The sequence below is a fragment of the Aptenodytes patagonicus genome, chromosome 1 (assembly GCF_965638725.1).
Source record: "Aptenodytes patagonicus chromosome 1, bAptPat1.pri.cur, whole genome shotgun sequence".
Taxonomy (NCBI): Eukaryota; Metazoa; Chordata; class Aves; order Sphenisciformes; family Spheniscidae; genus Aptenodytes; species Aptenodytes patagonicus.
Window position 1 is genome coordinate 96579401 of NC_134949.1, and position 144179 is coordinate 96723579.

At 41.0% G+C, this 144179-nt stretch overlaps 1 protein-coding gene across 2 annotated transcripts; it reads left to right on the forward strand.

Moving 5' to 3' along the window:
* Positions 1 to 14017: 14017 nt before the first annotated feature.
* On the forward strand, positions 14018 to 84383 carry ZPLD1 (zona pellucida like domain containing 1). Of its 2 annotated transcripts, none has more exons than XM_076328844.1 (12): positions 14018 to 14047; positions 47078 to 47191; positions 58181 to 58294; positions 63579 to 63799; positions 66866 to 67047; positions 67718 to 67790; positions 70411 to 70508; positions 74848 to 74928; positions 75768 to 75939; positions 77333 to 77441; positions 80470 to 80499; positions 82455 to 84383. In XM_076328844.1, exons 3-12 carry the CDS (start codon positions 58189 to 58191, stop codon positions 82628 to 82630), a joined length of 1248 nt encoding a protein of 415 aa, XP_076184959.1. In that variant the 5' UTR covers positions 14018 to 14047; positions 47078 to 47191; positions 58181 to 58188; the 3' UTR covers positions 82631 to 84383. The 2 variants fall into 2 exon arrangements, with proteins under 2 accessions (XP_076184959.1, XP_076184958.1); XM_076328843.1 differs by lacking the exon at positions 14018 to 14047 and adding an exon at positions 17723 to 17766.
* Positions 84384 to 144179: the final 59796 nt, after the last annotated feature.

Here is a 144179-nt window from a genome sequence, read left to right on the forward strand (position 1 = left end):
GGCTGAAGTGCAGGACCCGGCACTTGGCCTTGTTGAACCTCATACAGTGGGCCTCGGCCCATCAATCCAGCCTGTCCAGGTCCCTCTGCAGAGCCTTCCTACCCTCGAGCAGATCAACACTCCTGCCCAACTTGGTGTCGTCTGCAAACTTACTGAGGGTTTACTCAATGCCCTCATCCAGATCATTGATAAAGATATTAAACAAGACCGGCCCCAGTACTGAGCCCTGGGGAACACCGCTTGTGACCGGCCGCCAACTGGATTTAACTCCATTCACCACAACTCTCTGGGCCCGGCCGTCCAGCCAGTTTTTGACCCAGCGCAGAGTACACCTGTCTAAGCCGTGAGCCGCCAGCTTCTCTAGGAGAATGCTGTGGGAGACGGTGTCAAAGGCCTTACTGAAGTCCAGGTAGACCACATCCACAGCCTTTCCCTCATCCACTAGGCGGGTCACCTGGTCATAGAAGGAGATCAAGGACCTGCCTTTCATGAACCCGTGCTGGCTGGGCCTGATCCCCTGGTTGTCCCGCACATGCCTTGTGAGCGCCCTCAAGATGAACTGCTCCATAATCTTCCCCGGCACCGAGGTCAGGCTGACAGGCCTGTAGTTCCCCGGATCCTCCTTCCGGCCCTTCTTGTAGATGGGCGTCACATTGGCAAGCCTCCAGTCATCCGGGACCTCCCCGGTTGACCAGGACTGCTGATAAATGATGGAGAGTGGCTTGGCGAGCTCCTCTGCCAGCTCCCTCAGCACTCTCGTGTGGATCCCATCCAGCCCCATAGACTTGTGAGTGTCCAGGTGGCGTAGCAGTTCATTGACTGCTTCCTCTTGGATTATGGGGGGGGGGTTATCCTGCTCGCCGTCCCTGTCTTCCAGCTCAGAAGGCTGAATACCCTGAGGATAACTGGTCTGCCTGTTAAAGACTGAGGCAAAGAAGGCATTAAGTACCTCAGCCTGAAGGTGTAATCTTTTCTTGTATGAGCACTTCCAAGCATTGTCACCTTCTCAGGGGCGGGGAACAAAGCCTCAAGGTTTTTGTTGTTTTGCTTTGTTAGATTCTTTTGTCTTAGGAAAAATATTTGGGATGTACTGCATGTCTCTTAGAGCAGGATTCTGCAGGGCTGGAAGACCTTTTGATTTGTCTGCAAACTGGTCCCAAACTGCAAACTTATCTGCAAACAGTGTCTTGCCTCTTGTTCCCTGGAAATGAAGGGAAGTATTTTGCTATTAATGTATTTTCAACTATACTTAATATGAATAATAATGATCTCATTAAGGGCTGACAAACCTGTCCTTTTTAGAAACTTTATTTTAACATGAGATGATTTGAATTTCCATAGATAAATTGTTAGCCTTGAATAAGTACAAATTTGTAGATAATTAAAACCAGGATTAGTGAGAGAAGAGGTGAAGAATGGGGATCAGATGCAAACCACCATGGGTCAGGCTCCATCAGTTTTGCTCTTGCGTTTTTGTGCTGTTCAGAACAAAGTTTTTGATTCTGCTGGTTAGAACAAGGTTTCTAATAGTTTGGTGCACCAAGCCACTCATTTTTAAGCACAGCCTTATCTCAGTGACAGTGATAAATTCTCTCACTTAACTAAAAGGTTTAAATATATACTTGGTGTTCTGCTAACTTTATGGGAACGTTCCACAGACACCTAAAATAGGTGCAAGGGGTTCAATTTAGTTTAGAAAACTTATTCTTTGTGTTTTGTCATAAGGGGATATATATTCTTCTAAATTTATTTGGGATTTCCTTACAGATAGTGATGTAAGTATTATTTTTATGTCTGTTTCTTCTCTCCTGCTCATTGCTTATCTAATCTGGCAGCCATTTTGTATGGGTGATAAAAAGGGGATTCAGCTTAATGTGGTTTGAAATGGAACTGTTATTCTTGGAATAAAGTAAAATGCTTGAGGAAACATGCAAAATTCATGCAGCTTCATTGTTCAAGGAATGAGATAATAATTTATGAGAAGTCCAGGACTTAGAATTTGTTTCAACCTCTGGCAGATTGTAGTGTTCCCCAACTTGAGACCTTTCTGTGATACAGTCAAGGGTAAACGCTAGAAAATGTAAGCTTGTACACTTCTGGTTCGAGCAATAAAGAGTTTTACTTCTCACTGCTGGCATGGAGCACCGTTCACACAAGTTTATCCCTTTTTAATGCACCATTATAGTGCTACTGCCAGCTTAATGGTTTTAAAATTCCGAACAGACCTAATCCTTCTTACAGATATTTTTCTGGTTAAATCAAAAACTATGCAACTTGTAAGTGTTTCAATAGGAGTTATTTAGTACTGTGCAGAAGTGGTAGGATTTGCACACTAAGGTCTGGTGTAGTGACTCGAGGTTTAAGCAAGGGGGTTTGGGGCTAGATATCAGAACTTAGAAGAAACTGTATCTTGCGCTTTGGGTAAAATAATTTCTAAGCATTGCCGAAATTGTGCTTAATGTCATATCACTCTTAGCTGCTGGATCCACAACGATGTAACCTGGCAAGTAGCCTTATAACAGAGACAGTAATGAAAAAGCCTAAGGCCAGATATCAGGGTTTCCCAGAAGGCAAAATAGAGAGTCTGATGACAAGCAGTTAGTTGTGTTCTCTGGGTAGAAGTGAGGAACACCTTCGTTCCTTGGTGATTCCTATGGACGAATACAGACTTCAGCCTTTATGGTCAGATTATGTATATGGCTTTGAGACCTTGGCTTTTGATCAATTGGTCAAAAATAATTATAGCATCCATATGCTGCCAGTGACACTTCTGGTAACAGAAGATCAGTGAAATGAAGAGCCAGCTTGGCTGTTTCATAGAATAGAATCATAGAATCATTTAGGTTGGAAAAGGCCCTTGATATCATCGAGTTGAACCATTAATCTAGTACTGCCAAGTCCACCACTAAACCGTGTCCCTAAGCACACATCTACACGTCCTTTAAATACCTCCAGGGATGGTGACTTAACCTCTTCCCTGGGCAGCCTTTTCCAATTCTTAATAACCCTTTCGGTGAAGAAACTTTTCCTAATATCCAGTCTAAGTTTCCCTTTTCTTTAGCTGTTCCAGAGGTGCAGAAAGGTGTTTATTGTAAAAGTCACACCGTGATCCTGTGCCACTGAAGAGCTCAGGAATGCCACTGGAATCTGGCTATTCTGTGAGGTTTCTTTGGTCATTTTTAGAAATAGGACATCCATCTCCCAAGATGCTGAGGCTTCGCCCTGTAGCTTGAAGGGAGGACAGGGCACATTAGGCTCCAGCAGGACTAATGAAAAAATGAAACTACTGTTTTTCTTTGTTTCTGATATCTACAGTTCCTGTGGTGAAAAGCTCATTTCAGTTCTGTTTGAAGGAGCTGAAGCTTTCCTCTAATTGACAGTAAAAAAAACCCCCCGAAAACCACCCAAACAAAACACCAACACACACCCCCATCCCAACAACCAAAAAATGGAAATGCATTTTGCCACTGTGGTAACTTGCAGTAGGTTGAAGGTAATTGGGGTGGAGAGGGAAAAAAAAAACTGGAGAGCTTCTTCCGACTACTTGCAGTGCCTTGATGTTTGTAGCACAAAAGTGAAAAGTCTCCCAGACAAGGTATAGAGGAGGTAAGCAAAAGTCAGTGCTCCACTGCACGTTTCCCAGATGCGTCAGTGGACTGGTTCCCACCTCCTGCGTTACTTCAAGGCCTCATGGTGGGAATCTTCTCTGAATCTCCTTCAGTTCCCAGTCCGTCAGGGTAATGTCTACTGTAGCTGCCAAGTTTCTGCCCTGATCTGTCATCGTTATTTGGCTGTTCAGAAGGGAAGAACTCTTGAGTATTACTGGGTGGCAGTTGTGCAGACATGAGCTGAATTCCCCTCCTTCTCCAAAAGTCAGGAGCAGAAGCTGGCAAGTAGTGGGCATATACTGAGGGACCTGAAGCTTGTGAGAGGCGTCTTGTCAGGGTAGAGCTAGACAAGCATTTGAAAGTGGGCAGTTGCCATTATCGTAGCACTGTGTTTGTGAGCGTAACCAGTTTCCACATCTTGCCCCCCTGAGAATGAGAAGGCTGCAGGGATGGCAGGAAAGAGTGGAAGAACTGCTCTTATGGGAGTGGTGCTTCAAAGAGGACAGGCTTTTTAGAAAGTACACCAATACCCTCTGGTTTGGCAGGTTTTTAAGTCTGCCTCCCACTGATGCTTTGTAGAGGTATTCTGCAGAAGCTGGATTCCTTCTGGATTAGCTGTGCATTTATGCCCTTGTGGGGCATCTTTGGTGGAAAATAACTAATTATGATTAGCTGCTTTATGTATTTAGAGTTATTGGACATCATATGTGGATATTGGCCTTTTAAGATGTAGCTGAAATGAAGCCAGGGTATAAAAACAGTAAAGTAGGACACTTACTTTTCATAGCTTGTCTGGAGTTTCCATGTATTGTGTTGTTTACAGCAGTGTGTGGTTATGACTTATGAGAAAATGAGAGTTAGAAACTAAAGATATTTCTCTGTGGTGATATAGTTTGCAATAATTCCAGCACAGCCAAAGTTACCTGCAAACAAAGAAGAGGTTGAGTCCTATGAATTTACTACTTTTATTTTAAAATTGCTACTGCAATTGTTGTAAGTGCTTGGAAAGCAAGTTTAGAACATTTATTAGGAACTTGTCCCTTGGGGCATGTCTTTTATAGTATTACCAGTGGGAAAGAGCTGGTTTGGGAGGGAAGCATTTATACTGAAACAGCAAGGTCAGAAATTTTTTTTTTTTAAGTGATATGCTACTGAATGTACAACCTGGTGCCCCTTCACTGTCACAGGAAATGAATGGCACTTTGCCTAGCGAAGGATTTCTTTAAGTGCCCTCTCACCTCCCTTATTTGTGCAGTGGCACAATATTTTTTGCCTCTAATAATTCTTGAGGCATTAGGCATAATAAAGTCTCCAGCTGAACCTATTCAAACATGGCAAATATTTATGGATGTCTTGGTGAACTGGGATGTACTTTTTGGCTTTTCAGCATTCCCTCCCCTAGCAGTTTATTGTCGCACGGCACCTACAGAGAACTTTCTTCCTCTCACTGACAGTCCATACAAAACAGACTTTTCTTTCTCTTAGTTTTTAGCTGCCACAAAATGAGTTCCCAGAAGCACTCCAGCTGTGAAAGTCTCTAATAGGCTGTAAGATTGAAGAGGAAAGCAGGGAAAGAGAAGGCTGGGGAGGAGGAAAGGAGGAAGAAGAAGGTGGTGAGACCTGTCCTGTGGTCTCTGGTTCTTTAACTGAGTTTGGTCTTGTAACAATTTTTGACTGTTGACATTATGTTAAATCTACACAAGAGGTGACTGCAGTCCTGCAGAGCTAGTGTCATTGCCTGCTCATGGATATGGGGATCTGCTTTCTGGCCCCAAGCGGTTTCTATTAGGTGCTTAAGTAAAACCTTTTAAGAGCTATGTGCTGGCTTGTGATGGACAGTGTGATCCTCATTCCTTGTTTTCCAGTAAAGCAGTGCTTTCCAAGATGAAAACCTTTCCTGCCACCCTATTTTGGTTTAAATCTATTTCCATATATTGTCTATAATTTTCTTTCATGAGGGTTGGAAATTCTATTTAAAGAAATGATTGATTACTTTGCTCATTTAGTTTACTGAATCTGCAGCCCTAGTCTAGGTGCTGTGCAGAAAGAGGTATGCTCTCATCAGGTTCTTTCAAGTCTTCAATTTGCGAGGAAGTGTTTTTGCATGTCCTTTCCTCTGAAAAGGTGACCTTCCTGATACTGAGGTGGTAGAACAGGCCAGCACCCCAGAAATCTCAAAATAGATGCAAACTGGCTGGGATAGCTCTGGGTTTTTTCTTCCCTCTCCTCAGTGGAAAATGTTTGCCAGTTTTAATTATGCGCCCTGGATGTGCATCTTGAGATTTGCAGCATCTGGCACACGGTGCAATGATTTCTGTTCTGTGTGAGGCATGCAAATAAGTAGCAGCTTGAACTTGCTCCCTATTCCTAATGGTATCTGTGTCTCTTCTGCATGCACACTGCCTCGTCAACCCATACAAATACGTGCCTCCTTGTCTCAACGTGACAGACACGTTTTCAGACTCCCTTAGCTTTTAAGGCAGAGGGATGTATTCTCTTAGGGGCAAACCTTACATGGCTTCAGTGGTTGACTTCTTGAATTAAATCAATATGTTCTAATTGGATAAACCCAAGTGAGGCAAGCAGCTACATACGATAGGGGAGAGAAGATTGGAGCTGAAATGGTTTGTTTATTGCTAATATCCATGGATGATGTTCTTCATAGTACCAAGTTTTCACTCCCACTTCCCTGTCCCATCCATCACTTCATATATTGCTGAGGATAGCTCTCTAAATGGAACAGCTGTGCCATCTGCCTCCGATATTATTTCAGTCCTCGCTGTTTTGGGATAAATTTCATAAAGTGTATTGCATATACAAACATTTAATTGAACAAATGGGAAGCCTCTCCAGTTAAGAAAGCTTTGCAAATGACAAGTAGTGTCCAATTTCCATTCTAATGGTTACTCCGGGGCTTTAAAATATGTGTGAATTCATCTAGCAGGGGCTGATGGTGTATTTGAGGCAGATGGCTTGGTTCTGCAAAGAAGAAATGTAAGTGGCTTTTACTATAAATCTTATTTTTTTTGGCAAAAGGTTGACATAATAAAGATGTGAGTATTACTGAGAGTGCTTTTTAATAATCATACTACCTTATGTTTTCCCTCAAGAATATGGTTAACTGACTAGAAAAATCTATTCTGAATTTTTATGCTTAACTATAACAAACAGTTTAGCAACACCCCTTTCTTCCTCTAGTACAAAGACTGAAGAGTGGGCAGGTTATTAAGCAAAAATGCAAACACCAGTCCTTGGAGAAACATTGCAACCTCTGGAAGGGTGTTGAACCTCATGAGAAATGCAGCTCAACTACACACAATGTCCTTGCCTATCAGAAGACCTTAAGACTAAGCGTAGACCTAACCTCCCCTACAGATTCTCAAATTTTTAAGGCAGTTAGGAAGTGGGCAATTGGAAGATATTTGGAATGTTTCTCTTGAAGCTATGCTGGTGACTTTTGCTCAAAGCTTCAATACCTTATACATCTTAATGCTCATGAAAGCTCAGCTATGAAGCAGAGTGTTTCTCAGTCATTTGACTGAGAGCCATTAACACAAACAGTGGGCAAAGAGGCAAGTGTTACTGAATGCACCGGAGATGAACATGCCTATGGGATGAGTAAGGTGGGAAGGTCTTAAGAATTTTGATAGTGCTCGTCTGAATTTGCATTCAACCAATGCATGGAAGTAGAATGTCTAATGTACGTTTAGCTGTTATCTATGGCTTTGAGACACTTATGATATCTTACTAGTGGAATAAAACATGAACAAGTATAAATTTGTCATTGAGCTTTATCTGTGCAATGAGGACAGATCTTGCTAGCAGGAGCAGTAAGGATGGACAGCCCAGATCCATATAACTGAGAATGTCTGCTTGTTTGCCACAAATTCGGTCAAAGCTGCACGCTCATCACACCTTTCTTCTCAAGGTTTACTGAGCTATACTCCTTCCCTGATGCTTTACCTCCACAATATACTCTTACAATTTTGTTTCCTCCTACCTCCGGATTTGGATGTATGGATGGATTTTGTGGATTCCGGTGTTCTTAGGACTGTAAAGATGTTACCTTGCTAGTCTTCTGGGCTCTCTAATTGGAAACTTGTGAACAACTGAACTCTGGAGCTCATTTTTTAGTCTATCATAAATATAAAGTTAAATAGGAACAGAGGACTGAATGTACTGCCTACCTTGGGGACCAGCTCTTGACTTTAAATACAAAGAGACTTAAATTAATTCCTAGAAGTTGCACTAACTACTAAAAAACCTACAACAATTTCCAGCCCTCCCCCCCCCCCCCCCAAAAAAAAAAAAAGTACTCTGATATAAAGTCTGGGCTTATGCACTTGAATTTATGTACTTCTGAATACTCGCATGTCTTAAATTTTAAAATTTGCTTGTCAGAACTCATTTTATAAGAACAGACTTGATTATTGAGTCTTCAAATGGCATTTTTTTTGTTGTTACTTGGGACAAGTTTACTAGAAAAAAGACAGATATGATGGAAACCTTGACAGACTCCTTAACTATGGTAGTGTTGACAGGCACCAACCTAGTGTTCATAACCGTTCTCAGTAATTCTTATTCTAACTGTAATAAGCAGGTATTGACTTCTTTTGTATTCAGCATCAAGATTCATTGACCTGAGAGGTAAATATTGGTGAGAGCAAAGCCAGGGTCAATATAACCCTCAAAGGACTGTTAATCTTACGTAGACTGAAAAGGAAGTCAATATTGCTATTATTACATGATTCTAGTGAAAAAATTTCTATTATATGCACACACAAAGGAAAAGAGGAAAAAAGCTCCCAAAAATGTAATGTAGCTATTTCACTGGGCCTTGCGTATAGCATTCAAGTCATAAAAACTGATTATTTTTATAAAAATATTCTGAAAGTAATATTCTCTCGTGATGCAGTCTGGGTTTGGATCAAAAGCAAAGGAAGGCTGTGAGATCCGGTGAGAGGGAAATGGCACTTCCCAAGTATTGTTTTTCTACCTGGTGGGCATAAGCCTGCCAAACGCTAAACGTCTTGTTCCTAATGCAGCAGAGCGTGGGAGTCACTGTCATTGCTCTCATCAGAATAACTAAGTGCTTGCTGCTTCTCAGGCTCAAGGGCCACAGAAGCCATAAGAAGGCAGGATCCTGCCTTAAATATAGCTGGTAAACTGGTCTGTGCAGTGTCTCCCAGTCAGTCTTCCTGAACAGTTACCTGAATTTTAATTGAATCCCAGTTTTGAACGGTGCATGTTCTTTGTGTCACCTTGCTCCCTGCTTGTCTCTCCTGAGGCTTCTACTCAGTTCTTCTACTCTGATTGCTCTCTATCTCAGCTTGGGTAGAAATCTTAGAAACTAGCTTGCTTTATGAATATTGCATAGTTATGAATGCAATGCCTTTTGAAAACAATTATAAGCTTTTGGAGAATGTGATGCACTTATTTTGGATGGGCTCTTCCGATTCATAATTTGTACAGTACAGCAGTAATATAGCACAAAAGAACCGTGGGGTCACAGTGATGCCAAATAACTGCTTAATGATTGTATGCGAAGTATGTAGTCTTGCCATTGCCATAGAGAGTTCGCTGGTCTGGAAGGTGCTTCTGGGCTTCGGAAACGAAAGAAAAGCCATTTTGAGAGCCTCATGTAGCATTGTTGCTGCTGTATGTGTCTGAAATGGGATTTGCCTTTTGATGAAGCACACTGCTAGCCCCACTGCTGTGGTTAGTGAGTTTGGTCACACTCCTTGATGTGCCTTCTGAGGGAATATTGTCAGCTCCTAAACAGCTAGGCAAAGATCACTTTTCACTAGGAAACAAAATTGGCTGTTCCTGATTCATGATTTGTTATTCCTCTTGTATGGCTATAGCAGCTTAAAGTTTCGCTCATTCACTTGGGGAGTAGAAATAATGTTGTGTGACTTGGGAACCTGCTCAAACACAATGGATAATAGGTGGGGAACAGTAAAAGCAAACAAGCTTGCAGACAAACCCTTAGGGTGAATTTCTTTCATATAAATTATTCAGTGAATAATTTGCAAACAGGAAATACATTGGGAAAGAATGGGTTTGGTTCGTGAATGACTCACAAAGAAAAAATAGATTTGAAATCATCAGACCATTTACTCACAAAAAGTAATTGGACTGACTCTTGTTCTCCCTTAGGGGTAATCTGTAACTTTAAAAATTCACGTGTTTTTAGAGATATATAAAACTCCACTTTTTACAGTTGGTAACATCTACTTATCTACCCATCAGTCTACACACACGCATGCTCTGTGGTTGCTATTTGCATAAGAATTTTTAATTCAACTCTTAAAATAGGAATATAACACTTAAATGATGTGGATATCGATATTTTACAGGTGCTGGTATTCAGAAATATGCACGCATACAACACAAAATATTGAGGTCATTGTATAAAATACATTTTTAAAAGTGCCTGTTGATAATAAAAAAGGAAATAATCTTTTTTCCACTGTTGATCGTCTTTGCAGTTCATCTTCAAATAAACTTTGTGTAGGCATAACATCCTGGAAGGAAATGCTTTGAAAAGTCAAATTAGCTTCAAGTTTGGATCTTATTTGGTATCATTTCAGGTTTATCATGGTACAGGAATGGAATTAGATCAATATAAAACTAATTTAATATGGCGGTGCTGTGGTTCTAGCCCTTGGTTTTGGCAGCTCCTCCTGCCCCTTTTATCCCACCCCGTTCTGTGTCTCTAGCTATCTGATTTTTCAAGAGAGACCTTTGGCCTAGAAAAACTTGTTTTATTGGCTCTTTAAATGTTAAACCAATATTTTTGTGCAATACCTTTCAAACCCTCTGCGTTATATTCCACAAAATGTGAATCAGACTACCAAGAGGTAGTTTTCCATGATTGTCTACAAATCAATTTCCTTATCTGAATTTTCAGCTCCAGACTTGAAGGTAGTTTTCCTGTATGGGAGATTATTTTCAACCCAGCCTTCATATCAGGAGTTGGTTAGAGCTCAGGAAGACAAACAGGCTGTTTTGCCTCTTTCATGCTGTCCTAACCCAGAGAGCTTCCTAGAATGAAATGTTGCACTCAACATTGAGGAGTGCAAAGAGGATGCTACTGTTTGTCTAGATGTATGCTACAAAACAACTGTAGATGGTTAGGATACAAGAAATACTTGAACGTTTTCTGTCTGGAATTACTAGAGCTGAAAAACAGAAACTACATAATTGTGACTAACTTTATTAAATCTTGAGTTTCAACAAGTCAGTGTTTTGTGGAAATTTTGGAGAAGGAATGATACTTCTGTAAAATATTATGGTGTTGAGTGGTTTTTTGAGAGGGAGGGGATCACTTGTTTTCATCTAGCTCTTTCAAGTAGTTTCCTGACACTCTGTAGTCATGGGATTACGTCCCAAAATGCAAAAAATATGGGTATGCATTGTTTCTACTATTGTGGCAGGGTTTCTACTGTCTGACATCCCTAATTAACAGTAATAACAATAAACTCTGTTAAAATTTTTACAGGATTGGGGCAATTCCTCTTTTCTGAGTTAAAATTACTTGTATTTTAGGCAAGGAAAACTTGAGCATAGTGGTGATCTGCCGAAACATCCACTTTTAGATCAATCCTACATTAAGGCGGTAGACATATTAGTGACAAGAAAATATTTAAAAAGGCTTTTGTACAAAAGCTTCCTAGGCACGAAACTCTACCCCAAGTGTTTATTGCTCTGTATGCATTTGCACGTGCCTTTCAGTGCTATAAATTGTGAAATGTATGCTCTGTTAATCTGTCATGAGAATATCAGTTTGTCAAAAATTGATCAGCAGCCCATTATGGATTCATGCATTTACCTTTCACTGCAGAATGGTAGCACAGTTTTGTTTGAAAGATGGTTGCACAATCCAGGTTTCTTTCTTCTTAAACACAAATGAGATTGAGATATGAATAACCTGGTAAAAGGGAAGAAGTGCTTTTTCTAAAAGCCCAATACTTCAGTGCAAAGTGTTCATTTGTCCCAGGAGCTTCTTGCTGGAAACGTTGCTGTTAGCACTAAATGGATGTTCGATTTCCAGGCTCACAGCAATGGAGCTAAGGAATGTTGCACCAGTATGACAGTGTGAGTCAGACATGCGGCTCTGGACTGACAAATTCATGTGCTGAGCTCAATGTTAATCGGCTTCTACCCTGTGGATTCCTCAAATTTGCTTTTAAAGTACGTACTATCCATTTTGTGTAAAGAGCAGATGTGCACTTCCAACATATGGTGTAATCCAAAAAGTCCAGAAGATAGTAGAGTAGACGTTGCCCATATTTTATCAGGGTTTGCAGCATATTGATAGCACATACAGCAACTCTCTCCCCTTTTCTGTCTGTTGCTTTGGAATGCCCCATTTCTTTTCTTGCACATTACAGTGAGCAATCTGTAGCAGTTTCCTTTTGCTTCCATTTGTCAGAAAGACTATTCCTTTCAGTTTTCATCTTCTCATGTTCTTCATGACACTAATTCAGAAGCTGTAGATATCTCCATGCCTGTCTTCTGTCTCTTGTTTTAAATTTTGAAACAACATAAGGTCTTTTTCTTTTCTTGCATGAAAGCCAGAAATAGCTTTATTCTGTCAAGGTCGCTTGGAAGGATGGACTTTCCTCACTGAGTTTGCTTTAGGGACTGAGGGCAGGCTGTGAGGGTGTTGTCAGTCTCATAAGAGCTCTGTTGTGTGAATTCAGTTTACTCGTACTTTGGTGACAGCAGTCAGTACCAGAGTTGGTAAGACATGTTGCCTGCGTGGTAGGCTGTGGTTATAGTGTGTGTTAAATCTAGGTCTGGATCCTTTGGCCATATAAAGCCTCCTGTTCTGCCTACAGAAGCTGCAACCTCAGGCTAAAATGTTATCCAAGTCTTTTTTTTTTTTTTTTTTTTTTAGGTTATCCACATCAGAGGCTGATTGGGCTTTTGCCGTTAGTATGCTGTCTTTTGTGGTTTCCTCCTGTGCACTGTCTGCCCGGGACATGGAGAAAAACAGCATAAGTTTCCGTGCGTCCTGAGACAACATTCACTTGGGTATCCCTTCCTTCTCCTGATCCAAGATCTTGGAATAAGGCTTAAGAAGTCCTCATTAGGACTTTGGGGTTGGAGAAGGTTTTTATTGCAGAACTCCCTCATTGTTCAATAAAATGACGTGGCCAGAAGTCAGAAAAAGCTTAGTTAAGGTTGAAAAGTGATCCTTATTTCTGTAGCATTTTGATTATACTTTGTATCTGTTCTTCACAGGTACTGAGCACCCCAAATACTGTTGGCAAATGATGTAACTTCTAATGCTGTCTGACCAGAAAGCTTCTGAATAATGAGCCAGTAACACATGGAAACACTGAGTGAAAAAATTATTTAGAATCATAGAATAGTTTGGGTTGGAAGGGACCTCTAAAGGTCATCTAGTCCAACCCCCCTGCCGTGGGCAGGGATATCTTCAACTAGATCAGGTTGCTCAGAGCCCCGTCCAACGACAGCCTCACATGTGCGCATTGCCAAATGATGGGGTTAAATGGAAATCACTGTCAGCTGCATGCAGAGCTGTTTCCTCATCATACAGCTATGGACAGACTTCCCAGAGAAGAGTAGAATTTGGCAGGCCTTGAGATCACCTTGCTGACTTCCACTTGGAAAGTGGATCTGCTTGGGCTTCTCCGCCCCTCTTCTACTTTGTTCCCATTTGCCTCAGTGTGTTAAGCTGGGGGGACCAGAGAATTGAAGTATTGTGACTTGTTGCTCTCTTGGTGTGACTGTAGGAGGCAAAGGAGGTAAGACTCCCTGCAAAGCTGCTTCTGCAGTGTCTCTGCACTACTGTCCATACTCTCTGTGCTTCTGCACTCAACTCTTGCAAGCAGCTTACCAGTTGTGACAGACTGACAAACAACTAGAAGAGTAACCCATGGGCAAATGCTGGTAACTAAACTCCTATCCCTGGGGCTTCTGCTCATCCAAGATTGGAAAGGGAGGAGTAAGGGCAGAGAGTCTGGGCTCTTGTGCCTCCTCCCCCCATGCTTGTGCATTGTCTCTGAAACACCAAAAAGGGAATTCTGGGGCCTCGTCTGAAATATGTTTTCACTCCTGTCCATTACCCAGGTACTGCTATTACATGTGTATCAATTTTCATCTCTCTCTTTTTTTTGTAAACACCCTTTTATCATAGGACATTTCTGCCTGTCTCATCTTATAGCTGTATGGTGGGAACCAACTGGCCTTTTGTTCTCTGCAGATGGAAGGAATATGACACCAATGTACTTTTCTGGTTTGTTACCAGAATTAATGTATTTCCTTCTCTGTGCCTCTCCCACAGTGTTAGTGGAGTGATGGAAGTGATTTGCCTTGGTTCTTTAAATCTGCGGCAGGAGGCGTCAGGGAGAAGTATATAACTAGATGTTCTGCAGTGGCACAAAGCTGAGAGAAAAGCTTCAAGGGTAATGTTCTGTCTTTAATCTAATAATGTTCCTTGTCCAGTATTAGTAGAAAATGACTCTTTCTGCATTCCTTTATATTGCTATGTAATAAACAACAGCATAAAACTGAAAATATGAAGTAATTTAATAAGTTCAAGCTTTGTTACAGATAATGGATAACTATGCACAGGAGTATAGTAAATCTTGAATGACAGTTTTATTTGATTACCGAGCCTGAATGCAATGTTCCACAGTACTGCTTTACCGTAACGCTGTGTCATGCTGTAGGAAGTCTGATTACCCTCAGATCCGGTTGAGCAGTTCTACTTCTGTGGCCTCCTGTCTCATCAAATCTGACAGACTGTTCTTGGTCAGTGCCTGGGTGGAAGACCTCCGGAGAAGATTTATGTTTGGTAGGAAGAAGTCCTGGTGACTCAAACCCGTCATTTCCCACCTAGTCCAAACTGAACTGAAGTCTCTGAGGTAGTGCTAAGTATGATAAGGTTTGATGGAGTTTCCACTTTCAGATGTGATGTACTGTTGAGACTCAGGCCAAATATTGAGTCTTGAAAATAGATTCTGTGGTTTCACTTCATTTTGGTTTTTTGCTGAAGGAAGGTTTTTATCAGGTATTATCACGTTGTCCCGTGGCTGCATTTTAATGATCAGTGAAATGTTTTCTAATGGACTATAAAGACGGCAAAGAGCTTTGCTGTATTACACATATTATCTTTCTGTTAGAAAATCACAATGATTAAAGGAAATAGAAGGAGATCAGTTGTTATCAGACACTGCCAGGCAGATGGAATATGTATCTTCCTTCCCCTGTGCCCATTTTTCCATTCAGCCTCTTACCACCATGCTACTTTGGCAGGGTGACTTTGAGCAAAACAAGAAAAGACATTTGCCAGTTTTCTGATGAAGCACTGACACTGTCCTTTAATACTGCCCTGAGAGAAGTCATGGTATTTTGCTCTTGCTTGATAGGAGGCAGCCAAATGTTGTGACATTTTGTGACGTGCAGGAGCTGGGAATGAGGCTTTGCCCTTAGGCACTGAATTAGTTAACTGTTAGATTTGTTTTGTACCCAATAAAGTTCACTCTTGGTTTACTGAACACCCAAGCCTCATGCTCCTAGTTTGTTTTACTCCTCGCAGGCACACCCTACGGGTGTGGAAGGGATTGCATTTCAGGCAGTTTGCAGTTTTCTTTGTGACAAATGTGGAGCTTGCCAATTTTAACAAAGATTGTGTTGCACTTTGTTACTTTGTTGGGTTTGTGCCCAGTTTGCTGGTTTCAATTTTTAGAGGTTTCGGTAAACTGTTTTTTGATTCCTACATTTCCACATAACTTTAAGTTTAATATTAAGTGGGTTTTGAGTGATGTTTTTTCCTTGTCGTACCTCTTTGACAGAGATCCCGGGACTGGAGGAACAGGAGCTAATTCTCAATTAAAAGATAAATTGCTGGGATGTATGAAGCTAAAGATTGCAGAGAGATCTAGCTACGTATTGCTCCTGTGCTGGGACACCACAAGGACAAAGAGCTTGCTCTTTGCTAGAGAGAGATTTTTATAGAGCTCACTTGGATATGCTTCTAATACCACTGTTAAGTCGTAAGACTGCAGTAAGCAGCATTACATCAGCATCAAGACTTTCAAAGTGTGCTGTAAGTGGTCAAAATAGGAGCTTCTCTATGTTCCAACCAGTGGCAATAATTTATTTTGAATTTCAAAAGGATTTTGTTATACACGTTCATAAAAGACCGCTGAGGATTCTTCGGTAAAGAGTGAGAGGAGGAGCCCTTTGAGAGAGGGAACAAAGGCTGATAATAAATAGCTAATTCTCAATGTGGAGGGAGGTTAATAGTGGGGCAGGCCAGCGAAGAACTTGAAAGGAGTGCCGGTAGAGTGAGGGAGATCAGAGAAGCTGTTTTAAAGGGTCCATCACCTACTCTTTAACATCTTATTCACCACTGAAGTAAACTTAAACATCTAAGGAAACTTCTTTTGTCTCCCTAATTAAGACTGAATGTTAAAAGCAGCTAAAACTTCTGCAGCTACACTGAGGTCAAGTAGATGAGTATTGAGGTGTCAGGCTCCTGTGAAGGCGATACAGAGATACAGTGTGATGAGGGCACTTTTAAGACAGAGCTCCCACCTTCTCTTAACGCTTGCAAAGAGAATGCAAGTTTGCAGGATTTGATTCCATGTTTTATTAGCCTAGATAAGGCACTTAAATAGGGCAAAATCAACCAAACTTTTTATTTCTCTTTAAAGTAGGTATTTCTCTATTGTTAGGCCTAATAACATCTCTTGACAGAGACCAGCAGAACTTCAGACAGCCACTGTTCCCCACCATTACATGATGTGTTTTACTAGCTGATTTATTTAGATTACATTAGTGCATGGAGCAGCCAGTAAAGGGACCAGTAATATGCAGCCTGTGGATACAGAACTCAAACGTGATCGTTGCTCTAAGGACCTGTAAGCCAACCTGAAAAAAGGATGAGTGCCACCTTTTTTATCCACTTCTGTGGATTTCTCTAATGTGGCTCTCTTTATACATGATGAGGCTCATTTTTGCATGCTATAATGTTTGGATTATGCATGTGGTGTGTATGGGGAAAGGAGATAAGGACTGGAATGAAGTAAGGAATAGAACCTGATTTACTTCTGGTCCCATTAGATTTGAATGGTCCTTCGTTACTAAGTTAAGTATTTGGCCCCAATTCACTTGGCAGAATGAGCCCTTTATACTAAGGCTCTGTGCTGTATATACCTCAATGTCCTTATTTGCAACCAGCTATTATAGTACTAGAGTGGAGTAAATAATGCACAATCAATGATTTTTCCTGCAAATAGCATCTTATTTTTCCGCTTATGGAAAATCCATGAGCAACTCGTGATTTCTTGTAGTGGTTACTCAGTAAATATTTTGTATTAATAGATTGAACATAAACCCAGTTCTGTTGGCATTTATGTGCTGTTTGAATTGGGAAGATGAGTTGGGGTAAGTCATTTGGTATTATTTTTGTTACGTGGATGGATGCACATGAAGCTTAAATAATTTTGTATGATCATCTTGGCACCAAGAACTGTGTTTAAGTGTAACACTTGTTTTTAGCAAATAAGCTCCTTAAATTCTGTTTCAAGCATTTCTGCTAGTATAACTCAGTGGCATAAACATATTGGTAAGTAAATTCAAAAGAGGTCTGTGTGGTCAAAGCAAGTTGTCTGCATATTTTCAGGCTTAAAGAGAGAGATATATATATAAAAATATTTTTTTATATATAGAGAGTATTCAGTCAGATCCTAACTCATCTTTCTTTTACTCAGGGGAGTTGCAGAAGTTATTGCACGTCTGCAGGGTGCTTGGTAATATGCTGCCTCAATTAAAGCATACTTTTGGAATGGCATATTTTTATCTAACCCGTATATTTTGGGTCAGAAACTGTATCCAGAATACAGCCAATTAGAGACTACCCTGATGATGTAATGGTTTTCCTGTAAAGTGCCATTGGTTGCCTGGGGAGAAAGTGGGTGGAGGTGACAGAGCACTGCAGATACTCCTCTCTAATGCATGCATTTCATCACGACTTTTAATCAACTCTCTCTCTCTCTTTCCTCACAGCATCAAACTGGTTTTGGAAAGAGGTGTTAAGCCAGCAAGGCAGACCCATTCTTCATTCCTGAGAGAGTGGCAGTGAGCACAGACAACATAGTCTCCTGTGCAAGTGCAGGTAGAATTTCTCTGACAGAGCCAGATTTGTCTATATATAGTCAATAATGTGGGGAGGGTAGGTCATGGATAAATCTTGCTTGTTTCACTTCAAGTGATTGAATTTTGCCCACTGAAACAAACTACACAACTTTCCCAAAGGAGGCAGGATATGGCCCTGAGTGATGGAGGAGCTGCGATACTGCACATGATGAGAATGTCAGCCAGAGAGCCACTAGACCTATAAGTGTTGATTTTTTTACAGCTAGATCTAAAGAGTTAAGTCTTGTGTCTGGGAGCTGTGTAATGGACTTCTTTTAATCCGTTGTGCATTGGGTGTATAAGGTGGATGTGTAATATGCACAAACAGTAGCTAGCACTCACACAGAGGTAAAGATGGCAGGCTTTTATTAATTTAAGTCCATCCTTATGCAAGTGGGTGACATTCCATGGAGAGAAAACTTACAAGATATTCAGCTAATGTTGTATTTACAATTAAGCAGCAGGCTGAGTTTTAGCTTAATTTTTAAATTTCCTTATGACTGTAGCTTCAAGTCACCCCTCTTCTGTTATTTTCCCTTATTTTTCTGGTTTGGTCATGTATAGATACAGTATCTTATGCTAGAATGGCTGAGGTGAGACTGCTAAGACCATCTGATCTGTATTATAGAGAGCTGACATGCACCAGTAATCTACACAACCAAACAGCCTGTGACTGCATTAAATTGCTATGATTTTTGACAGAAGAGACCTTGTTTGCATAAATCCCTTGAATACCGATGGGAGTGTGATTACAGCTTTAACAAAGGGAGAGGTTGAATACAAATTTGGGAGGGCCAGAAAGTGTTTAGTATCTCTTATTGTTTTCATCAGAATTCTAAATCTTATTCATGCAGATGACTCTGATCTTTATATCAATGCACAAAAAGAAAGGAACAGAGGAGCAAAAAGGCTCTTCTCTTTTGACTGAAACACTGATTTTGTTATCGTGTTACCAATGAGGGTCCATTTGGGATATTATTCAAGCACAGAGATCAGTGCTGGCCTTTTGTAAGAGCCCTTAAATGTTTGGAATACATTTGCCCTTGAGGGAGATAATCTACTGCAAAAAAGTTAGATTCAGATCAGGAGATAGAGAAGGTGGGATTGTGCTTAGCACATGGATGCTTGCTGGCAGAACAGTTCTGCCTTAAGCTTAATACTACCTGCATTCTTTTGTAACCCTCTATAATAGCTGGATTCTGTTTTCTGTGTCAGGTTTTGTTCATGAAACAAATTGGCAATTAGCCACTGGCTGAGGAAACAAAGGGTATTTGTTTGGAATAAATGCAGTGATCATGATGTGTCTTGCTATTTGGTTTCTTTTGAGATAAAAAATACCAGGTATGTGTTTTTTGAACCGAATAAGTTAAACAGACTGCCGCTTAAACTTAGAATAGACATTCAATTTCATTTTATTTTCTGTTGTGGTGACCTCATACTGTGTCTTGTTGCTTCAAGGGTGGTAGTTTTGCACTATGAATGGACTATGTATGGACTCACAGGGCAGAGAAGAACGATGAGCCTTTTTCCTGTCTTGTGTCTCATGTAACTTGACCAGCCTTCTACTAAGAAGCACAGTTGCTCTTCCCTGCTGGTATCCTGGACACCTCCTTTCTGAAAGCAGGCACGGTGTTTGAGGCCTGGGGTGAAAAACGCGCCAACATCCCTGAGGCTGGGGGAGTCTAATCAATGTATACAAATATCTGAAGGGAGGGTGCAAAGAGGACAGAGCTGGCTCATTTCAGTGGTGCCCAGTGACAGGACAAGATGCGATGGGCGCAAACTGAAACACAGGAGGTTCCCTCTGAATGTTAGGAAACTTTTTTTTTTTTCCTTCACTGTGAGGGTGTTGGAGACTGGGAATGAGTAGAGCAATCCTGACTGAATTCAGGACCCTCCGATTCAGGCCTGCAATGATATGGCCACTGATTTTGTACTACTCTGAACGTATCAGTTCATTGCAATTGTGAATATCAGACTAGTTCAGGATTGCTTTGGTTTTAAGCTTATGTCTAAATGGGTCTCCTGGCAGACCTGAACATCACTGAGAGAAAGGCCATGTGCTGAACTTCACATTGGGAGATATCCGTGTGACACATGAGGTTTGGGCTAGGTTATACTTACGTATGGCAAGTTAAGTGAATCTGTGTGTTTGCTGTGGCTGAGGATTTGAAAACTAGGCCAAGACGCTCTGACAGAGTCCTGGCTCACTGCAGTATTCTGCTCCTGCTGCCCAGTGCCTGGAAGATTAGAATCTAGCATCCTGTACAAGTTTAACCTTCCAGGAATGTCAGCTCCCACTGAAATTTGGAATGACTGGGAATTTTTTAGGCTTTTTAGAAAGTTGTAACCTGAAGTCTTGTCTTCCTATGGAATTTTAATGGCAGAACTGCATTGGTGTAGTGTCACTATAGCTATACTAATACAGTTTTCCCCATAAAGATACAGGATTTAGACACCCCCTTCTAGTTCTGATTATTGTCTGTTTAAAGTTGTTTAAGAACTGCCCTGATTCCTAGAAATGGCCTGAATCCAAAATTACTCTCCATATAGGCAATATAATGGTATACTTAATCATATATTGTACTGACATAGTTTTATTTTCCCATGGACTTCCACAAATGGACCAGGTCTATTTCTATCTGTCTTTTTCCCTGCCTATCTTCCTCCCCCATCTTTCCAAGCTAGAAGAACTGCCAAAAAATGGACATTTCTCCTTCCAGGAATAAAACCAGAATAATTCAAATAACCTTTTTAAGCATTAGCATGGGTCATTAAACAGCATGGTAGAGAAAATTCACTCTAAATTGTATTACCAGTTTATGCTTTTATCAATACATAATGCCTCGGAAGTGAGCACTTTACTTTAGGTCATCAGTTTTGACAATCCCAAAGAAACTGTTGTTAAATGAATGTTCCTCATCAATAATGCAGAGTTTCTAGGAATACCTATTTATTTTAGTTAGGGTTTTTTGTGCCAAGTGGATGGATCGCCATAGGTAGCAGCAAGACCAACTAATGTACTGCAAGGGAGATACAAGTATTATCTATCTTGTCCAGTTCCTCCGGTGAACATGCTGCTCTGTACCTTCATATTTTCTCTGGCATTGTTATTCCCATCAATGCTACCAGGGGATCACAAGCACAGGAACAGGAATACCTGCAAAGTCAAATGTCAGTCTAACAGCAGGGTGCAGTTACGTGTTATGTAGTCCAATGTTATTTTTGACATAACATTGACAAAGATGGATCCTTTAGCAGAGCTCCTGTAGGTTGAAGCTAATGCAGATGTGTCTACATGAGTACAGGCAATGTAAAGGACTGGAGTGTAGGAGTGTGTGTGATGCATGTGTGTGGTGGTGACTAAAGGTCATATGAGTGAGTGAAGCTGAGAATAAAAGCCCTGCATCTGTTTGTCTTCCCATTTCCTTAATACCAAAATCCTGTCATCTTCAAGTGCTCTTATAGCTGTGCCAGAAGTTGGACTGCAGCACTGTGCTGGGACCACTCTTTGTGGTTGTATAGGTTACATGACAGTTACCAGTTTGACACAACAGCAATTACTCTCACTGGTCATGAAAAGATGATGGATTGCTGTCTAAATCATAGACTCATAGAATAGTATGGGTTGGAAGGGACCTCTAAAAGTCATCTAGTCCAACCCCCCTGCCGTGGGCAGGGACATCTTCGACTAGATCAGCTTGCTCAGAGCCCCATCTAGCCTGACCTGGAATGTTTCCAGGGATGGGGCATCCACCACCTCTCTGGGCAACCTGTGCCAGTGCTTCACCACCCTCAGCGCAAAAAATTTCTTCCTTATATCTAGTCTGTATCTACCCCCCTTTAGTTTAAAGCCATTCCCCCTTGGCCTGTCGCAACAGGCCCTGCTAAAAAGTTTGATGCCATCTTTTTTATAAGCCCCCTTTAAGTACTGATAGGCTGCAATAAGGTCTCCCCGAAGCCTTCTCTTCTCTAGGCTGAACAACCCCAACTCTCTCAGCCTTTCTTCATAGCAGAGCTGTTCCATCCCCCTCATCATTTTCGTGGCCCTCTTCTGGACCCGCTCCAACAGGTCCTTGTCTTTCTTATGCTGAGGGCTCCAGAGCTGGACGCAGTACTCCAGGTGGGGTCTCACCAGAGCAGAGTAGAGGGGCAGAATCACCTCCCTTGACCTGCTGGCCACGCTGCTTTTGATGCAGTCCAGGATAAGGTTGGCCTTCTGGGCTGCGAGCGCACATTGCTGGCTCATGTCCAGCTTTTCATCCACCAGTACCCCCAAGTCCTTCTCGGCAGGGCTGCTCTCAATCCCTTCATCCCCCAGCCTGTATTGATACCAGGGGTTGCCCCGACCCAGGTGCAGGACCCTGCACTTGGCCTTGTTGAACCTCATGAGGTTCACACAGGCCCACTTCTCAAGCTTGTCCAGGTCCCTCTGGATGGCATCCCGTCCCTCTGGCGTGTCGACCGCACCACTCAGCTTGGTGTCATCTGCAAACTTGCTGAGGGTGCACTCGATCCCACTGTCTATGTCATTGCTGAAGATATTAGACAGTACCGGTCCCAATACGGACCCCTGCGGGACGCCACTCGTCACCAATCTCCACCTGGACATTGAGCCATTGACCACTACCCTCTGGATGCAACCATCTAACCAATTCCTCACCCACCGGACAGTCCACCCATCAAATCCATACCTCTCCAGTTTAGAGAGAAGGATGTTGTGGGGGACAATGTCAAAGGCCTTACAGAGGTCCAGATAGACGACATCCGTAGCTCTTCCCATGTCCACTGATGTAGTCACCCCATCATAGAAGGCCACTAGGTTAGTCAGGCAGGACTTGCCCTTGGTGAAGCCATGCTGGCTGTCTCGAATCACCTCCCTGTCCTCCATGTGCCTTAGCATAGCTTCCAGGAGGATCTGTTCCATGATCTTCCCAGGCACAGAGGTGAGACTGACTGGCCTGTAGTTCCCCGGGTCTTCCTTTTTTCCCTTTTGAAAAATGGGGGTTATGTTTCCCCTTTTCCAGTCAGTGGGAACTTCTCCAGACTGCCACGACTTCTCAAATACGATGGATAGTGGCTTAGCAACTTCACCCGCCAGTTCCTTCAGGACCCATGGATGGATCTCATCGGGTCCCATGGACTTGTGCACCTCCAGGTGCCTTAGATGGTCTCGAACCTGACGTTCTCCCACAGTGGGCGGCTCTTCATTCTCCCAGTCCCCGCCTTTGCCCTCTGCGGCTTGGGCGGTGAGGCTCGAGCACTTGCCGGTGAAGACCGAGGCAAAAAAGTCATTGAGTACCTCTGCCTTCTCTGTGTCCTGGGTAACCAGGTCTCCTGTTTCATTCCGGAGAGGGCCCACATTTTCCCTTGTCTTCCTTTTATCCCTGATGTACCTATAGAATCTTTTCTTGTTGCCCTTGATGTCCCTGGCCAGATTTAATTCTATCAGGGCTTTAGCTTTCCTAACCTGATCCCTGGCTGCTCAGACAATTTCTCTGTATTCCTCCCAGGCTACCTGTCCTTGCTTCCGCCCTCTGTAGGCTTCCTTTTTGTGTTTGAGTTTGTCCAGGAGCTCCTTGTTCATCCATGCAGGCCTCCTGGCGTTTTTGCCTGACTTCCTAATATTTCACTGTATTAGTCCAAAGGCACTGCAAGAGTTGTTCTGTGTGATAATTCAAATCTGAATGATCTGTAAAACTTTTCTTATTCTTCCCTTTTGCGTTGCAAATGCTTGACATTCCTATCTAAAGTGGTGTTGGTGTCCTCAATTATATTTAAAAAAAATAAGTTAAAAATATTAGGAATATTGAAGTAACTCAATCTCCTACTGCTCAGTTAGTGCTGTCTTTTGTCAGAGTACTTCAGAATTAAGATGATGCTGTTCCTAAATTATGTTCTAGTTTACTGGAGTTACTAAAACTGGAGTTTTAGTGACATTTAAGCTGAATACCAGCTATTTGCAAGTTCCTAGTTGTGACTTTCTTGCTATACAATGACATGGATAAAACAGAAATATTTGGGGTTCATTCTGATTCCCAGTAGAGCACTTACATCCTGACATACTGTCACCTATTTCACATCTCGGATCTTGTCTGGGGCTCTCTAAGCAATTAAATAGGAACCATTTAAAGGAGGTCCATGAGAACTTGCCACATTCCTTTAATGTCATACAGATAGGCTTGAGTAGCACTCATTTCTGAAGGGAGTTCTCCTCCTCTCTATTACTTTTGATTTCTTTTCGTAGGAATTATAGCCATGCATAGCACGTGAAGCCTAGATCCTAGTGCAAAGAAAGAAATCAAGGCCCTACAGGCAGCATTCATTCCTCTGTCACCTTCTTCCATCTTCGTAGCTGGTAATGTTGCACCTTCTACACATCTGATTAATACCCTGATTTTGGAAGTTGAGGGGTCGTGCAGATCTTCCTGGCTCCTACAAGATCAGCCTGAAGTGTGTGGTTTGGTTTTCTTTTGGTTGGTTCCCCCCCCCCCCCGAGTAAAAGAAACTACAAAACCAATCTCAAAACTTATTCTTTTCTTTTAGAATCAGTTCTGCAGTTTGGATTTTTAACTGTGTTGGCTTTGCTTTTGTGTGAGTGAAACTATTTGGTCTTGAGGCTTATTGTTTCCCATATGTCTTGCTGGTCCAGTAACACCCAGCCTGACATTAGCTAAACCTTAGGTCTGCTGATGCCTAAGTAGTACAGTTCTCAGTGACTTTAGCAGAGGCATGCCTATGTCCTCAAGGGCAGAATTTAGCTCTTAATTAGCTTGCTCTGGCTTTTTTCAGCTTTTTACCCAGCAGAACAAATTCAGAGCATATGAAGCATGCAGGAATTTCAAAGCACTGCTCTCAGTAGCCAAAAGTAGCCAAATGATGACCATCAATATTTAGCTTGCCGGGGAGACTGATGTTGTCTGTAGGCAGAATGTAATCAGTGACTAATGTATTTTTCTTGTGCGGAGAGATTGGGACTGCCTGAACATATGGAGGTTAATCATGGGATATGCTCAAATCTGGGCTAGACAAAGAATAGTGTACAATCATCAGCACTGGTTCAGGGAATGGATGGGACAAATGATGTGCTGGATTCTTTGAAATTCAAAATGGTTGATTATTAAATTTAATGACATACATGTTTCACCTTGTAACTAGGTTTTATGGAGCAATACATTTAATAGGGAATAAGTATATAGCAGACATGCTACAACTTGATTTTGTCCAGTTTTGCTTTGAAATGTTGCTTGTGTAAGCCCCTCTCGGTAGGCATCAAGGCAGATATGTGGGGTTTTTTTTTGTTGTTGTTGTTTTTTTTTAATGTTTGCTGAAATCAATGGACCTGAGGAATGTGCTTTAGGCTGAAGCTTGACCTTCACATCCTAGCCAAGTGCCAAACATGGGTATTACTTGAAAATCAGCAGTGGAGTGAAAACATGGCAGGGGTTTGCCTGCAGGGTTCTTACTACATTAATCTTGGAGACACAATATTGCTCATTTGTTTACTCTTTGTATTACATGTGAGAGCTTGCACAGGGGCCCATCTTGCCAGCTTACTTCTTGATAGGGCTTTTGCGGGGAGCCTCTGTGGATTCAAGATCTGCATCTGGCCTAGGGTTAGCTAACGGGAAACTAGACATGGTGTGGGTCTCGGCCCTGGTAATTCAGGACCCGAGTGCCTGTCTGAGAGGGGTGAGCCCAGTACTTACCTTCCCAGTTCTGATTCTCTCTGGGGCTAGGATCTTTCCATGAAAGCAGTATGTTGTCTGCATCTGCTTTGGCTTGCTCTCAACTCATACTGAATTGCAGTGAGACCAGCAGGGAGAGTGGGATAGCTGTGAAAACTTACTTATGGTGGAGCTCTGTGAAGGAAATATTGTCTTCTTTTTGCAAGCATCTTTTGCAGAAAACAAGGCCTTAAAGCCCCTGGGAAAGGCCTTGTAAAAGTTGGCTTTGTCTTCTGTGGTTTGGAGTAGGAAAAAGGAGAGGAAGGAAGCTGTTTGTTGCTCTGACTGTTGTAGGGGAAATGCAGCTTATAAATAGTGAAACACTGAGCACCCAGGTGAGGTGTTACGTCAACACCTTTTGCTGCCTATCTTGCAGGCAAACAGCATTGTTGGTTTTTGTTTTTACTCCTAAGGGAGAAAGAGGGGGTGGAAAAACCCTAGCAGTGCAAATACAATAGTAGCAGCCTTCACACCTAGCAGCAAGTAGTTATGGCTGCAGGCATTTTAGATTACAAAAAGGCTGTGTCGTTGCTTGCTGGCATGTGGCCCAGCTGTCATTTCCCCACTTGGATAGGGCTGTCTCATCAATCTCAGTGCCTGTGCTGCTTGTCCAGGCTGGGAGAAAGGTACTGTAATAATAACAATAATAATCATAATAAAAGGGCTGTTAGAGGAGTATGATGGAGCCTCCTGTTGAGAATGCGTTGTAAGCATATTGACATATGGAAATGTACTTCAGTCCATTTAGTGCTTTGTTTCCTTGAATACATTTTGATGATATAGGATTGTCATTTTTTGTGTGGAGTGGGCAGTTGCTTCATGTTTTGTTCCATAGCTGTGTGCTGTAATTATGAAGTGGGAATGGAATTTGGAGTTCTCTCACCCGGGATATGAATCTTTTGCTCGGTGCAGCTGAGTGCATACATGCTTGTTTTCACAGCACCAACAAACAACTACATTAAAAAAGCATTAAGGCTGTGAAATAAGTGTGGAGAGGCAGAGATGAGGAGTGAATCTCCAGCCTGGTGATGTGGGGCTCAGAGGAATATCAGACTACTGAAACACACTCTCTTCTGCTACTTAGTGGAAATTTAATACTTGGGTGTATGTTTCTGTGCTTATTTCACTACTTCAATGGTATTTTACTTAAGGGTATGTTTACTTAAATGGTATATTACTTAAAGTCCTATGTCAGCTGATGCTAGCAGGCTGGTGCTTCTCTGGATATCCTATACCTTCTTATTCATGGAAATAACAGAAAGCAATACCCTTATGAGCAGTGGCTGCCATGCATGAGAAAACATGAAGTGTGTAAATTTATTCATACCAATTTTTACTTGATGTGTATTTACATTGTGTAATTATATGCAACTAACCAACTTATGTAATTAACTATTTACAACTACATTATTGTATGTTAAGAAATGTACACTCTGTACTGATGACAGTTTGGTTGTTCTTTTTCAAGAAAGTATTGTGTATATTGTGCAAGGAACCTGCATATACAGGACTTGGCCTTCAAAATATCTCAGCTGCTTGAAAATGTGATGATTCTTGTCCAAGCCAATTGAAACTTAAAATAATAGTACCTTTCTAGTTAGTGCAGCTGTTAGAATTCTGTCCAGAGTTGATGCTGTTCATGGCACATGCAGTATTGTGTGTGCAACTCAAATGGTGTTTGGAAGATCCTGTTTTACGAAACCGCATTAAGTATCTGCCTTTTCTTGTGAGGTTACTAGTGCAAATCACTGTATTTCTATCACATGGAAGTCTTTTAAATCTAGTTTTACAAATGGACAAATGGTATAGCGTTGTAAATTAGGCATGTTTCTACAACTGCTTCTGGGTTTACAGAATTAATATTGAGGCTTGGAAGGGCTTTGCTTTGTATTTTGTAAATGTATCCTTTTCATGTAGTCGGCCTGGTTGAGAGCACAATTGTTCCTAGAAGTTAATGGAGTTTAAACAGGAACAAATACAGAAATATTTTCTTGTTCATTTTTCAAATCCTGTTCCTAGATAAAGGAAAGTGTATCAAAATTCAGGATATATTTATATCATAATATATTTAGGTTGTCTGAGCCTCAAATGTCTTGGTATTCCATAATGAAGTACAAGGTTTTTTGTTTTTTTTTAAAATCAGATTTCTTTATCTTGTCTCTTTGATCTCTAAGCTCCCGAAATTTGCTTTTCTTTTGTACTTATTTCCTTTCTTTTTTGTGTTTGAACTCTTATCTTTTCCATGGAGCTGAAGTGCTTAATAGTTGGTGCCTGAAAAAAATTTGGAATAAGTGGGTGCTGCTAGTTCCAGCAGATAATGCTTGATCCCCATTTTATTACTGTAAAGACCAATCAGTTTTGTAATCAGTTCTTCAACTGTTGAAAATCTGACGCTGTGGTTTGCACAGTAAATTTAAATAAAGCTGTACGTTAAATGCTTCTATAATGCTTCTGAGTTAATTTCAGATTCTAGGGGCAGAAACAAAAACTGTAGGGAGAGATTTCTGCTTAAGCCTCTACCTTTCTCAAAGGAAAGCTGGTCCAAACAGGACATGGCATTTTTGGAGGCATACTTATTACTAAAGTCTGCACTTTGTTGCACTAACTTTTGCCTTGAAATCAAAAAATATCTCCTACTGCTTTACATCGTATGTTCCTGTCTCCCTCTTACTTGATGCCAACTGATTTCATTCATTCATTCATTTATTTATTTTGGCCAGTGTCATGTTCAGTCCCTCCAAACCAGAGTTTTCCTATGGTCAAATGTGCTGTGTTCTACCGTTGTGGTATCTTCTGTTACGCTCAGCTTCTCTGCTGCTTTGGTACTTGCACCAGGGACGTACTTACACCACTAATAAGGTATGACTAAGCATTGTGTGCCTTACACCACTAATAACATATGACTAAGCATTATGTGTTTGTCAGTGTTCATCTAATTACAAATTCTACATTGATCATTGGAGTATTTGTATCAACATTGTACTGATTGGGATAGCTATTTTAGGAGACTGTAGTTCTCAAAGCAGATTGTGAAAGATTGTATGAATGTAAGGACATTTGTTTCTGTAGCCGTGCCATATATGTAATGTGAATCAATTCCCAAATGCTATAGGGAATGCATAGATCAAAACCACTTTTGGCCATTGACCCAGGACTCTGATTACTGATTCCCCCCCACCAGCACTAAGATTATTCTTTGAAAACAACCTAAGAGTCCCAAGGAAATATTTTTTCCTTCTTTCAACCTGCCTTTTAAATATACTATCTCTTCCAACCACAGAGTACACTTTTGTCTACATTTTTATTTTATTTTACTACCTGGAGTTGGCAATATTCAGTCCTATGTTACTGACCAGCCTGTTCACAGCTGATTGATCAGGGTTAGAAACAGCATTTATTGCTTCCAAATCAAGACCACATATGATTCTTAAAAAAACAAAACAAAAAAACCCCCCAAACCAACAACTGCTCAAGCAGGAGTTAGAGCCTGATATAGAAAGAGTTGGGGAGGCTTTCTGGTCTGTGTCATACAGAGGGTCAGGCTAGAACATTACAGAAGTCCCTCTGGCCTTCAGTATTGATTTGAAGTTAGAAGTAAGATTTATACTGTTCTGAGGCTGAATCGCAGCCTAGAGAGGGAACATACAAATGTTTCTAATTGTGGTGGAGATACCGGTAATTGAATTCATGCTATGGAGCATGATACAGAGAACTCGGAACTTTGTTTCTGGCATTTGTAAAAACTGATGGTGGTCATTTTCCCCCCTGCCACTGCCTTGCCGGTTCTGCCCTTTGGTACTTTGTGGGGTTTTGAACAATACCGGTTTTCATGTAAGAGATTTTTGGTGGGGTTTTTCCCCCCCCAGTGTCTTGCTTCACCTCTGTCGACTGTCTTTCCTGGAGGTGTTTAGTGACTATTCCAGCAAAGAGACTTCTTTGCAGGAACACTTGACACAGACATGGCACAATGTCCCTGTTTAACTGGTCCCTGTGAGTGCATTTCCAGGGCCCTGGCATGGGTACCTTGCAGCTGGAAATGAGTAGTGGATGATGGGGTAGAGAATTCATCTGGAGGCTGGTAACTAGGGTAATTAATCTGCATGACAAGGGGTCCCTTGGCATTGACAAGTTTATATCCTTCTGGTATAAAATAGGACAAATAAGAATATTTCTGATTATTCAATAATCTGCCTTAAGAAATCAAAATAAGTTAAGAGTAGCTAATTCTTAAGCCAAACTTTTGGATAATTGATGAAAGCAAACATTAATCACAATCTCAAAGTGGTGCGTTTTTATGTATCTGCTTGCTGAGAGCAATAAGCGGCTTAATTTTGGGAGCAGGCCAGTTGCTGTGCTGTGCTCGGTCTGTGGGGTGGTGGGCTCCTACATTTCCCACGTGTGAGTGGCAGGCCATGCATCACGGGCGTGTAAGGCCGGCTGCCTTCGGGGGAGGCATGGGTAGCAGCTGCAGGCAACAGGCAACCAGTCTGTCGTTTCCTTGGGTGCTGCTGGAAAGGAAGGTCCAGACCTGTGGTTGACGGGAGGGAAACGGATGCCCTGTCCCACCCATGACAGCCCAGCCCCACCACTGCGCTGCACCCTCACCCCACCTCTGCTGAGCCAGGCGAATGCCGTGGCATTGCTGCCTGGCTCAAAGCAGAGTGCCTGGAGAGAGCTGACATCCCACAAAGCTGCTTGAGAACAAGTGCTTACCTTTTGTCACAATACGATGCAGTCCTGAATGCCCCAGCCCTGAGGGCACCACCTGCCCTGACTGCCCCTGTCCAGGCCCCATTTCAGCCCCCCAGGGCTGTTGATACCTGCCCCAGCGAGGCTGCCCCCTGTCCTGCTTCTGGCCTGTCTGCCGGCTGAACCCCAGGCCTGTGTGGTGGCAGCCCCTCTCCCGATGGACCCCTCAGATGCCGTCTGTGGCTCGTCTCCAGCCCTGCTGTGTGGCCCTGCCTATGGCTCCCAGCTGGGCTCCCCAGACGGGCCCTGGACCTGGTTCTTTGCTTGTCTTGTCCAGGACCCTTGATGGACCCCATGGCCAAGGTCTGCCTGTTGCCCCCAGACCCTGGGGGACAGTGCCTGCTGGTGAGGGCCACCAGGGCTCCTGGCTCGCCTTGCCCTGGGGAACAACTGGCCCTTTGCTGCTCCCCGACACTGGGTGACTTGGGTGTCTGAAGATACTGTGCATCTTTGTCAGTGCTTTCTTGAGGAACTGGGTCTTGAAACCACAGTGTTTGACTTGCCTAATTGTTTTATCTAGGGCGTTAGCTCTACAGGGGAAATAATGTTAGTATTTATGGTAGCTTGTGACAGAAAATAGCTTTTTGATATCTCTCTTGCGGAGCATAATGAAACAATGCCATGATGGCCTAAGATCTTTAGAAATATAACCACCGTGGTTTTCTGCTGGGTGGGGTCTGAAACGTGGGGTGCATCTGCCATTCCTTTTGACAGACATACAGCACTGGTGAGACAAGTCCTGCAAGATTGGCAAAACAGAAAAAGCTGGGATTTCAATTACTGAGTATTTCTTTATAAACCTGAAATGTGCTGGTGGTACAGTAAATCTTGCTACAAATCTTAGTGCAATATGATGAATTTGGGTACCAACCAGGCCAGCCAGCAAGGTGTCTGAAACAGTTCTACATGTGGAAACCTACAAAGCATATGCAATGCTTTCCTTTGCGACAGGAGGAGAGAAGGTGGCAGTGTGAAAGCTTGGCTGTAGAGACAGTGGAACCAGTGGTTTGGCTGGAGCTATCATGTTGCAGGACTGTTTCAGAGGTGCTAGACGAAGGCTGGGAATGGCTTGGAATTGCTCAGCCGTACAAAAGCGCAGAGAAACTATGATCTTGCAAAATGTTTCAGCTGGTGAAAAGCTTTTTAGTTTTCCTTTTCCATGGCAATTTTAAAATTAGGGAGGAATTGTAGCAATTAATTTTATTCACGTTGCCCATGTTAACACAAATCTCAGACTTCAGTGAAGTCTCCTGTATGCATCTCCTGAATGGAAAAGAGAAGGAATGGTTACATGAAGTGCATTGCAGAAAAAAGGGAAACTAAATTGATGGAAGTCAACTGGTATAAACTTTTGTGTAGCAGGGAAGCATACAAACCATGCTAGTTCTGCAAACAACTCATCTTGATTCCTAGCTGGATGTTCTTTAGAGTTTGTGGATTCTTTTTTGTTTTGTGTTGCCTTGTGGAAGAAGGAAGATGCTTGTTCTGATGGGATCACAGATTAAAAAGTCAGTCAGCAGTACCTAGTGCTGCTGTCTCACATTAGAGCAGCTTAGTCCTGGCTGCACCCTTAAGTGAGACTCAGCTTCTCTGCTCTGAATTCTGTGGGGTCTTGTCCATGGATTTACCCAGTGCAAAAGTTCATGCTTCTGTCTGAGATGTGGTACAAATTTGACACTAAAAAGCACAGGGCTGGAGAGGTGCAGTGTTCAGAAGCAAGGGGTGTGAGAAGAGGACTTAAAATTGAGGTTTCTAGGGATATGGAGCATAGCAGTAGTGACCTGAGCTGGCCCTGGTTTGCTTAGGAGAGCAGGGGAACTTGTGGTAGTTGGTGCATGAAAAACAAAGGAAGGTGGTCTACCTTGGTCAACATATTTAAGTCAAATTGGTCATAGACAGCAACAGCACTGAAAGTTAAGGAAATCCAGTTGAGTGGCTACAGTAGAGGGTGATTACCAAAAAAGAAGTAGATGATGTACATCAGGTACATCATGGATTTAGAAGGATTCTGAATTTCTGTAACTGAGAAAGGTGACCACATGGGTTTTACTTTCTCACATAAATTAAAAACAGGTATTTGTTGGCAGGATGTGTATTCTGACTTCCATTTATCAGAGTTTTTTGAGATGCTTTCGAGGTGTTTGTAAAGCCTGATCTTCCAAAGGAGAGTCTTAAGGTGCAAAACACACTAACTATGGAAAGTGTTGAGAAATGTGAATTTTGAGGAAAGTAATCGTGATATTGTTTAACTGCCTATACCCCATTTCCTTCCTGCTCCCCACTTTGTCAGAGTACCGGATTATGTTGCCAGCATCTCTGTACCAGTGCTGCTTGTAGATATGATTTTTTTTGTCCCTCTTATATTTGCTCCCAAACACCCATCCTTCTGTCCTGATCTATGCAAGACTGGCATATAGGCATATCCAACCAACTGTGTTGTTCCTACTTAGTGCTTAAAAGGCCTTAGGCTGGATCTAAGCTGAGAGAATTTTTCTCCCAGATAAATAACTTAAAGGTACAGGTGACGAAATACTGTGTAAATATAAGGTACTCTAATCTAGTAGAGCCACTAAGTCTGCTTCATCAACTAGTTACTAGGAGATCATGAATACATACATGCATAGAAATAGACTGAAGTCTTAACTGAGTTTCTGCCTAAATTTTCCCTAGCATAAATATTTAGGCACAAAACTTAAGTGGCCTGAAGTGTTATGTTGGTTGGTAGGCTTTTTTACTTTAGGGAATGCAAAAAATGTGTGGCCTAACTATTACTCCTACAGGTGTATTTTAGCTCCAATAGTTCTCAATAAACTTACCATGCTAACTTAAGTTGATAAATGAATGCACATGAAACTGTTATTGAAAGCTAAGTCTGTCTGCATCGTTAATTGCATGGTGTTTCATATCCTTGGAACAAACATCTTTACTGTAAAAGAATCTGCCCACAAAGTCAGCTATCCTTGCAAAGTTATGCTTTATAAATCAGATCTAGGTATTTATGTTGATAGTCAGTTTTGTTCATCTCTTGTTGTGCACAGTTTATAGGTTTTTTTCCTGAATAACACCATTATGGAACCTTGTCTAAGCGCAATATGAGCAGTTGAGGTATTTACTAGCTGAGAGTCCTTATCTGGTACTAATTAATGTAGATTTTTGAAATAAAGTGATGAAACGCTTTAATTTACTGTGTGTATAGAGACAACATGAGTATAAGTAGAAATAAGTGAATTCTGGGAGTAACTACTTCCAAACATTTATATACATACCCAGGTGTATTGATCTGAGTTAACGTGGTTATCTCCAGGCAGCGTGTAAGTACTGCAGATCTCTTCTGTGAAATCTCTAAGCTTTTCCTAGCTGTGCAAGCAGATGAGACTGTTCTTGTCCTAACGCTCAGTGTCTTGTTCCAGAGGTGGGGGCTGTATCATTTTCTGTAGGCTTGCTGAGTGCATTCATGCTCTGCTTGTATTCCTCTAGGATGCTAAAAGCATGGTTTTAGCTGCCAGTGGCAGGCGGGGTGTACAGTGTTGCCTATTTCTTTGTTGACTTGCTGCTACCTTCTTTTGCACTGATTTCTGTCTGTACTCTTTGCCAAGGTCCTTCACGGCTTCAGCTGTTGTACCTCCTTCCTCATTTGGTACGGAGAATGTTGTCTTCGCCCTGTAACCAGCGATGTGTCCTGGTTAAATCTTCAAAAAGTATCTTCATCCTTTTGCTTCCTTTCATGTCAGGGAAGAAATCCTAGCAAATGTCTCTAAATCTGCTTCCCTGTTCCTCTCCCTATTCACTCTCCTTTGCCTTAAGGCCTGCACAAATCTTGGCTGGACTGCTCATGGTGTAAGACATTTCTCTTCCATTCCCCAAAGAGATGCATCAGCACAACAGGGAAGAGCATGGGAAGGGTGGGAGCAAGGGGCCGGGGCTAGGGCTGGAGAAGAGATGAAATTGGCTTATTTCCCCCCGCTGCCCCAAGAGAAGGGCCCAAGGAACCACAGCCGAAGACCACAACAACTCACGCTGCCTGGTGGGGTCTCATTGTTTTACTGGCTGTCCTGTCTGTATCCCCATGTTCCTGTGTACTGCAAATGTAATTACGAAGTCTTTTGGACAGATGCTATCATCTTGGTGTTTATGCAGTCTCTGGCACAAATGTAGCATTATTACAATAGAAACAGTGTACGATAATCAATGGATTTTATATAGAGAGCTTTAACTAGATAAAGCTCTTTTCTTTCAGCTAAAGCTCTAGTTAAATAGAAATACAAAGCTGAAAGAGAATTGGAAATGTTGCTATTTATTTAAGAAAAAATGAATTTAAGGTTGGGTTTTTTTTTAAAACTTGTGCATAATGTTGCATATTCCTTCCATATATTATCCCCCCCCCCCCAGTGTTTGGTATTAAACTAGACAGTAAACTCTCCAAAGCACAATTGTTTTCCCAAATGTATTTATATTGCAAATAGCATACCTTCATCTAGAGAGAGGAGCTTTTTGCATATAATAATAAAAGGCAATAGTAATTACTCTTGTTTGGAAGTAAAGCTGAAAACTATTTGGACTATGTGGACAAAGTGTTTTCTTGCATGAAGTGTAAAAACAGTAGGCCTTGTTTATGATCTTCCTTCTTGTGTGCTAGCTTAAACTACAAGTCTAGTTGTAGTCTGTGGACATACTGCCTTAAAACAGACACAAGATCACATTCTGAAGCATTTGTTCAGAGACTGTTATAATCATTAATGATTAGAGTTGTACTTTATTTTAGCAAGAGTTTTCATCTACTTTCTTTGGATTCCCTTTTTTTACTATTGGTAATGTTGTTGCCATGAGCTTATACCTATTTTGACATCAAAAGAGTGATTCTTTATCTCTTATGTGACTGTCTCCAAGGTTGTACACAGGTCCTGTTGAGGGAAGAATAATATATTTTTATGTATAAAAAGATTTATTGCGCAAGGCTAAAGTTTTGTTTTAGAGAGCTTTTATGTATGTCTGACACATTTCTAAAACATGATCTTCAGTTTCTGTAGCTCTGCAATCTGATATGAGCTTTCTAGCTGTCTCCAGTATTTAAGTTCATCGTAGGTCTGCAGCTCTGCTTTGTTACAAGGACGTTCTTGAAGCTGTCATTTGTATTTTATTCAGGAATAACATTGCTAAAGTTCTTGGTACTTCTCTGTTTTGTGACCCATTGTTATTTGTACATTCTTTTCTCTGTTCTAATTTTAAATCTGTCTGTATTCCAGTTTAGCTGGAGTGTTCAATGTATTCCTTTTTATGTTACTTAGAAGTTTTTATATCTCTTAGCTGCCTGATTTCAGAGAGAGATCAAATGGAACCAGCTGGCTGAGAAATGGATTTCTCCATTTCACCCTTATTTTAGGAAAATGATTTCTTTTATTTCTCCAGCACCCTGATTTGAAACGGAAATTAAGTTCAAAATTTTCTATGGAATTCAGGTTCTGAAAAAATCTTTCAGATGTATCAAGCTAAAAAAACCCCCAAACCCTGATGCCCTTTTAATCATTTATTTAACATTTTATTTGAGATATTCTTAACGACCAACATATTAATGTTTTGGCCCCTTTTAATCTGATTTTGTTTTCACTGCTCAAAAAAGTGGAGAGAAAAGAATAGTACCTTCAGACACGATAAAGTAGAGGAGACTCAAGCCACAGTGTGAGAATATGTAGAGAAAGAAATAAAACTTCTATTGAACATGGCTTTACCAACGCTTCTTTTGATTTAAATTTAAGTTTTGAATAAGGCTAAAAATGGCTTGAAAAGTGCAACAAAAACACTTAGCCTGGCAATATTTCTTTCAGCCAAATAGATTTAAAAACAGTCTTGATATTCTTTCCACGTGACGAAATAGCCTGTCATTGACTGTATTTCAGCCTGTCAAGACTATTTCAAACAATGTATGTAACCTCACTACTTCTGACATGTTACTTGAGTTATATGTTACTTGAGATATATGTTACTTGAGTTGGGGTTGTTCAGCCTAGAGAAGAGAAGGCTTCGGGGAGACCTTATCGCAGCCTATCAGTACTTAAAGGGGGCTTATAAAAAAAGATGGCGGCAACCTTTTTAGCAGGGCCTGTTGCGATAGAACAAGGAGGAATGGCTTTAAACTAAAGGGGGGTAGATACAGACTAGATATAAGGAAGAAATTTTTTGCGCTGAGGGTGGTGAAACACTGGCACAGGTTGCCCAGAGGGGTGGTGGGTGCCCCATCCCTGGAAACATTCCAGGTCAGGTTGGACCGGGCTCTGAGCAAGCTGATCTAGTTGAAGATGTCCCTGCCCACGGCAGGGAGTTGGACTAGATGACCTTTAGAGGTCCCTTCCAACCCAAACTATTCTGCGATTCTATGATTCTATAACATTCATTGTGCACTTTATGACAATATGCATAGTTTAACTCAGATACGTTTTATAATGAATATCATACTGCTCTTCATTGTAGTGTCCAGGCACCTCACAAATCCAAGAGTTTACCTAAAAAGCTTTGTTTTGGGAAAAATTGTTATCCTTGTGTGGCTGGTAACGAATGTGAGAGTCTGTGGCTAGCCCTGCATCATGTCAGCCACCACTGCTGTGCACTCAAAAGCATGACAGCACTTGTGCAAATTGTGTAGCCACAACAGAGTGGTGTTTTGTCTATGCCACGTATTTACCCAATTCTTAGATAGGCTTTTCTAAATGCTTGGGGTCGCCTGCTGCTGCAGCCTGGCTCCCCACAGGTAGGGCTGCATGCTTGAAACATGCCTAAGTTAAATAGTGTCTTGTCTTGCAGAATAAGCCTTCAAACTGTGGCTGGTGGTGCAGCGTGCTTGGCGTGGGTCCCAGGGACGAGCATAAAGGAGAGGGCTGTCTCTCACAACACTCAACAGTATTTCTTTATTAAAAAAAAAAAAAAAAAAAAATCTCCATTTTATACCACAGAATGACTTTCTCAGCTGTAACCATGTACCATGTCCTCAATACAGCTAGTTTTTTGTGCTGCCGTACATCACGGTGGGCTGCGAATTGCTGTGATCTGTTACCGCTACATTTAACACTGCAGTCTTTTAAATCAAATTACTTCTGAGCGGTTATCTTGATTAAAGCACTCGAATGAATAAATAATGCAGTGGATTTAATAGTGAGGGAAGAAATAGATCAAGTGGAGCTGTAATTGTTGAGAGGATACATTTTTCTCACTTTTTGATTTTATGGATTATTTAAAAGAAGTAGCTCTAATCACAATCATTTTTTGTAATGTTTTCATCTAGAATACTAGCATTTACTTTGATCTGTTGCTATTGTACTTAACAGGCAATCCTGATATTTAGCCTACAGTATCTTACCATATTGTATAGACTAATGAAAATTTGCAAGCATTCATTTCCTCTATGTTTTCTCCAGAAAATGAGTGTGAAGTTCAGAACTTCAACTTCGTAGCTCATTGACTGGTTTTGCATGGAGGAAAAGATAAAAATTAAGGTCTCTAATGCTGTACCACCAGTATGTTTTCATCTTCAGTCCCGAGATGTTTCTTTGCAGACGCTCAGAATGTAACAACAAAGATGGGACAAAATCAGAGCATTTCTAAGAATGGCGGTTCAAAGGGGAAAGTAGTCATACCAATTCAGACACATCTGGGGATGGGCATGTTCAGCTAATGAACAAAGGAAGGAAAGCTACAGCTTCTTTGAGTTCTCTCGATGCAGAACTTGGAGTAGACTGTTTCTTGTTGTGCGTGATAAACTGTGCTATTAAAAATACGTGTTCAAACAATACAAGGAAGAGGGTGAGTAACAGGATTTATTGCAGGTTTGTTTTTTTTCCCCAGTCATGTAGTCCTCAATATCTGGTCTTATTTTCCCAACTACTAAGGCAAGGGTCCTCATTCTCCCCTGAAATGAGCAACTTAGAGAATGTCTGTCTTCTGCAGAGATGTGACAGAATGGATAAAAGAAAGGGTATATGCAAAGACCAGAGCCCCCACCCTTATAAATCTGTTCCTTTTGCTAGAGAAAAAAGGATTTTTAAGTGATAATGAACTTTTGAGTGCAACATTAAATTAAAACAAAAAAACCAACCCTCCAACCTGTTCAGCTGCCCCAACCTTATACCGTTTGTTAATTACTCTACTCCCTAGCAGAAAATAACTAACTCCTAAAGATAAACAACATTTTTTATTGAATTTTGCCCTGGCAAACAAAATAGCTCACTTGGAATGCAGTCCTGGGATGAGGATAACTCTTAACAAGAGAAAATTGTACATACTACACAGCAAAGAAGTGAGATAACAGAACATCAGACAGTTAGTACCCTATCAGGCTAACTCACTGACAAGAGCAGGGTGCAACCAAGTAAGATGAAAGCACTAGAGCATGAAACAAGTGAGAAGGGGTTAACGTTGAATTTTGTCCAGTAAAGTCCATCAGTGTGAACTCTAAATAAGATATATAGAGGAATGAAAAGAACATCATGCATAGAGGTGTCAGATGACAGGACTGTTCCCTCAGACTCCAGATCTTTCTCCTGAAAAAATCTAGTCAGTCCTTTCGGCATAGGACATTTGTGGATTGGTGATGTTGGGTGGGAGGTGAAACCAAGCCTGATTCGCTGTAGCAAGAATGTAGATGTGTATATGGCTTTTGTGTGCTGTCATAAAAGAAGAAATCAAATGTTTTGATTTCAAAATCAAATCAAACTTGAATAAAAAGGCCATTTCTTCTGTTATGTCACTCTTGTGATGTAATGTATAATGAATTTTGGATGCCCTGATAGAAACCTGCCTCTGCAGTAGCTCCTCTCTGTTAGTCCAGTGATCTGGCTACTTGACTAAGATGTTGAAGACCCAGGTTTAATGCCCCTCTAGTCCGAGGGCTTTATTTCAACTTTGTCCTGTTTCTCAGGACAGTGCTTTAGGCACTGATCTAGAGCATATGGTAAACTGGATTATTCTCTCATTTATCATAACTGATATTAGAGTCTTTGTATAAACAGTTCAGTATGAGTTGGTGGGCACAAAAACTGTTGTCACTAACCCAGGAGTAGGTTTCATCCTTTGACCTAATGGAGCAGTCCCCAAGGGGAGTTGTGCTCCCATGAGCTGGAGGGGAGGGACCTTCGGTCTGCTCTTCCATGTACTGGATAAATGCCCTAATAGTTGCTGGGGGTGGAGGGTAACAAGGACAGTGACTGTGGGGTTGGTAAAGCCACAGTGGTGGCAGCACAACCGATTTTGTGATCAGCTGTTATGATTAGCCCTTTGCTCTCTGCGAAGATGCCTAAGAGGGGAAGCAAAATGTTTATTCAACAGGGCATGAAAACACTTTCCTTCTCAGCTTTGGTAACGACCATGACATACCCATCTTGAGTGGATCCAAATTCATAGAATCATAGAATCGTAGAATCATTGAGGTTGGAAAAGACCTCTAAGATCATCGAGTCCAACCGTCAACCCAACACCACCATGCCCACTAAACCATGTCCCTAAGCGCCTCATCTACACGTCTTTTAAATACTTCCAGGGATGGGGACTCAACCACTTCCCTGGGCAGCCTGTTCCAATGTTTCACCACTCTTTCATGACCTTTTTAAGCTCATGCAACCATTACACTGGTAACTCCTCTTTGCGTAGGTGGAGCCTGTTCTGGCACATGCCTCTGCTTGGTGGGGGCCTGGGGCAGAAAGGTGTTCCTGTGCTGGATGCTCGTAAATGATCTGAAGACCAGGGAAAATCGATGCACCCTTGGCAAATTATGATTTGGGAGCTCATTATCTCTTTGTGAAACTCATTTTCCAGCCTACTGATTAAGCTTATAAAAGCACAGTTTTAATATGCCTCCTGCTCTGTTTTTAATTCCCTGGCTGACAGTAAAGAAAATTCTGACCAACTCTCAGGACAACTTATACTCTTCTTTTATCTTGATGGCATATCGATTCTGCTGAACATTCCTTCTGCAAAATAATGAACGTGTATCTTAAATCCAGTTCATAGAGGTTGTGTAGTGAGCTTTTTTTCTTCCTAGGGGCAGTTTGCTGTTTTTGTATTCTGATAGCAGGTACAACCTAGGAAGAATGGGTCAAGGCTCTTCTGTGGAAAAATCTTTCTGATCTCTGTCACTCTTTCTCTCTCCTTGATTAGAGTTTCCTGTCTCCTAATGGTCTTATTGTTTTGAAGTTTTAATCTTGTATTAAATCATAAAAAATTGTCCTAGTAACCAAAACAGTGGCTGTATTTACCTAGGAAAAAGCTCATGGAAAGTGGTCTTGGAAATCTGTCTGAGGCCTGAATAAACATGGGAAGCTCTGCGTTTATTGCACTAGCTCTGCACTTCCTTACTTTCTTCTTGAATAAAAGTATCTCTAAAAAACCCCCAAATCCCACAAATAAGACCTCAAAAGAAGCTTCTAGTGCAATGTAATCCAAGCTCTAAAACTGAAAAACCCTCTTACACCAAAGGAGGGGGGGGAGCCCAGTTGGCTTAGGGAACTTCACTGGTGTATTAAAGTACATTAAACTCGCATCCTACCTTACGCGGGGACCTCTTTCCTCCTTGGGGAAGCCCCAGGGTGTGGGTGCACACGTGGTCTGCAGCAGTGCTTGCTCGGGCAAGCCCCTTTGCTTCAGTTCCCTTTGGGCTCTTACTGAACATGAGCAGCAGCTGGGACTATCTGCATGTAACTTTTCACCATTGTGAGCAGGGCCCGAGTCTCTGAAAAGGAAGTAAAGGCTTCAGGATTCGTCCCTAGAATAATGGCAAATTCAGGCCTATTTCTTTCCAATGCAAGCTAAATGACTTGTATTTTTCAAACAAATAATTATTGCCTCACTCACCCTACATTCTGGAGGCTAACAGGCTCCCAATCATATGAATGAGGTAATCTTTCAGCAACTTAACACTAAACTTGAGAACAGATGAAATAAGGAAACCACTTAGAGGAGAATAACCTCTCTGTGATGGCCCTTTCTCAGAAATACAAGATTTGCTGTTCAGCACCAGCAAGCGTGTAGGGAACCAGCTGAATGGGAGAATCTGTCCACTCCTCTAAGTGCTTAATGGGACACTTATTTTCTTTTGCTAAAGAAAGGCTGGTGACATCTGCATTTAGTTGAAGAAGCTAATGGCAGAGGGAGACAAGGAAAAGCTCTGCTGTAAAGCAAAAGAACGAGATTAATGTTGCTTTCAGGTTGAAAACATCCTCTCTTTCTCATCTGAAAATCTGCAGGCCTCAGTAGAAGAAAAATGCTTAAAGTACTGAAAGTTTTTAAGTGTAAGCTGGTTGTTAAAGGAAAGGAATAGGGACTGTAGGTTTGATGAGGAGGTGGGAATGGGTTCAAAAAGGAATGTATCTCATTAAAGATAGGAGTATGTAATGTTTAGGGTTCATCTAATGCTAATAAAGTATATGTATATTTGGAAATGGAGGTCTTAAAAACAAACTTTGCATATTGTGTTTGGACAATATAACTTTCTATGAAGATAAGATGGCAAGTGGTAACAAAGTGATTTTTACTTTTTTTAGATTTGGGGGAAAATAAAAATTCTCTGTATAATCCAAGAGAAAGCTTAATTCCAGATTTATTTTCACACCAGGTTGTCAGGTCTGTTATGGTCAACACGAAAACTCTTTTTCAAAACACCCCCAGGTGAGCTGAAGCTTATCTATGATACTAGATGTAGATTCTGCTAGTAGGGGCTTAAACATCTAAAACCAAAAAGCAGACAAATTGAGAAACAAAGAGGAATTTTAAAGCAACAAATGAACTGTTTTTAATGCTGTTCTAAAGCACTGGGAGAATATATTTGTTACCACCAAGCAGGCAGATTTCCATAAAGCTAGAGAAGCTAAAGGAGTCTTGTGTGTGTTTTTTAATCCAATTTGCAATTTGTTACCACAGCCATTTCTCATTCAAGTTTACCTCTGCTAATATTGAAACATGTTGGTCCTTTGATGTATGCTGTTGTGTGCTAGTATGACTAACAGGGATTTATATATCCCAGTTCTATGGTCTGTACCCAGATGAAACTGATGCCGGGGTTATTTACAATCTGTTCAGGTCACGTTTTTGCTGTTGGTAAAACTCTGCATAAACTGGATTTGGGTTCTGTGTGATGTTTCAGTGCAAGTATAATTTCATGATCGTTTTTCTCACTTGTACTCCCTGTTCTGCTAACAGTTTGCATTAGAAAGATTTAAATTACAATTGCTTTGGCAAGATAGAAAGTGAACTAGTCGGTTCTGAGGTTGGATACTGTTCTGTTATTTAAAACTGGTGCACACTCTCTCTAGAAGCCAATAATGTAAATAGCCATGACAATTTTTAAGCCATGTGTTTGTGTGAGTATATTTGCTTATAACTAAGGAGGAATTTCTCATGCAGTAGTGATTTTTTTTTTTTTTTTTTTTTTTTTTTCCCCCTTGTGGCTACAGCACATACTGACTTTAGGTATAGTAAGAATGATATAAGTTGTTAATCTACATTAGCTGGGTTCTGAATTAAATCTGATCTTTCAGAAAAGAAACCTGGGTAGTAGTGTGAATTGCTTATACCAAGGGGCTTAATGTGGGCTTAATACTGAGAAATGGCTAGAACAGCAAAAGTGTGGGGGTTTTAAAATGCCGATAAATAGGGGTATGAGAAACACAAAGCAACTGGAGAAGGGGTGGGGGAGTGTTTAGGGGCTTCCAAAATTTCATTGTAAGAAGAACTGAAAGTACTAGTGTAGGCCTGGTTGGAAAAGAGGCAGATGAGAGGGGACATAATAGCTGTATATGGATGACGATGATGTCTAGAGAGGAAATCCATGAGATCCATCCCAAATATAAGCTTATATATGCCAATATATGTCCCAAATATAAGCCAACTTCTGTCAGGTTATTCTGTGGGAAAGGTTTGCTTGTTTGTGTTTTGTCAGCTGAGGTTGTGCTTTTAGGCATCCTTTTTTTTTTTTCCTGACCTTTTTTGAAACATTTGATGTTGAAGTATATTCTAGACAAGGCATATGGCGAGATAAACTACTTGTCCAATAACGTATAAGACTTCCTCTGTTCCTAAACAATGGCGATGCGCTTTGGTTGAATTGTTCCCTTAGAAGGCCATTTAGGCTGCAGAATTCATTTCATGGACCCTCTGGCAATCGCTGTGCACCTTCAGAACTCATTCCCAAAAAGGCAGAGTCCCTCTTAAGAGAGAAAAGCGTTTCACTTTTGAACTGAGCATGGGAATTCCATGCGACTTATAAAATTGAAGAATACTTTGTTTTGAAATAGCCTTATTTCTCCTCTGTGCTTCAAAAAGCTAGCAATCTAGCTGAGCTTAATGGAATTTCACATTAATGGTGAAGTTCTGATATTGGCTTAAATTTGGTAAAAGCAAGTCTAGGATATCTCCAGAGCTCTGTACAAGGGGATAACAGTGATAAAAACATAAGGAAAAATTCTTTTTTTTTTTTTTTTTCTGGTTAATAATAAATGATAATCTTGTCTATCTTTTTTAATTAAGAGAAATGCAAGTCTGGCAAACTCTGAAGTTATATCATGGGCAAATCAGCAGTAGAATTTGGCTTGCATTATGGACTGGTTAATAATCTTTGAATTTTCCCTTTTAGTTGGAATTTGTTCTCTTCTACTGAGTTTTTCGGTCCTCTTGCAGCTACTCTTGTCTCCTCGCAGGTATTTAGATATCAGCAGCAAATTGTGGGTGAGTGGGGGCTTTCCAAATCCTGGAGGAGAGGGGAGGAGAAATGCTTTTGCTTATGCATTGTGTCTTTCTATATGGAAAAAGAAATCTCCTTAGATGCTAATTGCTGAAACTTGTAATCAGACTGTGTCCAGAACTCCTCTAAAATTAGTGTTTAGAAGAATCAGCTTGTCTGATCTCAAATAATACACAAAATAGTGAGACAGGCAGAGGGATTTTGGGATGGAGACAGATTTTGAATTTGGAAATGAGCAAGATGCCTTTTAGTCATAATGAGGTACAGTTGGAAAGCTCTTTATGTGATATATTCATAGCATTGTAGTCTTATATTTGTTCTGGCCAGAATAACTGTTTGAAATTATACTGAAAGCTTGCAAAACTATTCAATATTATACAGAGTGAAAATAATTTCCTTATGAATAAACTTTGTAAGATTAGAGAATCAAATAGTTGGGGGCACATTCCTTCAAGGATTAATGGTGAAATACTCAGGTTTGTTTTATTTTTCCATGTTAATGAATTTGGGGGTTTCTTTTTATTTTAAATGTAAAGAGTAGCTAAATAACACATTATATAGCAGTGGAATTACTGAATTCTCTATTATTTATAGAGAACTTTAAACAGAACCTTGGATTTCATGGGTGCATGTAGCATATCCTTCAGGTCACTTATAAGTACAGTGTGATAGCAGTGAAGTGCCTGTTCCTACTAAGTACAGAGATTTGTTGATTGATTGGACTCGATGATCTTAGAGGTCTTTTCCAATCTCAATGATTCTATGATTCTATAAATAAGAGCAGTTAATTACTGATTGAACATGTTGGGGCTGTTTTCCTCCTTGCCTATGGAGTTTTAATAGATTGAGGGGGGCACAGCCACCACTCCTCTGTGCGTAGCTGCTGAGATGGCCAGCTTCTTGGATGAGTCTCAGGTTATAAGGACCTGGCCTGCAGCCTGGTGTTTTGTCTCTTTTATTTACTGAAAAGCATAGTCTGCAGCAAGAGAAAGATGGGATGACAGCTGGGATGCTGGGATGCTGGGCCAGGATTTCGTTGTGTGTATATCCCTATGGACGGACGAAACCCAAATGTTGCAGAAGATGTACTTGCTGTCAGTGGAAACGGAGAGAAATTGCACACAGTGTCTTAAGATGATTTGATGTTTTTAATAATCTCATCTGAAGACCAAAAGGCAAGGGATGACTTGATATTATAAGTGTCTTAAAAAATAATAAAATAAAATAAATCGAGATTCCCATTTTGGAAACCTACTCCGGGGTAGATTGTGCTTTAAACACTCTTGTTTGTGAAACTGATATTATGCTGAGATATTTCACTGTGGATTTGTGTGATGAGGTATCAAACCTGTCTAAACACTTAATATGAAGTAAAAGACTGGAACGTGTCATTGCTGCATGTCTCTTGGTTTATCTTTTTATTAGTTTAAGGCTGCCCTAGTCCAGACTGTATTACATTAATCACATTATAATGTTGGATTTAGTTTTTGAGTCCTTACCCAGCCAAAAGCATCATTAATATCATAGGGTATGTGCCTGAATAAAGGGCTAGAAATTTGCAGAGGTAAAGAGCCCTTTGGTGCCTGATGACTTCAAGGGATGACTCTTATAGACTGGATCTTTTCTAGAGCAAAACTCCTGCTGGGAACAGCAAAAGCTCTGGCTGCCTAAGTAAAGGGTCAGTGCTGGGCTCTCTTTGCTGGGTCTGGAGTGGCCGTGTGGGGTCTGCCATTCCCTGGTGCAGAGCACAAGGTTTGTGTGTGCAGGGGCTACCCCCTTTCAGGACTGGGAGGCAGGTGAAATGAATCTTCCTCAGCTCTGCTGGAGCTATGCGCAGTGCCGCTGGGTGACGAGGCTGCTGATCTCCCATGTGTGAAGGTGACTGGCAGGGGGTAGCTCAGGAAAGGGCAGGGGAGCATCCCACTGCCTCCGGATAAACCAAGAGCAGGCAGGGGACATGCAGACCCATGAGCCCTCTGGGGTTCCTCTAGGAGCTCCTTCACCAAGGCCTGTGCCTCTGCAGGGTGCTTCAGTGTTAAAAGGGAAATCTGCTTTCTTCTGTCAGTGCCCTGACATGGTAGAACCATGAGGAGGAGGGGGGGGGTCAGTGCCACGGCTGCTCTTTGGGGCCTGCCCGGGTTACCATGAATGTGTACAGTGTGCTCTGCAGCACTTTGATGTTTTAAGAGGAGCTGACTGAAGTGAATGCATGGTAGAGGCAGGGCTTTTCTGTTCTAAAAACTGCCCTGAGCCCCAACAAATCCAGGCACCTCAAAGCTCGCTTTATGGTGCCAAAGCCTATAAACTACTGTTTTCCCTGGCCAAAGGTGTAACGAAAGCTTCCAGGCATAGATGTTTGCAATAGAAGCTGAAGGGAGGGGGCGAAAGGAGGCAGGAGGAAGGAAAAAAACTAACGCAACAAAAGGGAGTTAAACACCTCCCCCCAATCTCCCTCCAAATTCCAGAGATAGGGGAGTAGATATTATGAAGCAGGTTCGGTTTCTAGCAGCTTGATCTTTGCCTTTGTGTGCGCTTGCCTTTGTGTGCATTGATGTCCTGTTGGTAATTATCATTCTGTTGACACCTGTATTCATGATGACACCCCTATATCACATTTTCATCACAGCGTGAAATGTCGTTCTTTTTGCTTTTGTTTTGTTTAGTACTGTGAATTTAGCCCAGAATTGAAAAAAATAGACACTTCTCACAGCACACAACGGGACATTGATAACCTTGCAGCTTAGTTACTGATCTTATCTCAGTGCTTCCATCTCTCTCCTTCCTCCCACCCCGCTTTTTAAGCAGACAAGGTTTTCCCTCAACAAGCTGATGACAGAATAATTTCTCCAGGTTGATTGTTTGCCCCACATGGTCCTCTGGAGATCTTCATACAAGTGGAGAGAAGCAGATCAAAAGGCTGCAAGAAAAAAAGAGGCAGAGGATTGAAAAAAGCCACCATAAAGATCCTGCTCAGGTTTCAGTCTGATGATGAACAGACTTGTAAAGTATTCTGAGACCTGTCAAATTTTCCCATCTAAAATCCAGACCTATTTTAAAAAGAATTTTCATAATGAGTGTCTCTTTTTCCCCATCCACAGGCTCAGAGTATTTTCTGAAAAAGTTCTGCAGGGCAGAGGAGTGGAACACTTGATCACATGCAGGAGCACAGGATAGATGGAGTACAGCTGACTCAACAGCTACAGGGGATTTGGGTAAGTGTCCACCATGTCAGCCAACTAGAACTTACTAAAATATTGGTAATGTCAAATTATTCGTTACTCTTTAAAGAAAATTCTCATCTTGTCACCTGTCAGACAAATTTAACCTCACTGGGAAATCTCAGTGGGAGTTTGCCGGGGAAGAAGTATGCAGGGAATAACTAGTGAAAACAGGAAGGCAAATGAGCATCCAACCGTGAAAAGAGGTGAAATTTTTTTTTCGCAACTTAGCTTTTACCTAAAGGTACCCAGGCCAGACTCACGCTATTAATGTGGGGGGAGGAAGGTTGCAAACCCGTTGCAGTGCTGAGGCTATCAATGTGTGTCAAACCCACTCATGTTGCTTTCAGGAGGGAAACAATCAATTGCTTGAAGGAGACAATGTTATCCAACTTGTGGTGTCAGTCAGCCTGTTCCCACAATCATTGCATTGATGGAGGAAAATTTTGATAAGCGAGACTTCTTATCTGGCTCCACTGCAATCAAATGACATGGGTTCGCTGATTGGAAATTACATTGTCTCCGGTCACAAAGGTCACTGGACTTGATAATTGCACCACCTTTGTTTATTTTTAAAGTAGTAATAATGACAATATATTCTTGAATGAAGATAGTGGGGATTTGAAACCAAGTCTTTGGTTAAGCTGATGAACTGATACAGTCCAAATTGACATATTTACTGTAATTGCTTTGTGTACTGTGAGAGGAAACTTTATCATGGTCTAAGAGCAGCAGAAGATAGGATTGTTGGCGCTGCTTGCATGCTCTTGATCAAAGAATACATCACAAAATGACATTTTGTTTTCTTTCAGCTGTGTCTTGAGCAGTACCCCTCAGGCTTGTTTTAGGGGTTGGCTTGAAAATTACTTCAAACCTTGTTTTAAGTCCAAAATGGCTATGAAAGGGACTTGAAACATGGTGAAAGAAATATCCATAAGTGAATCTTTTCTATTTCACAACAGAAATAATTATTCTTTTTCTTTTTAAATACAAATCTGGGAACAGAGTTTATGAAATCTGTGGTATTGCATACTTGCTTAGACCAAGATATTAGCAGCATTATTTACTGTGAATTTGTTTAACTTTTAGGGATTAGATAAGGCTGTACTGTACTGCAGCAGCATTCTACAACTTTACTGCTTAATTTCTGTTCCTAAAAGTAAGGAAATTGAAGTCATCGTGATGGCATAAACTGTTGCTGCTTTTTGTCCGGGAAGTCTTGTTTTACTGGTAACTTTTCAAGCTGCAAACAGATGGCAGCAGTATAATCTACTTGATGCTAGTGACATCAAGCATTATTTACTGAAGATTTATATTTATATTGCTCTTTTCAAAAGCGTAAAAAGAGTAATTAAGTAGAATGATACTCATTTAGATCTTTATCTGCCCATGTGACTGCAGGGCTCTGGGGGCAGGCAATAGGATTAAGAGCATCTCATCACTAGATCAGTGTGTTTGAATCCAGACCATGGTTAGAGGCGACTGAAGGCCATTAGCATGTGATGACTCTTCAGTGGCCTATATCGAATGATTTGATAGTCTCTGTAAATTTGCTAGCCGATGGAACCCCCATAATGATCAGTGGTCTGAGAAGAAAATCTGTAGACTGAATGTGCATGTGTTGAGAATATATTTCAGTCTAGGAACCACCTCTTCATTCCAGGATTTAGGGACACTTTTTGTACACTCCCCATACAGGGGACTTGATGTGACTGTTGCTTTTGTGTTTCAGTCCAAGATGATCCTGGACTCGCTTTAGTCTCTCAGTGATTTTCAAATTGCAATGTCTCCACTAAAAGTGAAAGAGGAACATAGCGTAAAACAGGTGCAAGAGAGCAAAATCGGCCCATTTTTTCTCAGTATTGGATTAATTAGCCAATGTCTTAATTAGCCAATGTCTTAAAAACACTGTGGTAGTGTTCATTACACATCCTTCTATATCTAAAAGCCAGTCTGTAGGTGGGTGCGGCACGGCTGGTGGTTACCTGATAGTCCTTGTTTTGTAATTGGGTGGTTTTAACTGTTAACTACAGATTTTTTTCTCTTGTTGATAATATTTTGTAGCTGAAGTGAGAAGTGGAAAATCCAAAATTATTTTTATTTTAGTTTTATGATGCAAGTCAGATATGCAGTGACTTTAATAGGAAATCTGTCTGTTTTCAGTAGGTTTATATTCTTGGCATTTCATGTTGAATCCACTGAAGTTGCACTAAAGAATCTAACCTCTAACACACAAGATTAGAGAAATTTATACCTAAGTGCAAAAAGTAAAATTATGTGGGTTTTAATGATTAGAAGGAGATCTTGCTTTGTCAAGAACCTCCAAATTTGGGCTAAAATTATCTTTTCGGATCACGGCAATAGTCTCCAAATCTTATAGTGAATTTCCTTTCTTTTTTCTCAGGTCTTTTGCTGATGTCAAAGTTTTTCTGATGCAGTAGCCAATATGAAGAGTGTGAAAGTGAGAGGAGAATTTGTCCAAAATTCTTTAATTCAGGCCCAAAGCTTTGACCATAAATCACTTCCTTCAGGCCCGTTTTCCTCTCAGATCTGCTCTCGCTGACAACATTCTGCACTTCGTATCTGCGTGAATGTCCTGTGGGAAACAGTGGTTAATTCATGCAAGTCGGAAGAACAGAATAGAAATCTGTCTTTCCTGTGAGGCTCAGAAGATGTGAATTTGTGCATTTTTATATCTGGAACTTTAAGCTGATTTGTGTTGTCACATTTTATTGAGGTATCTGTGAACCGTGTAGTTGGAAATATCACTGGCTGGACGGCCGGGCCCAGAGAGTTGTGGTGAATGGAGTTCAATCCAGTTGGCGGCCGGTCACGAGCGGTGTTCCCCAGGGCTCAGTTTTGGGGCCGGTCTTGTTCAATATCTTTATCGATGATCTGGACGAGGGGATCGAGTGCACCCTCAGTGGGTTTGCAGACGACACCAAGTTGGGCGGGAGTGTTGATCTGCTCGAGGGTAGGAAGGCTCTGCAGAGGGATCTGGACAGGCTGCATCGATGGGCCGAGGCCAATTGTATGAGGTTCAACAAGGCCAAGTGCCGGGTCCTGCACTTCAGCCACAACAACCCCATGCAATGCTACAGGCTTGGGGAAGAGTGGCTGGAAAGCTGCCTGGCGGAAAAGGACCTGGGGGTGCTGGTTGACAGCCGGCTGAACATGAGCCGGCAGTGTGCCCAGGTGGCCAAGAAGGCCAATGGCATCCTGGCCTGTATCAGAAATAGTGTGGCCAGCAGGAGTAGGGAAGTGATCGTGCCCCTCTACTCGGCTCTGGTGAGGCCGCACCTCGAATACTGTGTTCAGTTTTGGGCCCCTCACTACAAGAAGGACATTGAGGTGCTGGAGCGTGTCCAGAGAAGGGCAACGAGGCTGGTGAGGGGTCTGGAGAACAAGTCTTATGAGGAGCGGCTGAGGGAACTGGGGTTGTTTAGCCTGGAGAAAAGGAGGCTCAGGGGAGACCTTATCGCTCTCTACAACTACCTGAAAGGAGGTTGTAGCGAGGTGGGTGTCGGTCTCTTCTCCCAAGTAACTAGCGATAGGACGAGAGGAAATGGCCTCAAGTTGTGCCAGGGGAGGTTTAGATTGGACGTGAGGAAAAACTTCTTTACTGAAAGAGTGGTTAAACATTGGAACAGGCTGCCCAGGGAAGTGGTTGAGTCCCCATCCCTGGAAGTATTTAAAAGACATGTAGATGAGGCGCTTAGGGACATGGTTTAGTGGGCATGGTGGTGTTGGGTTGACGGTTGGACTCGATGATCTTAGAGGTCTTTTCCAACCTTAATGATTCTATGATTCTATGATTTCAAACATAAACTTAAAATTTTTAAATTATCTATCAGATATGTATTTAGGTACTTTCATTGTATGATATGATGGGCATGATTTGGAAAACACTAGCATTTCCTTAGGTTGTTAAAATAAATGTCTGGAAGAGTTTTGGCAATATTTTCTGTGCAATGCAGGAAGAAAGATCTAAATATCCTATTGAAGTAATCTTTGTGGGACAGCAAAGCAAGTATTCTGGCAATATTTAAAGTAAAATCGAACTGTTCCATCACTAAGCATAATTACAGTAAAAATAATATGGAACAGGATGGGGGGAAGGTAGCGCATTTGAAGAATATTAGTATTTCACTAGTGGATGTAGGAAAAACTAGAATAATTCTGATATTTAGCAGAGAATAGCAGGTAAACAGTTTACTCCATGACTTCAACAGTCTTCAGTGAATAAGTTTAAATAGATCTAGTAAGCCAAGATCTCTGGCTTGTTCAACAAAAATAGTTGTTCTGTTTTTTATGCTTTAATAACTGTATTTCCCTAATAGTCTGTCTCCTTGGAAGAAGGTATTATGCTATTTTGTATAAATCTCTTTATTTATAGTCATATTCTTCATTTGATCACTTTTTCTCTTTTTGCCTTGTAAATATGCAGTTAACAGTTTCTCTTCAGACTGGATTAAAAAAATCCTAGTGCATCCAAGGATTTGTTGTAACAATGAAGAAAGACACCTATACTAAAGTACAGTGTTTAAAAGATTATTATGAATGTTTCGAAGTGTTAAAATGCAGAGATATCTTTTTTTTTTTTTAACAGCTTAATGGCAGTATGGTACACCGATTAAATTTCCCTAGTCTTTAGGCAGGCAAAAAAACAGTCTCAGCTGGAGTTTTGCCTATCCAAGGCTATGAGATGAAGCTCCAGATGGACCTATGCTAGTGCGTATCTCCTTAAGCACACCTTTTGCTGATTTTATAGGTTGAAGAGCACTGCACGGCTGTAAGGCTTCTGTTATTTACCCAACATACACATTTAATTCTCACTACCAGTAATAAAATTCACAAAAAAAAAAAGACTGAGCTGTGTCTCTGGGAACCAAATCTAGATTTTCAGCCTCTTGGTGTTCAGCAGGGTTTAGAATGGTTATTTCATTTCAATTCGTAAGCAAACTATGGATTGCTTCCATATAAATATTTTATGGTCTTGAATTTCAGTTGCTCATGTAGCGTGCTGGTCAAAATTTGAAGTTTTTCAGATTAAAGTCTAGTGATTTTGGTGTGGCTTCCTTTTGTGGAAAATTAATGTCTCTTTCTCAGTCCCTTTGGCTTTTTTATCCTGTGAAAGAGGTTATTGTAAAAGGACTGGAAAATAAAACAGAATTTTTTTAACTTTAGAACCAAAGCAAAAGCTTTTTATATATTTTTTTAAAAAACTGTCCAGAAATTTGTTCCCCAGTCTCATTTTCCTCGGACATTGTAGGCACCTGCTTGATTAACAAAACATCTTGGCATTTGAGACTAGCTATGATTTAGTCTTCATCAGGTAAAGCTCCTGTTTGGTTCTGGAGGTCGTTTGATGAAGGAGGGGCTCCAAGCCCTGACCCAACATTTAATTACAAAGCTGATGTAGTATGGAGCTAATCCAGGACTCTTGTTTTTAAATCTCAAGAATTGAGTGGAAATACATGACTAGCAAATAAACACGGGTCATTCTATGACCAAATAATTGATACTGAAGGCAACTCTGTGTCTAACTACGTGTGTGTGTTTAATGCGTGGTCTTTCTTGCGCAGTCCACAGCTGCTCTTTGTGTTCTGAATAGCTGAGAGAGAGAGACAGAGAGAGAGATTAGTTTACCTTTTTAAAACAAAACTATTTTCCCATTTTTGTGGGGAAAAAAAAAATTAGCTGTTTTTGTACATTCTAGGGTACACTGCTCCCTGGTGTTCTTAGTTTTATTATTTCCTCATATATGTTAAATTATAACATTTGTTGTATTTCTGTGGTGTGTGCCCTCAAATACTGTAATTTTGGGAACATACAGTCTGTTCATGGGTTTAGCTCTGTCATCAGCTTTAGTCCTCTGTTTAGGAAACTGCTGACCTTTAAGATATATATGTGTGCCTCTGTGTATATATTTGTCACGTATGTATGTGTGTGTGCGTGTCTGCATATATATATTTTTTCAGCTTTGCAGGTTTTGCTTGGTGTCAGAAATGGGATGGCACTATGGAGTCTGAAATCGGAGAAATCTGTAGGAAAAGAAATGCTGTGTTTCAAAGTCTCAGCACCAAAGATTATCCACAAGCAGAGGGAAATTTTATAGTTGAAACGTGTTTTAAAGTTCTTCGCAACTCAGGTGCCCTTTTTTCTGTAACAATCCTTTTGAAAAAAGGGAATTTCACCATTTGGTAGGCTTGTCTTCAAAACAGATACTGTAAAGATCCAAGTCCTATTTTATCTGCATCAAAAGAGCCAAGGAGATAAAGAAGTGGAAGGCAATAGTGAAAATGTGTGCTGGATAACTCGTTACAATGGGATGTACAAGTTAAAAGAGAAAGTTCCACTGAAAAACTTGGTATTCTTCTGGTTTTGTTCACCAGGTTACTTTTCAGTGAGGGCAGATGATCTAGTACATGTCTAGAAGCAAAGCGGTTCTGGAAGACCTGACAGTGGTACAGTTAACGCATTTCACAACTATTCATAACTTAAGTGCAGATGCAGAAGCAGGTGTGGCAGCAAGACGAATGTAAACCAAAAAGACAAGGAACTATTTTGTCATGAGATGACTGAGAAGTACTCATTGAACTATATAATTATAATTTGAAAATATTTTTATGAGTAAAAGTAATAACGTTTCTATTCCATTACTTGTAGAGACCTAACGTACAATGTTAGAGAACATTTAGGCAGTTACTAGATATGTAAGAAAACAGGTATAAATGTTCCACCAGCTTTATTATGTGCTTATTACATCTATAATTTTCTTTCGGAAGTTTTCATTATCACTATTAACTGTTTTTTTGGAAGACTTATCCAGTCAAAAGGCATAAAGATCACCGTATTATTGTGCAGAACTGCCACACCCTGTGGATGAAAAATAGAGAACAAGCAATAGATTATAGGATATTCTCATAAAATACAGAATGAATATTTGAAATAAGTCTGACTCAGAAGTCAGAACTGGTTCATAAATGAATTTCAATAAAAATGTAGGGCTGAATCAGTGAATGTTGAAAATTTTTTAAGATCTTTTTAGAGAGGATGGGTGAAGAAGAGAAATGAATGTCAGGTAATAAGAGAGAAAAGAAGAGGAAATCTAGATAGGTCAACCCACTGCTTCTCCATGAAATTAAATTCCTAAATTGATTGCAAAATGGCTTTTGTTTAAATCATAAACATCTTTACTTCGAAATTTTGTGCAGGTTTTCTGACATGGTGAAGCTTATGAAAGCAGGGATAAGGGCTTTGTAAAATGGTAACAAACTGAGGACTGCATGTTGCAACTCTTACCTCTTTGTACTCTTCAATGATACGCAGCACAGAACAGTTAAGACCTGCAGTTGTGACTCAGTGCTGAATATATAGACAACTCTGATTCAGCAGAGATTCATACCCTGACTATTTCAGCATTCTGGAAGTTTGTTCTAATTTTATTACATGGAAACCTGGATATGTTGGGCTGTTTTTCCTTCGAATTGATTGTTTTAGATATCTATGTGAACCACGGTCTCTGAAATGATTTAGTTAACCCTGTTTGGTAGGTCTTTAAATCCCTGACTGTGTCTTTGTCTATACCGGGCCTTTAAAGCTCTTTTGTTCTAGTAATGCTTGAGAGAGTTGTCACGTGACAACTTCTTTTGTCTTCTTTTATTGTTAATGGAAGTCCTGCACATGGATTTTTACCTCCACCCCCAAGTCAAGGGAAAGAATGGTTCCTTTGCTAAACAGAAAATACCAGACCTTGTTTGGAAGAGATCCTTAGGTGGATGGGTGGAGGCAGAAACATTTGGAAGTAAAATTATTTAAGTGACTATGACAGGATTTTTTGGGGTGATTTGGGCATTTCAGTGAGTCTAAGCACTACGCTGTGAATGTCATAGGCAAAACGTGGTAAATCATATAAACATTGAAAGATCCTTGAAGATGCTCAGCAGAGAAAACCAGAGACGAGGTCTGAAGAACATAGAAGAGAGCTCTGGGTACATCAGTGAAACCTGGTATGGGTTTGTCAATTAAGAGTTTCGTAGATAGAAAGGATCACATTTCCCTTGCGGTATGTGTTGGCATCTTTGGAATCATGAAAGTCGTCTTAACAGCCAAATATGTTTGCCACTAGACCAAAGAAGCACTTTATTTTGGAAAGCACCAAGAGCTCTATTTCTCAAAAAAGGCTTAAAAAATTGCATACTACGTTGAAGAAAAAACGCAAATATCTTCCATATGAACTTGGTGACTCCTGGATTATAAATCACCCTATTCCTGACACTTGCATATTACCTTCCTTTTTTTGTACATGGAATTTTCACATCCATCTACAGGCAATAAGATTATGATGTTCCTGTTACTATTTTGATAAAAATTTGGTGCTTTTTTCTTTAATTGGATGAAATGTTCAGCAGTATCAGTATGGTACAAATCTTTTGGTTAGGATGCCTTATACAATTGGGGGACTGAAGTTTTAGAAATTTCTGTTGAGAAATAAATTGCCAGAGGCCTTTAAGAACAGGCTGGAAAAGCAGGAATGGCTGCCTTGATTCTTGCTGGGGTGGGCAGATAGGCGAGGTTGGCCTGTCAGGGTGCTTTCTAGCCCTGCAATTCTCTTGAGAAATGAAAAATAATGCAAGTTCCTAACTTATTTAACTGAAATCAGCAGTAGTCAGCTCAACTGTGGATGTGGATCTGCATGTTGATCAATATGCAGATGAGTCAATAGCCAGAAAGCAAGTAGGACACTATTGGTCGTGTTTAAAATCTGACTTGTTCTGAATGCAGCTAGAGAACTAATGCTATAAATACTTAATGTCTTAATTCAGCTTTGTTCGTTAGCAATCATCTCTCCTTCCTCTGAAATGCAGCAGCAGAAGTTAAGTTTAATAATTAAAATTTTAGAATTTATTGTAAGTTCTGCTTTTCATCTAAAATAATAGCTACAGCTTTGTCAGTGTAATCTTTCATTAAATTCTTTTCAAACAGTTTTTTTTTGGTAGCAAAAAATACTGTGGCAGTTAGAAAATTGAAGTCAGATTTAGATCTTGGTAAATTGCCCTTGATTTATACCATTGTAATGGACATTAGAAACCAGCTCATATACAACAGAACAGTAATAGCCACTTTATCGATGTAACTGTTGTACAAGCAGAGGTAAGGCTCCAGTACGCTGGAGAAATGCCAGTTTTCCAAAGGAAAAAATGTTTCTTTCAAAATAAAGTATGAAGTTTCATAGTAAACAAACAAACAAAACACCACCTTACTTCTCCATCTGAGAGTAATGGAGAGGGTGAGGAGATCATGAAAATACAGAGGTTTCATAGCAACCCAGTTAGGAATTTTATTTTCTTTCTTATGTTTTCACAATTCTTCATCAGCATTAGCTGCAAGTGCTGTCAACCTCCACAGAAATCTAATGGAAAAGGAGTAGAGGGTCAAAGAGTGCTTTCATTTGGAGTTTTGTATCCACCTGAAACTAAAAGGAGGTTGCATTGTTGCTATAGGTCATGCTTTGAGGAAGTTGTGCAGAACTTGCTAGCAAAACTGCTTTTGGATATGATAGGAAAAGTTATACCTGACTTACAAAACATGCATGCTTAGCAGGAAGCTGGCAATTCCAATTCTCCATTTTTATTTCATGTACTTCCAAGCAGAATTACACGGGAGTGAATGGCCGGACATTTGGACATCTCTCTGACTTTTTAGTAGAGTTTGATGCTTTATTGTAGTTGATTTGTTTGCTGACAAGGAGCACTTGGGAGTGTCCTCTATGGGTCTGTCTTTCAACACAAGGCTTTAAATCCTAGGTTTGTGTACTCTGTGAGCCTGGTTTGAAAACTAGTGGAAGCCTTTCTATTAATTTGAGCAGACTTTAGCTTAGACCTCTGTGTAGCCATTAAAGATCCAGTTAAGAGTGAGGGTTTGTCCCAGATGTTCCCTCCGTGTGCTGTTGCCAGCTCTTCTCAGCAATGCATGACAGCCACTTGCTATGCCAGATATGGCTGCATTTAGGTGTGCTGCATCTATGGCGTTTACAAATATTCTTTGATGTCCACTTGCAGAAAGATGATGATCAGCATCTCTGTATCTATAGTCTCAGAGAAAGCAAACCTCCTAAATCTTAGAATTGCTCAGTTCCTCTTTAGGCAAATGGAGAGCATTGCTGCATTTGAGGTCCACATCAGCAGAGATATTTTCTAGGATTACAAAATCTTAAAGAAAAAAAAATCAGTAACACTTGGATTCACGGATAAAAATCTCAATATTTTGGGTTATTTTTGACAAAAGCATGAATCAGATACTTTTTTGGTTGTGCTAAATACCACAGGTATTACCCCTTGGAGTTTTCCTCCCAAGAGGAGTAATTACTCAAAACACTAGAAATTCATGTGTTCTGATCTCCTGGTCTGGTTGCCAGATACAATTCAAGTAGATGCAAGCGTCTGTGCCAACTCTGTGCATGAGCTCAATGCAATTGCATGCCTGCTTCAAAGAACAGCTTTTTGGCAAACAGATATGAACTAATTTTTATTCTAGGACCTTGAGCCTGAGAATTGCTCAGCAAGCCATTTATCTGTATGGTTTTCAAGGACTTGGCTAAAATAAAACTATTGTTCTAAGATGTCTTTCTCAAAGAATTTGTACACTGAAATGTTAAAAAGCTGTTGGAGTTTAAATATTTAAGCAATCCTAATCTATCAATATATTTTAGGGATTTTTTTCCTTCTCTTTCATACCATCCTTGAGTACCTTTTTTGCCACAAGTTCTGATTAAAAGCTGTAGAAGTTAATAGAAATTACACATTGCTCAGAAGTAGAGAAATGGGCCCTGCTGCCTGTGGCCTCTTTCCCATACGCTTGTGAGCTTTATCCCCAATTCCTTTGCTGCAGACCATCACCTCCCGAGCGGTTAAATGTCTGCAGTAAGCATCTTTAATGCAATGAACAGATGTGTGTAATAACCACCTAATGTTTTGCTAGGTTTTGCAATGGAACAGGTATGGTTACTGCTCCTGCTGACGATTAAAGTGCTTTCAGTGACTGCTCAGTTCAATGGATACAACTGTGATGCTAACCTCCATAGCAGGTTTCCTGGTAAGTGTTTAATAGACTTTTTTCTAATGGCTTCTTTATTGTCTTGGTTCAAAGCAGTGCTTATTTTTAAATACAGAGCTTTAAAGATGTCTGAAGCCTGGGGGTAGAACTCCACATTAAGTGAGTGTTAACTGTCTGGGTGACAATGAAACTCCTCTAATGTTGCACTTTACTTTCTTCTTAATTGCACAATGGGTCAAATTCAGCCTAGTAGTAATGAATACAACTCCCCTCGCATCAGTGGGGTTCGACCTGCTTTTGCCAGAGCTCTATCCTGTCCAAGAAATTCACCAGAGGTCACATGGTTGGAAATGTTCTCTATAGATTTAGGAGTCTGAAACTTCTAACTGGGTTTTCTTTCATGTTTTATCTGGATAAGAGAATATAATTATGTCCTTCTAATTAAATAAAGAAATATATATCTATTTTTGAGTAAAATGAAATCGATGGCAAAATTCAGTGCCTCACTTCAACATTAAGTGCTTGGTTAGGGACGGGTGAAGCAAGAGGATGTATCTGTATGATGTACACTCATGCCGGTGAGAAAATGGGAATTAAGTTGTTTTGGAGACATCAGATGTCCAGAGCTGTTAATACAATGAGAAACAGACATGAAATTTCACTCTTAGTGGCATGTGTATCAGGGTTTACTCTGCTAAAGAATGTTTTTAGTCTCTGTTACATTGCTTATCCTTCCTGCCTCAGTTGTTTTCTGGAGAGAATAATAATAATAAAAAAGGTGGTGAATACTGGCTTGCTCACATCTTGTGTTTCTGAGGTAGCAACTGAATTGAACAGTATAGTGATGAACTCTCAGTATTGTATTATGCTGTAATACCTTTCAGTGTTGTTGCTTTCTGAATAATAATAGTTTTGATTTTTTTCAGGAAGGATCAGCTCTTTTATTAAACTTAAGTCAGCAGAAAGCCTACAGTCTGTTTATTGTTTCCTGTGTTGCCATCGCATTGCTAGGTGCTTTGTTGACATAAAGACCAACAGTGGGTTTGATCCTTGTTCACTTAATTGATGTGAATATGAAGAGTAGAGAAATAAGATATGCAAAGAAGATCAAATATGTTGTTTCCATCCCTGACAAAAATCACTGTTTAATTGAGTATTTCACAAACTACTTCTATATTTCCCTTCTTAGGTGAAAGTTTTACAGGCTTGCCTCAAAAGTGTGGGTGAATTGTGCCCGCTTCCCTCAGATCTACCTTTTGTAGTTTTTCATGTAATTGTTTTTCTGTTTCAGGCTTCTTGAAAGGATTGTAACAGCTAGAGGGAAGTTTAGATTCCTCTTTCTGTGCTTTTTAAATATTTCTCTGGTTACTTTTTGCACCAACCCTGTGCCAAGGTTTTATATTTGCAATGTGATAGCTGTGAATTGAATCCACCTCTTATTGTGGGTATTTAGGGGCCACTTGCAGTTCTGCCTCATAAAAAAGGCTCATATCGGATTCCATGTCTGCCAAATCTCAGGGACTTGGGAGAAAATCTATTTAGGTTACAAGTAAACAGATTTTTTTTTTTAAAATAAATGCTAATCACCCCGCACTGCCCATAGGAGCTGAGAGTCGGAGTCCTGCTCTTTCTTGTTTGTGATCTCAAGCAGTAGAGATTCAAAGGTTGGAATTTAATTAACTGTCTTAGTGCTGATTTTGAGAGCAAGGAAAGAAAAATAATTCTGCTTGTTAGTTGTGTATTTGAGATAGAGGTAAAAAACAGAAAACCCTTTTGTCCCAAAATTTGACGGGTATTATTTTCAGTATGCAGAAGGGACTTCTATGTGATGGGCTGGAGCTGGTGGAGCTGAGTGAGGCTGCTGGAGCTCTGTTTCTGGGTTCAAGAACCCCAGAAGATGGGTGAGAGAGCCTCTGTGGGGAGAAGGGGCTTGCCCTCGCTACGCTTGCTTCCCCAGCGCTAGCTCAGGCTGTGGCTTTGAGGGTGCTGGCCTGACTGCCTCCAGAATTCAAATGTAAGGGGAGTGGTGAGAGAGGTGTCAAAAGAGAGAACGCTTCAAAACAAGCATCCTCCAGGCTGAGATACTGCTCACAGAGCCTGGTTATGGATAGGACTTTCTTCCTGTTCCTTGTTTGTTCCACACAAGAAGTCTTCACTGTTGTCAGCTGAAATTCCAAACATGGGTCGAGAATAGACTTTTTTGCTGAGGTCTGTGGTGTGCAGATACCAGAGAAGCCATTGGGTTTTGAAGTTGCCTGCTCTTTTTCTTTAAATGCTGTGAAGAATGGAAGTGATCTTCAGCAAGGATGAGAAATTAAGTCTTCCTAAAGGAACCTTGGAGCTCATCCATTTTTCATTTGTTTGTGCTTTTATCATTCATTGCTTGGGTGACTCTTGCATAGGGATGGTGCTGCGTAAATAGGATGATAAATAATCAGGCAGGACTTTTGTTTCTGTAGTTTGTGGGTTTATTTTAGAGTAGGTATGCAATAGTTAGCAGGGATGAAGAAAAAACACCCATATTTGGTAGATTGAAAATTCTGTGACATTTTATACCAAAAGCAAGATGTGTTCTAGAGAGTATGTAATAAGGTCAGATCCTGCCATCCTTCAGAGAGTTGCCTGGAGAAAAAAGCTTTAGTTCTGCATTGCAGTAAAGCATAGCTTTTAGAAGGCTTTGGGGGGATGGAGCCATAGCAGTCTGGCTGTCTTCAGATGGGAAACACACAGTTTTGATTCAGGGGGCTCTTGCTGTAAGTACATACTGAGAACTTAGTAGAAGCTAAGAAAATATTGCAGCTTTTTCACATACACTATGCATTTTAATTCACTACCAAAGCAGTGATTTGATCAAAGAGGAGGCTCATGCAGAGAAGCTGGTTTTGAACTTTAAAAGTCTTTGCATGCCTCTTCTGGTAGAATGACTTTTGTCAATGGTGTTCTGTGGCAAACTCTAGACCTCTACAGGTTTTTTGCTGTCTGCTCTGGGCAAGTCTTGGCAATGTGTGGAAGGGTACCAGAGCAGAAGGGGGCAGTGGAGCTGTCAGCATTTGGCTCATGTTGCCATGGGTCCGTCCTTGATTTAAGATGGTCTCTGTTACTGTAGTATCTATGTACCTCTTGAGCTTTACTCTGTTTTGCATGCGACACCCCTGTGAGTACTGTTGACTCAGTACTACCTATAGGTAGTTTGTATGATTTGAGTCAGAAAGAAGCCAAGTGCTTTGCCTGTATGGAAACTTTATGACAAAGAGGTCATTGCATTTAAGGCCCCATCAGCTGGGTGAGCTAACCTTCAAACCTTTGCTCCTCTCTTACTCAGAAAACCGGAAGCTTTTACTGCAGGAATGCGAATACTTTTTGTTTAAACTTGTATGTATATAGGAATAATATTTACCTTTCTAAATTCACAAGAAATGAGCTAGATGTTTAGCATCTAAAGGAGTATTAGAGCTGTTTGAACCTGGTTTCAGATTAATTTCTGAATAAATAATGTTGTTTTAATTCCAGAGTGGACTAATTTGGCAACAATACTTCCTTGTAAAGTAGTGGGCAGAAAAGGTTCAGTCTGGAAAGGTCATTTATCCTCCTGTATAGCACAAAGGTGGTTTTTGTACTGTATGGTCTCATTTCCCTTAGTGTCAAATGAGAATTTTGCAAGTGGTAATGGTACCTTAACAGGTAAAGTAACATCCTGCTTTTTAAAAGGCTTGAAGAGAGTTATAAAATTAACTGAGCTACTTTATAGTACATGCTGCAATTTGTTACAATCTGACTGTTTGTGCATTTGTCCAAATAAGTGTAAAGGCGCACTTTGCCATTTGCCTTTTTGTACTGTTCCCTCTACCTTAGTATACCCATTAAATGGATCATAACAGTTCTCATGTAGTGAATACCAAGGCATGTTTTTTCTTGATCTTTGTATGTTATGTTAGTGGAATTATGTATGTGTACAAACCAGGAGAATCATGCCAAATCACTTCAACTCCTGTCTTGCCTCCAATACTTTTCTGCCCAAATTTACACCCAGTGAGTAACATTTATCGCCACATTAACTCAGGACAGAGTTTAGCCTGCACTTGATTGTTTTGACTTTAAAGCCACCATTAAAGCTGTCTAAATTAAACTGCTTGTGCTCCTGTACCACGGGGGGGGGGGGGGGGGGGGGGGGGGGAGCTAGTTCATTGCAGTGGAGATTTCATTTCCTCTCTGTTGTGACAATGCAGTGAAACAATTCATTTCAGCAGGCTTAATGGTATAGTATTGACTGAAGTAGTTCTGCAGTTCTTAATAGCACTTAATCTTTGAGCAGATGTAATAAATGAGTTGTTATATAAAGGAGTAATGCCTGTGTTTAACACGGTGCAGTATGTCTTTTTGTAAAGCACTAGGGGACCAAAATAGCCCCTCCAAACATCTACGGACAGAGAAGAGCTTAAAGAAAAGCTACGTTATAGCTCTAAAGCAAAACAAACTGTTGCTTGGCCTATATCCTAACCTGATGCTTTTCCATTCAAGTACATAAAAATCTTCAGAACTTTTGAATAAAAGGTCAAATTCATCCAAGAAGATTTTTTTGCTGTTGTTCAAAAATTGATCAGTTGTAACAATTGCTGTTTTCTAGGTCTTTTGTATTGTCATAATGTACAGAATGAAAGATTGCAAGACGCTTTGTAGTATCGATCATTGTCTTTCAAGAGCCAACTGATTTTTCATTAAAGCTAAAGTTGATGGTTCTTAAAAAAACAAAACAAACCAGCTTTAAAGATATGATAATAAATTGCTCTGATATGCTGTTGATTGTACTTCAAAGTCTGCACAGCCTGAGACTGTGGTCTCATACAAAGTAGAGTCCAGACAACCTCAGACAAACGCACCCGACTTCCATGCCAGAGTGGGCTGGAAGGCAGAGCTCGGCCTCCTGAGTTTCTCAAAATTGCTGGAAATTTCTGTTCCAGAAGCAGGCTGTTTAATCGGACTCCAAATACTTAACCACTTGCTGTTTTCTACTCTGTCGCAGTGCTTCAGTTTATGAATGTGCTACTGAATGATTTGCTGGGGAATTTTGGAATAATGGTTTTGTTGCATGGTGTACTACGTTACCATATTAATTATTGTTTTCTCTTTAATGAAATTGTAGAGTCAAATCTGTTCTTCAGAATAATGCAATTCTGACCTTTATATTCCAATGTTTTGCTGTGACTGGGGTCTAAAAATTGATTTGATCAGGAGTTACAACACTAGACTAACTTCTACAATAATTACGTGGAGGTTAGCTGAAATACATCTTCTTACAATGTCTTTCCCTGTATTTTTCTTGCAGCTGAACGAGATATCAATGTTTTCTGTGGAGTGCAGACAATTACTATGAAGATAAATTTTTGCACAGTTCTTTTCTCTGGTTATTCTGAGACAGATCTGGCACTGAATGGGAAACATGGGGATGCCCACTGCAGGGGTTTCATCAATAACAACACCTTTCCAGCAGTGGTCATTTTCATCATCAATCTGAGTACTTTGGAATCCTGTGGAAACACTTTAGTGGTAAGACAAGGTCAAAGTGAAATTGTAGCATGGCTGTTTATACATAGGATCAAGTGAATGGCCTTGACAGCACTGTATCTTTTACAAATAATGTTTACATTGTCTTGCCCAGCTAGCAATATGTTGCATACATCAAAGAAAACCAGAGAAAGTCGGTAATTTATAATCTTGATTACTAATGAGAAAATGTGGTGGGACACACATTTATCCTCTGATTGGAAAGTATATTTTTCATTTTAATATTTTTTTCAGTGGAAAAATGAGATTTTTCCAAGCCATTTTTAAAACTTTTGCTGAACATGCCTTAAATTTTGCTGAAACTTTTCAAACACCCACTTGGAAAATGAAAGTAAAATATTTTTAAGAGTGGGTTAGGTAGATGAGAGTTATAGTCTGGGCACCTACTTCTGTGCTCTCATATGAGAGGGGCTTGCTGACTGATTGACTGATCTTATATGTTCTGTGATAAGGCAGTGACTGAATGTCTCAGGGGAGATAGTCTGGTCAGAGGGCCCAACCCACAGTAAACACCTCTGCTAGCAGTGCCTTGAGGTCTTGCACCTCCTTGGAAGATCTCAGCACAATATGGAACTGCCTGGCAACAAACTGAAGTTTTCAAGCAAATTTTGAATGTTTCACACACACACAAAAAAGGCTATCTAAGCTATGCACTCAATTCATGACAAAAAAGTCAAGATGTGGGACTGAAGTTCAGATTTGTATGTTCAGCTCTGATCTCTTAGTGCACAGCCACTCTGTGCTACGGTGTTTTGCCTGGGGGTGTGACTTCAGTGTCTACATTTTATGTTGCTGTTTCAGGCATGGATAATGCACATCTTTGTACAGCTAATGACTAAATCTAATCCCTAGCTGTGGGTGAGATTTTGGAACCAGAATCTGATCCAGGAGCTGACTTTGAAGTCTGTTTCGTACCAGTATAATTTCATTTTCTTCAATGAAACTATCTCGCTTTGAATGGGGGGAGGGGAGAAGTCAGGTCTCAAATCTTCTGAATCAAGGGAGAAGAGAGGTGTACAGTTTGTGTGTATATCACACTGTACAAGCAGTGATGACTTGTATCAAAGTATCTGTGAATAACTTACGAAAACAAGTATAAAAATGTATCATTTTTAAGGCTTATATTCTGTCTGGAATTCATACTTGCACTTGATGATACCTGCCAGTTTTTGTAACAATCTCCTGTTTTCTGTTGCTAATAATTTTCTGAAACTGGGCTGAAATATTCGATGTGCTCTGTGACCTATTTGCCTCAGGCTGAGTTTTTTTTTAAAATTTCAACAAAAAACAGTTCAGCAAGTTCAAGATTCTCTTTTCCCGTTTCCCCTGAAAAGCTGTAGCAGCTCCATGACTTGCATTAGAAGAATTTGCCAGGAAGCAACTTTTTCCTGTTCCTGTGGAGTCGGTCACGTTGTAAACTCCCTGAACTTACTATTTGATTATAATTGTAAGAGCTTGATGGTTTTTTTTAAAAAAAAAAAAAAACAACCAAACCAACAGTCTGGTAAGTCCAAATAATTGCAGCTCCCCATGAAGCCCCCCACAAGGCTGTACAGGATACACAGTAGCAGCTGCTAAAAATATAACCAGAAATTCCCCTCATCCTCTCTGTTTATGCATGCTGTGCCACAAAGAGCATAGAGGAGCAGGGAGCATTTCTTACCATGTTCCCCACACTGGGGTAGTACAATCCCATGCATTTCTTGGCTGTGTTTCGCAGCAAAGACCTTCAAACTAATTTTCAATGAGTAAAGGAAAGACAACAGTTCAGGCAGAAGTCAGGTAAAACCCAGGTCTGTCTGTAATAACGGCAGACAACTTTTTATTTTTTGGGGGGTGGGGTGGTGAGGAAGCTAAACAGAGCTGTAGTTGGCTATACTACCTTAGTGCTCTAGCCTGTGTTTTTTAGGCAAGGAATAGATCCTAGGAAATTGGATTTTCATCATTTTCCTGCCATTTAGCAAATGTTTAGGTACACTGTTGGCAAAGTGTATGGCTGCATCTGTCTTCTAGCCTTTTTTTCTGTAGCCAAAGAAATCAAAATACCTGCTGTGTATCCTGTGCTACTTAGTGCAAAATGTTACAACTCATGCGCACCTCAGCATGATTCTTCCATAACGAAATGGCTTTTTAAGAAACTGTGTGTTCTAAAGCTATTGAAAACACATGTTTTGCTCATAGTTATACAAAGGAAATGCTACTGTGGAAGTCTAGTGCCATGTTAATTGGCCTTATTGTGTATGTGCCTACTGAGAAAGTAATTTGTGACACTTATCTGCTGTTTTCAAACCACCCCCTTATTCAGATCAGTAGCTACAGATGGAGTGGGGCTGGGCTGCTACCAGGAGGAAAAGGTATCCTTCAGTTTTCTGGAGAGCTGCATGTTATTGCTGGCTCTGCACACTCTCTGAGCCTGAGCAACACAGGATAGTGCGAGTCCAGGGGCTGAATGAAGGTTGCATTGGCATTAAGGTTGTATTACTTTTCACCTCTTGCATTTCTGACAGTGTTTCTTTGCATATAGTTTATAATTTAGATTTAGAGATGTATAATGTAGACAAAAACACAGACTCAAAGTTCAGCTATTTGGCTTGTATCTGCTTATAAAGTACATTGGTTTTGATGTGTCAAAAACAAAGCTCAAGAGTGACAGAGTATTGTTTCTGTGAATGAAATTGTTTGTGTATTGACTTTATTATTGCATATAGAAGCTCATTTTAAGCTAATATTTTTTAACTAATAGAAAAGTTCCTTCAGCTTTTCCCAGTAATCATGTGAATTCACTGGGAATGCTCAGAAAAAAAGTATTCATCAGGTTTTTTTCAAACGTTGCTCAAGTCTGTTTTAAGAACAGGGATATCAATTGTGAACTGTACGTGCATGATTTTGGGGAGGTGAAAAACAGAACACAGGGAACGTGTTATTGAACTAAATTAATTTTTGAAGATCTCTCTGGGTAAATTATGGGCTAAAGCATCAGTGTCCTTAGGTATCTTTTGTTCCACAGTTAACTTTCTGATAATAGTTGTTTTGTGTCTCCCTCAATAGGTATCCTCAGCTCGAGGTATCAATGCTTATGGAAATACCTCAGTGGTACAGATAGGTAATGTTTCAGGCTATATTGATACGCCAGACCCACCAACGATTATCAGCTATTTGCCTGGGCTTCTGTACAAATTTAGCTGTAGCTATCCACTGGAGTACTTGGTTAACAATACCCAGCTTGCTTCGTAAGTGTGCTTTTCATTTCTATGTGTTTCATTCAAATGTTTATGTAAGCCCATATGTATGTGTATGTATGCACACACCCCTAAATTTATGCATGCCATAGCAGTATTGTCAACAGCGATTTTTAGCTGTGCAGGAGTAAAGGGAAATGAAGAAGCACTGAAAGAAGAGGTGATGCAAAGGAAAATGTAGCATCATTGTGTGAGATAACATAGTTTATGAAGAGCTGCCTTTATGAAGAGAGCCTTAGATAATGTAAAACTTCCCTTAAAATTCAGATGTTCTGATGACAAGATGGTAGCAGCAAAAAAATGGAAATTCTTCATGAAATAGTTTGTGAGCATGTGAATATAGAATGCAAGAGAAAATATTTCAATGAGTAAACCTTGTACATCATGAAAAGTGGGTTCCTTTTTGTCACTTTGCCTCTCTGCTAATTATTTTTCTGATTCATGTTTTCAACAGTATCCATTACTTCCTGCATAGTTAAGGTTCTGTCAGTGTTTCCACTATACATTCCTATTTCTGAAGTTTATAACCCAAATGCATAAATTTAACTCCTTGTGACATGACTCGTTGAGTTTTTTTAACAATAAAAAACACTGAAGTACGTAAACACAAAAAAAAGGTATCTTTCTTCATGATAGTTTTTGGTTTCTGGTTCTGTTGTAGGTCATCAGCTGCTATTTCTGTAAGAGAGAACAATGGTACATTTATCAGCACTTTGAATTTGTTGCTTTACAACGTGAGTATAAAATACAGTAGTGTGACCTGGACTAAATCCATCTCTGCACTATGTGGGTGCAAACTGGATTAGCAGAGCGAAGTATTGACTCGTCTTCATTATTTGCTATTCCCTTCCCACTCCTCCCATGAAGAACCAGGCCTTTCATCTGGGCATCTTTCATAGAATCATAGAATCATTGAGGTTGGAAAAGACCTCTAAGATCATCAAGTCCAACCGTCAACCCAACACCACCATGCCCACTAAACCATGTCCCTAAGTGTCACATCTACACATCTTTTAAATACCTCCAGGGATGGGGACTCAACCACTTCCCTGGGCAGCCTGTTCCAATGTTTAACCACTCTTTCAGTAAAGAAATTTTTCCTCATGTCCAATCTAAACCTCCCCTGGCACAACTTGAGGCCATTTTCTCTCGTCCTATCGCTAGTTACTTGGGAGAAGAGACCGACACCCACCTCGCTACAACCTCCTTTCAGGTAGTTGTAGAGAGTGATGAGGTCTCCCCTCAGCCTTAACTTTCATCTCTGAGTTCCCTTGTCCTTTTCATTTGCATGTGTACCTGTTGTCCGTATTGATATGGCTGGTCTTTGAGGACACACACAGTCTTTTTGTCCTGTATTTATACGGTTCCTCAATTTACAGCTCTGGCTTTCAGGTTGTAGTGCCATGTGAATAATCGGTTGTAGTAATAATAATAATCATACTCCAGAGTGCATACTTGTGTTTGCATTTATTGTGTATATGTGCATGTGTGTGTGCATATTTATATATGTGTGTGCACGCGCGTATTTATATATATGTGTGTGTGTATGTGTATAGGTACATTGTACTGATACAGAGAGTACTCTGTAGAATTCTGTGAAAATATTCTAGACCAGTTCCCTTAGCAATAAACTGTAGCACTTTTGCTGGGGTATTTTTATGTTCAAGCCTCATCAGAGTGTTTTGATCATCTGTAACTGTAATGAGGGGTGTGGGATTTGTTCCAAACCTATAGCCCACTGTACTTGTTGCCTCATTGTGTGGACATTCAAGATTTTAAGGATTAATTTTAACAGCTTTCAACTCTCACTTCTTCCATATGTTTTAGATAATTTAACTTGAATATGCATTATTGTATAAGCTTTTACTATGTAAATACAGATGGTGACAGTAAAACGTGAAAAATGCACGGACCTCTACTTAACAACATTAATCCCTGAAATGATATTTTCATGTTGATTAAAATTTTTATTCATACATTTTAAATACCTGATTTAAATATCAATTTTTCAATCTATCAAGCAACATTTTTGTAAATTATGAATCCGATTTTTTTGCATTATTATTCATGCCATCATGATGCTGAGTTATAATTCATGCAACTGATTTAAAAGTCAATGCTTTATGCTTTGAACGTAATGAGCTATAAATATTGTAACAGGACATTTTTCCAAAGGCATGCTTAAAAAAAAAACATGTTTGTTTGATGGAGCAGAACGCCAAATAACAACCTATAATCTGTTAAAATGAAGATTATACTTCTCTCATTTTTAAATAAACCTGTGACCAAAAAGATGGGGCAGGGTGAGGGTAGCCAAAGTTCTCAGTCAGGCCAAGCATCGACCACCACGTTTGCTGCCTTTCAGGGCCCAGTTCTGCACACAATCAGGTATAAATGCTATTGATGCTTGTACTGAGCACATTTTTTCCTCAAATACCACATGCCAAGCTGGGCTTTCATCCTCCCTACCCCAGTGAGTTTACAAGTCGACCGTGAACAGTGGTGTCTTATCCTTCTGATTTCAGTTGTATTACTCTAGTGAGTAGCACTAGCATGAATAATACTGCTAAGGCTCGCAGATTCAAGTGATGGATATGCCCTTCTGGTTCACATCCTAGGGCTGGGTGTGTACGCAGACAGCTTGTGCATTGCCTGCAGTATGCCTGGTTGGGCGTGCCTGTTGGGACACCCATGGTCTTGTGAGCTCTGATCCTGTGGGCTCACTTGGTCCCTGTTAGAGAGTCCTGGTTTTAGGGGGGACCTCGAGGCTCCTGTCCACCCTTGGTATTGGTGAGGGATTGTGTACAGATGTGGCTCTTCGCTGCAAGCAGCCATACTTTCAAACTTTAGCTATAGTGTTGTTTCCTAACATTGACTCTTCATCTCCCAGACTACAGCTTAAGATAATATAAAACCTGGTGGCATTGCTATCTCCACTAAATCAAATAACCTTAACAGCCTTTCCTGGGAAAGGGTACACTGTGACAACCCAGTTAAGCTCCTCCTTTAGAAAACCACAGTAGCTGCTGTTTGCCTGTAGGTGCTGGGAGACACTGAGGTGTCAATGAATGATACCTTTTCTTTAATCACTGATACAACCACTTCATAAAATAATAAACAGATTTCCCAAAATAATTGCATAGGATAAGGCCAGTCAAGTGTTGTTGATCTTTACAGACGAACTTGTAGGCAAATGCTCTGGCACTGCTTTTTGCTTCTTCGCTTATGGAGGACAAAGTAAATGACTGTCCTACGTAGAAAGGTCAGAAAAATTAGACGGGGGTTCAGTCTGTGGATGCAGATGGGTTGTTACAGGGGGATTTCTGGTACACTGAGGCAATGTTTGTTTTTCAGGATTCAACCTACAGCCAGCAGCTCCTTATTCCAAGTACAGGTTTACCTTTGAAAACCAAAATATATGCAGCTGTAAAAGCAACCAACCTTGATGGCAGGTACCATAAAGGATGTTATTTCTTGTCTTGCTTGCTATTTAGCTCTTGGTGTTGCAAATTTTTCTGATTTAGAAGCAACTGTCTTTCCTCATAGCCTTTTGTATGTTAAAATAATGGTTGGTGTTTGATAATCACTGCCATCAGCTGGAGGGTATCAGGTCCTTGATGGTGAATGCATATCTTGCTGCTGTCTTCATTATGAACGTTTTCCTGAATTATACTTTAAATCCTATATTGCTGTTATTTAAGAAAGGGCCTCTGTAAGATCAAGTGAGAAACTCCAGGGCTTTTGTTGTGGTCTAACCCCAGCTGGCAACTAAGCACCACACAGCTGCTTGTTCACTCTCCCTCCCCTTGTAGTAGGACGGGGGGGAAGAGAATTGCAAGGCTAAAAGTGAGAAAAATCATGGGTTGAGATAAGAACAGTTTAATAATTGAAATATTATAACAACAATAATAATAAATTGTAATGAAAAGGAAAATAACAAAGAGAGAAATAAAACCTAAGAAAGACAAGTAATGCAAATGAAAAGAGTTGCTCACCACCAACCGACCGATGCCCAGTCAGTACCCGAGCAGCAGCCCCCCTGCCAACCTTCCACCTAGTTTTATTGCTGAGCATGATGTCATATGGTATGGAATATCCCTTTGGTCAGTTGGGGTCAGCTGTCCCAGCTGTGTCCCCTCCCAACTTCTCGTGCACCCCCAGCCTCCTCACTGGAGGGGTGGGGTGAGAAGCAGAAAAGGCCTTGACTCTGTGTAAGCACCGCTCAGTGATAACGAAAACATCCCTGTGTTATCAACACTGTTTCCAGCACAAATCCAAAACACAGCCCCATACCAGCTACTATGAAGAAAATTGACTCCATCCCAGCCAAAACCAGCACATTCTCTACCGTTTATTTCATACCATTTATGTCATACTCAGGCCTCACGCTATCCAGTGCATCCTCATTAACCACCACCACCCTTCCCATCCTTTGATATAATACACAGATATCATTCCCTTAGTTTATGGACCACCCCTGTGAAATGTCTGTAAAATGTCCATAAATGTCCACAAAATGTCTATTGAGTTCATTTAGTCCATGACTTTGGGCTCCATCTGTTATGGTGGTCACTCAGGACAGGAGAGGTGGTGTGTTGCATGGAGTTACTGGGCACCAAAGTCAGCTCAGGTTGGGTCACTGCTGCACTTGCACTGCTTCTTGTAAGGCTTCTCCTCCATTGGTTCAGGTGGTTCTTGCTATAGTAATTCCTATAACATGCAACTCAAATCATGGGCTACAACAATTTAAAGGGATTTCCATAACAGTCTCCACCCCTGGTTCCTTTGGGCCAGGTTATAGGGTTTAACGTTGCAATGAACTCCTCCCCTTGCTCCTAGCCTGGCCAGCAACAAGGGGTTCCTGCTATAGTAATTCCCATAACATGCAACTAAAATCACCCAGGATTAAATCACCTTGAGATACACATTGGACTCCCCCATCCTTCTGCATTACCCACTAAGTTTTTCCCAACAAGTTCCTTATATGTACCACGGGAATCTTATCTCCTTTCACAGCGTGCAGGGGTTTTGATTGGGCAGGGCCAGGTCGACTGGCAGATCCTCTAGAGTTCACTAGCCAAGTGGCTTCTGCTAAATGTGTATCCCAATGTTTGAATGTCCTGCCACCCATTGCTCTCAGTGGAGTCTTTAACAGTCCATTGTATCGTTCGATTTTCCTGGAGGCTGGTGCATGATATAGTACGTATATATAGAATATATATATATATAAAAAACTATGTGATATACCCACTCAATGCCGTGCTCTTTGGCCCAGGTGTCTATGAGGTTGTTTCAGAAATGAGTCCTGTTGTCTGACTCAATTCTTTCTGGGGTGCCATGTCACCATAGGACTTGCTTTTCAAGGCCCAGGACAGTGTTCTGGGCAGTGGCATGGGGCACGGGATATGTTTCCAGCCATCCGGTGGTTGCTTCCACCATGGTGAGCACATGGCGCTTGCCTTGGCGGGTTTGTGGGAGTGTGACATAATCAATCTGCCAGGCCTCCCCATATTGATATTTCAGCCATCGTCCTCCATACCAGAGAGGCTTTAACCGCTTGGCTTGCTTCATCGCAGCGCATGTTTCACATTCATGGATAACCTGCGCAATAGTGTCCATGGTCAAGTCCACCCCTCGATCACGAGCCCATCTGTATGTTGCATCTCTTCCTCTATGGCCTGAGGTGTCATGGACCCACCGAGCTAGAAATAATTCACTGTTATGTTGCCAGTCCAGATCCACCTGAGCCACTTCAATCTTAGCAGCCTGGTCCACCTGCTGGTTGTTTTGATGTTCTTCAGTGGCACTACTCTTGGGTACGTGAGCACCTACATGAGATGCTTTTACATCCAGGTTCTCTACCCGGCCAGCAATATCTTGCCACAATGCGGCAGCCCAGATGGGTTTGCCTCTGTGCTGCCAATTGTTCTGCTTCCATTGCTGTAGCCACTCCCACAGGGCATTTGCCACCATCCATGAGTCAGTATAGAGATAAAGTACTGGCTTTTTTTCTTGGTCAGCAACATCCAAAGCCAGCTGGATGGCTTTCACCTCTGCAAACCGACTCGATTCACCTTCTCCTTCAGCAGTTTCTGCGACTTGTGGTATAGGACTCTATACAGCAGCCTTCCACCTTTGATGTTTTCCCACAGTACTACAGGATCCATCTGTAAACAGGGCATACTGCTTCTCATTTTCTGGTAATTTATTATACAGAGGGGCCTCTTCAGCATGAGTCACCTCCTCTGGCGACACTCCGATGTCTCGGCCCTCTGGTGAGGCCGTGATCACTTCTAGAATTCCTGGGCAGGCGGGGTTTCCCATTTGAGCCTGTTGTGTGATGAGTGTGACCCCCTTACTCCACGTAGCATCAGTTGCATGATGTGTAGAGGGAACCCTCCGTTTGAACATCCAGCCGAACACAGGCGATTGAGGTGCCAAAAGGAGCTGTGCTTCAGTACCAACTACTTCTGAAGTGGCTCGAATTCCTTCATATGCTGCTAGTATTTCTTTTTCAGTTGGAGTGTAATGGACTTCAGATCCTCTGTATCCCCGACTCCAAAACCCTAGAGGTTGACCTCGAGTCTCTCCAGGTGCTTTCTGCTGGAGGCACCAGGTGGGGCCATTATCCCTGGCTGATGTGTAAAGCATGTTTTTCACATCTTGTCCTGTCCAGACTGGCCCAAGTGCTACTGCACGAACTATCTCCAGTTTAATTTGTTCAAAGGCTTGCTGCTGCTTAGGGCCCTATTCAAAGTCATTGTTCTTCTAGGTCACTCAATAGAGAGGGCTTATGATCAGACTATAACGTGGAATATGCATTCTCCAAAAACCCATGACGCCTAAGAAAGCTTGTGTTTCTTTGTTAGTTGGTGGAGATGTGGCTGTTATTTTGTTGATCACATCGATTGGGATATGAAGATGCCCGTCCTGCCATTTTATTCCTAAAAACTGGATTTCCTGTGCAGGTCCTTTGACCTTACTTTGTTTTATAGCAAAACTAGCTTTCAAAGGAATCTGGATTATTCTTCTCCCCTTCTCAAACACTTCCTCTGCTGTGTTGCCCCACGCAATGATGTCATCAATATATTGCAGGTGTTTGGGAGCTTCACCTTCTTCCAGTACAGTCTGTATCGATCCATGACAAATGGTAGGACTGTTTCCACCCCGGGGCAGTTGATTCCAAGTGTACTGGATACCCTTCCACATGAAAGCAAACTGTGGCCTGCACTCTGCTGCCAGAGGGATCGAGAAAAATGCGTTGGCAATATCAATTGTTGCATACCGTTTGGCAGCCTTTTGACTCCAGTTCATATTGGAGTTCTAGCATGTCTGGTGCAGCAGCACTCAATGGCAGTGTGACTTTGTTCAGGCCTTGATAGCCCACTGTTAGCTTCCACCCTCTGTTAGATTTTTGTAACAGCACAGCTTTTAAAAGTCCGTTGGCTTTGATTTCTAGTCCTGTGCGGCCATGACTTCTGAGAGGAGGTACACAACGTGTGTTGGTATGGTGGTTGACTTGCATGAAACCAAATGATTTGATTTATACAATTCTGTTGCTACGCTGTGCTGTTTAGTTTTGTAAGTCATGGGAAGAAACAGGTGATATATTGGGAATGCAGGATGACTTGTACATGACCGGTTAAATACAGTAACTCAGCTTCAATGTAACAGCCTGCATTATCTGTTTGTATGCTTGCCTGTACTGTCTTTTAATCTTATGTCACTCACTCTCCACCCCTACTCCTATGTTGCCAGTTCCCCTCATCTATCACTTTGCTCCCTGTGCAGGTGGAATGTTTTGATGGACTACTGTTACACCACACCATCTGGTAATCCTAGCGATGATCTTCGATATGATCTTTTTTTCAGGTAGGTCCTGTGTAAACCCCGTGTTTTGTGGGTCCTTCCTTTAAAAACAGTTACAAATCTCTCCAATAGTGGTGTTCTAAACTGCCTGGAAAGTCTAAGCAATATTATCGGGGAGGACCGAAGGCTGGGCTTATAGATAACATGTCAGGACTTATCTTGTTTGTGAACATAAACATAGAAGCAAGTGCAAAGTTGTAAGAACTATGAAGGTAGAGAAGCATATATCTAAAATGGCTCTACTAGAGATACCATAAACACCCAAACTGAATGGCTAAACTGGCATTTATTTTACCAAAGGTACCTTTGTGGTGAATGACAGTGATATAAAACATCATAGACTCCAGTTCAGGAAAGCAGTTAAGCAAATGATTAAAGATAAATAGATGCTCCTGCTTCTCCTCCCAGTAATAACATCTATTTGAATTGGAACTTTGAAAAACATCTTGGCAGTATCTCAGATTAAATCTTATCAGTGACAGTTGCTGGAGAGATAGTGTCTTCATTTGGAGTTACCTGTCTATACCGGTTAGCATACCTGATTACTTTTTGCTTCAGGTCTCAAGTTTCTTTGGGTACTGGAATTAAATGGTACCTTGGTTATAGCTGTGATATTGCAAAACAAAACATAATGTTTTTATAGGAATGCATTTCAGCCCAGGACCGTGCAGCCAAACAGGCAGGTTGTGGCTGCCCATGTTGGACATAAGGGCGCTGTGTTCTTTTCCAAGGAGCTAAAGCACTGAACTTGTTGCTTAAGTTATCTTATTCTTAGCTAAGAGCTTCAAAATGCTAATCATACAGCTGCTCATCCTAGTTTTAATCTTCTCTACAAAAACTAGCTGTGACAAGGACCCGCAAACAACTATAATTGAAAATGGCAAGAGCCAAATGGGCCGGTTTTCATTTGAGGTGTTTCGCTTTGTGAAGCACAAGAACCAGAAGATGTCTACGGTCTTCCTTCACTGTGTGACAAAGCTGTGCAGAGCAGATGACTGTCCCTTTCTTGTGCCAGTAAGTTTCAGTGGATGGAAGTTGCTGTTAATTATCTGGATATAAAATAGGCACACTGGGGTTATTCTGCATACAAATGCTATGGAAGTTTGGATGGCACCTAATGAAGGTGACTTGTAGAGTCTGAAGTAAGAATGTTTTTTGAGTCTGAAGGAATGTAAAACAACTAATAAAGAATAGGGCAATGAATATTGTCATCCGGAGACAGAATAATATTAGATCTGCAAAACACAGGTTGTTGAACACCTGAGAAATGACTTCTTCACCTTTTGGTCCTTAATTAATTTTTAAAAGTAACAACTCTGAGACAGCTTCAGAGCTGATATTCTTAGTATAGCATTTAAGAAACAAGGTATCCACAATCACAGTGGATGAACAGAAATATCTTAGAATAGAATTTATCGAAAACTTAAAGCTATAGTAAGTGCCATTATACTGACAAAGAAAATTTGAAAGAGTTTCTGATAGTGAAAAAAAAAAAAATTACTGCATCCCCTATAGTTTATTGCCACCTCCCTTACAGTTTGGAAACTGCTGTTTTGTTGAAGTTCATGAAGTTGTTTCAATTCAAGAATTATTTAATTTTAGGAGTGTCAGGAATGACAAATACGTTTTGGAAATGGAAACATTTAAATAAACATATAAAGACAGAATATTCAGTGTTGATGTCTTCAGAATGCAGTATCATTTCCTATTGAATGACTTATGATTTAGAATTTTAAAATGCTATCAGTTCAGTATACTTCTGACATTTTGTACATTATTTTATACTTTTATGTTACACTTTTAAATAATTCATTGTTTCTATTGAATTTATGCTCTGAGGTTTTTGAAGTTCTTTCACAAGAAGTTGAAATTAAAGAAATGCTCTTGGTTGAAGCATACCCAAGATTAAGGTAGATGATAAGTTAGAGATGTTAAAGGTGGATTCCAAATGACAGAGTGCTGGGGATTGTTTTAATGTGGGTCATTGCTATTTAGAACTCCATGGAAAATGTGTGAACTTTAACTCGAGAAGCTTGCTAGAATAGGGATTGTAGCATGTTGTCTATCCCTAGTCAAGCAAAACACATTTGTTGGGGAAAACTGTCTGTAAACAAAGCTTTGGGAAATTAACTACTGAAAATTTAATGTAAGATGGATCTTGTACACAACAGCAATGTAGTTCTGTAAATGAAGTGAGGCAAAATAAAACGGGAAGCTGGGCATTTATAAGATAAACTTCTAGGGAATATTGCAGTTGTTTTTATTGCAAAGTAATTTAATGCATACTAAGAAATAAAATCAAAGTTGTAGCATCGCTTATAAAAGAGTTTACATTAAAGCAGGAAGCACAGAAGGGCAATAATTTCATTCCACTCTGAAATTGTGATTGTTTTGATTAACCGCTCAGATTTGCAGTAACAGAGAAAGAAGAGACGCTGGTGGGAAGACAACTTGGAGCCCTCAGAGCACCTCTGGCAATGCTGTAATCTCTGCTGGCCCCATCATTACGAGAAGTGGTAGGAATGAACAAACTTCTTCTATGGACCGCAGGAATTTCAGAGACTTGGGGAAATGTTTTGCAGTTTAATATAAATTTGCAGTGACCTAGAGAAAGGTTGGATTCTCCATGAGTTTACTGGGTATTTTTTCCCTACTGTTGGAGTCTTTGGTAGAAATTTGGAGCTAATATTTCTGTTCGGCTCACATGCTTCCTCCCTACCCCGGTAAAATCACTGTGGGATACTGTTATGCATATAAGGCCATTATAAAAGCTGAAACTCAGTGGGTTGACTTCTTTTTTTGTCAGATTTCACTGAAGATAATGGAATTTACGGTACTGTGTTCAGTGTTGCAATTTAATTTGGACAGCTAATGAATATTCACTGTCACTTTCTATTCACCATTTCTTCCAGCTTCACCTGTGGGTTTTTATCTAAGTGTTGCATAAAATTAATACATGCTATGCTTAGCCTTTAGCTATAAGAAAGAAATAGGATAAACACATTGTAAATTCTAAACAGAGTGGGCCAAAATCTACTCCTTTAAATCCAGGGTGAAATTCCATGATTTCTATTTTTATTGCCGAAGTTTAAAAAAAAAAAAACACCCCCCCCCAAAAAAAAAAAAACCCAACCAGCTCTAAATGCAACCTGCAGTCTCTGAAAAGAATTTATGTGACTGCTGTTGACAAAATAATAAAACCAAAATATTTGAAAAATGTTTAAGAAATTCTGTTTACAGATATTTATAAGTAGTTGCAGTTAAGCAACTGATTTCAGCAGTCTTAGATTTAGGAAGCTGAGAGCAGGACTGAATCCTATCTAGGAAAAATGAAACACTTGAGAATAAAATCCTTCTTTATGTGCAAAGTGGTTGTGCCCACTTATACAAAGAGAACAACTGACCCTCCAGAATAGGGAACCATCTAGCAAGAGACCGTTTTTAGAACAAATACCCTCTGTTAGAAGCAACATTTCTGCAATGAAAATGAGTATTTCTGTTCTGCATTATACATAGTCCCAATTGAGTTGCTGCTATCTGATTAGTCAAGAAAAAGTGAGAAGAACTAACTTCAAAGTTGCATGCGTGAGTACTTATGGGAAATGAATGACAGATTTGCTCAAACATGTATGCTAAAGAAATGCTTCCTTAGGCAAGGAATGGAAACTAGATAAAGCTTGTTATATAAGCAACCCCTATGAGGTAATCTAGCTTATGATTGAAATGCTGTGAATGCTATTTTTACAATTTAAAAAAAAAAAGATACTCATCGATTACCTTTAAATACTGCATAACTTCAAGCAAACAAAGATGTGTCCACTGGTGTTTAATGACCCCAAAGAAAGGATAAATGATTTTATAATTTCTTGACAACTGTTGAGGTTTTTTTTTTTTTAAATGAAAACATGAATAAGGCTGGAAAAGGAGAATAATAATGTTTTTAGGTGTCTTCTACTTGAGATATGTGGCTAAAGCTTTTTAGATTAGACATATTTCTGCACCTCTATAGTACACTTTTGGAGCATCCCACTCCTGCTGACAGAAGGATGGTTTGATGGGAAGTATTCTGAAAAAAATGGGATTCAGTTCTGAACTCTGCCACGAATTTCCTGAGTGGCATTGGGCAAGTCAATTAATCTGACTTGCACTCCATTTTTCCTTCTGGAGCAGAAAGAGGGAATCATTGTGAAAATAAATGCATTAAAAATGTGAGGTTCATGAATACTATAGTCAAGGAAAGAAAAAGGGGAACGTCATGAGAGAACGTGAACAGAACTATCTGGTTTTGGATGAAGAGTGCCAGGGTGCAGTGCTGGCTTACTCTGGTGCGATGCTGCATGGAGGCGCTTATACTATTTTCAAGGCCAAGTCTGGTCCAGCTTTAGTACAGGTAACATTTGTACAGACCCTGTCAAACCTGCTGCGCCTGACTCACCATAGTAGGTACCCCAGTATTAGGTCTGCAGTTGCATGGATGTGCAACCCCTCACTTCCCTTGTTTATGTTGGTGCTGCATCTGTCCCAGGGACGGTCCTGTGCACATTGGTGTCTGCAGAGGCACCTCGAGTTAGCCACGTCTCCCCATTACTCTAGTCACCAGTTGTTCTGGTATCAGAGCTGTTTATGCAGTTATCTTGATAGGAACTGAATAGTGCTACTGCAAATGAGTAATGGTCCTTCTCCTGTGTATTTCTGAACTCTTATTTCTAACATTTTGTTCTTTTCAGAGAAACTTTATTCTTGTTTGCTAATCTAAAATAAGTCATTACAGGAGACATACACAGAAGAAAATGTTTTAGTCTCTGTGTATAGAAACAAAGCAGGTACCTACTTGTGAAGGTGAAATTGTGTAGCTTTTGATGGATGTCTCACTTAAACTTAGAAGACAGCTGCTCAAAACAAATGTATACGTGAGCTGTGCTTACAAGTTGCACAAAAAAGCAAAAACAGTGACAAGAAATGTAGTTCTGAGATGGACAATAGTAAGTAAGTAAAAACTGAAGAAAAATACAAATGTTTCCCTGAATATAATGCCACTGTGTAACTGTCGAGAAAAATGAGCATGGGGAAAGGGCACTTTTGTAATCATTTGTGGTCACTGATGTATTTTTCCTTGAAAAACTCAAGTTAATTTTTTTTCCCTATAGAGATCTTCTTGTAATATAATTAACAGTGAAGGGATTTGCATATAATACCATGCTTATGGTTGTATTTTTATTGAGGGACAGAATAGAACTGGCCACATCTTCAATTAAGAGGTTCCTGCATTAAGGTGTGGGTTTTGTTTGTTTGGGTTTTTTTTGCCACAGAATACTAAGTAACTTCATATTGGTGTGCTCGCATTAAAGATGAAGCAATGTCGTGTAATTAATGTTGTTGTCCTTATTCTAGCAGAGATGTTAAAAGCTACTAGTCAACATTGCAAGTGTAGCTGATGTGTTTTGAAAATAAAGCTAGGACTATTGGCTTTTGTGTTGCAAGGAGGGGAGGTTGTAGGCAGAAGTATTTGTAAAATATAATGCATCCCATTTTTGTTTTATACAGATGAGATGCCAACCAACAATTCACAGCTTGGTAAGTTAATCAGAATTCCAAGAGACATAAAAGAGGGTTTATGAGTGAAACAGAACTGAGGAGGCGAACCATTTTGATTGAGCTCTATGCACTGAGCTGGAATGGCGTTTTTTTTGGCTTTTTTTTGGCTTTTTTTTGTCATTTAAATGAGTCAATACTGACATGCTGTAAAGAAAGCAATTGGTGAATCTGGAGTGCTCAGTTTAATTTGTGTACCCAGCCCCACCAACATAGCAACTTCTAATTCCTATGTTGGAATTGAAATGAAAATCTGCTGCTATGACATATGAGGGTGAGGGAACATTGCAACTGCCAGATGCAAAATCAGACTTAAGCAGTAAAATTTGCTTGTGCCACGCAGGAGTAGAGCAGCAAAATGGTTATTATGGTGCAGTCCAGCTCAGTTCACAGCTCAAAGTCAGAAGAGCTCTGCTTCAGCTCCTGTTCTCCTGGCATTTAACCACACAAAGAGCCTATGGAGAAGCTTGGATAGAACTTGTGGTCTGCTAGGGCAATGAAGGAAACAGGCTGCAGGGGAGATCAGGTCTCTAAGTTTTAGGGTGCTTCTCCTTTGGGTACTTGGAGGACTTGTTTCAGCCTGTCTGTTACTGTACTCTGCTGGTAACAAGGAGTAGCTAATGACTAAGAAAGGATGGTCAAGTTAATCAGGTGGTCCTTTGGGCCATTCTTCCTCTTACTTGTTCATAACAGGACCGAGTAGCACAAGCAACCTATCCTGTCCTCTGAACTCTAATACTATTTGTTCCCTTTTCTCAACTTAGACCACATAAAAGCAGCTACCTTCTTTCCTGGCATGGAAACAAAGTTCTCCCTGTAATGAATTGCTCCCTAGTGTGTTTTCTACCCATGGGTATCATTAAAATAATAAAAATAAAAAGCACATTCTCCATTTGCTGCACACGGCTTGCTGTGTTAATGGCTGCTACCTTTCCTTCCTATCCAACGAAAGCAGCAGCCCTCTCTTTCCATCCCAGAGCAACAGCATTCCTGCTGTCCCAGTGGAGAGCATAGAGGTAGAGCAAGGTGGGATTACTACTGTAGTGGAGAGAAGACAAGTAAGGTCAGAAGGCAGCACAGTGTTGAGAAGGGGAGGGCAACCTGATCAACAGAGCTGACTTTTTTCAGCTTTGGTGAGGAGGGGAGGGATTGATCATGTTCAAGGCAGGTGGCTGCTTCTGGGAGGAGCAGTCTGGTTTCCCACGTAGAAGCTGTGTTGTCATTTCACCTCACTCTCCAGCACTGGTAATGGCAAACACACATTGGTGCTTTGGGTAGCACCTACCACTCAAATGTTCTTTTTTTTTTTTTCTTTTTCCCTCCTGCTGGTAAAGATGGTACAGGCTGGATGTGTGTGTTCCAGTATCCAGGAGTTGGTCCATGGACAGCCTGTTGAGCTATGCTAAATAGTAAATACATATGTTACCTCCTCTCTCTGAGGATTGATGAACATGTTAAGAAACCTTCTGTGAAGGCGTACAGAGAAGCTTAGAGTAGCTTATATATCTGGTGCCAGATATGCCTGCTAAGGATTTATATACCCTTTGAATTGAGATGTGGATAACGATATCAGGGAGGAAATCCTTTCATTAACTTGATTAGGCCACAAATCCTTGATAGTTCTTGGACAGTGATAGTCTTGCCTTAAATAGCACAGGTCAAGGTTGGTCACTAGCATATGGGGGATTATGCCTTAGAAGTATCCCTACTGTCTTTATACCCCAGCATGATGAGTATTGAAAGAACTAATAATTATTTTCAAAGTATACTTAGATAAGCTTTATCCAAGTAGACAGGTGCTCATTCTGAAGTACCGTTTTAGTCCTTTCATTGTAATTATTCTGTATACAGGGTGTTGTAACGGAAAGTCAGAAGTGTTTGGCACCGCTGAGAGATTCTAACCATATCTTACCTGTGCATTTTTGTTCTCCTTGCAGCTCATCCAAACGGACCTCCTTTCCAGCTGAACTCAGTCACCAGCGCACTGATTTCAGGCATTGTCATCCTAGGAATCACAAGTGTTTTCTTTTTTGTATGTTCCCTAACTCTTCTGCACAGAAAATGGCCCAACAGTTCAGTCTTGAGTGGCATCCGAAACCCAGTTTTCAACTGAAAGTAATGATTTACTTGCACTTTTTCTTTGGGGTTGCCTTTTTTGTCTATGAAATATTATTCCATTAAAAAATAATATTAAGGCAACACTCCAGCTGTATCCAGCTTCTATTCCAGCTATTCTATATTTGTAGATTTGCTAGATGTTGTTGTGTAGGTAAGCAGCAGTGATATTGGTAACAATCCTAGAAAATTATGAGAATCTCAATTGTGTTTGTGATCAGAGGGTATGACATTATGCCCGTGGGTGTGCTGACAATAGAGGTCGTGTCTCCAGCTTCCCAGTAAGGTCTCAAAGCTGAAGATGCTGAAGGTGAGAACCTTTCCAAGTATGCCATTCTTATACAAAACTTGACACATTCAGAAACATTCGTAAGTTCATAAACACCTACAAAGATAAGGATCACTTCTGTTTTGTCATAGTGTTTTTCACAGATTTGAAAAAATGATTGTGTCTCAGGAGGAACTTGTTTTCATCTATCTTGGCTAAAAATAGCCCCAGAGAGACTTAGAATAAGTAACTTTGGCTTATTATTCACATGGACATGTTTTCTTAGATATATCTTCCATCAAATTGTGGTGATAGCATGTGAAGGATATAATTTGGTTGGGTATCTTTGAGTCAAGTGGATTTAGGGCAAACTGCAGTTGGTCCCAGGGAACAATGCTGCAGTTCTTGAGGTAGAAAAAAATTTTTTCCAGAAAAATTATTGAGTGACAATCTGAGAGCTTTAAATCTAACTTTAATCTAACTAAACTTTTAATCTAACTTTAAATCTAAGCAGGAACTTAATTCTGCACAGTATTGCCACATCTGCAGCCTTCAGTCAAATTCTAACCCTGGGAACTGCTACAAGGGGAAAAGTATTCCTTTCCCCCTGAATTCTTGAAAAGGCAAGCTAATACAAACACGTAATGCCCAAACTTTCCTCATACAAAATTATTTTTGGAGCACAATTTGGCAGTTGAGTAAAAGTCTCATTAATGTCCTAATTTGTAAGGACCAGTCTTGCCCCATGAGTTTTCAAGTTCTCACATAAGGCTTTCCTTTCTACAAGAAGAGTTGTAGATCAATGCTTATTTCTTTAGCAGATTTTCTGCATGGATTAGACTTCTTCACTGCATGGATGAGGGGAAGAGGGCAACTAGAAGGATAACAGGCCACAAGCAGTACTGTACTGTTGACTCTAGTTAATCTGATAAACATCAGACTTATCTGAAGTGAGTGTGAGTGACCAGGTGCCCTCAAACAGGAGCACAGGGCAGTGGTGCATAGCTGTGTAGAATAGACAAAAATGCTGGTACTAGAGAGGCCACTGTAGACACAACATATATTAAGCTGGACTGGATAGACAGTTGGGATTTTGGTCACACGTACAGCAGTTCAATTTCATTTTTCATGTCCTGTACATATTGGCCTAGAAACACCTCATTGATATTTATCATCATCCTGTGTTAACCATGTCTGTGTTTTCATTGATGTGACACAACTGGCTAATGATCAGGGTTTTTTGGCTCTCAAGACTAAAGACAAATACAGACTTGTTCTCAGTTTTCTCTGATCCTGCAAATGCTGTATAAAGGCCTGTTGTTCGCAAAGTCCACTGTGCTGTAGTGTGGTATCCCTAACAACAAATACTGTGCCTGTTTTCCTCCAGTCTTAATACCTCAGAAACATTTTTGCACTTCAGGGGTTAGGTCTGATGACATGTAAAACATGATTGTTTAATAAAATTATTTGAAACATTTCAGAACAGATGCTTTGTCTGAACTGTCTTCCTCCCCCAGTCAAATTGTTACAGTTTTGTACGTGCTTTCAGAGACCTCATTCTACAAAGATGAAAACTGGACATGCTTTTTTAAGTCAGTTTGGTAAGAGCTTTCAATATATAGGATAAATTAATGTAAGTATAACTTTACTGGCCTTTAAAGGAGGGTGATAAACTCTGGAGATTTATATCCCTGTCTGGGGATAGATAAATTCAGATAATCTATTTTAATTTACTCATAAAGACAACCATAGAAATTCCATTAATGTAATTACTACTTCATAACCAGCAGCTTTAGCTGAAAGTTTCCAGTGATGGAGATAGCCATTACCATCCTTAGTAAGTTGTTCCAACAATTAATTGTTGTCTTTAGTACTTTTTAAAAGACTATTTCTAATGGGAATGTGCCCAGCTTAACTTGCCAGCCATTAGAAACTGTTGTGCCTTTGTCTGCTAGACTGAGCGAGACCCTTTTTCTAACACAAATCTCACATAATTTGTTTAAGACCACAGGGAAAAAAAAAAAGTGAATGGTGCTGGAAAAAAAAAAGAAAAACAAAAGCTGCTAATATAATAATATCATACTTGTCCTATTTCAATTTCTCTGTATTTCTGGAAAGACAGTTTGTTGCTTTTATATAGAGAAAAGTAATTTACAGTAATTAACAAAGACTTGGTGACCAAACTTTTTGATGTTTGGGTAGCCTATTACAAAAATGGAGTTGTTACCCAATAATGTAATATGCAAAATGTTTTTCTTATGTTAGTTAAAATTTCTGGAGTGGTTTGTTTTTGTGAAGAACCAGATAAGATTATGTTCTTTGTGTAACTTTTCCTCACGTGAAAATTAATAGGTACCAAAGGGTGATCCCACGCTAGTTAAGTTACTGAACAGAGTTCCCACAGGCATCTGTAGGAGTCATTGCTGAGCTTGCTATGGATTGAATGTATTTGTCTCCATCATTCATTAAATGAGATAAATACCTGTTCCTCCTTGGTAAAGCAACATGGAGAGTCACAGGTGGAAGATGATGTCTAAAACCAGGCTTATTCATTTGCAGATCTGACATGGGAATGCTTTACGAATGGTTTTAGGGGAGGTGAAAACTTGTGCCAGGCTGCCCAAATGTTTCCGGCAAGGAGAGGCCTGACTGTATTTGTAAAAACATCCCCATCCCGGTTTGTTTGAAAGAAGTATACAGGTATTGAGGAACACGTGGAGGCCAAAACTCGTGATCTCACAAGTTTCAAGAAACAGGTTAGGTAGAAGTTGGGTGAATGTGCACGAAGGTTACACCCTGCTTTTTTGAAGTGCAGGATGTTAGGTGAGAGGGAAGGGGGAATGGATTGAAAACATGAATTACATACAGTAGGCAGGGACTTCTGGCACTTGAGATACCAAGTTTTAAATGGAGCAGTGAATTAAGAAGACACTTTGTACTTTGGATGAAGGAACTCTAGCCAGATACATAATGGAGGTCTCACAGGTGTTAAGTGAAACTGAATTACTAAAAGAATAGTGGCTCTGCTAATAAAATCACTTCTATTAGGGGTGCCCATTACATGTGTTAAATGTTCTTTTTGCGCAGAGGTCAGGTTTCTGCAGGTAAGCACAGTGTACTGAAAAGTTCTCAGGTCTGTGACCCCAACTGGGGGGCAGACAGAAAAGGAACTGAGTGAGACTTTAAGCTTAGGTCTAAATCCAGTAGAATTTAGTAAATCTATAAAGAGGTGAAAACACTTCCTGGGTTCCTGTCTTTGGAAGAAATAAATTTCATATCCAACTGGAGCTATGCATACCAGTGCTTGGCATAAATTCAGCTGATATTTGAGAAACAGGCCTTGGCAAGGGAACCTGGAAGTAAATCACATTTCCCACTTCATTCAGCAGGCAATATTTCTTACTCTTGATATCTCTTAGGCTCTACAAATATGCCAGAAGAAGCAGCCTTGCCCTGTGAAGCTACTCATCTTTTCATCTGTAGGAGACACAGGCAGGAACATTGTGATAAACTAGGAAATGTTCCAAGTGTGGCAAATTTGTCCTTCCTTAGGTTACTCCCAGGTTTTATTTCAGTGCCACTTGGACCTTTCCCATGCCTTTCAGGAAGAAGAGGTAGGATGGAGTTGGAAGAAACAGCAGAAAGTAGCTCTGCAGAGTCATTAGTGGCTGGACTGGCCGTTTGATACACTGACAGTTTCAGGGTTGTACCATGGCTCTTTGCCGTGATGTCTGTTTTGAAAAGTTTTTGTAACTTTTCTGTTATTCACTAGTTAATTAACTCTTTCCTAGTCTTTAAAAGAATGTTTGTACAATTAGGAAGCACATCCTTGAGATAGTGAAATTGAAAATGTAAGGCAGAAAAGTTGTTCACGTGACTAACCTTGTGAAGAAGGTAAACTAATTACTATTGGCAAACTAAGGAGGGTTGCTGGCCAGCCAGATTTCAAATGCTGGTATTACATTTATAACCTCTGCTTTTGGACTTCATGGTGTAGTGTGAAAAGTCCTTTGTGCTAAAGCAGGACCCACACCAGTGTTTGCAACCAAGAAATACTGTTTAGCAATAGCTCAAACGTTTTGCAAGTTCACTTGCAATGACCTGCTAAAAGGGGAAATCTTCAGTGCTTTGGACCGATATGGTGGTGGTTATTATAGACATAGAGCATCCTCGCCGGAGCAGGCGTTACATTCTCTGTTTCCATGCTGAACTGGCTTGCTTATGTTTAGACTCTAGGTCTCTGAGGTGCGTTCATCAAACTTGCTTGTTTTGCATAAACAAATAGAAGAAAAGGCTTGCTTCAGCATGTTTTCAACCTCTTTCCCTGGATTGGAGAATGAATCAGGAGAGGCCCTGTGTTTTTGCTAGCAGCACACTAAATTTCCCATCACGATGGAGAGGCTGAATGATGTCTGTTATAGGTACTGTTCAGAGCTGGAGAGGCAATGTCTGCTCTTGTGACTGTTTTCCCCTCAGCTCTTTAATCCCGTGTCTCTTGATTCAAGCTGAGGTCTGCCTCTATTCAGTCAATTTTATTGTTCTTAACAGGTGGTAACATCTGTCTGCTCAGCAGCTGTTTTGAGGGACAGGCACTGTTTTTGTGGTTTGGTTTTTTTTAACTTTTTTAGAACACAGATTTTTATTTTCTTTTTTTTTTACCTTATGAAGGGGAATTAGTGTACTGGGTTCATCAGTGAGATCACAGGTTACTTTATATAGCAGATATTCCTGATTTTTTTTTTTTTCCTCTCCAGATGGAGTAACACCTGCAGTGCTTCCCTCCCTGCCTCCCCCCACAAACACGGACCAGTGGGTTGCACATTGTTGTCACAGCACTGTAACTAGTACAGCCAGAGCCATGAAATGGGTGGCCAGGACAGCTGCTCCCAGTCAGCCACATCGTTGTTTCCTGGTGCCTCCTAGGCTGTGGGTCCTACTCTGGTAGCGCTCTGCACATGCTTTGTACTTGGCAAAGCAAGAACATCGTCTTGGCAATGCTTTTGCTGTTCGTTTATATTGCTGCACATTGATATTGCCGAGTAGCTTGTTCTACTACGCATGAACTCCACACAGACTTGCTCTGGTGGGAGCGCTGATTAAATACACTAACAGAAGTGTATGAGTTAATGGGAAATCACTGAGTAACCCCCTCTCTGGATAATTGTGTTTGCTTCCACAAAGGAAGGCAGAACAGTGAGAGGGGGAGGTGGCAGCGCTATGGCCTCAGGTGAGAAAGCAGCAGCCTCTGCAGAATGAGCTGTCAAGATGTCAGGTTGCAAGGAAGAGATGCAGCTTTATTCCCTGTCTGCAGTCACCTGGGCTTCAAAGGCTGGTAAATGTGTTATGCAGCAGGAATTGATAATGTTTTATGGTATCTATGGGGCAACCACGTGCCTATTCTTGGCCTGGTACACTCCGGGACAGTTAGTGCGTTAAGGTAGGCTCTGTAGTATAAACTAGGAAGGACTGTGTCATCCTAGGGAAATCTGCTTTGATACTGAGTCTGCAACAAGATCACAAGTGGACAGAGCAAAAACTTAAGCACTTCTGCAGCAGGAATGGGCTTTTTGCTTCGATGACACTTTGACAGCAGAGTCAGCTGGGAAAATCTTTTATCAGTGCTTGCAGAGGACTGCACTGGTACACCGCTCAGATAAGAACCTCTCTCTGGGAGCCTTTATTAAATTAATTGCACTTAATAAAGATGTTTCTGGTCTGTCAGGCCAAATCTGTGGGTGTGGCTTGTGCCTTGGCTCTTAAATTAGTTAATGTTAAACTTAGACATGCTTTGAGTATGGTCTTGTTTCAGTAACTACTCTAATTTTAATCCTTTATAGTAGGAATTGCCATGAGCTCATGACGGTGCTTTGTCTTTGCTTAGCATTTTTCAGATCTCCAAGTTCTTTAAGAGTATTAGGTTCTCTCCAGGCTGAACAAGTTCCATTCTTTCAGACTTTCCCCACAGGGCAAGTGCTCCAGCCCCTGACAATCTTGGTGGCTCTCCACCAGACTTGTTCCAGTTTATTGGTGTCTTCCTTCTAGTGGGGAAACCAAAAAAGGACACAGTATCTAGCTGCGGTGCAAAAAGTGGTGAGTAGTGGGGGATAATTGCTTCCCTCAATCTACTGGCCATGCTCCTGTTCATACAGCCCTGGACACTGTTGGCCTGCCTTGCTGCCAGGGCCCACTGCTGGCTCCAGTGCAGCCTGCTGTCCACCAAGATCCCTAAGACATTTTCAGTAGAGCTGCTCCTCAACCAGTCAGTCCCCAGACTGTATCATTGCAGGGGTTATTCCCACCCACGTACAGGACTTTGCAGCTGTTCTTGTTGAATTTCATGAGGTTTCTGTCAGACTATTCTTCCAGCCTGCCCCGGTTCCTCTGAATGGCAGACCTGCTCTTGAGTGTATCAGCTGATCCCACTAATTTGCTGTCATCTGCATACTTGACAAGAGCATACTCTGTCACCTTCTCCAGGTCATTGATAAAGGCATTAAACAGGACAGGTCTCAAGTAGGCTTCTGCAGTACTCCATTTGTTGCTGGTATCCAGGACAATGACCCATTAGCCACTACTCTCTGAACTCAATCATCCAACAAAATTTTTACCACCTAGCTGTTCACGCATCCAGATCATAATGTTCTAACTGGGATAGAATGCTGTGGAGACCATGCGGAAACCTTGCTGAAGTTGAGGTGAATAATGCATGCTGTGCACTCGATCACAGATTCAGTCATTTCATTCTGTTTGTCAAGCACCATTTTACCCTTGGTAAATCCATGCTTGCTTTTTCCAATCACCACCACTTTCTCTGTGTGCCCAGAAATGTTTTCCAAGAGCACTTGCTGCATGATTGCTCCAAATGCTGAAGAGCACTTGGGATTCAACCCAGGAGGCTGAGTGTTGCCACCTGCAGGTAGCTATGAAGCTTGTGGTTGAAGTCTGTTTCCCATTCACCTGTCATCGCATTGGCCTGCAGTCGCTACCGTTCCTCCGTTTCTTTAACTGAAAGAGATTGTTGCTGTCACTTCAAAGTTCAAGTTCTGCTGATCATGTGTGATAGGGACAATGGTGATGCTACACAGCAAAGGTTGTTTTATTTGTTTATTTTTAATCAGGAAATTACATCAGAAATCCAATACTGACAGAGGGCTAATGTTACAAAGTAAAGCACTAAGAAGCTATGCTCAAGCATGGTGTGTTTTCTTGGAAAGGCTCTTATTTTTCATGGAGCCTTGTTTTGCAAGGCACAGGACGAACAGTGAACTAGGGTAGTTTCAAGCAATGCATGAAAAGGAGGTTACTGGCTAGTGGAGCCCTGTCTCCTTTACCGAAGAAGTTAGTTTCCAGTGAATGAGGTAGAGAAATGGTTTAAGAGATGATGGTCACGTGATTAAACCTGTTGATTCTGGTCTGCCAATTTAGACAATGCTTCTGAGTCAATCTCTTGCTGGACGTGGCTGGGTTGAATTGACAGGTTGAATTGAGGTCTTGCTCTGTACCTTAACTCTTAATCTTCTCCCCAAATCCTGTCTACTCAAGCCAAAGCCTTAATCCTTGGCATCGTTCCTGGTACAGCTTTCCGCCACTGTGTCTGCCGTTATTCTGACCTTGCCTGCTTCTTTAGGACTCCTTGGCACTGTAAGCTCTGTGCTGTCCCACGACCATAATTCTTGCTGGGTGGGTGGGCGCCTGCCTTCTCTCGTTCCTGACCTCAACCTGCCTTGACTGCAACCCTTCTGCTTCTGTCTAGCTAGCCTGGATTAACCCTAAGCTGTGACCACGCGGGAGCCATGTCAGCAGCTACTCCCACTGTGATTCTGGTTCTGAGTGCCAGTGCCCTCCCTCCTGGGGTGGGGGTGGTTAAGCCCAACTTCTGTTAGGCGGCTGTTGCATTCTCAATTTCTATTTACCTGGCATAGGGCACATGGGACCTCTGGTTACAGTAATGAAAGTGTACAGTGACAAACAGTCTAGAAAATGAATTCTTGTTTTGGTAAATGTCAAACTTACTGTTCCTCCGGGTAAGTCTTAAGCAAATAAATCTTGATGCTCAATATATTGAGCATGCTCTGCTGCTGCCATCATACTGGAGAGAAGAAATACTAGCATTAAGAGGAAGCAAAAAATGTTAAGCAGTAGAAAACCTTATGCTAATATTCTTGCATTTATCTCATAATTGAAAATAAACTGAAATATATGTGCTTCAGTAGGTTTTTTTTTGTCTATTCTGTTTTGGACTGGAGTTGTGCAAAAATGTCACTGATACACTCTGATTTACATGGATGTGAATCCAGTGTGAGTGCCCTCTGCAGTTAATAAAATAAAGATACTTGCATTCTCAGAGGGCATCCCTCTTATGTACTTCCTCAGCTGTTCATTCATGTGATTTGTACAGGTTTGCTCTGATGCTGCAGAGTCTATTTGCTATTCCCATCGTTTTATGAGTTTTGTGGAGGAAGAAATCTGGAGAGACACTTACCCTGCTTCTTGTTTCTGTTTCTATGATTGACTGGGTTAATTCTGCTTATAAGTGTGTTGGGGCTGCCAATAATCTCTTTTAAGGTGGGTATGGAGATCACTTGTCTTTGCTTGCCTGCAGACAAAGAAGCTGAGCTTTGCTGCTGTTTGTGCTGTCTGGAAACAGCTTCCCCCTGTGAGAAATACCTCTGTAATGATTACCAGGCAGTGAATACACAACAGAATAGCTAATGGTATCTGTATCTGTTGATTCAATGTGGTAAAAACAGTCCAGTCTCTCATGGAGTTGCCTCATGAACAGTTCCTATTTGAATTGCTGAAAGAAACATTGAAATGGGTGTATTTTATAGAGGTGTAAATTTTGTGTTGTAGGCTGCGTGCTTCCTTTTCCTCATTCATTTCATTCTGTTAAAGGTTCCCTTTCCTTTGAAATTTTAGTTTACTACATCAGAAGGTCTCTGAAACCTCTCTCCTTCTCTAATGTTCACCTTTCAATACCTTCCTCAGCATTGCTAGAGCAGAGTCCTCACGCTCTAACTTCTGCTATAGCTCACTGGTGTCTATTATAGTTATAGCGCTTCTGTTTCTCTGCTATTTTTAAAGCTGCTAGGAACAGTAGGAAACGTATCTACAGAGGAAAATAATAAATAGCAATCTGATTTTTTTTTTCTCTGTTGATGTTTGCAAGATATCCTTGACTACGTATTTGCTAAGGTGTAGCAATGAAAGACAGGATTAGCAAAGTAGTCTTTGGGTAGGTTTTTCTTTGAAAAAAATGTGTGTATCCTTCCAGCTTGGCTGAAACATGTCTTCTGTCTTCCTAGACTTTAGAGCGTGTTTTATCTGCATTTTATTGTAATTGGGTGACTTGGCTGGTCAGGGTTTCTTCCGGTGAAATATAAACGTGGGGTACTAGCGTAAAGAGAACACATAGACTGTGAAGGTTGTAAGAAGAGCTTAGAAAATAAGTTGTTTGTTCCCATTTTACTGATTCAGTCATTTGAAGAGTTATGCGACTTTAAAATCGGGGAGATGGAGAGAGATTCCCATGAGATAAAGCACACCTCTCAATGTCATGTGTCCACTCATTTTGAGGTGGCAGGGGATGGGAGAAGCTGTTCAGATGTGGTGGTGGTGTTCAGGTTAATATCCAAATGGGAAGGTTGGGAAGACGAGTTGTTAGCTGGGACTTGCGCATCTCCTCGACAGCAGGATCCGGCGTCTCATTGCTTGCTGAGTCCCACTCACTCGAGACAAGCCTGCGCAGTCCTTAACTGAAGGATTATTTACTGGTATGGTAGCATCTGCCTTGAGTAAGCGGCTGCGAGAAAAGCTGAGGTACAAAGTTGCAGTTTGCAAACTCCGCTGTGGTAACTGCCCACCTTCACCTGCTTCCAGGGTTGGGTAAGACACCTGACATGGGGTAGCTACCAAAAGATAGCTAAAATGTAAATCCACGCCCAGCTTAGTGCGTAACTTCCTCTTGGAGCATAGCGAGGACGACCGCCTGCTTTTCGGAGTGCAAGTGCATGTCTCCCGCTACTCTGGAACAACACCAGTGTATCCTGTAGAGCATCTTCCTCACGGCATAACCCAAAGGGAGTAAATGTTTCACATTGTGAGTCAGATAACGACAGAAAAGCAGGAAGGGGTCAGAATTGAGATCAACAAGCAAGAATGAAAAGAGGTTTTGCAGGTGAAAGCTGGAAATGTGTCAAGCCCAGATAATTTTCCTGAGTCCAGACTGCAGTTGTCTTAAGGATGTATTGCAGCACCTTCTCTGTACGGACACATCAGCTAGGTGGATTATAGTCCCGGACAACAACACTGAAGTTTATTTTACTGACTAGGGAGTAAGGTGTAACACCAGTAAACTAGCAAATATTATGATTGATACACAGCTACAATCAGATTTTAAGTCATGCTATTTTGTTTCTGAACCAGCATGTTTCCAAATCAATACAAGCCAGCATGAGGGACTTATGAGCTGCTGCTGTTAGTTTAGGGTAACGTTAGTAAATTTACTGAGGCGTCACATAACGGGAATCATTCAGGTTAGTATACTGAATGTCGTGGTGTCAGCGATGTCGGTGCAAGCTCAGAAACTGCTCATATTAACACTGCTGATAGCACTGGCTGTATGAGACAGTTGCTTGGAGTAGCGTTGGGGAAAATACTTCTTTTGCAGTTGTCACACTTCATATCTGGCAGTAGAGAGAAGACACAGTGATATTAAAGATCAACATTAAAAAATAAAAATGTATGGCGTATCAGCAAGTTATATATCTGTACATAAAGTGATGACCTAAAATTCTTGACCTTATGTCTTGCCTTCTGTTAAAAGATGTGAAGCTGCTGTCCCACGATTTCCAATGACAGCTCAATATTTCTTTCCTGTTGGGACTGGCTCATCCCACGAATGGTAGGAGGAATCAGAGCCCTGCAGCTCGTATTAGCCATCTTGGTATTTTATATCATGTCTGTCAATCATTAGAGTATTGAACAAGGCCATTTCACATCACCTAGATGAGTTCAGAGAAAATGTCTTTGTGCTGCAGAGTAATATCGTGTTTTGCTTTTATAATGTTGTACATTGTACTGTAATATGATGAGATTCTTTTTTCTTATAATATGGCACCATTATTTGCTTTTTCCATTGACAAAGGCCAAGCAGATGCCCTTTGTTACCTGCGTAATAAACTCCTTGGCGGTGGCAAGGAGGAATAAGTTGCTTTTTCAGGGGTACTGACCGAGCAGTTAAAAAGCCAGCAGCAGTGCAAATAGATGTGTTTCCTTTTATATTAAATACTTTTATTCTCTGTAGAAGAGAGGCAAACAAACTTAGGAAGCAGTTTGAAGTTTTGAAGCGAACAGCACCTTTTTGACTAAAAATCCCTATGTGTTTGTACCTAGAAAGTCTTCTTGCTCAGGCCTGTCTTTCCAAAATTAGCCCTGGAGTAAACTGCTTCAAGGTGGGGATCCCCCTGCCTTGGGGAAAGGCAGGAAAGCCACTGCTGGAGTTGGAGCCGAGAGCAACTGTCAAATACCAACAAGTGACAAGAAAAGAAAAAAATCACTTTGCTTCAGAGACCTCCTAGTCTGGGATCCTCAGGTTTTGGCTCCCCTCTGCTTGCAGGCAGGTATGGGTAATAAATAAATCATACATTGCAGTGAATGCTTGTATGGTACTGGGGGTGTTACAAGGCAGTGAGGCCCAAACAGTCTTCTGCACTGTCATCTGAAGGGATGTATTTAAAGGCTGTAATTTCAGACTTCATAATATCCCTATCAGCCAAAGCAAGCATGGGTTCCTTGACAGATCTCACTCAAAGAATACAAATTCATGGTTAATTAGATATTTCATTTGGATTTTTGACCATCTGCTATCCATCATCTGCCAGATACGTTCTTTGTATCTTTATTAATAACAAGTCATGACTTGCTGACATACTTGTGTGCAAGACGGGCTGTGGTCTGCCTGGGCTCATTTTGTGCCCTCAGTGGCAGATTTGGGAGTTGCTGCTCTTGTGCTTGTTCCACAGCGAAGCAGGTGGGTCCAGGTGCTGCCTTGCATCCCTCTCACAGAGCTCAGGCCTGGCCATGGTTTTTCAGGTCAGGTATCCTGCCTGAGGGCAAGCGGGACGTAGCATCGTCGTTAGGTTAGTGTTGTTTCGGAGTTGCTGCCGTGCCATAGGTTAAAAACAAAACTGCTGGAAGTCTAGTAGCTCCAGTAGTTTTTTGACCGTTCTCTTTCAGATTGAATTCCTGTAACTATATCTTGTCTCTGCTGGTTTTCTCTGCTTTATGTTCTTGTGGTTCACGACCTGTGAAGTTATCAAAAGAAGCAACGAAAGTTCTTTCATTCTCAGAAGGCAGCTCTGTATCCATTAGAAAGTTCAGTTAACTGTTTACTTATGAGATTTAAGCAGTTTCACTTTGTGCTGGCCTGATCTTTCAAATGATTTACTGAGCACCCAAGCTCCCTTTTAGAGGAAGCTGGGGAAGATGACATCTCAAAACTGTCAGACCAGTAATCCCCTTGTACTCAGATTAAAGGGATGGTCACTGATGGTGACCTTCAGGTGCCAAAACATAGACCCATAGTGACATTTTAGGCATGTTGGAATGTTCTGCCTGGTCTCTGGCTTCCGCTCCATGAAGATGAGTGTCTCCTGTAGGTCGTGTGGCAGATGTCTTGCTTACACTAGTGTACTGTAAGTCTGTGCTGAAGTCCCTGAACTGCTCACCTGCTCTTCGTTCATATGGTTTTGGTTCAGTGGCTGAAGGGCAGCATGGGCAGATACCGGGTGTACTGAGCTCCAACTCAGTGAAGGGTACTGATGCCATATGTATATTTATTCCTGCAAGGTCGTGAAGACAGGCAGTATAGGAAGGGCTATGTATACTAACATCAGAGGACACGGAAAGCACTCATTATTTACCTTGGAACAGAGAATGGGAGATAATTCAGTGCCAAGCACTGATGACATGAAAAAGCATGAAGAGCATTCCTGCACTCTTCTTGTTCTCCCCTCTTGTATTTATTCATTAATTTCAGGGCTAATTAGAATGCCTTTGGCCTCTTTAACCTGCAAGTCTCTAGGGTATTGTGGAGCACTTCCAGGAACAAGGAGATACTTAAAGCAGAATGGCAATGAATTTTTGGCTGATAAAATGTTACTGCATGTGCCCTGACACAGAGAGGCAACTCTCAGAAATTTCTGCCGTGTTACCAGGTACGGTTGTAGCAAGGAAGCTTGCTAGGGTCATCATTGGACTACACAGAGCAAGTCACTGCTAAACCCTGAACTCCTTAGAATATAAGCAGAGAGCCTGGGGGACTTTGGGTAATAACCTCTGGTTTGGTTTGGTTTCTTATGTTAGTCTGCCCTACCTAGAAAGGCAGTGGATGACACACATGAGCTTATTGCATTTCACATTTTTCTCATATTCTTGGTGTCCTCTGTGAGAATGACAGAGAGGAGACGGTATGGTGCAGAGACCTGTTAATATTATCAGATGTCCTCTGCAAAGCAGGGAGAAACCTCTCTCTCCACATGAGAGAAGACAGGAATATTGTTTTATTTGTAAGATGGTGGGAGGTGAAGGGTTGGAGAACAAAAAGCCTCAGCGCGATAGCATGGACTTAATCCATGCTTAGGAATAGAAGTGAGGGTATTGTAAAAGGAAAAAGAAAAACATCTTAGGGATAGCTGACTCAAGCCAACAAACCTCCCTAAACATTAAATGATGTATGAGAGACTCAGAAGTATTATTTGAAGAAAGGTATCTTCCCAGTTACACTCCTACTTCTTATAACAGTTATCTATCAGCAGATACCGCAAAGTCAGTACCGCTTTCGTGAGGAGCCATTGATGTTTTAGGAAATTGCTTTTCTCTGTTTTTTTTCTTTGCTGGAGTGTTACCTTTTATTAGCCAAGACCTAGCAGTGATTGATTCTTGGAAGGAAGGAGTGACATTTGAATAGTCGGAGCTGCAGTGACCTACTTCTCGTGATAGCTTGATAAGAAGCTCCACAATGGGTTGTGCTTCTGAACAGCTGTATCTTTCAAAAACATTTGCTTTGTGGGAATTTTAATCTCATCTCTGGCCCTTTGTAGCTAACTAAATGTGTGAAAATACAAATATCTCCCAATGAGTGCGTTTGCAAAACTGCGTTTGAAATGAGTTAAATGGTGCAGAAAGTGGGTCCTGACTGATATGTCAAAACATGAGAAATGCTGTAATGTCACAGCAAGTTAACTCTCATTAGGAGCGGGGTGTAGAGGTGGTGGTGGTGTGTGTCTGGGGCTTGACATGCTGTTTTTGCTCAGATTGTTTGTTTACCTCCATCTTCCGCCTCTGGTTTGGAAAAGTTCCTTAGCTGCTTGCACCGTTCCTCCTGCCCTGCCTTCCCTGCTCCTCCCCGCATTTCCCTCCATCCTCACACCCTTCTCCCCACTCCCTAGTTTTCTTCCTTTTCCTTCTCTCTTAATCACTATGACTTCCCTGCTGCTTCAAATCCGAAGTAAAGATGAATCTATATACCTTTACTAATAACTTTAAATTGTCTTAATTTTGAGATGAAAACTGTGTTATAGCATTTGCTCTGATTAAACACACAACATAGAGAAATAATGTATTCAACATAGAGAAATAATGTATTAAATATAGTTTATGGGGACATTAAAAAAGGAGAAGCTGAGTATATAAAATCTTGACTTTCCCAACTTCATGATTTTCTTTTTTGGTCAAAGAATGCTCAATAGATCTTCCTAGGGTTAACTTTTTAGTAGTTTAATATTAAGGCTGTTTATGTCAATAACTTACTGCCGTGTAACAAATTTGCAAAAGGTTCAAGACAATGATCTTTTGGCTGCTTTTCAAGTCAATAGGAATAAATGAGGCATTTCAACAATTGTTTTTCCATTGAAATAAAACTACATTTCACTCAGGAATAATTTCATGGAAATAGGCTGCTACAATTAGGAGTAACTTAGATTAGTGACGATCCATTTCACAAAACCTTTCCCCAAAACAGAACAGACAAAAATCCCTCTCCCCAATAAAAATAATCCCACAAAAAAGATCTTTCTGTTTGTGCTTGTTCATTTGAATAGAGAAAAAAAATCAATTTGGTGTTAAAGGTTTTCTGTTTAGAAAAAAATACACCCTCAACAGAATCAAGTTAACTAATGGAAAAGCTGTTTTTCTGCCAAGAGGCTGCATCATTAAACTGGGAATTAGACAAATGAGATCCTAATACGTTTTAATAAAAACAATACATTTCTTCCCTCATTCTAAAACCCTGTGGTCTTGCATATTTTTTGTACTTTGGCTACCAGCTATGTGGAGCTTAGTTATAATTGCTCACCTTATAACTCCTTTTGACACTTATACCTAGAGCAGACTGCATTACAAGAATGTGGATGTATTCTGTCTGCGTGAAATATTTTGTAGTTATTCTAGAACTGTGTTCAGGAGAAATGAAGATAATTTTGAATGGTTCTTCAACCACTGAAAATATGAATCTGTTGTGCATTTTATGCATATTATGCATATCTTGTTATTCTGTGTTGTTCCATTAAAAATGTGCGTTTTGAAAAGTAATGGCAATATATAAAAATAGCATTTCTTTATGTAACAGTTCTGTTCCTTGAGCGTACCGAGCCATATTTATTTCCTTTTTTGAGTGAAACTGAGTGTTATGACTTTTATTTCTTTTACTTGCAGCTAACATTGCAGAAAAAAAACATTGAATGCTGAGCCAGATCCTTGTCTCACCCCTGCACCGTTCATTTGAGCTGTTTCACTGAATTCAGTGTTCAGGACCCTTCCTGACGATGCATTAACCCAGGACAGCTTGCTCGCCTTTGGGCCCTGAGCTGGGTTTGGATGCCTACCAGCGGGAGGCTGTGAAAGGCAGGGGAAACTGGTGAAAGGGGAACTCTCCCATCTTGTGAATAAGTCATATTTAATTTGTGAATAGTGTTCAGACGTGAATGCCTCCTACGTAATTTGCACAAAAGTAATTTTTCCGTTTTCCCGTCTGCATGAGAGAGGTGCTAAACCACTCTTCCTAGCTCTGTGAATCCATATGCACCATCCCCTTCACCTGTTTGAAATTTCCTCCCTTTTGTTTTCTGTTGCCTAAGCAAATCAGTTGTTTGATATCCCTGCTGCATTTTTGGCTTCCCTGTTTAATGTGGTTTTTTTCTAATACGCACAGCTCATGTAAACTCCTTGGGATTTGCTTCCTTCTGTAACTTTAGTAACGTTTCATGCAGAATGAAATTGGAAAGCTTTCAAGTAGAAAACAAGTCCACGTACTGACAGAGTAATGTGGATATTAAACACCATACAAGAAATGCTAGTCAATTTTTTAATTCCTCTACGTGGAGCTGCCTTTCCAGTGGGAGGAATGATTTAAAAAGCTGTTGCTGAGTGTGAAGTGAGCAAACATTGTGTGGGAGAAGCTTTGCCACTGCTGTTTCCCATTTCTTGTTCATGGTTTTCACCTTCAGAGCGCTTTACACACAGTAGATCAAACACACTGCAGCTCCTTGTCCTGAATCTTTCCCTACTGTGTGTCCACTACAGGCATTCCTCCAGCAGAAACTGCAGCCATGAACTCCTGGCTGCCTGTGCGTTTCTCCGAGCTATGGCAGGGGATATGGATGTGGCCTGCGGCTCCTTTCCTCAGCAGGCTTGCTCTTTTCTGGCAGTTGCTCTGAGGGAGAGCACCGAGACGGTGCCTTCCAAAACCTCTGCTCCTCTCCAGCCAAGAGGGGTCTGCTAAAGAAGCCTTGGCTATGTGCGGTGGAGCATGCTCTTCATTGCAAATATAGTCAGAGTTTGGGCCACGAAGGTAAGCAAAGTGTGCCAGTGTAGAGCATATTGATTGGTCATGTTGGCAGGCTTGGTCATGTACAGTCAAGTGGTAAAAGTGGTGCTGGTCTTTCAAATATTTGTCTGAGCTTCCTGTTTTTTTCATTTGGATGGTCAAGTTGCTCTGTATGGTGATGAGAGAAGGTGATGAATTAAAGCTGAGCAGGACTGGAAGGAAAAAGGAAAACCCTGATGTTTCGTCTGTAGTCCTACTGGTAGTATTCATGGATTTGAGTTCATGTAGTACTGGTAGGCAGGGGGATGTACGGAGTCCACTGAAGAGAAGTGTTTCCCTTTATTCAGTGGGAGGCAAAACCCAAAGACCAAATGTGCACTCAAACCACTGCCTGTCAGTGTAATCGAGATACTGAGCATAGCCTCCAGCTGTGCGCTGGGTGCCTGTGCGAGTGCAGGCAAAATGCAAAGGTGACTTTTAAACATTTTTGCCCCCACTTTGCCCTGCTCATGGGGGTGGTGAAGGTCAAAACCAACCTCAGACTTAAGGCTGGGTTGCCACAGGGCTGCTCATCCTTTTCTTACTCATCCAGACTACAAGTGCTGCGGATTTGATTACATCACTGCTAAAATAGTGACCAGTGTGTACCAATGTCTCGCTCGCCGGGTGTTGGTGGGCAGGTGGACTCCTCTGACGTGATTTGTAGTTTCTGTGGTTTTTTTAGAATCTTTGCTACCTTATTCCCCAAAGCTACCGAGTTGTATAAAATATAACAACATACTTTGCACAGTGAATTGTAGAACTTTTGTCTCTTTTTACACTGAGTCAGAGGTGAAGCTCTTGACTTGCTTTGTCTGTCATGCTTCATCTACCACAGTAGGAACAAAAAAATGGTTCATGGTCTTGATTCAAACCAAATATAAGCATGGAAATTGCCCGCTAATTACCATCAATGTCAAGTAATTTTCTCCTATACCGTAGTTATATTTGTTTATTATGCATGTTTATTGCAGTCTTCTGGCCAGTGCTCGTGATCAATACCCATAAAGGAAGAGGATGTAGAAAATTCAGGGTCTGACTAGCAAAGCCCAGTCAGAAGTACTATAGTTTAGTTCAGCCTGAGAAATATAACATGATAGTATTGTCAGTTTTGTTATCCTCTCCTAGGTTCAGATGCAAACCTGTCTTGAGTATCTGAAGGCCTTTAACTTGTGAAATAGTGTAAGTGTATAAAATTGGTGTAGTTCTTGGGGTAGCGTTGTAATTCCTATTTCACTTGCTGTATTCTGGTGCAGCTCTGAACATAAGGCTCCCTGTTCATTCTAGTCTTTACCTATGGACAGTTTTTCCAGCTCTGTGTTGCTATACATCCATTGATTCTTGTTACTGTGAAAAAAAAGTCTCATTTTCTGGAGTTGTATGATTAGGCGAGATTCTCAGGCTTTGTTTAGAAAGTTCCTGATCTTTTTTAGTGGTGGAGAGGATTTTGAAAATGTGATCCCTAAGGGCTCAAAGGCTGAAAGAATGAATGTCAGAGGTATTATTTTCAAATTTTATGCATTCTGATATCTGATGTGGCTTTTCATGGCTTGAAGAAGGCATTACAGCCTTAAAGTGCCTGACCCAGTTCCCATTATGATGAAAAGACAATTATTTTGCTGCACTAGCAAAAAAGACAGGTTGGCACTGAGGCACTTGAATCTGCATTTTTGGTGCGAAATGGGTGTCTGCTGCTGTCGTGGAACCACAATATCTTGCACCAGTGTGGAAGGTTTTTCCTCCCCTCTCTGCCGGTTACTTTGCACAAACTGTGCTGGTTTTGGGAAACAGTGTCTTCACATAGGTGGACCCTAGGACTGAGACAAGGTGCCTTCTGTTCTGCTTAACACCTCATGCTGTAATAGATATGGTTAATTAATTGTTAGTTTGGTGAATCTTGATTATATTTTTCTCCTCTCAGTAACCCAACAATTTCCCTCCCCAGTGCCCCCCAAGCATTGCACAGCAAAGTGTCCCAGACCAAGTGAAATTCTGACCTTTGGCCACCGAATTGATAAGCAGCTTTTGTGGCAAGTGACTGGTGCTAGCAGAAGTGACTCAGGGCCCTGCCTGACTCTTTGGGAGAAGGCTTGATTTGGAGAAGAGGTCGGATGTGGGCTTTGCTTTTTGTTTACCCACGTGTGTAATGGGGTCAACAGTAGTTCCCCATAGGTCAATGTCTGGTTCTTTTCCATGAGGTGGGTCTTCTGTGGCCAGAGTCTGGTTTGTTTAAGAAGGTTTCATGTGCAAAGCAGTTCACAGCCTGAATTGGTTTAATCTACGAACATTCAGAAAAACTTTACTGAAATCTTCTGAAACTTAAGAGTCTGAGCCCTTACCTAAGGTAAGTCCCTACAGCCATTGAGAGCTGGCTAAACTTGTCCCTTGAGGTGGTAGAAAGAGGGACGGTCTGGAAACCATTTAGGCACAGGGGTATAGCAAATAAGTTCTGCTTAAGGACTTCTCGCTTGGACATAATCACACAACAAAGCATCTAGTTTCCAGACCACGGCATTGTACCACAGCCTCGGAGCCCAGGTGAAGCCACCCCTGAGCACAGTGCAGCTGCTGAGATAAACATGCCCTCCAGTTCCTTTGAAATCCCAGCTTTCAGCTTTATAAATCCCTTGGCGATCCTTGTAAGAAAATGCCTGTGTTAGAGCAAATTATTATTACTACTGACATGATAATAAAAGGTGAAATCAGACATTGCTTAGAAAATTGAATTCCTGCTATAAAATGTCACTGTCAGGTCTGCGCATTACACAGTACCTGCATTTGCTCATTTAAAGTAGTACATCATCTTCGGCTATACAGCTGGCTTCTGGCTCTCCTCCCCCCCCCCCCCCCCCCGAATAATTGGCAAATGACGGGATGTGATTACATGGCCATTTACAGTACTTATTAGCATTTCATTTATAACATTATCATATAAAACTGACTTAATTGCCCTCTGGGTGTAAACATTTAAATTCTGTAAATGGCAGCTCCATTCACTTCTCTGCCACTGAGGAATACAGTGTATTACTTCTCAGAAAAGAAAACACAAATTTGTCACGGATGGCTACATCCACTGTACGTGAAGAAGAAAGAGCTTAAAAGATGCTATGGCTCCTTGGGAGTATAGACAAGGATAACAACATAATTTGCATTCAGATATTTGCATACATGGTACAGTAATTTGGCATGGCTCCTTTGGTTTTTATCTCATAGGAGGGAAGGATTGTCATTTTTCTATTAGTATCCTAAAAATCACAAAGTCTAGCACTGGAAAAAGTCTTTGTAAGAGCATCCATAGCCTTGTCACTGTAGAATTGTTCCCAATAGAGTATTTATTGGTGCTTTGCCAAATGTGCATTTAAATATACCAATTGATAGCTTGGCATTCATTTCTGTTGGAGAGTGTTCCAGAAGCCAAGCAAAGGTCTGTCTGGAGATTTTTTTTCTTGGTGTTTAGTCCTAAATTTCATTCCAGTTCTCCCTCTGTTCTTACCTGGTCTGTTGCCTGTGTGCTTATTCAGCCAGGCTGGACATATATTTAGCCATGCTATCCACATTTAAATCTCCTTGCAAGGGACGTCTGAACCACTTCAGGTAGCTGTGCTTTCTACCTCATGGTGCTTTTTAAATTCCCATTGCTGATGTCTTCCATAACACTCTTCCCCTGCCCTCAAATGTTATCGGCCATTTTCTTCTGAACTCGCTTTGGATAACAGCTCACTCAAACCACTGAACAATGTGCCAGATGCTGCTGTGCTGGGGCTGTGGGTCTGATCCAAAAGGCACTGCAGCCAGAGGAAAGCCTCCATTGATTTTGGATCTGGACCATAATGAAGAACCAGGGAATAAGATAATGGTTCATAACTTAAAACACTGAAATGTGAGCCTGCATCACAGTGCAAAGATGGAGAAGTTGAAGGCTAAGGGTCTTTTGCAGCCATAACCAGGAGGCAACAACAATGAGCTATTAATCCTAAAAAGAAATAAATGACCCGAGTCATTTTTGCAGCCAGAGGAGGCTGAAAGCGCTTGACAGGGTGGGCAGAGCTCAGCTTGGCAGTGGTGGGCTGGGAGCAGTGCAGCAGGCGATGCTCCCCATGGGCTCCAGGGTGAGAGGAGAGCTGGGGAAGGCTGTGGGGCAGGGTGGGGAGCAGGGGTGCTCCCTAGAGGGCTGGGAGGATTTGGTCACAGACTAACAGCGCGACAACAGTTTGCTTTGTTGGAGTTTGGTGGGAGCAAAGGGAGAAGAGGTCCACAGGGCTGGTGGGATCTCAGCAGCTTTGGGAGGGTTGTGACTGTGACTGGGTGTCAATGTGGGTTCTCTCTGCTCCTGAAGACAGCCTCCACTCCTGCCCTGAGTATGGGGAGGAAAAAGCTGTGTCTGGAAAGGAGAATGGTCAGGGCTAGGCCAGAGGCAGCAGCCCGTCTGAAAAACAAGGCGTTTTGCTCCTGTGATGTTGGGGGCAAGAGTAACCCATGGGACTTTTTCAGCAAAAGGCTGTACAGATGAGAGATGGGGAGAGACTGCCCACAGTAGAGGAGCCGTGCTGTCCCGCCTTCCCCCTCCCCACCATGCTGCTGTCTCAAGCAGTCGCGTGCTGTGCCAGCTTGTCCATCCGTGGGCTCAGCATCCAGTGGAGGAGGGAGTGAGTTCTTCCCTGGGGCTGCGGGCTCCTCTTCTGATCTCACCTCTCCATCTGGACTTGCCAGTGGTCATCTGCCATTTCTTCTCTTGTTTGTGCCTTGCTTGCTTCCAGCACCTGACCATTCAGGCACAATCCCACTGGTTTCCTCCATCCCCAGAAAGGCAGCCCTTGAGCTCTCTTGCCCCTAAGCTGCTGCTCCATCTCAGTTTGCCGTTCTCTTTCAAGTCACTGGCCCAGCACTTGAGCACTTGCTTCCTACGCTATAGCCAGGGCAGGGAAGGTGACAAGTGAGGTGACATAAACCTGTGTAGGAGCTTTTTGGGGATCACTGCAGTCACGTAAGTCGGGGGTGGTGTCAGAAGCTGTTCAGTCCTCTGCTTTCCCATGGCCCCTCTGGGCTGGACTGAGAGCAGCAAGAGTGCCCTGGCTCTACAGCCCTACCTGTAATGGGCCTTTCAGCTGACAGTCCGACAGGGTCTTCCTTATCCAACCACCCAGCGCTGGGGCCCAGGAACGAAGCTGAAAAAGTTCCTCAGAGCCCGCAGTGCACAGGAATAGTCTCTGCTTCAGGAGATGCTGCCGGGATGCCCTGTCATCCTCCCTAAGAAGCCGTCTATGTTACCTGAAACAGAGACTGCCCTCCCTGCCTGAGGTGAGACAACACATGAATGGTATCAGCGTTGTTTTTCTCCTCTCCTGCAGTGTATTCACTCTCATCTGGGCTTCCTGCAGAAACCAGATAAGTTTTTACTCTTTTATGAAAGACCAACAATGCATATTTCCATGGCAGACTGAGCTAGCTAGCTGATCTCCTTTGCATCAGCAAGATTGCTAATTCAGATTTCCTTCTCCTTTCAGCTTTTGTCCAAAATAGCTTGATTCATTTTAGTGTTAATTTATTGACCCTGCAGGGTAACTTTTTCAAATGGCCATGAGGAGAGAGCATCTTTAAGAATAAACCAAAAATATCATTATACCTGAATACGCGCAGTCAGGATCTGAATTTTTTTTTTATTGTTTTCCATAAATGACCGAAGGAATGTGAAAAAATTCTTTGAGATTAGGTAGGAAAACGTAAGGAAAGAAAAAAATATCAAAAGGAAGAAATGTGAAAAGAAAGGGGAAGGAGAAAAGAAAAAGGGACACCCTCCGCCTTCAACAAATGATAAATAGCAACTGCAGTGGCCACGTTTTCATAGCTCATTCCTAAGGAAGCACTGCCACCTGCCAGCCTTTAAGCAAAATGCATCGGAAGAAAAAGTGGATTTAATTCCTAATTGTACTGCTCTTTAACTGCCTGAATCGCCACGTGGCCTATATATCCATTTTAAAAATAAATCTGCAGTCAAGAATTTACATATGTATTTACACCCTTGCATTTGCACATTATAAAAAGAAGGGGAATACATTTGCGAGGTGAAGAACCCTGAACCCAGCTGGAGATGGAAGCAGGGCTGCAGCGGAGAGTGCGGAGCCGGGGCTCCCCAGAGCCCCTTCTCGCCCTGCAGAAGGGACCCCGCACTCGGCTAAGGGTTACAAACAATTTAGGGGGAAAGGCACAAGTAACGGAGGTGTTGAGAGGAGTCGATTTATGCTGCTAGAAAAGATTAAAACTGCTGCATATTAAGGGATTCTTAAATGGGAGCAGGAGGAGTGGGTTGCTGAAACTTGAAGGTGACAGATAACCGAAGGAAAAGAAATATTGATTTAGGGTGGGTGCCCAGGAGTAATGGGCTGAAATTTCAAAGGGAAACATGAGTGTTGTGTATTAGGAAATGCTTCCTCATACTGAGATCTATCAAGCTGTGAATGATACCCCAGGGGAAGCTTCTTCACCCCAGGCATTTTTAAACTAGACTAGAATACATGATATGAAATTATTATGGAGTGAAATCTTACAGTGGTAAGGGGATGAAATAGATAGTCTAATAGGCTTTTGTTTCTTCTCAGATTTTTTACTCTCCATTGTCTCTCATTATGCAGCATGCACAACCTGTTCATGTTTGCATATCAAGCAGTATGCTACTATTACTATGTACATAAGTGTCTGCTAAGCCTTATGTCTGTTGTACAACCCCTGATAAAGGATGTGTGGAGTACAGCTTCATCTCAAACTTGTTGCAAGTGACAATGTAAATGGTATTTTTGATCTCTCAGCCTCTTTGTCCTGTTTCAGATTTAGCTTTTCTTTAGCACTGTGTAGGGTCAATTACTGTGAAGAACCTCATATATGCTTTGTTCAGTATATTTAGAAAAAAATGGTTCTGTCATTTGAGGCAGTACATCACCTTAAAACCTTACTGAGTCAAAAGTAATTTAGTAAGCACAATCCATTTACCTCCTTCTAAAATGTCATTGTCTTTTCTTGGTAGGGTTGTGTGGGATGTAAAAATTCAGGAATACCTCTGGAAATTAAGCAAGTCTTACGTCTCCCTGTTAAACTTTGAATGCTCTTCTCTGGGTTGGGATTGAGATCAAAATAACTGTCTTGTGTTCATGACTGACTGAATACCTGTCACGCCTATTCTTAACAGAGACCTTGTGACAAATGGCAAAGTTAAATGATTACTTTCTTGAGAGCTTGATTGTCTTTTTGCATACAAAGGTGAAAATTAGTGAAAATTATGGAAGCACACAGGTGGAAAAGCATGCTGAGAGCAGAACCAAACCCTGATTTTTATCACCTGGTTAACTGAGTTCACTCCAAAATGTTGGCCAAAAAATGTCTTCAATTTTTTGTATGTATGTGTCCTGAAATACAATTTAAAAGAACCTCTCTAACTTTTGTCAAAAGCAATCCAAGTTCATATAACAGCTATTTAACAATGCCTCCCATAAAGGCACCACATCAGTTGAGAACGGCGTTATGAGCCTCATGTGTTAGCTGCCATCATTACATCGTGAGTTCAACTTTCCTCTTTCCTTGTGAAATTGACTGTACTTGTTTTTCTTTTTCTTCTCTCCGGGAATCATTTCAAAACAAGTTGCACTTACAGATACTAAGAGAAGTCTTAGTTGAGGAAGGCAGTTACCATATGCTTGAAACTAGACACGTACCAAGCCCTATTTACTTCAAATGAGTATTAAGAACACGTGCATGTTTCTAAAAAGTAGCACTTGTCTGTCATTGAGCTTTGGGAACTGAGTTGGTGGATTTATTCTTGGGAAATGTGAAGTTTCTTCTGCGCTGAGTATAAAAAGAAAAATAGCTGCTGTTATCTACATAGTGATGCCCAGGGCTTATATCCCTCTGAAGACCGAAGTTGGCCGACTGCACGTGGCAGTGCCTGCCCTAAGAAGTTGCTTTATCTCTGGTAAGACCAGCAAAATATTCAGTGCCTTAGCTCTCAGCCCTCTGACTGGACCAGAGGGAGAGGTGGGGTGAGCATGCGACAGTCTTTTCCACCAGAAGCCCTCTTGAGTTTGGCTTTTCTCAAGCACAGCATGGAGACCTAAGTACCCTGTTGAATCCCTGCTACAGATAGGTTAAAAGTCAGTTGTGAAAGTCAGAAGAGCTCCAGTCCCCAGGGTGCAGTGTGTGGAAGCTCACACTTCACCTTGCAGTTCAGACATAACCAATGACCAAACCAGAGGACGGTTTAAGGGTACAACAATCAAAGTGTGGTCTTGTGAACCAGTGGGTCACAAAGCACAGTGTCATGGCAGAGCACAGGAAGATTTAAGCTGGGCCTGAGCAGCAATTCCTTGCAATCTGCCTTAGAATCCATTCTGAGAATGGAGCAGCTGGAAAACAAGGTGGTCCCTGCCGCGAAACCAGTTTTCATTAGCTTCCCTTCAGGGCAGAGGGACTGGATGAGGAGTGGTTCGGCAGGGGAGGGCAAAGTTAGTGCCTTGTGGATAAGCGACAAAGGTGCTACAAAGTAGGTGAAGAGGAGGAGTTGGGTGAAAAGTAAAGCAGCTGTAGGGGTTGGATGATATACTAGAAGAAATAACAAATCATATGGACTGATTTGTCTTCATTATTTTGCCTTCTGGGCAGAGTATGCTATGAATCGGGACGCCAGGATAATGGATGTTTGATAAATATAGAGTATTTGGTAGGACTTTCTTCTGACTTGGTTATGCCAATGTCAACTTATGCAGGAGACGATTGATTTATTGGTAGTCTCTGCAGGACAGGAACAAAAATGAATACCCACCTCATTAATCCCTTTTTAAGTAATATATGGATGGGCTAAACAAACTTGCACAGTTCTATCTCTTAATAAACAAGGAAATCATTACGAGAAGTTTATCAGCTTTACACCGGTTAATCATCTCCATTGTTTCACTCCTATTGCATAGTCTGCAAGAATAAATTAAACTAAATGAGCCTTTATGGAAGCCCTTTTTAAGAATGTTTTTGTTTAGAATCTCCCCGCCAGCTCTGTAAAGCTCTTTACATTTCCAGGTTCTCAGACTGATCTTCCAGCATCTATTTTGTTTGCCTAAATGTAGAGATGAAAAGGAAAACCTAGTTCTCTTAGATATGCCCTCCGGGACTAATTATGCTCATTTGACTAGACTAGCAGTTAGATCTGAATTAAAGTTGTGTTTGGGTGCAAAAGGCAATGTCATACATGCAAAGAAGCTGCTTTGTAATATGCGGAAATTAGTGTTAATAGTAATTTGTGTATGAGATTTGGATTTCAATTTATTCTTCATTTTGCTCTCTCTGGCGGTTTACCCATATAATAGCACATCCTGCTCCCGTTTCCATATTTGAGTACTTTCAAAGTAAAAAAAGGTAAAATATTGCTAAACCAAAAAATAAAATGACCCATTCAATTCACATCAATATTTAAGGAGCTTTGTAATGTTAAGGCCTTATCAGGTGTTTGACGGTGTCTCACTTCTATTTGGAATATGTTGAAAAATTAATAATATTATAGTGTAATATAATTACTTTCTTCTAAAGACTATCAGAGTTTCCCAGATGGACAGCCTAGTCTCATGTTTTTGCTGTTCTGGTCTGCGCCGACCTTTCCCATAAACTTACCAATAACCCATAAGTATATGTACATACAAAAATAATAATACAACACACTTTAAGACACTGTTGCATTTGGGTAACCGTCAGCCCTTGCTTTGCTTTGGACGATGGTATAAAGCTTCTTAGGGAAATATCTACTCCACGCAGGAGATAAAGACGACTCTAAAGCATGGAGAGATGGTGTAAGGCCAGCTGACTACATAGGGCTGGAAGATCAACACGGAAATACCATCTAGATCACAGGATGTCTACGTGGAGTAACCAAACAACTCCAGCACAACAGCGGCTGTGGCTGGTAAGTGACTTTATTTCTTCATGGTCTGTTTGTCTTGCTGCACAGTGATCTAGGTCTTGAAAAGCAAAGTGTCACTCCTGTTCAGCACCAGCAGGTAGCCTGAGCCACAACATGGAAGCTTGGCAGACTTCTTTCATATGACATGTTTTCTGCCAAATGCCGCGTCTGAATACGTTTGGTGACAAAGGATCTTCTACGTTTTTTGTGACCATTTTGTCCTTTTTATTTCTGAACAAAACATTCTGAGAAAGTCAAAGTACTTTCTTCTGATATTCTCTAAGGAACATGTTGTTTCTTGAAAGAAGATGCTATTTTTTCCTAATCCTAAGCAACTTCTTTTTTGACACTTTGATCCCTTCATTTAAAAAAATAAGGAGGAGTTGAAGAGACAGAAAACTTAAAATAGAAATGAGTCTTTTTGACATCATCCTGAATGAACTATTTTTGCCTTAAGCTGAGATTATTTTTTGCCCCAACAATCTGGTCTTTACATTAGGTACGCTATATATGTTGAGAACAATCCAGGCAGGCAGGCAGGATGTACTTGGTCACAGATGAGGACAGAGGTGTAATGTGAATTTTGTATCTGTTTCACTGCTCAGGTCAATGATTGAGTCTGGCTTTCCACTGAATAGCACTGAAGATCCTGGGTTTGGCCCTCACAAACACAGTGTCCGGAGGGTGCGGATCTCAGGAGATCATCTTGGAAGATGGATCTGGTGCACAGAGTTGCACTTGGACGGCGATCAGGTCATGGTGCATATTTAACTCTGCAGCCATCACATTGCTGCCAGTGCTGTGCTCGTGGACACTGCACCTGTGTGGGCAGAAATCACTCTGTACTGCTCACTGTGCTTTTAATGGTCATTTGAAACCACTTGGTGGCCAAAACACTTAGGGCAAGGGTGTTTAAGACAATCTGTTTTAGGAGTTGTTTGTACTACCGGTATGTAACGACATACGAACAGGGCAAATCATGATGGGTTTAAATTGCAGCAAGGGAAATTTAGGCTAAACATTGAGACAAACTTTCCAACAGTTAAGTGCTGGAGTTGTCTACCCATAGACCTTATTAAATTCTGTTTCTTAAAGATTTTAAGAACAAATAAGTCAAATAAGGAATGATTTTGGTTAAGTTGATCTGTGCTTGGCTAGAAGATAGATTAGAGAACTTCCTGAGGTCTTGATGCTTAGCTAAATCATTTAAGGAAATTACCCACAAGATACCAAGATACTCTTTACACAGGTTTGGATTTAAGAAGTAAAATATTTTAGGAAAGCAGTAGATAACAATATGGAAAGTAATCACACAAATGCTTTCCTTCTGTGTCCTGGTTTGGGCTGGGATAGAGTTAATTTTCTTCCTAGTAGCTGGTACAGTGCTGTGTTTTGGGTTTAGGATGAGAATAATGTTGATAACACACCGATGTTTTAGTTGTTGCTAAGCAATGCTTATGCTAAGTCCAGGACTCTTCAGCTTCCCATGCTCTGCCAGCAAGGAGGTGCACAAGAAGCTGGGAAGGGGCACAGCCAGGACAGCTAACCCAAACTGGCCACAGGGACATTCCATACCATGTGACGAGTGTTCAGTACATAAACTGGGGAAAGCTGGCCGGGGGGCAGCGATCGCTGCTTGGGGACTGGCTGGGCATCAGTTGGCAAGTGGTGAGCAGTTGTATCACTTGTTTTTCCTGGGTTTTGTTTCTCTCTCTCTTTTTGTTGTTTTCCTTTTCATTATAATTTATTATAATTATAATTATTATAATTATAATATTTTATTTCAGTCATTAAACTGTTCTTATCTCAACCCACGAGTTTTCTTACTTTCGCTCTTCCAATTCTCTCCCCCATCCCACTGGGGTGGGGAGGGTGAGCGAGCGGCTGTGTGGTGCTTGGTTGCCGAATGGGGTTAAACCACGACATTCTGTTACCATGTTCACTCCTGGTCCTTTCACTGCTGAAAGGTATCAAAGAGTTGTAAAGAAACGCAGCGGAAATTGTCTCAGGCACAGAGAGATTTTCAAATCCTGTTGAATATTTTAGGACTTGATCAAATAGATTGTAATGAAAAATAAAAGTATATAAAGTAAGTAAATATTTAAAGGGATAATTTGGACCTTTCTTTTTACCCTTTATTGTTATTTCAGAAATGAAGATAACTTTGTAAAGTGAAGGAGGGAATTGTGAAAATTTATATGAAACTACATATTTTTTTTCACTGCCTCTTTTTAACCTGTGAAACTCTCTGCTTCTGGATACTGTTACTGAGGTACTGAATTTGACTGGAGAGGATTCCACTCAGGTGGATGTCTGTAACTGCACTAGCTGGGATGAAGTAAGATATTAAAGATCTGAGCCCTTCTGCTTCAAGACATTAACCAATCTTAAGTGCTTGGTTTTGGAAGAAACATCCTCTGTGGGAACATTACTGTGTGACTCTCTATGAGGATTTGAAGCACCTGTTGCTGGTACCTGTTAGAGACAAGATATTGGGCATAACAGACTTATTGCCTGATTTAGCCCAGCAATTAATTTCCTCTGTAGGAATTATTATCCAGTAAAACACAGAGCAGAGCAAAGTCCTGCCACTTTTCTTTTGTGTTAGGTATTGCTTCTTTTCTTCTAGGAGAAAAGTAATAATTGCAACTGGAGAACTTGAATTACAAATACAGATAACATTCCTGTAAGTGAATAACTTATTGTCTAAGAAGTACTTAAACGTATAAAATTTCCATAATTTAGAAATTAATTACAGGGTATGGGTACTCTAAGATGCAAAAGGAGTCCTGAGCGTTTGCATGGATGCATCATGCTGTGAGGGAAGCGCAGCTGACCCACTTCCTTGTCCTGGCATGTGATGATGTTTACACAAGTTACTCAAATTTGTTTCAAATTTTCTTTTTGTGCTTATTTGTGGATTGTCACACAATCAGTATCAGTAATATATTTACTTCTATTTAGCTGGATATATTCATGTCTAGTTCAAGGTGCTTTGTTCCTATTGGCAAAGGCAGAAGCACTGTAATTCCCTTTCATGTGAATAAACTCGAAATACAACTCAGGGGCTGATATAATTAGAACACATTTATGCTTGTTTTCCAGCCTTGGTCTGTTGAACAGCAATTATTTTGAAAGATAGGTCCTATGCCTGATTTTAAATTTTTATTTTCCAGTGTTCCTTCTATTCAGCCATGGGCTTGCAGCAGAAAGATGGAGGGAGCTGAGAGGTACATAGCGCTTTGCGTGTTTCTCAGTGAAATGAAAAAGAATACAACGTACCTGATACAATACTCTTCAAATATACAAAGATAGCTGCAAAGAGTAAGGGCCTTGGATGGAAAAATTTCTTTATGAAAGAAGACTAGAAATAATGGGCATGTATTTCACCAAGGGAAATTGAGATTGGATATTAGAAAAACTCATATTTAGTACAAAATAACATTTTTTGAGGAAGACATGGACTTCTGTCACTGAAAGTCTTTAAAACAGGTTAGATTATCTTGTCGGGAAATGCTTATGAGTACTTGATCCTGCTCAGTGGAGAGCAATGGACAAGATGGCCTCTCAAAGTCTCCTTCAGTCTTCATCAGTTGATGTGCACCTTTGTTGTGTTGTGTTTCAACCATATATGCACAATACTCTTAAAATGTAGTTACACAGCTATGACAGTGATGGAAGCAGTGTAAGAATATGCCACCAAGATACAGTTGCTCCTGTGGAAACGCCAGCCCCTACCAAATGCTGTCAAGCCGCAGAGCTTGCAGCAGAACAGGAGATGACTCTTAACTAATTATAACAGTGATGACTACAGGGTTCACACACAAACAAGCATACCACGTGCCATCTGCTTCATTGATGAAGGTATAAATGCTTCACGCTGGTACAGAGCTTTCATCTGAGGATCTCAAAGTATTTTACAAAGTAGAAATAGAAAGTGACATTATCCTAATTGCACAGTTAGATGAGCAGGATTACCACCTTCCTTAATTGCATGCCAATATTGTGGCCTGGCACCTTCCTGAAGAGGTGTTCCTTATTTAGGGCTTGTCCATGCGCAAAGGTTGTTTTGCTTAACCCTTCTGAGGATACTTGAAGGTAAAATTCTTCTGTTGTGCCACAGGTCATATACACGTGTGTGTATAAACACATACTTATTTTACTAGCAGAAATTCTTTACATAGTAGATGTGATGTAGTTCTGCTGTTGTGAGATACCTTCTTTATAGAACATGTGCATCCAATATAGCTGTTTTCATATGTCTGCACCACTAGCAATGCCACTGAACTGACCTATTTACATTGAGGTGGGTTAGTTTATGCCCTCAAGAATTAGTTTCGGTCCCAGCCAATAATACCTGGAGATACTTATGTGAATAGGTCTGCGTAAAGCACCACCATTACTGAACTAGTGTATTTTCACTCATTTTGCACGGAAACAAATGACTGACCATGCTAGGAATGGAGAAACAGGCGTTCTCCTTTGCAGCATGATTTCTACCAAGACAGATGTACTATACTTGGGAATATGCATGTGTGCACCTCCTCCCAGCCCCAAATATTTGTAGAAATAATTTCCTAGCCATTTCACTGTACATTTAGGACCCTAATGCGGAAAGAAGTTACCATTTTACTGGGCACTGAATAAACACGTAGAAGAGACATCATGACTGAATGTGTCGGTGATGAATTCGTATCCACTCCAGTTCCTTTTCAATATCTGTCTAAGCCAAAGTGCATGTAAGATATCAGAGTGCTGCATGGAGGCCACATAAATCCGTATTTGGACCCTAATAACGTCCTCCAAAACTTCCTTTCAGCAAGTCATTTCTCTTCCTGCTCTCATTTTTTAAACCCACTCTGCAGGTGAGATAAGAGGATTCTTTTTGCCCTTAAATTATGGCAGTTACAAGTAATCTTTGCTGCCTCTGTACATATGGGGCTTTTTTGTTGGTTTTTTGTCTTTATTTTTTTTCCCCAAGGAAAGCAAGTATTTTGTGCTCATGGAAAAACAGGAGATTAGCTGCACCAGAACACAAAGTACGAGTGAACCTGAGGTGAAGCGCAGCTGTACAGCAGCTATACAAACTTCCCCTCGGATCCAGTGCCAAACGTCTCCAATGATAAACCTTTGGGGGCCATTAAGTGGAAACCAAGTGTCCTTTTTAAAGTTTCCTTTTTTATTAAAAATAGTAAATACAGCTGAACACCCGATAGTAAATAATTTCCCCCCCACCGCTCTGCAGATAAAGGAAGGTTTCGAAGGGCAGCAGGTACTTGCTTTCAGAAGAAACAATTTCAAGATGGTTTGAGGCAGCAGCTGCACTTGTGATCAGAAAGGTCAGTGACATTAATATTGTTTCAATGCACATTTAAGGACTCTCTGACCTACATACAAATATTTTCAGGACATACACATTCTTATTCTGGCTGGCATCTTTTATGTGACTGGAGAGGCCCACACCTTTCCCCACAGACAAAGGTGCTACCTCCCCTGTTTTTGACTATGGAGAGGATTTGGAAGATGCTTGGACAAATTATTTTGTGGTGGATTTTAACTGGGAAACACCAGTTTGATTGTCTTGAAGCTAGGCACAAACTTGAGTTAGGTTCACCAAATACAAGAATCTGTATTAAAAAAAGAAAAGAGTATCTTAGGGGAGAGATGCCATTCAGAGAAGGGCAATAATGGTGGCAGCATGTAGTCTTCTTTGTTTTGGTAGTGTAGGCAGAAACACGGGGACACAACAGAGAGACAGTCGAATTGCATCTGCCTGGTTTAGATCAGAGGCTGTAGGGTAGTCTGGTGAAAGCGGCCTTGTTGCAGCTGTTCTGCTTGTACGGATGCCAGAGAAAGATGAGCAGTAATTAGGCTGTTCACTAGGACACCTTTGTTATAGCCTATGCTCTGCATTAAACCGAGAGAAGCTGCTGAGACATCTCCAGCACATGTCAATTACCGAGCTATGTGGGCAGGGCCAGATAGCTGTTTTCTCAGGCAATCTGTGTCGCTCGAGTCTTTGTCCTATTAAACAGGCAGGAAAACTGTTGTGACTTGCTAAAAATTTGGAAAAGAACTGAAGTTTTCCAATTCAAGAGGCTTATTTTTTACCTTCTCAGGGAAATGGTATTTTGACTGTGGTGGGAGGATTTGGGTTTGTCTTGAGCTTGTAGAGTGGCAGGGGTGGGTAAGAGCCTGTCTACCTCTGGGGCTAAGCAGCAGTGCCGGTAACTCTCTAATGACCATCCTTCTCCAGGTGCTTGGGGATGTACAGTAGGGATGTATGTGCTTGTTCAGATGAAATGGGAACTTCTCTTTGAAGTTCGTCTCTGAACTATGCCAGTGTCAATGTTTTTACAGGGTCACTGTCCACTGCTGGGGCAGGGGCAGTGTGGCTCTGCTAGAGGATTGCTAGAGATTTTGAACTTGAACGAGGACTGTTGAAGCTGACATGTTGTCCCAAGAGGCTGTATCTGCATGTTGATCTGAGGAAAAGCAGAGTGGACATTTTCATTGCCTTCCAGGACTTGTAGGTAGGAGGATTTTTTAACTTGGCCTGGTAGTTATCTTGCTAATAATGAAAATGAGAAGTGGCCAGCATAAGAGTTAGGGAGTGCAAAAGAGCTGTCCTCTGCTTTATGACAGAGCGAAAAGGGAGAACGGGTGGTCACAGAATCACTTATTCAGAAGAAAACTGGAGGCAAGAGTGGGGGAACTTGAAGAATGATGAAGGGAAGATGAGAGACATCTTCAAGGGTATGCAGTAACAGCTTAAGGGAAGACAAGCAGTTTCTTTTAGTTGTTTGACCCCAGGGAGAATTTTATTTATTGTTTATTTGTAGGGCTGTTGATAGAGACAGGGCTGAAAATGAGAAGACCAAGTTTCTCCCCCTAGAAAGAAAGGAAATAATCATTGCAGTCATTCACATTTCTAGCAAAGCAGGAGTTGCGTTTCTGATGCCCACTCAAGGAAAGTTGGCAGTCAGAAGCAGGGGGACTGTGTTCCCCTATTGCTCTGGAGCAGGTCATGACATTGCATTGCAAAATAGCCATGAAAATGTTAATTTTAAAGTATGTGCTGTGTTGTGGGAAGAGCAAGTGGAAAATGATTATACATGAGCTGCATCGATCAAACATTAACATGTGCTGTGATTACCAAGGGCTCAGGCAGTCTCTTTATTGCTTGGGGACGTTCCTCTGCCTCCCTAAGAATCACGAGAGGCTTTCCCGTTAGGCAAAAATAATACTGCAGGAACTTGTGAAGTGTTCACTAAGTACAGTAAGTGCAGGAACTTTGTAAGCAACTGAGTGTCACTTTGATGGATAGACTACAGCAGGTTATACTCAATAAATCCTCATGATCTCTATGTGCATTGTCATTCAAAATGAATTATTATTCCTAGCTAAAGAGCTACTGAATGTCTAAAAGGTCTGCACGTTGTGCACTGTCATGTCCTGGGTTACTGGGCCATGTAACTGATGCCACGCATGTCAGTACAGAGATGGGGAATTAGCAAGCTTATTGGACCCTCACAGGGATGGAGCTGGGTCAGATGCACTGGAAGTGCTCTCCCTGTACATGGGGTCCAGAGAGAGCTGGATGACTGTGGGTGGTAGCTGATCTCTAGGGCTTCCTAAGGTCTCCTCAAACACTAGTTTCTAGACCGACGTACAGTCATTTTAACGTGTGCAAAGGGAAGAGAGAGAAATAGAGAGAAATGACATTTTTTGAAAAAATGAAGGATTGAAAATGGGATTAAAGCAGAGCCCAGTTCAAATTTGTAAAATTCACTTGGCTTTCACCATATTAAAGCTTAGGCACAATTACAAAGGACTTTGAAGAACTGGGAGATTCTTTAGCAGATGTGAAAGGGTAGGAGGATAACAAGGCAAACGTGCTGTCTGCATTCATTTGTAAGTGGAACTGAACTTCGTTAGCTTGGTAATGCCTGAGAACAAAGCTAACTTTATTCAGCTTTTGACCAAGATATTGGGAGTCATGTATGATCTCATTTAAACTTCATCATTAGATTCCATACCTCATCTGTGCCCATAGGCATGACTAGGATACAAATGGGCTTACTCATTTTCTAATTGCTTTCATTGGACCATGGATGGAAAGCAAGCAGGACAGATGTGGGTGCAATATTCCAGGGCCAGAAAGAGACGTTTGTTGATCATGTCACCGTATAATATCAGAGCATATAAAAGCACACAGTGTTGAAAAACCTAGCCACCTAATTTCCTGGCATCAGTACTAATTAAAAAGCAAACTGGAGTGGGGAGCAGCTGAAGAATATCCAACTATTTCTATGATCATAACTGCTTGCAGTAAAGGACAGATGTGTAAATGTTGTGTTTGGATTGGCAAACATTCATTGTACAGCTTCAAGGCTGCTGAGAAAATGAAATCCAACTTTTTCTCTTTTAAACAGAGATGCATTTGTTATTCTTCCTGCTATTTAGTACACAATAGCCTTAGTAGCTACAATACAATAATAAGGCTGCTGGATCAGGTCCAAAATAAACCTACAATGACGAGGTGTTATAACGTGAATATCTGAGCGTGACATTTTAGTTCACTGAATTGCCCTCCTTGCTCCACTTTCCAATGTCTGTAGGCAGTGGCCTTGCAAAATGCCCATGTTTAGATTGGAGTCAGCACAAAGGGGGAAGGAGGGCTCTTGGCCGAGGGGAGGCTGGGCTCCTGGCTCCAACACTGCATGTGGTACAAGAGGTTTGGGGAGGAGTGGAGTGGGAGCCCTGAGTTAGAAGCAATGTGCAGATATTGGGGAACAAGCCTACTCTGAAACCTGTGCTTTTCTGGTATCACCACCTGCTTTGGTTGATGCTAAAACTGTGTGGAAAAGTATTACCCACTTCTTAATATTTGTGTCTCTGCTGGGGTGTACAGTGATGGAGAGTGTATGCTAGAATAGCTATTTAACCCGGATCTTTGACTATGGCTCTGCAGAATGGGTTATGTTGTCTTCTTTAATCTGCTTCACATTATTTTTAGGTTGTGACTGTGAAAAAGCTAGCAGTTTGCTGGAGTCAATTTTCAAGAAAAGCCAGTAACAGAGTAAGAATTTCTGCCAATCTTCTTAACCTGCACTGAAAGCCTACAGTTTCTCAGGTGGCAAGAGCATGATATTGAGGAAAAGAATGGCAGCCATCAAAGCATGCTCTTAACAGAAATACTTTGCTGGCTTTTGTGACTCCTTGTTTCATACAGAAATGCCCAGATTTAGAAGGCATGACTTGGGCATAATCCTATACTTTACACTGTCAATCTAACCCCCCCTTCCCCCTCGATTGCTTGTCCCAGTCACTGACTTCATGAAAAGTATTTTTCTTTTGGTGGGTCTCTTGGAATGGTTCTTCCTCTGGTACTGCTGCTTGTTGCTCCTTATTGCTGAAGAGGTGGAGAACTGAAATGACCAATCATCGTGTTTGGGCTCCTTCCTGAAAAAGGAACTTCCTTCTGGCTTATCCTGGTTTCAGCAGGGATAGAGTTAATTTCCTTCCTAGTAGCTGGTACAGTGCTGTGTTTTGGATTTAGGAGGAGAACAATGTTGATAACACACCGATGTTTTAGTTGTTGCCAGGTAGTGCTTACGCTAGTCAAGGACTTCTCAGCTTCCCATGCTCTACTGACTGAGAAGGCTGGGGGTGCACAAGAAGCTGGGAGGGGGCACAGCCAAACTGGCCAAAGGGACATTCCATACCATGTGACGTCATGCTCAGTACATAAACTGGGGGAAAGCTGGCCGGGGGGGGCCGCTGCTCGGGGACTGGCTGGGCATCGGTCGGCGGGTGGTGAGCAATTGCACTGTGCATCACTTGCTTGGTGTATTATTATTATTATTATTACTACGTTATTATTATTGTTGTTATTATTATTTTATTTCAATTATTAAACTGTTTTTATCTCAACCCACGAGTTTTTCTCACTTGTGCTCTTCCAATTCTCTCCTCCATCCCACTGGGGGGGGGAGGAGTGAGCGAGCGGCTGTGTGGTACTCAGTTGCTGACTGAGGTTAAACCACAACATGGCTTTAACATGCGTATGGAAGAAATTGGAGGAGGAATGTGACCCTGCACTTCTGGTAGCTTTATCCAAAAAGGGGGTGAGGGAGGGCTTTCGACTTCGTTCCTGAAAAACTCTTCTATTCATAGTCCTCTTGAGAAGAAAGGAGGAAAAAACAGAAAGGTGCTGGCCTTACGACCATGGAAAACTTGCCCCAGAAAAAGCAATTTTCCCATAGTTTCAAAAGTACTTTCTCACTTTCTTGCCTTACCAGGAGTTTGTGTAAGGTGTGCTGTGAACTGTAAGCAAAGTACAGTGCTTCTGTGCCCCTAAGCGTGCCCTATAGGTACTTGTTACATGATTGGTATGCAGTACGTGTTGAGGATCAGAAAAAAGGAGCATGTGTATGAGAAGTAATAGTTCTTCAGTAGGATGTGACAGTGTGGGGTCAGGTACTGCCTTCTCTTACAGGCAAATCTTTACTGAATTCAGTATGGGTTGACAAGCATTGTTGGTGTTGGGAATTGGCCTTGGCTAGCTATGAGGCTGCAATAACTCTTGTGGCATAGTGATTTAGCCCTCTAGTTGCAGCACATGGCACAGGGGTCTGTGCTATGAGGGTTCCTGCATAGTGGACATGCTGGTCTTGGAAAAGCTTGCTAGATAACTCAGGACTTTTCAAGTTACTATGGCTTCTGCAAGAATTTGCCTGCAGTGTGCACAGGCTCCATGCTCAAAATGCAAAAAAATGGGTGCCATTTTACTTGATTCCAAATGTTTTCGATGCTGTGGAAATGAGATGCTTAGAAATAAATAAGCTGGCCATTGATGCTGTTTTTTCTTTGGTTTTAATGGCTTGTACTAATTAACTGGGTCCTGTCTAGTTTCACTTGAGTGGGAGTGACATGGGCATAAAGATCACAGAATGGCATTTACATTACTCTGTTTTAATGAAACAGAAAAAGATTCCATTTAGCAAGAGACACCTCCGAGGAAAACAATGCCAGAGGAAAGAAAACTCTTTCTGTGCTCGCAGAGAACAGGGCTTCAATACAGTAGTCTAATTAAGATGGTTATCTGCTGGTAAGCAAACATAGCTGACTTCTGTACAGTGGACCAGGGAATTTAAGGAGAAAATGTATCGATTGAGTCTGGAAGAAGAGCTACATTGCTCAGCAATGCACCAGATAAACACATATGCTTTCTCTGTCTCTTTCTTTCACATTGAGCAGATCTGATTATGTTGGGGGAATTTTTTTTTCTCATTTGTGGTTTTCTTTTTTTTTTTTTTCCTGTCAGGCTTTTCTGTGAAAGACTTTGCAGTGATGGATTGGCAACATGGGTCAGCCAATTCAGCTCTTCAGTGAATCACTTTGTTTAATTCCGTATTCTTTGATTCTGTCAGCTCTAAAAACACACTGTTGGTGCCGCCTTGGTTGAAATTTGTCTGCAAATCCCTGCTGTATGAGTTAAGGCTTGTGCAGATAGTTGCAGTGCTGATCAAAATGACACTGAAGAGTTGTTTTCTCTAAAGCCAAGCAAGAGCATTTTAAACAAGGAGCAGGCAGCTATTGTGATTTTGGTGGCTTTTATTGCTGCTCTGTAAAAAGGTATAAAAGTCCTTTGGCTGCCTCTTCCACTTGTCTAATTTGAAAAAATAATAAGTAAAACCTCCCCAGAAACTGGTGGGTATAACTCTTGCCTTGCTTCAAAATCTCTTAGAATCTGTAACTTTATGAAGTGACAGATGTTTTAGTTTTGGTGTGAAGCCCTGTTTGGACCAAAGACACTCAGGAACATGAGGACTGAAGAGGCTTCACTGAGCACTGCCAGAATCCAAATGATCAGTGCCCAGGCAGTCCTGAGGAAAGGCTGGACGAGAATGTTGCAGAGGGCATCTACTGAAACCACCTTGGTGCTGTGTACTGGGAAACTATCCTGGTGGCTTCATTTCACCTGGGTAAGTACATTGCCTGTTCTGTTGTAAATGAACAAAACATCCCACCTATCTTTTTCTCATTTTTTGAATAAACTATAGATATACATCTACAGGAATGATGCAGATATCCAAGCTAGCTCTAAACAAGGTGAGGTAGACTGCAAAGAAACAGGGCAGTAGGGTAAAAAGCAATAAACCTTTGTTTAGTCAGGTCTTCCTTGACCCATAATTTGTGTTATTGACTTGTAAGTTATGGAATAAGTCATCTAGGAAGCTGTGGGAAATATGTCTCGTCTGTGAACACAGGTAAGGCAGGGAATTGGGTTATGCTCAAGTCATGAAGAAGGTAACATCAACCACCTTCACTTTCTACTACTCTGGTTTTCATAAGTTTCTCGCATTTGATACCTCAAACCTGAGGCTGATTCAATGAGATGTGTTGGACAAAGCTGAATGGCATTTCTGTTTGAGAAAGTCTCAATGGTTTGGCCCAAACATCCAGCCAAGGTGTGGGAAATGCCATGTTGTTTAATTGACCACTTGCAGGCCATAAATAATAGGTAGTTGAGGAGGCAGCTGAAGTGACTAGTCCACAGACAGAATCCGCATGTTGAAATATGTTTGTATTAATTTTTTGCCGAAGAACCTTGAATAATGAGCAGATTAGTAAAAATCAAAGTCCTTTGTGGATAATTTATGAACAGGAACAAAATGAGGTAAGTAATGAACTGCATACAGTTCTAGCTATACTTGTTGGCCTGTGGCATTCAATCAATGCCTAATATTTTAGAGCTTTTTTAAAAAAGGTAATTTAAATGAATTCAGTTTGTCTGGCAGAGTGGACACAGTCAAAGAGACCAGATGGTTAAGGAAATGCCATGCAATAGCTAGACAAAGGGATGTAGTTGGTATATGTAAAGCGCTCTTTGATTATGCCTTTTTTATATAGTATCTCTTTTCTGCAGAGGCTTTTGGACAACATCCAGCAAGCATACAGGAATGCCACAGGGACAAGCGCTGTCCATAATGTGGACAAGACTGGCAGATCAGACTATGAGCAAGAGATATACACACACACACTTGATCACATCTGGCAGAGAAAACTGAAGCGCCAAAAATTTAAAGACAGCTGTTTAAAAACCTGGCTGAGAATTGGCAGTGGGGAGGGAAGACAGGACTGCCAGCTAAAAAGGGCTTAAAAAATGCAATTTTGAGAATACTTGTTAAATATGTGTTTTTCCCCCAAGCAGCCATTCCAGCAGATTGGAGAAAGGCAACTTGCAAAACTGTGTCCCTTGGTATGGACAAGAGGAGAGGAATTACCATTCTGATTTTCTTCCAGAGCCTCCTCTAGCAGCTTTTTCTCCTACCTGCTGCTTCAGCTCAGGCTGCACATGCCTCCGGTCCATGTGCCAAGCAACCTGCCAGCCTCATGTTGACTCTCTCTCTACTTGTCACGAGAGCTGACCTCTAGCACTGGCATTAAAGAAACTTGTCCTGCAGCTAAGATCACTAGGTTGCTTTAAGCATGAAGGGGCCAAAATACATTGCAGAGCACAGGGTGATTGGTAAGCATGTTACAGATGCAGGGAATATCCACTCTGAGTTTCTAAGGGCCAGCAGTTTTTAAAAGGCTTACAAACCAGCTCTTGTTAAGGACTCTTTCAGCATTTTCTCGGCAGAGATGAAGTCGTCTCTAAAGTACTGCAATTTACTACGTGAATGCAATGAGCAATTTGCTAATGCTACTTGAAAAATTTCTGTGAATCTCTTCCTTTGCTTTCTAGGCTTCGCTATGCAGAGCTTAGGTTGAAGTTTCTTCTCTTTTCACTCCATGGCTCGACAGTCTGAGTTCTCCTTCCCAAATCAAGCTGCTCCGTACATGAGACCTTCTCCTGCTGGACTATGCTGGGCAAGGCATGGATGTCAGGCAGGACCTTTATACAGGTGGTGCAACGTTGCTTTTAGATCAAGCATGCAGCATTCTTACAAACAATATCTTCAGGCATTTTATTATTTTGGTGCTTGATAACAATTTCAAGTCTGACCTGAAAAACCCCTAGCCCTTCCCTCCCCCTATCAAATGGCACACATTCATTGCTTCAGGCCTTGAAACCTCCTTCTTCGCTTTAGAGTGTGGGGGGCTGAAAAGCCCATTTTCCTTTAGCTGACAGTCATGCAATCCTAGCCTCTCAGTCCACCTCATGGGCAGAGCTGGGCCACGAGTTCACTCCCTAACAGCACAAGTGGGTGAAGTGGATCAGTCTGATACCACTGGGTAAGAGCATAGTCATTATCTCATGGTCATCTGGCATCAGCAGGAGGTCAGTCAGAGCTGTGTGCTGGTCACAGGTTTTTAACACCATTTCAGCTAAAGAAGGGATGGAATAAAAGAACTGTTTCTGAGAAGAAAAACAGAGGCTTCCTCAACCTCAGTTTAAGCAATAACATGCAACTCCATGGCTGCTAAGCCTCACTGGCAATTTTGAGAAAAGATAGTTTTAGAAGGAGTGAGCTTTCACTTTCTCGTTTAGGAAAAAGCATATTGTAAGTGTTGTTTCTCTTTCTTGTTCCCTTGGAGCTTTAGTTTTACCCATTGCCAGAAGTTGTGCTTCCCACTCTAACCCTTTATTGATAATGAAGTGCCACCATATTATGCCGATTTGTCTCATCACTCATGACAGAGACAAACAGCTCAGTTAATGTGCTGCGACATGGTAACCTCTGCGTGTGGAAGACCATAGTCCTGCTCTAAAGCAGACCCACCAGAACTGGTACGCTCAGTGCTCTCTGCTCCAGGAGAGCAGCTCTGTCCAGAAGGGTCACCAGTTATCTGTAATGTTTTGCAGACTTGTGTACGTATCTCTTTGAGGAAATCGCATTTTTCCTCGAGCCTCCAAGAGACTTACACATACATAAAAGGAAGAGAAAATGCTAAAAACATACAGGGACTCCTTTTAATATTTCACTAAACATACCATGAACTTTCAAGTCTATGCTCCAGGCTATATTGTTCCGGCACTGTGATGAAAAGCAGTTTCTTTGATTCATCATTAATTCATAGTAGAACAAATCAGCATGAATGCAGGAGCAAGTCCTCCTGAATGGTTTCAGCATGTACTTTCTTAAGAAGAAGCATCCTGAAAATACAGACATCTAAGTTACCTCTTAATTCAGTGCCAGTTACTCTGACAACGCTTGTCAGAGTTCAGCTGCTTTGGGAACAGGCACTGTGAATTTGAAAGCTGTTGAGATACATTGGCCTCCTTCACTGATCTTCTACTGACTCCTCACACTAGGAGTAGACATACATTTATTGTCCATCTCAGTCTGAAAGAAAACCGTACAGACTGCTGCACAACGTCATCCATCCGAGTGCCCTTTTTCTCACACTACACTGTCCTCTTTAGAAAGAAGGAGAAACAATGAGCCGTGACAGACAATGGCATTTACACATGTTGGCTTGCTAAAGTAAATATATATATATAGTCATTTGAGGAAGACCAAAGGTGACATGCTTCAGGACGAGAGGCACATGGCTGAATTGCAGCATAAAAGGCAGGCTGAAACAGGAATACAGGGATGTATGCAAGGAAAAAAAAAAAAAAAAAAAAGTGGTATTTTCAAGTTTGTAACCCTCAAATTGCTATTATCCACCTTTGAATGCCAGTGCCTGGAGCAGTGTGAATTGCGCTGGGTGTCTGAAAAAGCAGTTTCATCTGGTCTTGAGTGCGATGGGGAGAACCACGCAGGAGCTGCTGCGTGTTTCATTCACAGCTGTATGTCTGAAATGGCTTCAGGTTTAATCAAATGCTTGTCTTCTAGTCACTGGCTGCACACATGAAATAAGCCGAAAGGGGTTTTACCATGGCGTTGAACAGGGGCTAAAATCAGGCTCAGAGAGCCTCCTCTGCTCTATCCCGTAGAGGTGGTCTGGTTCAGAGAGGTCCTGCTGTGGGAGCTGGACCCCAGTTTTGGGACTCCCCTGGTTTGGGGCGGAGGCAGAAGGGGGTCAGGATTTGGCTGGGGTGTCCCTGTCCCCCTGCAGTGGATGGAGAGAAGTATATGTGTAGCAGACCAAACCCAGCAAAAGTGTGAGTGACAGTCTGCTGGCCTCTGGAACGTCATGGGCTAACAATAATTTTGTGGACTTCAGTGGAAATCCTGTGCTGCTCCCAAAGCCTGGGAAAAGGGAGGAGAGAGAGGAGTGAGAGATACATGTTTAAATATAAGGGATGGGAATAGCTTCTCCAGACCTTGCTGGAAACTATAGTCTCCATGTGAATGACACTAGTGGATCAAATTAAAACCAAAGAACTAGAGAATGGATCACTTCCTTCGAAAATGCTCATGTTTTTACAAAAGAGGGGAGAGAACGGAATGCCTGGGATCTGGAGGGAATGGCAAAGACAAGGTTTAGTTGATCACAGAAGCTGTGAGGTCTTGCTTTGGCCATCACAGCTCTACTTCAGGGAGGAGAGGAGTGAGGGAGATATGTCTAGGAAGAGCTCTTCAGCTGTGCTAGCCAGTCATTTTTTTATTTTCCCTCCTTCCTTCTCCTTCAATGCCCCATGAGAATTTCAGAATCAGTCTGGTTGAAACAGTGTGTAAGACAATAGTCTGATCCATCTTCAGCTACACAAAGACAGGGCAGTGTGCATGTGTGCGAGAGGGAGTGTGTGTGTATGTTGGCTGGGGAAATGGGGAAAAAAATACACCTAAAGTTTGCAAGGGGAGAGGTAGATATGACTATTTGGGTCAGTGCATTTCACATGATAGAATTATTGGTAGCTATTGGTCTTTGCTTCTGATCTCTCTTCAGTCAGAGGTGTTTTGGGGCTGGCTAGTGGTTTGCTTGTATGTTTTTAGGGCAACAAGCATCTGACCTCATACCAGAGACTCTAGTCATAGCCCTAAAAATACTAATACTGTCCATGTGAGTGAAGCTAAAGGCCTGCCTGTGCTCTAGGAAATGAAAAGAGATAATAGTAGGCTCACAAGCAGTTTGCTGAGTGTGAACAAGGCACCTGAATCTTCTCTCATTTGCCCATTTCATAAGTGCACACGGTTCCTTTGCGGATGAATAACTAGATTATTCCCTGTATCTTTTCCCCTAAGAGCATTGGCTTGCCAAGCTGGCCTAAGAGATTAATGGTAGCACCAGCTAAACGATATGTCATTCCCATTCTTGTGGTACCGTTCTCAGCGCGAAGCCTGATGCTAGGATCAGCGCTGCCATGAGCCATCCTTGGGTCGCTGCAGTCTCCTGCCCAGCTCCTTTTCCTGATGTAAGTAACAGAGCAGCTGTAGTTTGAGATATTTTCTCCATTTAATGTCTCCCTGTCCATGTTCTTACAGCCTTGCAAAGTGTTGTTTTGGCCCTCAGCATGTATTTTAGGGATCAAGAGTGCCTCTTATTTCAAAAAGTTGACAACCACTGACTTCAGTCCAGAATTGCAAGGTTTTAATTTCTCAGTTTGCTTAATAATCTGTTTTAGCTCTAAAAAGAGTTTGGAATAAGTGAGAGAGTTGTAAGTACCTCATTTGTTAAGGTCAAAATATAATAAAATTACTGACAGATTGGCTGAACACAGTGTTTGATCAGGTATCTCTGGAATGGTTGCTTGAGATATGGACACTTAGGAGCATTCCTCATACATTAAATGGGGAAAAACAGTGGGGAAAGTTAAAATGGGGTAGTCTTAACAGAAACTTTCGTGGAAACGGGGAAGAAACAAACAAATCTGGATGGGAATGGCAGCCTCTGAGAAGAACAGTAATCAAGAGCAAAGGGCAAGCACAGCAACCTCTTAAATTTTCCTGCAGCCGAAGCAATGTATTTTTTTTTTTTTTTCCAACAGCTGCTGGTTTTCTCTCAATAAAGTCTTCCCTTGTAAAGAACTGAAGAAAAGAACAGCAGCTTTTCTGGAAATTCTGCTACAACCAACCAGAGGCAGGACTGTGGACAAAGATAGTTTTCTGCTATTTTAAAACAGTATGAACTCTGAAGAACCTGGGATAAACTTAAGCAAGAGACAGAAAGGTGTAAGAGACAGTCAGGGGTAGGACTAGCCTGAAATGCAAACTTAGAGTGCAGATGGAAATGCAGGGCTGTCCTTTCATAGCAAGTAGATGTCAACTTAGGTGATGTGGCACTACTGAATGTAGGCGATCCCAACAGAAAGGCTGAATAGATGACGTGCCTAGAATAAAGCGTGTCCAAATTTCTAGTCAAGCCAAATACATCCGAGTTCTTAAGCATCTAATGGGTCTCACATGACAGCTCTCGGACACATCCTCTGTTATCACTTCTTCCTTTCCCTCACCCCTTCCGATACAATAGCTGGTTTTGCTTCTAAAATCTAGCATTTAAAAATGCCTATTTTATTCCTCTTTTTCATACTCCTAAGAAAAAGCTGCATCATTATGAGAGAAGGAAACTTTACTGTTGCTCTGTATTGCTGCAGACTGCCATGAGCAAAAGCCTTTTGTCTGGGTGCCTCAGGGGAACAGCCAGCTCGATCTGAGCTGAGGGGCTTTCCTCTGCATCAGTTTCACCTACCTTTCCTTTTTCCCAAGTGGCAGCTAGATTATTCTAAATCAAACACTGATGAGGAAGCACATATCATAGTTAAAAAAGAAAATCTGTAAATGATCTAAATGTTTGCTTCTTATAATGTGCTCCATTAACATGCTTTATCATAGCTCAAAATAATTTTTGAGTCAGTAAATGAAAAGAGGTCTTGGTCTAATAAATGCATTGCATTATTTCTGTGCTATAAGAGACTGACATGTTACATACAAGAAAAAGACTGACAGCTTCACAGTGAAAGCAAATTGTCTGCAACTATTAGACAGAGTTAATGAAAGAGGAAAAAAAGAGGGGGGGAAGCTTGTATTAAGCACGATATGATCATTAAACTAATGAGAGGAGCATTATTTTGCCATTAGCTTAAAGACTAGGAATTTATAGTAAACTAATGTTAGAATTGCATTATGTTTCCATTTCCTGGTGAAGTAAAACAAAAAAATCCCAAACTGAAGGAGTTGGTATGTTATGTGTATGCTCATGTGTTTGTAGGGGTGCACGTCAGTTTACAGGTGTAATATATACACCTTATACCTGGGAAGGAGTTTGAATTTCCTTGCCTCTTCTGAATAGTATAAACATGACTGAACGTAGCATTCAGCTGACCTAATGTTTAAACTTCACAGCGTGGATGTCTTCATCTGAGCTCACCACAATGTTCCCTCCATACTGGGGGAAAAAAAAATAGGGGCCTTAGGACATGGTCTGTTTGATCAAATTTATTCATGCATATTAAGTTGAAATAGGTGGCCTCTACAAATGCCCATTTTTCTCCACTGACTACAGATGACGTCCACGCTGGCTGCCTTACGTTTGAACGTAAACACATTTAGTCAGATGAATGCTGTACTAGGGTTGGAATTCAGTTCATATATGATTACACTTAAGTGTCGGTATCTGGGTGTAAGAGAGGTGTTTAAGTTCCTGTTGTAGCTGATGAAGAATCTAGTCAATACAGTCAGTAAGTCTAGAGAACTGTTCTGCCAACCATATGTTGGGTGTCTGCACCTGCAGAATGGAAGCCGGGTATGGGTAGGCTCGCTCAGCATAAAAATGTCAGTGGAATTGTCTAACTGAAAGGTTAATAACAACAAAAAAATGTGTTTAAGATGTGATACCTGCTTGGGATATTGAGGCTAAAACAACACTTCGGGGTGATCAGGAGAGGAAGAAAGAAATTACTGTGGTTTTAGTAAAAATGGAGGTTCAAACATCAAAACCATAATAATCAAGATGAGCAAGACTAGCCATTTGCATCCTGAAAAAGTATTAATGACCATTTTCCCTGATGTTTTGTCCCAGATTCTGACAATCAGTGGTTTAAGGAATCTCTGAACCAGAGCCTGCATTAGAGATACCATGTGAATAGTCACTTAAGGGCTTATCCTTTGTGAACTTGGCTAATCTCTGTGAATCCATTTAAACACCCCAGCATCCTACTGCTTTGAGTTCCACCATATAATAACGCATTATCCCCCCAAATTAACAAACTCCTTTGTTTTAAACTGGTAGTTTGACAAACTTGGGTATTGTGGAGAATGATTGTTCCTCATACACCTTTTTGGACACCAGTCAGTACCAATTTTTTCTCGTCTTCTGTCATATTCCTTCTAACAAGTGTGCCTTTTCCATGCTGAAGTTTAATCTATGTGGGTTCCTTTTCCAGCTGAACCCATTTCACATCTTAGATCATCTCTGTCATCCTTCTCTCTATACAGTTTTCAGTTCTTCCCAGTCTTTTGTTTGACATGGTCTGATTGTGGCTACATGCTGCGTGGGGGATGAGCATGTTGTGGCTTAGGGCAATGGCAGAATGCTTTTTTCTCTCAAGTCCTTTTACAGAGTGCTGATACTCGGTTTTCCTTGTGATCCCCCAGGCCACTCTGCTGGCGTTTTCTGAAAAGTATCCATGATAACTTTCTTTTTGCTTGTAGCTAATGCAAACCCATTCATTATCTACAAATAGTTAAGGCAGTATTTTTTTCTCAGGTACACTACTTTGCTTTTAAGAACCCTGAGCTTCACCTGCCACTTTATTTTTGGGTCACTTGCAGTATTGTGAGATTCTTCCGCAGCTCCTCACTGATGGTTTTAAGTTTTACTACTAAGAATTACTTGTTGTTACTGGCAAATATCAACATCATTACACTTCCTATTTTCCAGGTTGTTTCTGGATATGTTGAGTGACACAGAACCCACCTCGTGGGTGGTGTGGGGCCTTGGTGGTGGATAGCAGGTGGTAACCTCAGGATTCCTCACCTGCTTTACTAAGAGATATAGTAAATATGATGAAAGATTTGGATAAAAGCACCATTAACAGAGATACCAGAACCTTAGCAATGCTTTCATATAAATGTTAGCCCCTAGACCTTTGGATCATGTAAGCAACTGCATATATTGAAGAAGGCCGTTCTCCCGAGGCTCTTATTCAGTTATGCTTAAACCGGGCAAAGATCTGCAACAACGCTTTAGGTTCTGCCAACATAAATATCTCATCGAAATGCTGGATACGAGATCAAATAAAATAATAGGTGATATCTACCATCCTAATTAGATGAATTTAATAATCAGGCATTGATAGTACAAGGTTACTGACCAAATTAATGAGTGTCTGTCAATACTCGGATAAATCCTTGCTGCAGTGCTGCTCTGATACAGAAAAGGCATTTGACAAGATTAGGTTGACTTGGTCCTTTATGTAGATTTGGCTTATGTGATCATTTCTCACCTGGATTTTGTTGCTTTATTATAGTCCACAATCACTCTGACTCCAAAGGAGGCTAATTGCTTAATTCTTAAAAGCTGTGCAAAAGAATAGGGCATCCCCTTTCACTCCTTTTCTTTAACACTGCCCTTGAACAGTTGGAAATACAAATTAGGGCTAATCATAAACTGCAGTGTATGAAATCAGGAACATGTGAGGTTAAACTATTATTTTAAGCTGACAATATACTTTTATTTATATCAGATCGACAAAAATATTTTCCTAATATATTGGACATGGTAGTCAACTTTGGGAAATATTCCTGGTATAAAATCAATTGGACTAAATCTGAGGTGATGGCAATCTCCCAAAGTATAAGAGAGAGAACACTAATCGATAGCCTCTTTCAATGGCAATAGACTAGTTTTAAGTATTTGCATGTTCGGTTTCCTAGGAAAAGTAATGAAATTGTTAGAGCTAATCTTAATCCTTTAATTATGGAACTGACTAATGACTTAAACAGATGGTAGGTTTTCCCCCTCTCATTATGGGGGAAGGTTAATACAATTAGAATGAATATATTATCCAGCCTTCTTTCCATCCTGAGTACATTACCAGATTCTGTTCCCTCTCTCTTTTTTTTGAAATTTAATGTTTCAAGTTCTTGGGGATTAAGAAAGAAAGAAACAAAAAAAAGTCATTAAGGAAATTTAGGAGCCTTATACTACCCAATATTATGTTGCATTATATGCCTGCTATCTTGGGAGCAGATGGCTTGATTGCTAAATCATTATTTTTTAGGGTCCTCAGTGTGGCAATAGAGAGAAGAGAATCAGTATCTTCCCCACTGTCCTGGTTTCAGCTGGGACAGAGTTAATTTTTCTCCCAGTAGCTGGTACAGTGCTGTGTTTTGGATTTAGGGTGAGAACAATGTTGATAACACACCGATGTTTTAGTTGTTGCTAAGCAGTGCTCACACTAGTCAAGGACTTCTCAGCTTCCCATGCTCCACTGACTGAGAAGGCTGGAGGTGCACAAGAAGCTGGGAGGGGGCACAGCCAGGACAGCTGACCCCAACTGGCCAAAGGGATATTCCATACCATGTGACGTCATGCTCAGTACATAAACTGGGGGGAGTTGGCCGCGGGGTGGCGATCGTTGCTCAGGAACTGGCTGGGCATCGGTCAGCGGGTGGTGAGCAATTGCATTGTGCATCACTTGCTTTGTATATTCTTTTATTATTATTATTATTATTTTCCCTTCCTTTTCTGTCCTATTAAATTGTCTTTATCTCAACCCACGGGTTTTACCTTTTTTCCGATTCTCTCCCCCAACCCACTGGGGGGAGTGAGCGAACAGCTGTGTGGTGTTTAGCTGCCTGCCAGCTTAAACCACAGCACCCGCATTTATGGGGCATTTTGAATTCTGATAACTTGTCTCCTCCAGGACATCTGCCATGGTTGGAGGCAGCTGAAAATGTCCTGTCCTGTAGACAGAATTTTCACCTTGGTTAAGCTGCAAACATCTGCTGCTCAGCCACCTCTGCTGCAGGAGAACCGGCACAGAAAGTCCCAGAAGTCTTGGGGAAAATGACGGGTGTATGCCTTCTGTACATCTCAAGGAGAAATGTGCGCTAAAGTGCAGGAAGCAATTGATACATGAGAGAAAGCAAAAATTAATTAAGCACGCAATTACAGGACAATTTAGGACCCAATATTGTCACTGTGTTGAATCCTCCCGAGCCCTTTTTGCTAGAGTGCTGTGGCCCTTTCGGCAGGATTAGAAATCCTCTCCATGAGCAGATGGAGCCTATGTAAAAATCCAGTCACCGGTGTAACTACCAACCACTGTCATCTCACATTATTCAATCTAAAACCATGTATGATATAGCTCTTCTGACTTAGACATCTGATTGCCTTCACAGAAAATTAGCAGGAGTATGTACTAGACCCATGTAAATTGTTTTAATCTGGTGCTGTATGTAGCACTAATCACTGGCGCTGTCTGTGAGGATACTGGAATAACTTGTGGGATTGTGTTGTGAATCCTCCTCTCGGTCATCCCTCTTCCTCCTTACCTCCTGGCTGTTTATTTTCCCCTGCTTTATCTCCTCTCCATTTTTATTACTCTTTCTACCAGCTAAATTTTATGTGATGTGTTTAAGTTAATATGATTGGTAGTTTTACTCGTTGTATAGTAATTTCAAATGCCATAAAAAAAATTCAAGAAAAAGCAGAGGAATCAAAAATAATATTGGCCTTATATCTGAAAATGTCTGCATGATGTGGAGAAAAATTTGGGAAAAAGACAGCAGTGTCAGCAAACCACCAAATGACGGCCTTCATACTGTATTTCTGTCTTCCTGTCTGGAGATTATGCAGTATCTTTTTATTACAGACCATATTTTAATAGGCAGTTCTGATACTCTCATTTACAAATTCACCCATTATAAAGGGACACTGATTTTCACATTAGCCATACTCCCAAAATATTGCTGTTGTGTATAAGTAAGTCCTACATATATTCTACAACAAACCATTGGGAAGATCTTGTGCTGTAGCTGTTTAGGATTTGTAAAATACATTTGTGCATACTTGCATGGCAGCTAGCCATACAGGCATAGGAATAGCATTCCTATTTTTAGTCCAGCTTCTGGGTGCAGATGTGAACAGAAGTGTTTTGCTGGATGGGCATAATATTTGGTAGGCATCTTTCTTCTTTTGTGCCTTAGCATTTTGGTCATCATGTTTCTTTGTTTTTCTCTGTTTCTTTTTCTAATTACCCTGAAGTCAGTTTTGAGAACACATCTCTAACCTTTTCTAGTGTAATAAGAACTAAGGTGACCCTTTTCTACCACAAATCTGATTATATGCTGCATGGAAACAGAGATTAAAGAAGAAATATCAAAGGACGACTATAGCACTCCTCATGAGAAGGAAATAGTGTTTTTTCTCATCTGGGCAAGTCAGGGAAAACTTTTCAGGAGAGAAAGAAATTCTAAAGTAAGGGAATCTGATAAATCAGATGAGACAGGATGAATATTTCCTGGGCAGATGGACCATTGCAGCCCCACCAAAACCCACCGATTTCAGCAGCTCCCCTCTGTCCAACAGAGCCCTCCTTGCAAAGGGCTTTGACACATGGGTGAAATCTGGGCTCAGTTGAAGTCAGTGGGGCTTTTGTCACGATCTCCATGGAAACTGGTCTGGTTTCTGATTTCAATCTGTGCCATAGATTAATTTTTAAGATGGAATAAATAATAATAAAAATAGATACATACTTCAAAAAGGCAGTCCTGGATCAGTGGGGAAGACCACTGACCACTGTCAGAATAAAAGGTTATTATCTTTGATTTGGATTTCTGCTGCTGGATTACCCTGGCCGTTTTTTATCCAAAGAGAGCAGCACAGGTAGGTGGGCTCTCAACTCTATAATCCTCACAACTTCACACTTTCCCAAGAGAAAATTCTGAGGTGCCATCTGTGTTCAGTGCTTGCTTTTTCCCCTCAGGTGTGCGAGCTTTAACTAGAGGAAAAAGGAATTATCCTCTTTTTGGCACCAGATGTTTCCCTATGAGAGGCAAGATCTGGGTGCTTACGAAATGATTGCTGGTGAGAAGAGTTCCTTCCTGTGCTAGTTAAGAGGTTGTTTATGCTCTGATACCTGAGGGTTTATATCCTTTCCATACTTCTGCATTTTCTGGTGTTTACATGCAATGTTTATCCAATAAAGAAAGAATCAGGCCATAAAATTGTAGGTGACAAGATTGAAAGAAACCTCTTAGATTATTCTGTCCAGCCCTCCTCTTTCTGCTAGGTGATATGACGGAGACATATTTCTGAGATGAATTTGCATTTTTCTTTCCTGACTGAACATGTCTGTCTACCTGAGTCTGTCCTCTATAGTGCAATATGTGTTCGCCTTTATCACCCTCCTTCCATCTTTTGGAGTTTAGTAATATTTTTAAATGCCTGTATTATTTACTTGAAGTACGTAAAATGTGTATGTTTGCAAAGCATTTTATGAAAGAAGCTAGGACAATGACAGAGATTGCATGACCTTGGTACATTTTAACTTATTGTAGAGCTGCATTAATCCAGTGTTTGGAGCCAAACACCTATAATTTGTTTTTGCTTGCACTTTTCAATTTTATAATGTATTAGACAGCATATTGTATTACATACATCTCTCAAGTATAATGGAGAGTTAAGGAAGTGATTAGTCTTCCCTCAAAAGTTTGTTTTAGTCCCCTGTTTAACACTTTAAATCAAATCTCAAAACCAGCCTTGTGAATATTTGGCTGTGGGACTATCACGGCTTTGTTCTGGGTATCAATAGATGCCAGGAGTCAGCAGCAGCCATTTTGTGCTTTGTTCAGATGCTACTTGTAGGCCTATTTATAAGGATGGTGATTGATATTTTTCTTTCATGAATATTACTTAAACAATTGAGATATGGGGAACTCTCCTTTCATATCATCACTGTTCTGTTTCCTTTATTTAGTCTCTTAAATCTAAAGACATTAAATCCCAAGACATGAAAATGGCAGAAGTTTATTACGTATCTTAAAAAAAAAAAATTGAATAGGACCATCCGTTATTACAACTTATTATCTCTTTTTAGGTTTTCTTAATGCAAGTTAAAATGTCAGTGAAAAATGATGTAAAAACTATAAATGGAAATGAAATGCAAGGGTACAGGCTGTTCAAAATTTCAGGATGAGACACTGAGCTGATAATTTTATAGCTGCTTATTGCAGGGTTTTTTTTTTTTAAATTGTGTTTATCTTGCAGTCTAGAAAAGCAGTTCTTATTTTGAGTTGAAAAACTCAATGAAGGGCTCATAAAAGCTATTCTTGTCAAGGGCATCAGTAATAATCATTAAGAATATGCAAAGGGCCACAACAGAGCTGAAAGAATTTGTTGCACTCTGTCAAATGAGGAGCAAGGTTGTCAGTCCTTTCATAATCTCTGTACAGTGCTTTTGCATCTGCTTGTCCTTATCCATAGGCTAAGTCGCTACAAGGACCTTTTTTGCTGCAAGGGTTGGCTGGAGATTGTTTGTACTAGCACGCTCCCTCTGTGCCCTCAGCAGCATCTTCCAATTTAACAATCCTGGTTAAACCTGGAGGATGTTTTTCTCCTCTTCTCAGATATTTCATTGTAAGATGTGTAATGATAGTATTCTGCAAAAGCAGGTTTTTCTCAATATGAATATAGCTAACGTATGTGTCATGGGATGCAAGGACAGAGACTATGCAGGAAAGGCTAGTTGTTCTGAAGGAATAAATTTACAAGGTGCACGAGCACCTCTGTACCTCCTTATATTGCAAGTTTTATTGCTGAGCACTGGGTGCATGAAGTATAGAAGCATTTTAGAAATGCTGGGGATAACTCCAGCAAAACGTGTTTTGAGGCACTGTACAGAATCAGTCATGCCTTTGTTAGGTGCACCTAGAAAGGGCGTAGTTGTCTGTTCTGGTATTAGAGGCAAAGTCTCTCTTTACAGAGAAGCTATAGAGTTTTAGCCAATACATAGCAATGCCATGTAAATTAAAAACACTAGATCTTGGAATGCAAAGGGTTTTTTTTGCATGGACGGAGACTTGAGCAAAGGAACAGAGTTACTTTGCTACCTCAGCTTAATTCTGCAGCTAAGACATTATTCTCCTGCCTCTCTCTAGTCAGTCTTTCTTTCAGTCTTTCTGAAGATAAGCAGTTTTCTGTCAGGTCTTAGAAGGAAATAAAAAAAAAAAAGTAATTTTGAGGTCATGTTAGTGGTTAAAGCCAAGAAACAAAAAAAGGAGGGTTGTTCTTGGAGACAACATGTTAGAGTAGAAATTCTACTGAGAACTTTGTTATGGGTGCCTATCTCCCCATATATACAACAAAGAAAAAAAAAAAAGCACTAATAATAGGGCTCAGATGGGCAATAGCCTACAGATCAAGTTGCATGTGGAAAACAGCTTTAGCCCAAGTTACTGCAGTTTAAAATTACAGCAAAAATGACCAAACCCATGGCTAAAGCTAATCAGAGTTTTCTCTTGAAATATAAAGGCATTATTAAATGAATGTGTAAGAGGCTGGGAATTTCAAAGCAAAGATAGAAAAACGTTAGATGGAAATTGTTTCTTGAGCAAAGGGAAAACATTTGTTGGAAAGAGCTCCAGATCTAACTGAATGAATAAGTGCTTCAGTGGAGATATCTGGGATATGCAGAAAGTCCATAAGGAATGCAAAAACTTGTTGATCAATGAGAAGAGCAGGACTGCCTTGAGAATTGAGCTCAAGTGGAGCTCGCACAGGGTAATAACCAGGAAGTATTCTTCAACCACTTAAAAAAAAAAAAAAAAAAGAAGTGTGAGAGAAAGAAATAGCCCATGGTATATCATACATCCCCCATGAAATACTGGGATGAAACAGACTTTAAAGAAAATATCAGAAGTGCCCTTCTTCTCCTCTCCTCCACAAATAACCTGCTTTATTTTTTAAGAAGGGTAATGTTAGGCTATAAGGACAAAAGGCAATTGCTGGTCTCAGGTAAACTTTTCTCCGTGACTGTGAAAGAACAGCACAAGAGCAAGGTTATAGCTCTGCAGAATGTGTAATACCTCTATTTAAAAAAGAATTAAAAAGAATCTGAACAACTATTCATCCTGTAGTGTGACTTCAAATACAGGCAAGACTTTTTAGACTGAGTTTGGAAAACTTTTAGGCCAAGTTTGGAAGAATTCAATGGAAAAAGGGAGGGGGGGGGGGGAAGGGGGAAAGTCAGCCTGGGTTCACTCACTAGTAAGTTGCACCACTTGATGAATCTGGCATTTCTGATAAGATGTCCACAAGATAAGTAGAAAGAATGCAGTAGATCTAGTCTCTTGGACATCAAAAAATGTTTGCTACTGTCCATTTGTTGGGAAAAAACCCAGCTGTATTTGGAGAGATGTGGATTACTCCAAGAACCATATGGCATGTAAGGAGCTATTGAAAGGAAAACAGTGGTGGTTAGGATTAAATTTCCTCTAGCTTCAGCACTTCCCTTTTAATGAATAATCTGTCTTGGAACAGATACATTTTAATATTTTCACTAGGCCCCTGATTAAACAAGTTTGGGGTATGCCGTTAAAGCCAACAAAATTTGGATATGGAAAACCTGAATGATCTTGACAGTCTGGGGAGCAAAGTTGGGGTGAGATTTAGTAGCACAGTGTATAAGACATTTAGCACGAAATAAGAAGATTTTTGGCTATAAACTGGGGGCTTATCAGCTAGAGGTGACAGATTAAAATGGGTAGAGGATGTCTGTGACCCACGGTGTGACGGGAAAGAGTAATGCAGTCCCACAGTCTGCCAGAACAGAGAGGGAGGACTTCCATAGTAGATCAACAAATCTTGATGCCACTGTATGAGGCCCCAGTAGTACCTAAGGCCACCTAAAATATTGGTGGTTCATGTTTGAAAGAGCAACTCAGGCTGGAGCACGTGTGAACAAAGGCCACCAGCATGATCAAAGGAAAAGATGTGATGCACTAGCATGATGTGGTAATGGGGGATCATGGAGCAAGCCTTCCAAAAGAAATAGTAAAAGCAAGACATCTGCTGGTTTCTTAGGTGGATGTTGGTACATTTATGAGTGTGATTATGATATGGCTGCCTGCAATAGCAGGCGACAGACTTGATTTCTCAAAGTCTGCTCCAGACGTATGTTTCTAAGCAACCCAGCTGATAGGGATGGGAGAGGCCACTGTTTATTGTTATTGGTGCCCAATCAAAGGCAGAGCCTAAATGCAGCCTTATTTCACAGAGGAATGTTCCAAAGGTATTAAAGCCCACAAACTTGTCGCCACAGACAAAGGTCATCACCACATATTACCATCACAGACAATGAAGCTGTAGGCATCAGACACTGCGTGATCTAATCTACAGTTGAAGGCTGGAGAGTTGTCAGTGTCTTCTCCTTTTATGTTCCAGTTTCTGATTCTTCAAAATAAAAAGTTCAAACAGACTACTATCTTAGCCAGCAAAAAAACACCCAAAGAGCAACCTCCTCTGAGGATGTGTCAGAACTTTAAATGATAAACCAAAGAGGAATAAGTGCATAAATACTTAAAATAAGTTTGAACTGCAGCCAAGTAATGTTCTCCTATAGGTAAGCACATGTTGTGAAGTATGTACCAGGACTTCAGTATTTTGTGTTCAGTAGGTGCCAGTGTTGTTGAATCTTATAAATCATAATGATGCTTTCAGAAAGTTAAACTGTGAATGAATGTAATTACGGAATGATAAGAACTATTTGGCATTTCCATGCACTCTTGGAGGTAAGTTTTTGTTGCTACTGCCCTAGATCGCAGGTATTAAAAAGCAGGTTTAGTGGAGGTTGTGACCATCCAGTTGAAAAGTTTTTAGGGGCTACTAGTACAGAAGGTATGAACGATGAGCCTTTTTACTGCAGGAGCCCAGCTTCCTGCTGTAATGCAGGTGGAAACTTCCAAGTAAAGCAGGTAACAAATTTTATCAAAGGCTTTAGATCACCTCTTTTTCCAGACAAGACTAGAGGCAAAGCTTCTCTCCAACACCATATTTCCTTCTCCATCTCAACCAGCTATCTATCCAACTCAGGAGTATGGGTTTTCAGGTTTTTGTTTCTCAAATAGTGCACTTCATTGATTTTGTTACCTCTTTTTTTTTGGCCTCCACTTACCTTTTCCAGAAAATTGTTGGTAGGGATCACACAGCTTCATTTTTCAAAGTACTCTGAAAGACTTCTCATGGTGGATTTATTATAGGTGTATCGAAAATACATAGAAACATTTGAGAAAGTTCAACATTAATATACAAAAATTTGTGGTCAGCCATTGTAAGGAATGTGTCTTCTGCCATCTGCAGTCTAAGAAATTGGAATGGAGAATCAAATTCAAGGGAAAAAAATAACATTAATGATGGTTTTGAAGCTTTCATTGCTGTTGATGTAGATTTTTCAGATGATCAATACTTTCCCTGTAGGGAAAGTTGTTTTCATGCTTGAAGCAATGCAGAGCAAACGTTGCAGTCTGGGGACTCTAAACTTCAGTATGAGATTGAAAGACCGTAGAAAGAAGCAAGAATCAGTTTCTGACATACCCATAATTAAACAGTCTGTGAAATAAAGGGACTGGAATGTAAAAGACAAAAAATGGGCAATCCTTACTCTCTCATTTGGACCTTAGATTTCTCACTGATGCCATTGGCACTATTCAATGCCTGGTATTCTTTGCTGGGTACAGCAGCATCTTTCCTTCTAACCATCCCTGCCAGTAACTGCTCTGCACTCGGTTACATTCATTCTTAAATCCCTGCACTAAGGAAGTCTGAAGAAGAAAATTCTGAGACAATTTGTGGCCTTTACAGTAATGATTATCAGTATTGTGTTTCCACCTCAAGCAACATCCTCTTTAAAGTCACTCTCCTTTTGGAGTAGTAAGATCAAAGCTTTTCCCTGGCATCATTAAGTAGCACTCAATAACTAACTTCTTCCCTGAAGAAGTACTGGTGTAGTCCTGGCTAAATCCTTTGTTTTACCTGGGCTCCCTCTGTGTGCTTTTTTCCTTCGGTAGGATATCTGCACACAGGTCTGCTTCTCTTATGTCTTTGCTCCCCTTCTCTATTCCCATTATGGTGCCTCTCTCCCAGATAAACATTTCTACCTCTTTTAGGGATTTCCTCTTTAGGGGGTCTTGACAACTACATTTCCTCATTCATTTGCAGTATCCGTACGTTCATATTCCTAACAATACATCTTTGCCAGCATGGGGGTTGACCAAGTCCATCGCAACACAATAAAATACATAAGCAAAGGCTACCACTCTTCTGTGGTTGGCAGGCTCTTAATAACAAATGCATGCTCTCCTGCTAGCTTTTATGTGTCTTTATTGTACTGCTTCACACCTAGACCAGAAACTAGCTGGCACTGTTATTCTGCTTTGCTATGCTCTCCTGCTTGTCTCTTACTCATGTTAGATTATTTTTCAGGTCTGCGTAATTTCACAAGATGTTTAACACACGCCTCCTGCATGCATGCTCCATGTGCCGGAACTGTTTCTTTCCCACGACAACACTGTCTGCCTGCAACTCATTCAACATCTTCAGCGCGATGCCATGGAGAGAAACTTAATACTGTTAATATACCACTTATTTTTGCAGTGGAGTACCTTCAATTAAAGAAGAGCCAGAACATGGCTGAAGTGAATAAAAAAAAAGGATTTTGTTTGGAGGCTGGAGAACACAGACAGAATTCAATGTTTACTGTGGGCTGCCTTGCGTCCCAGATGAATGAAAAGTCAATGAATTAGTGACAAAACTGCATACTGCATGGAGCCGTAAAATATGGTACGTGATTGTGTCCTTGCTTGGTCTAAACACTACTAAAATTTGGAATGAGTATATCATTTGAGTTCTGTTAGAATATGAATTAACAAAGACGAGCATGTAGACAGGCAAGATTTATCACCAAAGTACGTTGAGTCTTTACAGTGCTACACACTTTACAGAGTGTAGCAAGCTTTTTCTGAATCTCTATCATTCCCAAAATATTAGATTAAAAAGATTTAAGCCTTTAGGAAGTATATGAACTTTTCTTTACAAACCATTCCTGTTATTTTTCTTCCTGTGGAAATCTTTAATTTCCATGAACAAGTAAGAAGTCTTTGATAAGAAGATAATTGCTTCCAAAGACTTGGTCAAAAGTGATGAAAAGGATAACTGTATAATACAAGGGCATCTGAGATGTGTTAATGTTGAGACGGTATTTACATATTTTAACTGACACAGCGAAGTTGTCTGAAACACGAGTCAGAGATCAGACTTTATAGATTGAAGTCACAAATACTACTCAATAAATGCCAATTAGCACCTTATGCTAGACTCCCTCCAAAGCAGATGTCACCTTTGACACTATGCAGTGCTCACAGTGACAAAGTCTAAATATTTCCTAACATTTTCAATAGTTCATAATGCCACCAGCTCACATTTATGACAATTATTATCTGATAAGCTCTCATTTCTATTCAGAGAGGCAAAAGGCAAGGTTGTGAGAATGGTTAAAACATGGAGGAGACAAAAAAAACCCCAAAACCCTTTTACTGTCATCTTGAGGGTGGTTCCTTTGAGGCCAGGTGGAAAGCCAAGGTTTAATGTAACAATACTGAACCCCAGACCTAGCAGAGTTTTCTGCAGTTACCTTACGTGGGCAAGGTCTCTGTGAATGTGTTTGTCCTAGATCATATATTGCAAGAAATGTGGCCGATACCCTGAACCAATGGCACAGGGTGAACTCTGAGCCCTTGCAGATGAAGGTGAAAGGGAATCCAGTGCTCTCTCAGCAGCCCCTGATGTTCCAGATGAAGGGCATCTTCACGGCAGGGACGGAAGAGATAGGGTTAGCGTACGACCTCACGCTCAAAGCTGCAATTTTATTTGCCTGTTCTTGTGTCTTGTGATACCTTAGAGTAGAGGCAAGTATTGTTTGTCCTTTGTTTGTTTGACAACAATTTATGTAAAGGCAGTTTTCCTCAATGTTTGTGCAGACCTTTAGCTCAGCAGTGGGGAAGATAATTTATTGCAAAACAAAAAGGGAACAAAGTAGAAGGTGATTGTAAAACCAAAAATATTGGCAGGGGACAGACTTGTACGTGAAAGTACTCAGGCTTTTTAAGGTACAGAATTTCAGGCTGATAGTATCTGTATCAGTGTCCCTCCCGTAAAACAAAACTGTATTATAATTTTTCTGTGAAATAAAAAGCAAAAATAACTTCCGTGGAATACCATCCTGACAGGATGGTACAGAGACCCTTCGGGAGGGCTTTGCATGAAACACAGGTTCTCTGAATGAGCACGGTGAAGGTAAATGGATCTGAAACCTGCATGGACACAGAAGTGACATCCAGTGCATCCAGTAGCAAGTGGACTGCACACTTTTTCTCCCTCCACACCTCTTTGTTTTGATGACACAGGGAGACATTTTAGGCTGCCCATAGTCGTTAGGCTCACAGAGAAATTTGTGATGTGGGAGTTGTAAATGTGTCCGTGTGAGTGGCTAAAAGGAGGTCTGTGCAGTCACTTCAATGGAACCTCAAGACAGGAGAAGCACCTTACTGTGCTGTGCAGCCACATACATGTAACTGTGCTGCACCCAGAGCATGAAACAGCTGCCAAGTAAACCAGAACAGTTAAGAGAGGCCAGGGTGCAAGTCCCACACCTGAGCAAGCACCTTCAAATCAAGCAGATGTGAAGTAGCAGACCAAAGCTCTGCACTGGAGATTTGGTGAGTGGAGGTGATCACCTGCAGTCAGTCACTGCATTTTCCCTTGGCAAGAAGTAGCTAACAGATGAGAGATGGTAGCTTTCCAAACTGCTGCCTGTCTGGAAGTGCCTCTGGGAACACCCTTGCAATGCAAAGGTGAAGAGGTTAATTTTTTGGCTCTCCCTCTCTACCCTACTCAGGGGTATGTTGAAGGGTACCCCAGTGAAGGTGGCTTGCCCTACACTGATTGACAGAAGCAAACTGGGAACATTTGTGCAATGACTTATGGCAGGGTTGTACTTTAGGAAGCTACCAATATTTTGGGCATTTCTCCTCTCAGCTGAGGTTTGGTACCTGACTGGGATAGTGTGGACCGACTCGGTATGAACTAATGCAATAGACATAAATGCTCATTAGGTATGTTGGCAGACTCTCTGTGAATAAGCTTAGGGTTCAGAGCTCGGTTGTGTAGACACAGTGTTTTAGAAACGTGGGATGTTGTCAATGAGGCTCTAACAAATCCCCCTGGGGGACATGCTTGTAAAACCTTTAAAATCCTTTGAAGATATGTTGCCGATGGGGAGAATTTTTCATGTGATGTGATAAGTTAAACTTTGAGGAGAAGAGTGTAGACTCTCCTTTATTTCCTTTTTAAGAATTGAGATTGACAAAAATCTTAATTTATTTTATGTTTTCTATATATATGTATATAATTGGTGGCATGGCAGACTGCCATGTGTTGTTTTACCTTGAGTGCTGATAACAGAAAGCATGTTACATAGGAGATTAACATTATCTTCTTAGTTCCAGGAAAGAATAACAATAGCTTTCTTTTTGTGTGAAAGAGTCCGTACCAATGGCAGTATCTGTGGGAGGTAGGCTCCCAAACACACTGATCAGCAGTTCACAGTTTTCATGCCATAGTGGCCAAAAAGACTGTCCTCAAGA

What these genes read in the sequence shown, in the direction of transcription:
- ZPLD1 (XM_076328844.1), top strand. Translation starts at nt 58,189, where the DNA reads ATGGAACAGGTATGGTTACTGCTCCTGCTGACGATTAAAGTGCTTTCA. An exon ending in CCCCATCATTACGAGAAGTG is followed by an intron (nt 77,442 to 80,469) that starts GTAGGAATGAAC and finishes TGTTTTATACAG; the next exon opens with ATGAGATGCCAACCAACAAT. An exon ending in AACCAACAATTCACAGCTTG is followed by an intron (nt 80,500 to 82,454) that starts GTAAGTTAATCA and finishes TTCTCCTTGCAG; the next exon opens with CTCATCCAAACGGACCTCCT.